This window comes from Prosopis cineraria, unplaced genomic scaffold (assembly GCF_029017545.1).
Source record: "Prosopis cineraria cultivar Desert tree isolate PC_DT_omini unplaced genomic scaffold, ASM2901754v1 PC2, whole genome shotgun sequence".
Lineage (NCBI taxonomy): Eukaryota > Viridiplantae > Streptophyta > Magnoliopsida > Fabales > Fabaceae > Prosopis > Prosopis cineraria.
In genome coordinates, this window is record NW_026555333.1 from 7,487,853 (window position 1) to 7,622,772 (window position 134,920).

Sequence of the window (134,920 nt, forward strand, 5' to 3'; positions counted from 1 at the left end):
ACTAAAATAATAATAATAATAATAATAATAAAAGGATGGGATGTCACTAGTTTTATTTGGGGAGAATTTCAACGAAGGATTCTTAAAATAATTTAATACCTGATAAGCATTTGGATGAATCATGAATCTGATACTTATTAAAATTTAAACTTCACTTGTTAATCACAAACGTTTACTTATTAGAAGTCCTTATGAGATATTAAATTGTTCCACGAGTTCTTCAATGATATTCTCTTTTTTGGTTTCTTAATAGTGTCAGTTAACCAAACATTAACCACTCTTGCCATAGAAGTCCCTTTAAAAACATGATTTACGCCCTCCTGAACATTATGACAGGATGGGCAATTATGATATGATATCATCTTCCTTCGAAATCTCTCTGTATTGATAAGCAGTTTCCCTTTGAACGAGAGCCACATAAAAGTACTCAGAAGGTTGGCTTTCAGGGAAGCGAAAGGGCATCTTGCCCCTTGATCACATACTTGAAGTGTCCTGTGCTTGCCTCCAACTCCAATTCAATGAATCGCATTTTAGTTTTCACGCCTCCACCTCCTGTTGTGAAAATAAACCAAGTTGCGTCATATGCGACGATAAGATTATGTGCATAAAATAAAAAGAGAACTTCCTAGCTATTATTTCATCTCGTAAATACATATACAGGGATATAACTTAGCCAACATCAAATTATTAGATGTGATATAACTTTTTTTTAGCAAACCATTACTTGTTGAATTGAGAAGCCCGAGTTGAGACTCCAAACAGCAGTGGCAGAGCCACATAGGCTTGAGGCTTTGGGAAAAATTACAAGTGAGGTGTATAAAATTTATAATTTTGTACTTTTTACTCTTGATATTTTACATCATCTGAATTAAATGACAAATATTTAGACTAAAAATTTATTAAACATATAATATTTTAATAATTTAGATAAGAGATGAAGAGCATGTTTATAATAAAATATCATATTCTCTCTATTAAAAAATATAAGGCATTTTTTGAGAAGTTAAATGTTAAAAAATGTAAGGTATTTTTAATTTTTCAAGGTGTAATTATTGCATTTTTTTAGAAATATCTCCATTAATAATGAATTTATATTTATTGTAGGATATTTAATATATGTAAATATAAAAAGATAGAGTTAGCTTAAAAGTAGGTAACTACTTTATTGAGGGATGAGATTTAGCTTACATTTTTAAGCGGGGAAATTATCAGTTTGTTCAATATAATTTTTTAAAATGAAAAATGATTATAAAACTATTTATGTTATTATAATCTTAATCCTAGCATAATTATTATTATTAAAAAACATTAATTTTTTAATAAATTATTTCGTATCCCCTGACCCGGGTCTTCTTCTTGGCTTTGCCATTGTCCAACAGCAAACCAAAATCACCAAGATTTATACTTAAAAAAAAGGAGAATGACAATTAAGGACCTTCTAAGAATATTAATCTCAATTACGGATCATAAAATTTTGAAATCTCAGTTAATGACCATGGTCTTTAATTGTGATAAAAAAATGTAGTTTGTGAGATGGAATTCACTATTATCATTTGAGAATTTACTAATCCAACTTGAGAAAATTTGTAACGTATATTATGAAAACATGAAACCCTACTTAAAAATTAATTATTTAACAAAAAGCTCCGCTTGAGAATTCACTAACTCAACTTAAAAAAATTTATAACGTATATTATAAAACACGAAACTCCACTTGAGAATTGATTATTTAATAAAAAATACTAATTTGGACAAATCATTTTTTATTAAACAATTAATTCTCAAGTAAGGTTTTATTTTTTCATAATATACATTAAAATTTTTTTAAGTCTAGTTAGTTAATTCTCAAGTGTCGCTTTTTGTTAAACATTTCATTCCTAAGTGGAGTTTCATATTTCACAATATACATTAATAATTTTCTCAAATTGAATTAGTGAATTTTCAAATTGCGTTGGTGAATTCCACCTCACAAACTACATTTTTTATCACAATTAAAGACTATGATTTTTAACTGAGATTTCAAAATTTTATAATCCATAATTAAAATTAATATTCTTAAAAAGTTTTTAATTATCATTCTTCCTAAACAAAATATCATACTCCTTTACCTGTGAGGAGAAGTCGCAAAACCCACAATGAACCATCACGTAAGTAGTCAATTCTTTGAATGGGCAACCTTAACTCGCCGGCGTCAATCAAAGCCCAAATTCCCTTGTCAAAGTCTCAGATCAAGTGAGGAAACAACGCGCCCCAGCAAAAGGAGATGGAAACCAGCCATACACTCACCCATGCTAGATGTTCCTCTCATAGCAAGTGGCGGCAAGAGAGGGGTTCGGAAACAAAGGTCATAGGAAAAAACTTCCATTGATGGAGAGAGAAAAACTCTATAGGAAAGGAAATTGAAGAATGTATCAAGATTAGTAAGTCATTTAATCTTACTTTCTAGAGCAATAAATTGATATCAAATCGCTCATTATAGTCATGTCACGATATCAAAATAAATCTTGAAAACGAGTAGTAAAATAATTTTGCAATCAATCTTGAAACTGGTCAATGTTAAACGTGAAATGGAGGAACGCAAAGAAGGTGCAAGTTTCACGAATGCAAGGGGGCAATGTATATTATGAATACTGTGGTCGTTACATATTTTTCAAAAATTTAAAGGGACATGGAGAAATGCATGAATATCCACACAAATACTGATGCTTTAAATTTAAAAATTAGAATTGGTCAAAAGTTTTAAAAATGTTGAAATAAAATTAAATTCAAAATACTGTCAAATTAAATTTAAACAGTTTATTTCTACTATAAAATAGAAGCATGGCACTTACAATTGTGGAATAGATAAAATTTCAATATCAATGTATGATGATGGGCTTGCAAGTATCCCTTCAAATATTATTTGAATCTTGAAACATATTTTAGTTTTGATGAGCTCTTAAAACGCAATTGTCTCAACTATATGCAATGACAAAAGAAGTGTAGTGTACTCATGGGCATCAAATCAATTTTTCCCCCCTAATTATCAGAGCAAAATAGCCCAAGCCATTCTCGTGACAGACAGATATATCAAGCACGAATGCCTATTTATAGTTAACTTAAATTAAGCTTAAAACAGTGACCTACCTTTCGCAATTATAATATAAATGAGTTATAAATTACATTACAAATTATAATTTCTAACTTGATAAATGAACTCGTTGGATGTGTTTAATGACATTAATGGTATATTTTTTTTATTTGACCAAGTCAAAAATTTTAAATGAGGAAAAGCGCTAACAAATTTAATTTTTTAAAAGAGAGATTAAGATAGGACAAGGCATGGTAGGCGAAAAATGAAAGAATGAAAATTATGAAGTGACGTTGAGGATGAAACTTTAGAAAACGGTCAAGTTGGTGAGGTAAGGTGCATGAACCCGGAAACTTATCGAGAAAATTACCCATTTTTTTAATCATCATATAGCAACTTCGTCATGTCTCACTTTAGTTTATTAACTCGGCGTCGCATTCGGGCACAATATTTTAAATAATCACATGATTCATTTTTTTTCTTTTTCTTTTTTCATATTTTCATCCAAACATTAATATTCACGTTTCAGGCCTTCCTTCTTTTTTAAACTTGTTTTTCGGTCTTCTTTTCTGCCCCAAATAACACGCAAGACCAGAAAATATCATCTTCTTGATCTCTTTTACGAGGCAAAGTTAACCAACTTTGGAGTTTTTCAAAGAATGATATGGTTAATATTCTTAAATTTGTGAAAAATATTTGCCTTTTTAATTTCATTATTTTCTAAAATTAACGATTACAACAAAATGTGCACATGAATTACAAGTTGATACAATTAATGATAAACGACATTAAAAAAATAACTACTGCATGGCTGTCCTGCATTTAAAGATCAAGTAGCACTTAAAAACTTCACCTTATAATTGAGGCAGATGGAGTACGTTACGTATTATTTTACAAACTTAATGAGATTAAAATGTTAAACAAATAATTATAATGTTTTAGAACTTTTAAATGGTGTTATGAAGGTTGATTGAAAGCGTGGTTTATCTCTTTTATGAGATTCAAATACATATATTTTTATGGATATAAATACACATATTTAATATATAAAAAATTAATATTCATTTTTTAAATTTTTTTACCAGTCACAAGGAGTATACTTTGCCCAGAACACAGAAAAATCTAATCTCCACGTATACTAGTAGCAGAATCCAATCACAGCTCAATATAACCCGAGCTAATACTATACGTACACATGGCGAGTTATTTAAAAATTTAGATTCAGTGATTATATTTAATACAAGTATTAAGTACTTGTATCATCCGAATTGTTCAAATTTAGATCAATGATTCAGATAAATTCATTCATTCATTAATTTTAAATGAAGTATAAATTTATAATCATTAATCTTGATTTTAATGGTTCAAATAATATAAACATTCAATATTTATATTAAATATAATTATCGAATTCAAATACATTATTTAGGGGGAGAAATGGAGAAAATAAAGCAACCGCACTTTTTTTTTCCTATTTTAAAAAAATACTCTTAAGTCATGATTAACAAACTTTAAATTTTAAAAAATATTCACATCTTTTCATTTATACTCTTATTAAATATTTTATATAAAAGCCTTAATAATAGTAATTAAAATTTTAATGCATGATTTTTTCAAAAAAAAAATTAATGAATGAAATAGCACTATAGTTAAAAAATAAATATAAAAATTATTGAAAGAATGATATAGAAGCCCATCTCAAAAAAAATTAATTAATTCAACTTAAATTTTAAGTGTTAAATTTTAAAAATTTACAAGTATGGTTTGTAATTTTATAATTTTATTGTGATAAATTTATAACTTGTTTTTAAATTTTAATAAAAAAACAAAATTATTTATCTTTTAACCTTATTAAAATTTAAAAAATAAGATATAAATTTATTAATATGAACTTACAAACTTAATAGTCAAATTTATAAATTTTTAAAATTTAATATTTAAGATTTAATTAATTTTTTTAAACTTTATTGTCATTCTTCCAAAATTATTCAATACTTTGTATTTCCCGAGCATGTAAGAGTTCTTTAATGTCGTGATGGGGAGGAGAGAGTAATGATAAAAGCAACCCCACTTGAGCGCAGAGGTGCAATGTATGTGGGCAGGCCATTCAGTGAATTGTCGCCTACAGTTACGTAATTCCACTTGCAATAAAAGCTTCCCTTTCACATTCATCCCCTCTATATTTGTGTTGCGGCCCCTCTCTTCCTCCTTCTTGCCCACCTTTTTGCCCTATTACTAGGGTTTTCATGACCTTCTAGCTCTGCTCTCTCATGCATTCCTGCTCTCCACGGCTTTTTATCGCCATCTACGCTTCAATCTTCTTCTGCTATATCTTTTTAGCTCTCGTTCGAGGGTTCTTTGGTGGAGAACAACACAGATTTGACCTCCTGGGGTTTTTTGGGTTGTACCCATGTCAAAAGTCCTCGGATTTACTGGTGAGTTTTGGATGGGTAATATCATGTTCCAAATCGCGTGTTTAGTTGTTATTTTGACGAGTTTGATTGGATTTTCTTTAAGCTTTCGTCTATATTATTTTTTATTCCTGGACCTAATTGTCTTGATGGGTAAAAAAAATTTCTTCAACGGCCTGGCTTTGTTTGATTTTCCTAAACCTGTAGTTGATCATGTGGGTGAGTCGTTTTACGGGATAAATTCATTTGTTTCCATGGCTTGTTTTGTCAACAAGGGCTTTTAGTAGCTTTAGATCTATTAGCAGAGGATGTGAATGTTATTAGTTTCATCCATTTTTCTTGAGATTTGATCTTTGGAGTTGCGTGTCGGGTCCGTGTTCAAATTCTGAGCATTTCTGTCTAGCAACATTGATAAGCTTGCTATGTGAGGCAACCATAGGCACTAGTTTAATTTACGGGTCTTTGTCGTAGTTTATATTTATTAGATTATTTCTCTGACTTGGTATACGGTTTGAGTTCTCAGGAATTGATGATTTTTTCCCCGGGGGGTCAATATATGCTAACCCCAAGGAGCCCAGTCTCCTCTTGTCTCTTGGCCGTCATGTTGATGTATACTTTCCACCTCAAAAGAGATCACGTATTAGTGCTCCACTGGAGAGATCACAAATCAATGGTCCATTTCTTTTCGGTGGAGAATGGTTTGAGGCGGAAAAGAAGCTGCAAACATCCATTGAAGACTTGCCAGATGAATGCCTCTTTGAGATCTTCAGAAGGTTGCCCGGAGGTCAAGAGAGGAGTTCATGTGCCTGTGTTTCCAAGCGCTGGCTTTGGCTTCTAGGCTATATTTGCAAGGATGAAATTTGCAGCAACAAAAAGACAAGTTATGAGAGTGATGTTAATGGAGAGGAGGCTGATGTTGAGGAACTGGGGGGCGGTGGTTACCTCTCCCGTGACTTGGAAGGAAAGAAAGCAAATGATGTTAGACTTGCTGCTATTGCCGTTGGGACTGCTTCTCGTGGTGGATTGGGAAAGCTTTCAATCCGTGGAGACAATTCAGGTTGTGCAGTGACTAATGTTGGTCTCAAGGCTGTTGCCCGGGGGTGCCCTTCTTTAAAGGCTCTTTCTCTTTGGAGTGTTACTACCATAGATGATGAAGGCCTGATTGAGATTGCAAGTGGATGTCCCCAGCTCAAGAAGCTTGACCTTTGCTATTGTCCCACAATATCTGATAAGGCTTTGATTGCAGTTGCAAAGAACTGCCCTAACCTGACTGAGTTATCAATTGAATCATGTCCCAGAATTGGTAATGAAGGTCTACAAGCTGTTGGGCAGTTTAGCACTAGCCTAAGGTCCTTATCAATCAAGAATTGCACCTGTGTTGGTGATCAGGGAATTGCTAGCCTTTTTTCTTCAGCTTCTTTTTCTCTAACAAAGGTAAAGCTTGAGGCGCTGCCAATTTCTGACCTTTCTTTAGCTGTTATTGGTCATTATGGTAAAGCAGTTACAGATCTTGCCTTTAAATTCCTCCCTAATGTCAGTGAGAAAGGGTTTTGGCTCATGGGTAACGGCCATGGGTTGCAGAAGTTAAATTCACTCTCAATTGCATCCTGTCAAGGAGTAACAGATATTGGGCTTGATGCTTTAGGTAGGGGTTGCCCAAATCTCAAACACCTGTATCTCTGTAAAAGTGCATTCCTATCTGACTATGGGCTGGCCTCATTTTCCAAAGCTGCTTTATCACTGGAGAGCCTAAAATTGGAGGAGTGCGACAGAATCACCCAGCTTGGGATTTTTGGTGTCATTTTCAATTGTTGTGCCGAATTGAAGGCCCTTGCACTTACAAGCTGCTTTGGGATTAAGGATCAGAATTTGGTGTTGCCTTCTGTATCTCCTTGCCAATCACTGCAGTCTCTATCAATTAGAAACTGTCCGGGATTTGGTGATGCTACAATGGCTTTACTGGGAAAGCTTTGCCCTCAGCTGCAGTATGTTGAATTGAGCAAACTTGAGGGAGTGACTGATGCGGGGTTCCTTCCAGTGCTTTTGAATTCCGAGGCTGGTCTGGTTAAAGTTAATCTCAGTCACTGCATAAATCTGACGGATAAAGTAGTTTCCTCCATCGCCAATAAGCATGGCTTGACTCTTGAGGTCCTAAATCTTGATGGTTGTAAAAAGGTCAGCGATGTTAGCTTGATGGCAATTGCTGAAAACTGCCCATTGATCTGGGATCTGGATGTCTCTGAGTCTGCAATTACTGATGCTGGTGTCACAGCCTTGGCAGGTGGTGGCATGTTCCATTTGCAGATCCTTTCCTTGTCAGGCTGCTCTCTTGTTTCAAACAAGAGCCTGCCTGCTTTGCGAAATTTGGGTGAGACCCTTTTGGGATTAAATATCCGCAACTGCAAGGCAATTAACGGCCGTACTATTGGGAAGCTTGTGGAACGGCTCTGGAGGTGTGACATCCTTTCATGAGCAAGAAAAATGATTCTCTCTCTGCAGATAAGGGCACTAGTGCCGTGGGTTGAACCAAGTAGGAGGTTTTTTAGATAGCCTTGATGTTGTTGTTCCATAGTAGTTTTTGGGTCCATTATATGGGTCTTGTCCTCCAGGTACTCTGTTCTCTTTTTCCAGGGCATACAGTTATAGTTTTTGCAGGTTTCCATCATTTTATAGGAAATCTGTTCGAAGTTTTTGCCTCCCATTAATGGGGTGTCATCTTCTAAATGGCTGTATTTCTGTGAGAACATAGTTACGGGGTTCTGGAGTTAGGAATATTTTAGTGGTGTTGGCATCCGATGTTTTTAGCCTGACATTTCATCGGTTTTGCCACCGTGTTCGTCCAATTTCCACTTGCAAGTTTTTACAGTTTCTGTATCCAGAGTCTGTCCGGTATTGTTTACCAAATCGTGATGGTTTGGGCCTAAGTTTTACTCGAAGGGTAGGTTATCTGATCTGTGGTTGCTGTTTGTCAGTTCGGTGTTTATGATGCCGTTTTCTTCAAGGGCTTTGGCCATGGCAGCTAGTTATACGGGTCTGCCATTGCACAACCCTTCGCCCGTAGAGGGCAGGGTTGTTTTTTTTTTTTTTCCACCTAGCCCTAGTTTTTAATCTGGCGTCATTTTTGGATGAACTTTCAACTGTAACTTCCATATTATATAATGGATACCAACACCTGCCCTTTGTATTGTATTATCCACGAGAAGTCATGAATAAATCAATAGTTTCTTTAAATCCTGACCTGTCGTAGAGAGCTGCTTGTTTCTAGTTTCAAAAGATAATCTTTTACTTGGTTTCATCAAGCATCACAGCCCCAATAGCAGCTGGGGAGAAGGCTTCCTCCCTTTATTTTCTCTCCTTTTCCTAATCCCCACCATTTATCACATTTGTAATGAAAAAAATTCATTAAATAAAATAAAATCAATGGTGGGAAAATGAGGGGAAAGGGAGGGAGGAACCACTCCCTAGGAGCTGGTGGCTTGGAAGAAACTGCACATGACTGTACGCCTGAAGCATCTTCTGAACAAGGGCACGAATAGGATTATACTGTAAGGCTAGCTGAAGACAAACTCCACCTAGCAATTTGCCAGGAAATCTATCAAGATTAGCTTATCCGATCATGATTTACTTTCATTGGTATTGGCATGCATGGCTGTTCTGTAATTCAAAGATCGATCACCCAGAGACAAAAGACGAGTCCTTGGGGCAAATTTTGTTTTGTAGTGGTTATGGGTTATCTATACCAAGAGAAGCGAGTGCTCTCGTCAACCCGTTGGTTTTATATTCAATGATCATCGCCAACAAGCCTGAAGGTAATATTAGAATTTAATTCTTTAAAGTCTAAATAACGGCACATAAATCTTATGTGCGCCGTATCACTCTTTTCCACACGGCTCACCCTGCATGAGAATGAAGTCTTCGGTAGCCTATATATATATATGTTGAATAGAACAGAATAACATTACTAACTAAAGTAATAACAAACAAGAAGACAAGATCGTTCATCCTCCTTTCTGCTAAAAAGGAGGGAGATTGTTCTACAGCTTATATAAATCAGCAATTTCATTAAACTAGATTGGGGGCATGATAAAAGCTGCATCAATCGTGACTTAGAAATGTTATAATTTTTTTTAAAGAATTTTATATATTTTTTTATTTAAAAATATAAACATTTTTAATTGAATTTTATCCCTTAAAAAAATAGTTATCTACTTTCAAATTAATCCTATTTTTTTTTATATTTATCCTTATTAAACACTTTATAATAAATAAAAAGTTACTATCAATAAAAGTATTTTAAAAAAAGATAATAATTATATTTTAAAAGATTAAAATTATTTTATATTTTTAAATACTTAATTTTTTTAAAAATATTTTATATTTTTAAATAGGGAGGGTGATAAATATTGATAGTTACTGCTTGAGACAAAGTGAAAGTTGAAGTTTTTCACATTCCCTTGAGTATTGTTTCCATCAGTTCACATTGAATAAGGCCAAGATCAGCCTCCCCAGGATTCAAATCCTCATGTTATGTCAAAGCAAAAGTAAAGTTAGCCGAAATGCAGTGTTGGATGAGGTAACACGAGTGGGGTCATTTCTCACGATGGCTCCGTACTGAATTTGCTCTCTCTCCAAGTCAGCAGCCTCTACCTATTCTTACGGCAGTTGGCTCCTATGTAGATTGTAGAGGAAAGCATAAAAAAAAAAATCACAACAAATCTGAATCGTTAAATTAAATTAAATAATTTAAATTCGATAACTTTTAAAAATATAAATTTAATTGAAACGATTTAAATTTCTTATTAACAAAAAAAAAAGAAGAAACAAACAGTGGAGAGAAACACACATCATTCTTATCTATCAACATAAAATTGGATGGATGCGTTGCATTTCTCAAGCATGAAGGGTGTAGACTCGCCCACTCTGACAAGTGACAAGACGGTCTCCTATTTTGTTGTAGTTGGCCTTACTTTCACACCATATTCACACGAAGATGTAATATTTTGCTTCTCCTCTAATCAAGAAATAACTGATTTATGACGTAATAAACCCTATCAGCCTCATCTCCCAGGTGGAAGGAAACCCAATCAGTTTCACCCATCATGTGTGTTTTTCTTCCAGCAATGTGGTAATTAGAAAGGGGTGGGTGACGTTATACTAAAATCTACATTTTTATCTTTCATTTAATAATAATAAAAAAGAGGAATAACGGACCTCGGTCTTCTGGAAGAAATGGAAGAAGTGATAGAATTTGTTCCAGTTCCAGTTTACAAAATTACATTTCACTTGATAAAATTGGGCAGAAAGAAATAGAAAATTCAGGAAAAAATTAATCATTTGGTCTTTAAAATTTTAACTTAATTGTAAATTAATCCTTAAATTTTGACTCGTTATAACTTAATTCTTAAAATTTTGACTCGATTAAAAATAAATTTTTAAACTTTGCCTCTTACAATTTAATTTCTAAAGTTTTGATCTCCTAAATATTGATCCCTATATTTAAAAAATTATAAAGATTAAAATATTTTACAATTTATTACTAATATTTAAAATTATTAAACCCTTTTAATTCTTATAAATATTAAAAGTTTAAAATATTTTTAATTTTTATAATTTTATTTTTTTAAATATAGAGCTCAATATTTAAAATGTTAAAACTTCAAAAACTAAATTGAAAAAGACAAAATTTAGAAACTGATTTATAATTAAGTTAAAATTTCGAGAACTGAATTATAATGAGTCAAAATTTAGAAATTAGTAACAACTAAATCAAAATTTTAAGGGTCAAATAATTAATTTTTTCAAAATTTACCTTTCTGGTTGCTCGAATGGCAGACTCGAAAATTGAAGAGTTATATCCTGCTTTCAACGGAAACTGAAAACAAAGAAAAGCTGCAAGACATGCGTACATAACCCAGCAAATGGGCTCCCACAACACAAACAACTTGTTTCATGTGACAACGTCAATTTACGAAATGTGATTTAGATCTCATCAAAAATTTCCCCAAATGTTAACGCTAACCAGGCAACTGGTGCATACTAGAAAGACAAACAAGTAACCTGGCGAATAGTTACAGACATTGCTGCAAGCAAGCGAGAGAACCATAAGGACAAAACCGGCACCCTTGAGAACATGAATTCAAAGAAACACTGCTGCTATGAACAAGATGACATGACTATGATGCAAATCTTCAACCCTTTATGTCAAATAATCTTTTTCCCCATGCGCCTCTAATATCAATGAGCTGAATCAAGAGCTGTGAAAGTGGATATGCAGTTTTGTCCCAGTTCTTAATGTTCTGCCACTGTGGGTTCTTGCGCTGATGAAACCTGAGGTTGTTCTTCAACCACGATGTCACTGTTCACATGAGACTCTGCTTCACCGGGCTTGTTCGAGAGGATTGCAGATGGTTCTTCTACGCAAGATGGAGCTTTGCCTATCTCACTGGAAAAGGTGCTGTTCTCTTCATTTCCTGCAGCAATTTCAGTTTTCTCTTCCCTGGTTACACTGGATAAGGTGGTATCTTTCTTTGTTACACTGTGTGAGGAGGTCTTGCTGTGATGCATTGCCTTAGATGAAGTGCTTGCAGTTTTCGAGGCGGATGAACTGGTCCTTTCAGAATGCAGGCGAGGAGGAAGAGATTTCCTCTGTGGCTTCTTTTGATGGACTAACATAACTTTACTGGGGTTCTCATCTAGACTTAAACGACCTTGTCGACCACTGCCGCCAGTGTTTCCTTCTGACTCTGGATTGACCGAATTCTTCCTCCGACCAAGCTTGGGAGACTTGGCTCTCGTAGTTGGTATCTACATTAATAAAATCCAGGATTAAAGAAAAGACAAATGGTTCGGATAACAGACAAGCATCCAAACAGGGTAATTCCGATTCACCCATGACGGAAGAATCATAGAATCGAGTTTTTTGGCATCACTTTGAAGTTTGCAATGTTGAACTCACGCACTATTATGAGAGATATGAGGTCAACAACATTGAGGGCCCCCCCTTAAACATGTATTGGTATGAGCGTCGTTTTCCAATAGCTATCCAACTCTTAAGAAAAATCAGTGTAGATTGGCATTCAGCCAGCTGGCATACCCCATAAATCGGCGTGTAACTGAACAGGCAATCAAGGATGAATTGAGAACTATAAATACATAACAAAAAGGACCTTGAATTTAGTGGGCACAGTTTAATTCCTTTCCTAAAGGGTTAACAAAACTCACTATATTTTGAAAACCCCAAGATCTATAAATAAATTACACGCCAAATTTAAAGATTCCTCATGAAGATTAGTGAAGGCAGGTAACTGCAAAAGAAGATTTGATATGCTAACTGGCTTTTTATCCAGTGGACCATCAGATTCAGATATACAAGACAGAAATCAGAATTAACAAGCTCAATGCATGCAGTATTTTAAAACATGATATAGCAAGCTTATCCTTCATTTGACTCTATAAATGTTCTTCAACCTACAGAACTCCCTAAGTTTAAACTTCTTCGCCCATTTTCATCTCCAGCAGCAGAGCTTAAAGTCATGGTTGCACCATTAAACAGTACATGCTGAAAAAGGACACAACTCCACAAGTAGGCAAGTGATTAATAGCTACAACAAATATGAATTTATTTAGAACAAGCTAAAAGAGACGGTCATTCTAAGATCAAGGGTCGTCAAAAACAAGCTGGGCATTAAATTAATCAGAAGATAATTGATGGAGAGTCAACAATAAGATGAAAGATTGCATAAACAGAGCAAGTACTGTGTTCAGCAAGTTATATGCTCTGATACTCTAAAGCCAGCACCCGCGCATGCAGACTTGTGTGTTTGCATCCCAGTATAAAGACATAGAAATGTATGGATACACATTAAATATGGCTTAAAAGAAAACAATTAATGCAAAGTACAAACAGGGGCATGGGCAGACACAGTTGCAGAGACCGACCTTCTTTAACTCCACCTTCGGAGGAGGAGGCTCCTGGTAGAAACTTGGCATTGGGGTTGCCTTAAATGTTAGACTCTTTCTAAGCATCTTAATCTCAGCTTCTTGAGTCTCCTATGGATAAATAATCAAAAAATTAATGCAATTGAGAGGCAAAATCTACAAATTAATTTTTGTTTAGACATATTAAATAATCACCTTCGTCTTTGCCTGCAAGTCACTCTCCTCCAATTCCTTTGCATGAATTTTTTCCTCAAGCTTAGAGTAGAACTGCCCAGAAAAGAAAGCACTTCCTTTAAACATATATTATTATTGCAATAAAAAAAAAGACCTACACAGTAACACAATAGGTGGAAACTCAAGTATCAAATATTTACCTCTTTTCTTCTCTCAGCCCGTTCATCACACTTGAAACTAAAACCATATTTAGGAAGTGTTCCTACCCTACGGGGTTTGGTATCTTCCACAACGGTACTTCTAGGAAGTGGATTAAGGACAAGAAATGATACAAAGAACTACACAAAACATGAACTAAATATATAACCATACAAAAATTACAAGCAATTCCCCACATCTCACATGACTCAACAAAGAGAAAGAGGATACGAAGATTCTGCTTCTCCTTTAACTCCATCAAGGGGTTCTTTATTCAACAGTTTCGGGGTTTTCTTCCCCCTGATACAATAAATAACACTTCATTGGTCAGAGAGTTAATCATAATCGATTCTCCATATCATAGAATTTTCTTTATTTAATTACAATTATGAATCATGTAAACAATCACAAATACAATTGCTAGCATTACTTACAAGGGTTCTTCGGAAGATGCTGCATCAGACTTTCTAGAGTGCTACGAGAAACAAAGTGTAAAAGCTATCAGGGTCAGTGAAGATTTAATTTCCGGTACGCCAAAAATAAAGAAGATATAAGAAGAAACAAAGGGAAGCAAAATGTTCTCAGTGCCTCAGTAAATTTGGTAATAACCTAAAAGTAAGAACTGAGTTTACCTTGGACATTTGAGTCTGCTTTTCGATGAATCGTCCACTTTTAATATGTTGTCTTGAGTGAGTCTTTGAGGCTAGATTACCATTTGAAACAGAAGATATTGCCTCTTCATCTTTTCCATCTTTGCTTTTTTTGGGCCCACAAGCAAGAATGCCTTTAGGACTTGGGGGCTTTCCATTCTTATTCTTAACAGGAACTTTTGACACTCTTGATTGTTTTGTTTGATCATTGGTTTTCTCCTTCTCTTCCTAGAAGCCAAACAAATAAATGAGATTCAAATAACATGAAGTTGATAACTCGATAAAACCAGATAGAGGAAAATTTTCATATGCAGCTGTTTTATATCTGCTATTGATTCTTCAATCAAGAAATGGCAGGTGTATTGCTTTAGCAAACCAGTGCATGGTTTCTAATTGAAATTGTATGCTATCATGTCTCAATTGGAAAACCATACAGTCGTTCATTTTAATTGGGGAAAAAAGATACAAGAAACTGCATCCATATTTAATCCAAAGAGGAAATGCATGTCACCTTAGAAATGGACTCGTTGCTGCTGCCCGTATGGTCAATTGGTCCTTCTTTCATTTCTCCCACAGACGAGTCATTGGTGGCAGTACTATCCAACTGGACAACATTTTCAAAGTTTCCATTTAAAGCATCCATGTCTATAATTTCAGCAATATTGAGGCCTATATCACCCTTTCCAGACTTAAAAGGTTCCTCGTGAACACCATTTTGATGAACCACTTTAAGGCCATCAACAAGTGAATGATTAATTGGATCCATCATTCACAACTACAAATTACCTGCAACAGCGAATTAGTTCCTTGAAGAAAATTTAAGATAAACAGACAAAGAGGCAGAGCAAGAACTATATTAGCGCGACTCATACATTAACATGCATCAGGTGTTTATCTACAAACTTCATCTTCTTACATGTTTAACAAGGATAATCTCATAATGCGTCTAGACCAATTCTCCAATTTACATTGTATTATCATGAAACTCAAGCTAATTCTTCTTCTAGTAGGCAAAGAACAGAGTTGGGATCGTAAGATAGTAGACTGTCAAGCGCGTGCATAAATTGGGAGGGGCAAATTTTAGTGAAAAGATAGGAATTTCAACGGGGTTCACTCAGCAGATAACTTAAGCACAAAATTGCGCACTTCGACCACATTTTCTCGGCAACAAAACGAAGCACGCTCTACCAAGTACCAACTACCAAATCAATGGATATGAACTTACAAATAGCCTCACAATAGGAAGTCTATAACTAGGCAGCTGCGCAAATCAGGGGTAACAAAATGAGAGGTGAGCAGGACCAGCAAACTCAATATCAATAGCGCTTCGATTACCAAACTCGCATTTCGAAATTTATAAATATCTTCAACAGACATTGATCTCCACATACGAAAACAATGCCACAGAAAAAAAAAAAACCAAGAAGGATAGCAATAAAAAATAGAACAAGTAAATCAATAGGTTACTCCACTCTCACTCGGATACAGAACCCAGATTAAACATCTTTCAGTTCCAAGCAGTTGTGTCTCAAACCCAACAGTTAACTAGTAAAACTCCAGTGTCCTCCTTACCTCGCAAAGCTGAGGATAGTCAAAATGCCATAAAAAGGGGAGCAGCTTCGAATAGTGCAGGGACTAGCCAAGTACTGAAGAGATCTGGCAGAGAATGCCAAGCCCAGGCACCGACGACGGCAATGACGATTGGAGGATCCGAGCCCGAGCGACGAGATCCGAAAGATCGAACTGTTGACGTTTCTGATGAATTTATCCTTCTTGTTTTTTGGCATAAAAATATTTGAAATGAGTGAAGGAAGAGCCGAAGAGGGTGAGGAGGAAAGGTATCTCTCCATGTACATGGCAAGTCAGGGAGAGAGAAAGATTATAATAAATAGAATTTTCTTTATTAAATAAAATTTTACAGCTTCTTACAGCTTTCAGGAAAATGCGCTTTTCTTAAATAGCCACGCCCCTTTATTTAAAATATAATATAATATGATATACAGTACCTTTTAACTCACTTAGTACCCGTTTGGATGAGGAAAAAACGCGCGTTTTGGACTCAAAATTGATTTTTTTGTCAATCTATCCAAACAATCGAAAATGATTAAAAATCGATTCTAGGCCAAAACGCGCGTTTTTCCTGAAACTCCCTTCGTCCGGCCAAAAGTTTGTCAAAAACGTTGGAAAAAATTACAAAAATAGGCCCAGTAAAAAATTACAAAGAAAGCACATAATTTAATAAAAATAAAATTAAACTCTCTTCTTTTTCTTTTTTTTTTTTTCCTTAATAAAATTTAAACTTTATATATTTAAAAAATTAATATTTGATATTTAAAAATTAAATTATATATTTAAAAATTAATTTTGATTAAATTATCCAAATATCTTCAATTCTGTTAAAATCAATTTTAAAAAAACAGTATTCAAACAGATTACGTTATAACATAATCAATTATGATTAAAATCTACCACTTAATCAATTATTTTCATAATCTATTATACCCAACTGAAATCCAAACAGACCCTTAATTTAGTCGATAAAATATCCATGAACTTGGGGCATTTTTTTAATAGATAATCACCTCTTCCTTTCAAAATGCACAGTCCGTGTCCATGCATTTGCCTCTTTTTTTATGATTTTCCTTTCCATGCCTGTTTCCCTTATGATAAATTTTGGGCCATTGGCAGAAACAAAATTTTGTGGATAGAATATATGAACCAAATTTTTGAAATCTCAATAATATAATTAGTTCACATATATAAAATATTTATTATTAATATATAAAAAATTTATAATTAATATAATATAATTCTCTCATTTTATCTGCAAATACTCTTTCACCTTAATGCTTTTTGAAATGGGAGGATTATTATAAAGTTTCACTTAACATGATTAATTACTTTAAATTTAATTGTCAATGAACTTTAAAATAATTAATTATATTAAGTGTGACTTCTATGTAATTTTCTCTCTTAAAATAACATAACCATCACATGTGATGCACTAATTTCTAGGATTTCGCAGGGAAGTTTTTTATATTCATTCATGTTTAAATATTGAAGTGGTAAGTATTATACTTTGTATATTAAATATGTTTAAAGATAATATATTTTATTAAAATAGCTTAAATTATTTGACTATATATTTTTTAAATTTATATATTTATGATCTATCTTTTAATTTTTAAATATAAAACTTTTTTATATTATAATATTTTTACTATTGCTTTCTTCTTGATTTTTTATCTTTTTCTTCTTCTTATCTGAGTTTGTATTTTTTTTTAGTTTCAAAATGTTCAAGTTTTTTTTTTTTCAATTTCTTCTTCTTTTCCTTCTCTTTATTTCTTTATTCTTTTAATCTCTCTCTCTCTTTTATCTTTCATTCTCCTCTCTCTCTCTTCTTTTTATCCCAACAAAATGGCGTTGATGTCATATTAAATTTTTTATATTAAATATATTTAAGAATAATATACTCTATCAAAATAACTTAAACTATTTTGTTATATACTTCTTAAATTTATATATTTATAATTTATTTTTTAATCTTTATATGTAAGATTTCTCTTATGTTTTAATAGTAAGATTTTGTGCAACTAGAGTGTTAATAAATTAAAATAAAACTTTGAAATTTTGACAACTTTTTTCTTTAGAAGAAAGGTGAAAAAATATATTCCACTAAAAAATTTACATCAAGAGGGGTAGACTCCTAATAAAAGAATAATTGATCGACGATCAAACCAAAAAGATGTCAAATCTTCTAACTAACAGTAACAGCTTAGTGTGCTTATTTCTCTATAATAACAAATATTTTCATTTAATTTTCATATTATTTACAATTATATATTTCTTCTGTTTGATATTATAAAACATTTTTAATTAAATTATACCTTTAATAAGTTAGTTAGTTGTTTTTAGAATTATATATTATTTTCATATTTACTTCTCATTAATTATACTTTAAAAGACTTAATGTCTTATATTTTTAACATAAAATATGGCCACCCAAATATAATATATTTTGCTTGTTCAAGTGCAAGGAGAAGCCTGTGTCGGATTTGATAAATTAATGAGCCCCCTATGGCATTTTATTTCCTTTTAGTTCAACTCTCAACTAAGATCAATTACTGACAAATATTATCAGCCAAAATAACTTCGTCCCACATTTTTGACGTTGAACGAGGAACAGAGGAATTGAAAGGGAAAGAGCGGAGAAGAACTTGATAAAAATTATCAACTCTATTAAATTCATCAAAAAGGTACGACAGTTAAGGAGATGTCAGAGCCAAACAGGCTCGGAGGCGACTGAGTTCATATATTAAATTGATGTAAAATAAAAAGAATTTGAGAGAGACAGAAGATCCAAATAATTCATCTTTATTCAATTAAATGAATACCCTAGAGTTTCCAATTTTAGTAGGAGTTTTTTTTTTAATCTTCCATATATATTTTTTAACATCAACCACAAGTAATGATGGAAAAAATACATGATTTTCTACATAATAAAAAAAAACAGAATAATACAACTGGAAGACACGTTTTAAGAGGTTATCAAGTGCGTATATAATGTATTGTTCATGGACATTCTCACCAAGGGCACAAAGCCCTAGACTAGAAAGTTTACCCCTTTTTTTGGGGGGGGGGGGGGGGGCCTAGAAAGTTTACTCATGAATACAGTATATGTATGAGATGACTTGCTGTAGATGTTGCATTTTTTTTAATTAAAAGTTAGCAAAAAATGTAGGCATTAAGTAGGAGCAGAACTGAAAAATATAAGTTTAAAACACGAATTAGTTAAAGGTAGTTTAATGGGCATGCGAGAATTAGATAACTTTATCATCTAAATATATGGAGCGAGTAATATAGATTGGTTTGACTTTAATATATTATATATGTATATATATTAATTACACTTAATATTTATATTAATTACCCATGAGCTAATCTGAATTGATTTAAACTAAACCCGGGACGAGGGTTATATTGGTGTTATTTGTGAGAGAATACTTACAAAGTACAGGACCCAAGCACAATTGCAGTAATGTGCAAGGACTGAGAATTCAGACCACGCCCTGATTCTGATGGTTCGTCTTCCTCTGGGGTCTCACGTTTTAGTTTATGCCGCCACCGATATCACATGTGTTTGGTCCCACTTCCTGAGCCTTTCGACCCTCTATTTTCACTCTTGTTTTCATATTCTGCGCCATATTGCACATCTTTTGAACAGTACAACCAGAAGATACACTTCATTATCACTGTAAAAGGAAAAGGGAAAATAAATAAAGGATCAACGCACGTATGCAACTTTGTAGTATTTATGTTTATGACTTGATTCTTCATTGGTATCGTGGTGATTCAAACTGTGTGCCAAGTTTGTTTGTTTTTTTTTTTTGGGATAATCACTGACAAGTTATTTAAGTTATCTATTGATGCATGAATTATTGAACGATGGACGATCTCTGGTAATGATTTTCACCATATAAGCCCACGTCTAATTTATTCATAACGTGCGCCTTTTTCTTTCTTTTGTTAGTTGAGATAATAATTGTTTTCTAGTCACTAATAAAGTCAATAGTTAAGGAGAGTAAACATCAACTTTATCCACTTTTTTTCACAATTTAACATGATTCCTATGTTGTTTTATGTATGTACCATTTTGTAGTTGAGGACATGGAAGTGGAACTGAAACCACCGACAATATCCCATTAATGGAACAAAGAATGTTACGAATAGGATGCAAATTCTTCTTCACCAGATCCAAGCCGAAAATAACAGCTTAATAGCTGAGTTTTCCAAACTGAGACTGCAAGCACTAAATTTTGGACATTTTTGCTTGTTTAGCCTTTCGGCCCCAGACAAGTGAAAGAGCGAGCTAAGCATATATATATATATATATATATATATGAATAGCAAGACAAGTACTTAAAATAGGCAATATCTTCGCCAGGCTGATATTTGATTTGAACTTTTAACACCTAAAGTCCTTTTATCAAAACGTGGAAGGATGAATTGAGGATGTCTTTGATTTGAACTTTTGACAGTTCAAAAGTCCTTTTGTCAAAATAGCTTTTTTAAAAAAATGTGGTTTGGGTTTTTAACAAGCTGATCAAAAAGTCCATTTAAAAACTATCAGGAAGTCTATCTGCAGAAAGGCACCCCCAACATTACTTTTGATTTTTCAGTTTGGCAAATGAATTTTTGAAAAACCAACTTTTAACTAACTAAAACTAGACATATATCAAATGTTCTTTGAGTCTTTCACGGATTACCATTTTTGTCTTTTTCCTTTTTCGTTTTTGTGTATTTCATTATGTCATTCTGTTTCAGGAAGTTTTGATTTGAGTCACTGCCATCTCTTTATGTGCCTGTTTGGATTGCGTCATTATTCGATTTTTGGAGCCAAAAATCGGTTATTTAAAAAAATTACACAAATATCTGCTCAGCCGGGTAATCGACTTTTTCCATAAGCCATGAGAAACAGCTTCTGCATTTGAATTTTACAAAAACCATGTGGAAAAATTACAAGAAGGACTCAAGAAAAAAATTACAAAAAAGGCATAAAATTTAATAAAAAAAAATCAAATCCTTTTCTCTTCTTCTTCTTCTTTTTTAATAATAAAATTCAAATTTTGAATTCTAAAAAAATTACTAACAAAGTTCTGTCAAATACCACTCTCCACTTAGCATTTGCTATCAAGCTAATTTAAATAAAATATTAATTGGTAGAGAAAAATTAATTTATTTTAATTTACAATTGATGATCATTGTAAAGACTGTTGTAAAGGTCCGCAGAGAGAGAGAGAGAGAGATTTGTTACATTGCTACATTTTTTACGTTGCCAAAATTTTTAGGCAATGCTTAACATTTTCATCAGATATGACTCATATTATAATGTCATTAAAGATCAACTTTTATATTATCATCTTTATTAATTATTGCAAAATTGATGTTTAGTATTTAAGAATTAAATCTTTCTGTTTTATTAAATTTTTTTGAACTAAGATTTATTGAGCTATTTATTTCTGTAAATTAAAATTGTTAATATTAATATAATTTAAATTTTTATAATTAATAAAATACAAATTTATCAATAATTTAATTTTAAAAAGTAATGTCCTTTATGATAATTATACAACTAAAATTAATTCTGAATAAATTATCCAAACATCTTCAATTATGTTAAAATCAATTTTAGAAAAACAGTATCCAAAAAGATTATATTATAACATAATCAATTATGATTAAAATTAATTATTTAATTAATTATTTTTATAATCTATTATATCTAACTGAAATTCAAACAGCACTATGTCTCTCTCTTGATATAGTTTGTATGTAACCAACTCACTTGCTAAAAAGATGGACGAAGGAATCAACTTAGCATATCTAATTTTCTTAAAATTTGAAGACAATTACTCAATCCTAATCTTCTATTAAAAAAGATTCATAAGATGCAACAACAAGATGACCTTGCCAAGTGCAAGGTTGTTACCAAGCAGTAGTGACTTATAACACTGATGCCTTATTTGGTATAATGAAAATAATTTTGATGAAAAAAGAAATAGATATAGAAGTAGAGATGGATATGGAGTTTAAAACTTTTGGTATGTTCATGAAATTTAGAGATTATTTTTATTAAATATTAATGATAAAAATATGAAAATACTAAAATGTCCTTATCTAAAAAAATTGCCCCAACCCAAAACACCCCAAATCTAATAAAAAAAATCATACAAACAGAAATCCTCATAAAAAAATGATTAAATGTTAATCACCCAAATTGTTTCTACAAAAATCAAGCAAAAATTGTAGCCCATGAGGTTAAAATCAACCAGATACATTTTGTTTCTGTAAAATCAAGCAAAAATCACGACCCATAAAAAATTGCAGAAGCATCTGAAGAACCTTCATAGACTCAAACCAAGTCAATCAGGCAAGCAACGACTTCTTGACGGCGGTGAAGGAGGAGGAGGAGGTGGTGGTAGATTTTTCCTCCCCAATATTGTCAACGGTCAAAGTTGAAGATGCATTTTAACAACAAATAATAAGAGAAGGGGAAGAAGACAAAGAGACAAGTGGAATCAATGAGGGAGGAGGTCATCGATGTTGGTGAAGGGAATGGCACGAGCAATGACAGCTAAGCAACAGAGGTTGAAGATCGAACGTCAGAGGTCAATGTTCATCATTGATGTTGAGGTTGTCATCATTCACGAGAAGGTGGAAGGGGAAGAGAGAGGAAGGGTAAAAAATGAAAAAGGAGATCTAGAATTGCAAAACTAAGATTTTTTTGTGGAACCCAATTCCATTAAAATTGATAAAAAAGAGTGTTTTAAAAATCAGACCGGATAATGAATCAAAAATATCAGTGGGTCATGAGTTTTATAGTTCAACCGGTTAGACCGATAGTTGAATCGATGATATAATAATTAAATAAAAAATAATATTTATATACATATATATTGAAAAACAAGTCAAAACGGTTCGACCACTCTAGGTTCTGAGTTTTTGCTCCGGGTCTTCAAGAACCGCTCGGGTCAAAGCGGGCCAACCCGGGTCAACTGCCAGAACGAGTCAAATGATTGAACCAAACCGTTTTTTTCTCCGGGTGACGGTTCAACCAGTCCAACCGTCTGGGTCTTAAAATATTGAAATGATTTCTATGTGAAAGCCAAATTCAACCTTATTTTAACCAATCAAATATAAAAAAAAAAAAATCAATTTCAATTCTATATTCATTTTCACCCTCTCAAATCCATTCTACCAAACAAGTCCTAACATTTGGGCAAGTCAAATCCATATCAGTTACCAAGTTACCAATCTATTCCCATCCATAGGTTATTTGAGATGTCACATCATCTTCCTCTCTGATCTCCAGGCATCCCCCCACCAGCAACGCTGCTAATTACAGACGTTTTAGTGGGTCTCCATTTATGGCCTCAATCATGAATCATTGTATATGGAATTGCTACACAACCACATTTACAAGGTTCATGTCCCATGATAATTACTAGTACGATCACTGTCACATTATAAAAGTGGACAAAGAAGCAATTAAACAACTGTTTTGAAGCTATAAAATGCCCGTTTGAAGTACTATTCACCGAGAAGTGGGGTATCTCGAGTCCAAATAATTCACTCCATTGCGACAAGCCGGCAACTTCCCACATCTATTAATAAAATCGCGATGTCATTTATTGCAATTTGTTACCTTGTCGATCTATGTTTCTTCCACAGTCGAACTTCACCACAGTGATAAAATAATCTAAACAAAGCGTTGGCACTTGGCAGTGCCGCAGTGGTACGATTTTGATTCTTGACATGTTTTGGAGCCTCGGTCGTTGAATCTACCAAAAGATGAACCCCACAAATTGAGACATCTGCCAGAAGTTTCCGAAGCACATCCAACTCTAAACAAGTGTATGAATGACAAATTATGTGGCATACCAGTAGAAACGGTGGTTTTCCTTTAATTAAAAATGGGGGTTCTTCCAAATAAGCACCAAACTTTATGGCATTTAACTAGCGTGAAAAAAAAGAGCATCAACCCCAAGAAGAAGGTGCTTTCATTAGTGGATGGGAAAGCTGATGCGCACCTGACATACCTTTTGAAAACGAAAGCGATGTGATGAGAAAATGCTTCTGTTAAGAATTGAATTTTTGGTTTCTTTCGTTGTTTGAAATCCATAGTGAGAGAACAAAATTATGGAGACCCATTAGGGGATGACGGGATGCATTGAGCCGTCGAGTTTAGGTGTGGGGGAAAAGAAGACTGTGGTCCCTGAACTCAAGATCTTCAGCGATTCACGCCACTTCAAAACATATCAGTACAGCACCCAAATCATTATGGCCGTTGTGTACAATCACCGCTCCAAATCAAGTGTAACAGTTTCCGTGGAACGCCCATTCCCTGAATCTACAATCTTTTCCACCTCACACCAGAATTCACCAGCTTGACATACGCATTCTTGAAATCTTCAAAGAACATATTCTCATTGAGCGCGTATTTTTTAATCCACCTGTGCAATAAATGCAGGTCTCTTAAGATATGCATATTAAAATAAGCGGATAATTAGCAGAGACATGCATGAGGTGCATGAGGACAACTGATTGACATGTGCAACTGACTTTTACTCATTTATAAGAAGATAGAAAGATTCTTTTCTTTCCGCACCCCAATCTTTAATGAATAAAGGGGTTCCCGAGGGCCCTAACCCAACGACCAATTAAGCATATGAAATATGCGGCCAACAAACTGATATTTTAAAGTTGAATTAGGAAATAACTAAATGAGGAGGAACAGAAATAGATTATTCCAGAAGAAGAATTTGTAAACAAGTTCAAGTTCTCTTACTCATACTTTGCTTGATATATGGAAAATCTGCATAAATGGTTATTTAGTAAAGAGTGAAGGTAAGAGGGGAATACTTACTATTTTTCATTATTTTTAACTTATTGCCTGTATGTAAACTCTATTCAAAGTTCATTCTCCAGTCCTGTTATAAGGAACTGTAACATTTTATACCATAATTAGACACATTTTCCCACACATTGTACGGAGTATGGAAAATCAATTGAGCAATTCATAATTTATGAATGGTATGACTTATTATAGATTTTATAGTTTATATTGATATTGATATTTTATTGTAATTGTAATTCCTAGGAGCGAATGAACTGGGTAAGTATCATATATTATGGGTAGTTTAGAGCAGTATTTAGACAAAGAACCTTAAACATTCATCATCCTCAACAAGCGCGTGATCTGAAGGAAGGCCAGTCATACTTGACATACCACCTGTACAGAAGAGAACAGCAGAAGAACGTCATAACGACAACAAAAATTGTTGACAAAGCACGTAGGTAATGGATATGTTCGGACTGCACAGAAAATGTTCACAGGGGTTGATCTCCATTTTATAGCTTGATTGGAACACTATGACCAAAGCAGGCTAGCCATGGATGCTGTAGTGAGAAATTTGCCAAAGCCCCAAGGCTTGATTTGTCCTTGATACCTCGTTTTCCTTTTCCTTTGCTTTATTTTCAGGACTTGGAAAATAGTAACTTGTAGCAACTTCTCTCAAAATGCCAAAACAATCTTTCAAATTAATTTGATGAGTTTTAATACTTTACCTGAAGACACCCATGGTTTCTCCAGAAGAACCTTGTAATATGAATTGTCAAAAGAAGTTGGGCTTCCAAAACCTTTACTTCCAAGCGTGTGGGCTCCAGACAATGCTACGAGTTCTTGTGTTCTGGTGAAAAGCCCCAAATCAATCAATAAATTTCCTTTGTTACTCTGGTTAAAATCAAGACTTCAAGAAGATGTCAGATTCACCCATATTAAGAACCCATAATAAATGATGGACAATAAAACACTGCTTTTATAGTATGCAGCTACGTGAAAATGGGAACTTAGCATCAACTCATTTTATTGTATTGTCTTGCAGGGTCACGTAAAATGGAAACTACAGCCAATCAATCACCATTACACACTGCAAATGCAAAAATAAAAGGAATTTCATGCTTACGAGAAGCCTTTCCTCAGGAAGCATTTCTTCAAACCAAAAGCATCAAGAGATTCTTCAGGGAGTTTCCCTTCTGGATCAGGCTCCCTATCCATGAAAAGATGGAATATTATTAGCAGAAAGCAAACAATCTGGTTCTAATTTGTAATAACAACCCATCAATTAAATCCCATCAAAGCATTTTCTATTTTCAGTAAGGAAGAACAGTATTTTTAATTTAAACAATGATCATTTTTCGTTAACAACCTGAACATGATGCATATAATAGGCTTCAACATCAACTTTAGAAAGCCTCAGAATCCATTTCATCAAGTTGACATGCAATTGGTCATTTGTGAGATTCAAGGGTAAAAACAAATCGGTAGTCACATCTTGCATACAAGCTAAGCACTTGGCACCTTACAATGAATCTAGCCTGCCAACTGAAACTTGGATCTTTGGTCCTCCACATACAGCAACTGCTTCAGCTCCAGCCACAGCAATCATGTCTGCCCAGGATACTGATAGAAAAAAATCAAAAATAAAATTTGTGCGCCTGGATCGAATCAATAATTACTGCAGACTTTTAGCACCTGTTACAGAGAAAACAGTGATTTGACCCCCCCCCCCCAAAAAAAGGATAACCTGGTTTTATAGCATCTGTTTGATTCTTTGCTTTCTGAAGAACCTAAACAACATATACCATGCCATTAGCCAACACATAAAATAGAAGAGTAATCTGTATTCATGCATAAGAAATTAACCTTATATCTATAGCATATAATTATCTTATTCAAGCCAAAATAGGGGTCACCAAGAACAATATATAGATGCAACATGCCTTTAAAGATTTTTTTAGTCCAGAATTTTCAGGTCGATCAAGTTCATAGACTATAGAACCATTCATGCCACCTGCACTGACATGGGATATAAATTATTTATACCAAAAAATTAATAAGCATGAGACAAGAAAATTTATTTTGAGAAATGTCCCTCTCATGCAAACCTGTATTATCATCCATTTCAAAGGTCCCAGCGTCATGGAAAACCAGACGAAGCACACCCGCTGCCTTTCCCTTCGACAATACCTTGCGGACCTCTTCTTTTATGAGCAGATATTCTTTTGTGCCTGACCTTAAATCAGGATAGAAAAGTAACACAGAAATGAGCATACATCCAGCATGATAATGCAAAAGGGCAACTTAACCGGACGGAACTTGCTATAAATTATTTTAACCGCGGACAGATGTACTAAATTAAATATATAAACGGAAGTTTACCATTGCTCTAACTACCTCGAGGAGATATTCTCTGTGGGCGGAGCTTGTTACTTATGCTTACGAAAAATGTGTGCGTGTGTGTGTGTAAACTAAATTTATTCGTCTTATGGACGTGGAACCGAATTCAGGAAACATGCAATTAGGTGCATCGATGAGATACTGTTGCAATTTCTTTTACGTCTATAATTCGGGAAACACATGCAACCCTTACTGAAAGCAAAAGCTTTCCCTTGGTCAAATCGTATTCATTTGCTGAAAGGGTGGAAGATCGGAAGGCATTTTCTAACCAGGAACAAGTTATTAAAGCCGAGAAAGAAAAACCATAAACAGAAAGCTCAACTTACTCGATCGCGTTTGCTCCATGACAATCCATGATTTGAATTGAAGGAAGAAGACATGGAAGCGTGGCTATAAATAGTAGCCCTCTCCTCCCGCTAGTTGAAGCAGATAAGGCAGTATGACCTGCGATAGGAGCATGTGAATTATAAACGCAACACATACCAGAGATATTGAATCCTGAAAAATTAAGCGAGACTCGGAGCGAGTCCTTCACCTGCAGCGAACTCGTCAGCCTCATGTGAACGCACTTTGGGCGTCGACGAAGACGGCCGTCGTGATTTGGCGGGAAATTTGATTTGGGAGAATGAAGAAGTAACGGTAGAGCCAAGCAGAGTATAACTAGAGATGGAGAGAACTGAAGTCATATCAACAATGGACGGTAGAGAATGAATTGCCCCCCGGAACGCTTTAGCTTCTCTGCGTGCTTTTATTCGCTAATCCGTCCAGCAGGAGGGAACCAGTAATTACCCTTTTATAATATCTCATTTTTCAGTCGAAAAGAGGATCTTTTCATCCCATGTCTTTAAGATCACATTAAATTCGGCTAAAAAAACAAAAGATCACATTTTAAAAAAATTAGTTTGTAATAAAACATTTATTATGTTTTTTTAAATATAAGATAATTTTAACTAATTATTTTGAACCCCATTTATTTAACTATTTCTTCCACATACTGGTACCCACACACATAGTTTAGTTTGACAAGAGCACTCTTGTAATGAATTTCAAAATTGTAACTTGCGTCGGGAACAAAAATCTTTTTACGATTGATTACCCAAAAAAAAAAGAAAATCATTTTACGTTTAATTTTCTAAAATCAAACAGTGCAAAACATTTGAGTAAAAATCACTGATATATTTTATTAGATAAATCGAATTGCTCATTTGCAGATCAATTGTTAGCTGTCATTAAATTCTTCACTTTCTAACAAACAGTCCCATGGCATGCGTAATTTTGTTTTTTTTTTTGGGAGCAAGAAGGCGATAATATTAACAAAAGTAACAAAGTTTACAAAGAAAGGGTTAAAGTCTGATTAACAAAACGACAAGAAAAAACAATAGGTAAAAAAGATATATTAGGACCATTAAGCTTTATGCTTAGGCTGTGATAGCCCTGAAAAAGATTGAAGATGTCTAGTCAATGAGACAATTAAAGGAACTCCTTTGCTGTGGAGGACATTCAAAATCCCTTAGCTCAACAAATCTTTAAGATGAGTACGAGCAAAGTTCAAGATTCAGAGTAAAATTCTGTGGAAGCAATAGGAATGCGCTAGCCGCAAAGATTTTAATCATTTGGCGTATGGAGAATTCAAACTTCAAAACCTTAGGCAACCACTGAGTACATGCAAATGTCCGACCCCACTGGCAGTTCGTAAGACTTTTAGTGACATAGGATTTGACGGTCACATGTGCGTGCGTGCGTGCGTGCGTGCGGCTGTTTCCTTTATCGTTTTAGAAGGCCTGAAAGTTCGATATGAGTGAATTACGATGTGATCAATGTATATTAACAAAGCTTATAAAAAGTCATAGATTCAGAATCTATACCATTTCATTGGTTATTCTACTTTAGTTAAAATTTACTTCTCTTCTATCATTGGTTCATTATATTTATTCTTGCCCTTGAAAGTTATATCCCCCTTTCCTCATTTCGACAGTCATGCCATTTTTCATTTCAAATGGGAGCATTAACTACAACCGTTTCTCTGCAACTTCATTTATGCCTTGGCTCTTCCCGATGCTTATTCCAAGTCTCCCATTTCATCATCATTGATTCGTTTGTTTCCATTTCATTTTTACCAAGCCAGTCTTCGTTCCTGGTGCTCTTCTTTGTAGGCATCCTAGTTTGTCTTCATATCATCATCATCATTCGAGGATCTCAATCACCAGGTCTTTTATTATCCTTTCATGCTTTGTTCATTTCTTAAATTTTTCTGGCACTTTTTCTATACTTTCATTTTGCCCTTAAGAGGGTGCCTTTCTAGTTTCCCTATGGTACTTCCGTTTTCCTTTTTTTTTTTTTTTTGTCATAGTGCCATCGGTGCATCTCAACATTTATTCATCCTTTTCCATTTCATTTTTTTGGGGTAGAGGAGTTTGCCGTTGAGTTGTGAGCTTGCCTTCTTTCCCTTTGGACCTAACGATGGGGATGCAGCAACCTCAGTGGGTGTTACGAGTTGAGTTTCCTATTTGGGTAATGATCACCTTGATGATGTCCTTTCGTCTCATGATTTATCAATAACATCCCACCTTTCTAGAAATCAATCTCATAAACCCTACCATGCCAATCATGGTTAGTTATACTTGCTGCCATCTACAATCACACTCCATTTTTTGTTTTACTTTTACTTTCTCTTTTGCATTTTTCTTCTTCTTCACTGTCTCTAATGGTTTGAATTTAATCTTGCTTTTTGCTTTTTTATGTGTTTTTAGGTGATTAGGGAGGTTCTATGACAACAAGATATCTATGCGGAAGTGAAATTGCTATGAATAATATCATTCCTTTTTTTGGCACTTTGTATTATATTTTTTAGTTATGATAAATCTTAAGTTTATTGATGAGTTTGAAAACCTTCTCCTCTACTCTCATATCATGAGGGATTGCACTAGCAAGAGCCACCTCTGTAAAATCTCCATATTACTTAATTATAATTAATACCAAAACTAAAGTAATCAAGGTCAAACCTTAATAAGAATTACTAAATTTGTAAAATATCATAAATAAGGTTCTTTAGTTTTTACAATTTAAAATACTCATATACACTTTTAACATTTCCAAGTTAGAGTTTAAAACATGTGCAGAAGTGTGGGAATAAAAAAGATCCAAAGCATTTGCAAAATAAAATAGAAAATCTCAATTTTCCTAAAGTAGTATGATGTGCCGCGGCTTATTAGCCTTTGTGCCATACGCTGCTGCGTTGTATGAATTTGACAGTTATAAAATTGATAACATCTCGAAACTAACTTCTGACGTGTCCTAATTCTTTATCCGACTTCTAATTGAGGTGATTTAGGCGTTTACAAAGAGTTTTCTCCTAACTTTGACTAATGGCACAGATTTTACAACAAAAAATTTTTCTAACAAAAGTTGGACACCATTTTTTATTCTCACTCTTGTTTCATAAAAACTCATAATTAGGGTGCCAAAACCACATCATATGTGCCAAAAACCTATACTAACTCTTAGACCACACTTAATGAACCATATAAGACTTATGCAACACACCACATTCATTTCAATACACATATAACATAAATTTAACTCTTAACCCCTCAATCCATAAAAACATAAAGGTGAGTCATCTTTTGCATAATTCATCAAATATTCATCTAATGACAACAAAATACACCTCACCTTACTTGCATTAGTATTTCAACCCTATTTAAACTTTACAATCTCATATCAACAATTTAGGACATAAAATACACACAATACTTTAAATTATAATGCAAGTAGTTCACAATCAAATGAATGAAATCCTAATTGACAAATTAATAATCAAAATACACATAGAAGTAAGTCTAAAGGCATATTGATATGATTTTCACTTGATCCTAGGCCTTTAGTGACTTTCCCTGATCTTAATTTGATTAGCTAGGCCACGTGATATTTAAGAATGAAGGATGAGTTCAAATATATTCAGTAACTAAGGTCAACTTAGTCTATATAATTACATATCAATTAAATATAGATGCAAATGAAAATTAAATAACTTCACAAGCATCACAGACATAAATTACAATTATAATCTCATCCATAAAACTAACAACCATATAGTTGGGCATGTAACCCACATCATCAAGTATACCTCAATTATGCACATTCTGGGGCCATAAAAATAACAACCATGCATCTTTAAAAGACAACCGGATCTATAAATGTATGATTAATGACAGCCTTATACCTTTTTTATACCTCTGATATAAAATCGGTGGTTATTAAGTGGCTATGTCCACAACTGAACTAACCCAACCTTTTACTTGTGAGGAGATATTGGGTCAAAGTTAACTCACTCACTTGTATGCCATGATTTTTCCCAATACTAACAACTATGGGGTGTTGTACCCTAATCTAACCTCCTCATGAACTAATAGAGACTAGTTAGGTTTGAATTTCTTAAAAAACAAGTGGGATGTAACAGCCCTCTTGGGTCACCACTGCCTCTCCAGGGTCTTTTCCCAGGCGCTGGACAACACACATTTCACCACATGATTGCCGGCTTTCCCATTGGTGGTACAGTGGTTATTCCTCACCCCATCCTCACGGGGGTCTTTTGGAACCTCCCCAAACTCGAACCTCCAACCTCTACCACCTTAACGAAGTTGAGGCGAAGTCTGATACCATTGAGCCCCCGTGAGGGTGGGGTAAGAATAACCACTGTACCACCAATGGGAAAGCCGGCAATCATGTGGTGAAATGTGTGTTGTCCAGGGCCTGGGAAAAGACCCTGGAGAGGCAGTGGTGACCCAGGAGGGCTGGTACATGGGATAGTCCCCAATCAACTATAAGATATTAGCTACCTCTTGATTTCAATGGTCGGCTTTCGATTTCAACGGTAAGCTGCTATTACCACATGAATTTACTAATCTACTCTTCTTCCTAAGCAAAACTCCTACTAATGATCATATTATGCATATATTGACTCTTAATATGTCATTTTAATATAAATCATAGCCTTAAATCATATTCACACAATTTTCTAACTCCAACATATTCCACATGTTAAATATCGCATATTCTTCATTTTCATAATATTATGTTTTCAAATCATCATCATTAATCATATGAATAAACATGCATATTTTTATTCCAAACAACTTAACGCAATTTCACACACATAATTATCACATTGTTAAAATTTGCATCAGTGTTTTCAAACACTCAACAAGTTCCAAGCAACCTAATTCAACAAATAATTAACTAACATACAACTATACAAAATATATTTTTTCTCTGATTATCTCAAACCTTTAAGAGGTCAAAAGTTTACTCCTCAAAATACAAGTTTCCAAAGCCTCTTCTCAAGCTTGAATGGTGCCAATTTGTTTAATCTACAAGGAAATCACAAGGATATTTATTAATATCCCTCTTGAGTAATTTTTCTAACATGTAATTCCACATTCTCATTTATCAAAATCACATATTCACTCTCAATTATACTCATTAGGTTTATTATGCCCTACTAATTATATTGTCATAAATGAACTATTTAACCAACCTTAATGGCTTTAACCCAAATCCAACGACAATATTTATTGCCATTTTCAAGTATTAATGGTTCCCAACAACCAACAACTTACAAAACCATTAATGTGAAGTTTAAATACTCTAAACCAATATCATTATTCATATTTTAGTTAATGGTTTTAAACTTATAGTTCATATGGATCGAAAATTACTCTCCCAACTCAAACCCTAACTTTAATACACATTAAAATGGATGAGAAAGGGAGAAAGAAGCACATCAATTTTACCTTTAGTGTAGCGTAGCTTGGAATTGCTCTAAAGTCTTCAATAAAGCTAGCCTAGTAGAGGTTTTTGCTCTCTCTTCATTTTCTAATACTCCTTTTTTTGATTTTCAATTTTGAACACATATTTTTACTATAAATTTTTGGCCACGTGCTATGGCGGATGTATCATGCGCCGCAGCACATGGTATAGAAAGGCTTGTCTTTAAGTCATTGATACACGTGTACTATGTGGATGAATCCCATGCCATAATGTGTGGTACAGAATTAGTTCCTTATAATTTTTTCTCTCTTTTTGCATTTGTGCAACCTAACTTTACTTCGAACTTACATTTAAGGCTGAAAACACCATCCATCATACTAATTAGACCTCTCTGACTACACACCTCACTTGTTTATTCAATTGCTCTCTCTTACTTAATCCTGATTAGTTTTCTCAGGATGTTACAATCTGTATGTCATATGCTTTTATGAATATAATGTTACTAAATGGTTGTGTCCATAGGAATTTAAGGTTTTGAGCGATTTATTTTTGACCTCTTCCCCATTTATGCTTGTCGTCCTTGTGCAGTGGCCATATGATTTATGGATACAGAAGAATGCTTTTGTAAGGGATGAAGAAGACCATCATTGATAACCAAAGAAGTTAGACAATTTGATTGACCTTATAAATCTTCCCTTGGTACTTCAAGAGTTTGTAGGTCAATCTTAAATTTCTCGGTTAGGCTATTTTATGCAGGTTTAGTCCTACATCAAAACCAATAACCTCCAGGTTTCATTTTTTTCTCATATCTTCCCGTTTTACATGAGTATTGTAACATCCGCTATGACATTGCCATGACATAGCACACAACACTGTTATTACCATGATTAATTAATTTCTTATATTAAGTTATCATAACATAAGGGTTCGAAATAAAGTTTAAAAGTTAAGATCCCAATAAACTATTTTTGAAATGATGTTTGAGTTTAAACGATAGTTTAAAAATAATAAACAGAAGTATGAAAACATAAATTAGTACTTGTAAAGATCAAAAGAGCGTAATTTGAACACCTTCCAAAATACATCGCCCGCCACAGAGAGGAGAGTCCTTCGACTATGCAGTATGCCATGGCATAAGGTTTATTGCCACCTAATGTCCAATTTGAGAGATTTAAATGTCCACACATAACTCTTCAAGCCATTTATCAAAGCACTCACTTGAAAATATAACAACGGGGGTAAGTCAAGGACTTAGTAACTAAATAATCTAATCTATTTATAAGCATACAAGAATAGCATTTGAGTGAAATAGCAAGTAAAACATTTATTGGATACTTATCAATCACATTTTTATCATATAGTAACTCATACGATGTATGATCAACATTCTCCACCTTATATCCTCCTTATTTTCTCTGATTGAATCTGTAGACAAACAATAAAATTAGACCAAGTTCATATGACTGGACTGGCTCAAACTTACCAATCATGGAAGGTAGCCTCAGCTAAAGGTGCCTTCACCCATTATGGATCACAAGTTTCCTCTTTCTTCAAATATATAAGGTGTCATATGCTCAATCTATTTCAAATAGCACTAGAACTTTTAAACAAAAAAGGACTGTGTACGAAGACCTCCATAGTGCCAGTATACTATATGAATTTCACATAATATCTCCTAACAACTCTAAAGTAAATTTTCACCCTCTCATAATGATCATACTCATAACATTTCAATCACATGCATATCACTTATAAGGCGTATTCATATATCAAGTACTAATAGTTCACATCGTATCCAATTTCGCAGTCATTCATAAATAAACATAAAAATGGGTTTAAGCATAGGAAAATCTTTAGTTCAATGCCACATCACACAAATTTTGAAAATATCAACAATTTAAATATAAATCATGACTTTCACAATAAAATATAGATATACACATTCACTTTTGCAAATCTCATAAACATTCAAATACAAAAGTAAAAGGATTAAATTATCCAGTTACCTCAATCTTTTTTGCCACAAAAAGGGTTACCATAGCAATTTAGTTACTGCACAATAATCCACTACTTTAATAGGACTCAATCAATATTTAATCTACAAGATTAACTACTAATAACTAATTATAACTCTAATTAAACCCCCTTTTAGCTTAATTTTGAGTACCTTCTATACCCAAATTCCCTATTTAATACAATTAACACTTCCAATATACTCTATTAATTTTATTTAACATTCAAACACTTAAATAACATCGATTCTTTTCCCATATTACTTTCAATCTTCAATTCTCACCTAAGGTTCATCCAAACCCTAACAAAAAATCTCAAATCACTACAAAATTTATAAACATAGATTTACAAGCTTGATTTAACTCCCAAGGCCTAACTAAGCCAATAGATTTGGTCAAATCCCAAGGAAAGCTGAAATTAACACCCAACACTTCCTAAACCAATAGAAATTTCACATAGAGAGGAAGGAGAGTAGATAGGAAGCTTACCTCAAGGTGCTGTTACATTAGAAAGCCTTTAAATTAATCCAAAAGTATAACCCTAACTGCCCAAGAGCTCCCTTTAGTCGCCTATCACATTTTAGTTTCTTCCCTCTCCCGTTTCTGACTCAAATGCACATATGATATATTTAGATGTTTGCGCATTTGACGCGACACATGTTGTGTTCACAGTAGGGATGATACAATGAGGCTCAAAAACATTTTGGGCCTTACTCTGTGCCCTAGTTTACTTCAACTCTAATATAGTCATATTCCAAGGTTGTGTCGTGATCCAATAATCTTATTAGTGGTCAGAAAACATTATTAATTTTCTAATCACTTAATTTTACCAATTTACCCTTTAAATACTAGAAATTCAAAGTTAAAAACTAAGGATGTTACAATTACATTTGGTGAAATCATTTTCTTATATACTTAAACTTTTGTTTTTCTTTCAAAAGATAAAGCAATGTTACTATATGATCTTTAGAGGATCGAATATTTTGTATAATTGTAAGAAAATTGAAATTTTGAATATTAAAGAGATGCAAAGAAGCTTTTTTGATTGAGCCAGTAGATAGTATGGTTAGTTTTAGAGGGTCCAAAATGGGGCTTTAGTCTTTTCACAAACACCATCTTCTTTGATACTTGTTATCAATATTTTTTTATCCTCATAAAATGTCATTTCAAGATATGGTTAGATGCTTAAGTTACTTAAGTTGCAGATTCTTCCTCTGTTATTGATTACAGAAGCACAAAAGATTCTTCCTTGAATAAGGAGTCTAAGTGTGTAAAGTTGTAGCTTTGAATCCAAATTAGTTTAGATGAGAAACAAGCAACATCTTGCACAAGATGACAATCCAAATTAGTTTAGATGTTTATTTTTTTGCACGCTATCTTAATCTTTTGGAACATGATTGAGCAGATGTTTGCTAACTCTTTCTTGATATATTAATTAATAATAAATCTATAACTAGCAAAGCTGAAGATGAGACTGAATGGTAGAGCTATATTCCCTGAAATTAGTTCTACATATGTTGATAGATGGGTTTAGGGTTATGTATCCTAATGCGCCAACTTACCTTATCATCAATCATGAAGCAGTAAAAACTGCTTATTCTTCCCCACCTGCCCTTTTCTCTCCTCATTCTATGCAAGAAACTTGCAATATATGATTGCCATCAAACATATAAGCCTTCCCAATGCATTATAAGTAAACAATAGAAGTCAGTGAATTTGAAAGGAAGGAAATTTAAAATACAGCATCCCTACTAAATAGAAGTCAGTAATATTTTGCTAGCAAGAGAAATCTTGGTGTGAGGGAAACAATTTATTGTCGTTACTGCTTGTATGTCATCATATTGTAATGACGATATGTTTTAATGTCAAGTAGAACTTGTAGACTAGAGTTTTCTTCATGTTCTAAAATTACATTAATATTTGATAGGATAATTTTGCCATAATGGCAATGCTCTCTTTCTTTCTACGTTGTAGTTGAATCTTGCCTCTTTCTATTTATTTTGTCCAGAAGTATTTTTCATAGATGTGCATATGATGGTGATTTATTCCACTCTTATGAGTAATTTCAAGTTCATATTGTTTTGTTCAAAATATATAAGTTCTTAAGTTGTTCAAATTTTACCTTTTTTATTTTTTATTTTTTTACTTTTCACAGAATCTATGTAATACCACATCATGTATTATGGGTAGAAGAAGACCTCAACATATAAGAACTTTGGTTCATTTTTTCAAAGCACTTTGCAAATTCTTTTTAAATGCTACTCTTTTTGAATCTTAAGTTAGTAATTTATGATTAAATTTTCTTTTCTTTTTCCCCCTTTATATCTACAGCTTCTTGACTATTTAATGGTCTTGTTTTCTAATCAATTGCTATGCAGAAGGGAAAACTAAATTCATGAAAATTTTTCAATGACCTCTTCCTTCCCCCCTCTATATCTATCAGCCATAGCTTTCTATGAAATTGACAAGGCTCCTGAGGTTGAGTATGTATGATAGTAGGTTGCTTCTCTTAGAGTTCTTGAAGCCAAATTATTTAATAGGTAAACTTTTTTCAAATCTCCTCATTCTGTTTTCGCTCCAGCAGATTTTTTTTTTTTTTTATGACATCAATTTGCAGGAAGTAAGGTACATTGCCATCTATCAACCTATGACGGCTTTTTCCTTCTGTTACTCCATTTTATTGATTGATCGTTATTTTTATTTCAACTTATCAACCAACAACAATATAATGTGCTAAAATATTAATTAGAAGTGGATTCATTCTATATTATGTTAGTAACTCTTCTGTCTCAAACCCAACAGAATCTAAGCTAGTTGAGCATATTATATACTCAGTGCAGTTTCAACAGTATCCGTGACACAAGGGATTGATAATTGAATAGAGAAGTCCAAAATGTAATTATGCACAAGTTCAACAAATACGCAGGATGATATAATAGTTGTTGAAATTGACTTGCCTTCTACCTCTAGTAAGTCCTTAATAAGCACAACTTTGCTGTGTCTTTACAAGGACCTATTTCCCTCGAAAGAGAATCTTTTCCATTCCTGGCAATTTTGCAAAACATAAAGCTACCAGATAACATCTTTCAACACAGCTTACATAGCTATAGTGTATTAGATAAGCGGATATTCACATTACAAAACTCGAGTAACCAATCAAAGTATATAAAAATAAAAAAAAGTGTGTGGAACCATATACAAGGATAGCTAACCAAGGTGACGTCCCCTAAAAAAACCGGAAAAAAAAAAAAAACATTTTACCTTTATCTTGGTCCTGAAAGCCTAACAGCTGAAAGATATGCATCACTATTACAGTCTGATGGTCCAGAAGAGGTACCACCTTCACTCATAGATTTGAATAAAGACGAGTAAAGGCGAGAACCCATGGGAGAAGATGGTGGCGGCTTAGGAACAGTAGAGAGACCCTCAAGCATCTGAACAACTTTGGTCATGGAAGGCCTCAAAGACATATCTTCCTGTATGCACCACAAAGCAACTTTGATGGCAATATGAAACCTCTCATCATTTTCATCTATTCTCAATTTTGAATCAAGAAGATTTTTCAACTTCCCTTCTTCCATCATCTTGAAAGCAAAGGTTGGGAAGAAAGATTTGTCTGAAGATTCGTTAGGATCATAGTTTTTCCTTCCCCCAATAATCTCTAGCAACACCATCCCATAGCTGTACACATCACTTTTCTCTGATATAGCATAGTTTGTGATCCACTCTGGTGCAAGATATCCCCTAGTTCCCCTCAGTGTTGTGAAAACAAGGCTTTGTTCGCGATTCATGAGTTTAGCCAATCCAAAATCTGAAACTTTGGCAAGGAAATTCTCATCAAGAAGCACATTTTCTGGTTTGATGTCACAGTGAACAATCTTTGAATCACAGTCCTCATGCAGGTATGCAAGCCCTTTTGCTGTGGCTAAAGCAATATTAAACCTCGTATCCCAATCCAACATGAATTCTCTTTCACTTTTCTTGAATATCCATTTATCTAATGAGCCATTTGCCATAAACTCATAAGCAAGCAGGCGATGAGTTCCTTCAGCACAGAATCCTTTAAGCCTAACCAGATGAAGATGATGAATGCTACCAATGATGCTAACTTCAGCCCTGAACTCTTTCTTTCCTTGGCCTATGCTTTCCAGCTTCTTCACAGCTAGTAGAGACCCATCTGGTAGAACTCCTTTATAAACTGAGCCAAAACCTCCATGTCCAAGTTTCTCAGAGAAGTTCTTAGTAGCTGTTTGCATGTCTTTATAGCTGAAACGGACAGGCATTCCAGTAATATTCTCCAAGAAATTGTCCTCTTCTGAACTCCCTCTTGCAGACTCAGCAAATTTTTGTTTTCTTCTGTAGCATCTAAGTCCCACATAGAGCAGCCCCAAAATGACAAGCAAAGTAGTTATGATAATAACCACCACCACCACAATGTGCTTCTTGCTGCTTCCACTGCCACCTGAAGAGCTAGATCCTCCATTACTCGAGACCTTAATGTAAGAAACAAAACCTAAGTCTGCATCAGAATTCTCAAAGCTTCCTATACTATCCAACAGGAAACAGTTCCCTGAATTATTGTGGAAGAACACCGCAAGACATGAGCAATTTCCTAGACAAGAAGATTTGCAGCCATCCAAATCAGTTTTGGAGAATGGCGAAAGGAATCCAAGAGCGAAGTAACCAAGACCACCATCACCTTGCACGAGTTCTGCGGATACCTTTGAGTCATCACAAGGAGAGACAAGACCTGGTTTGCAATTGGCACCAGATCTCAGAGCCGAAGGGCAACGGCACTTGTTATCATCCGAACATATGTAATAAGGATCACAAGGTTCAGGTGTGCTGCAAGAATCTTTGGGAATCCTTGTTGGCGAGGGATTAATCGAACTTCCACCATTGAGATTAGCGAAAGTGATGAAACCATCACTTCCCAGAACGGCAGCCCAAGTGGAATTTGTGCCCGATGAATCTTCAGCAAAAACGAACTGCCATAACAAGGATTTATTTTTATCATAGAACTTCCATGAGTTTGCAGTGATGGAGGCTGAAGCCACCGCGTTACCGTCTTTATCAATGATTTTGCGGTCATCTTTCTGCAGAGACCAATAGGGCTGTGGGTTCTTAAAACCAGCAGAGAGAACTAAATCACTAGATTTGATCTCCAGAACGTGGGTCAAGTTATTTGGGTTAGGTTTACTGACAAGTTTCATTCCCTCTGTGAATTCCTGCTTTGGCAATAACGTATCAGTTGGATGGCTGAAACTCTGCCAAATTGTACTGTTATCGTTAGCAAGCAACACCAAGTTTCCTGAGTCCTGTAACTCCATTGAAGAAACACCTTTGCCCTTGGTATCTGTAGACCAAACCACGGCGCTTCCTTTCTGTAGAAAGACATTACCGGTTTTGTCGAACACAAACTTGTCAGAATTACTAACAGGGAGGTCTCTGTTTGCTGTCCAAACCACCATGGAATTGTCGCCGTGGACGATTACTAGAAGATATAACGAGTTGTCGTTCGGTGTAGGGATGAAGCCAAGCATAAATTCTCCATTGTCCGATATGAGAAACTTACCGTTTTTGTCAATCCAAGTCATCTGAGAGCCTTGAAACCCAGGAGTGATCGTGCCGATGCTCTGAATGCCAGCCAGAGAGATTTCAGACAAGAGGAGATTAGACAGGCACAGGATACCTATGATATGGATGAATGACCAGGTTTTCTTCATGGCTCCTGTCAAAAGGTCTCAGAAAACCTGCTATTGTTCGGGGAATTTAATGTCGCGAACAAGGAAGAAAATCCTGGAAATCGTAATTTGAAGAATGGGTACCTATTCCTCAGATGATTCACGAGTCAGATTTTCAGCACCAGCCAATAAGCTATTCAACTAAGCGTGTGAAACCGACGACCAGTGCACTAGGGAAGAGAAAGCAGAACTTTTGAAGGGCGATCGAATTTCACTTACTTTTCGGCGCGTCTTGTAACTTGGAGTTTCCCTTGAAGAAAACGAAATCGTGTCCGTCACCGACTATGAAAGAGGAAGTTCGCAACACGAGCAAAGGTAAAATATACAGATGCGATTTTCTTCTCGCCGCGCCAGAATCTTGTTGATGGAGATTCCACGGCGAATGAACAAGGCCAAAATTGATACGGATAAAAGAAGTCGAAGGTCACGAAAGCACAGATATAATAAAGGAGAGGATTGAGACTGAAGAAGGGAGGACGAATGGAAAGAAGACCAGAAGAGACAGTTGAAGGGTACTCTTCAGCATAATTGAGGGGCGTGAGAATGCTTCCCCAACGCAGTAATAGCATTTAATGAAGTGTAGAAGAAGGAAGAATAGAGAAGAGAGCATCAGAAGGTTGACCTCACCAGTCACCCCTGTAAATTTGATAAAATGGCTAAGAGAAGAAACAAGTGGATTTGCAGACGCGTGTGCTGTTGCTGGCTTTGTCTCTCAAGTTCTGTTTGTGCTCCTGTCATACGGAGAGGGGATGAGAGGTCTGGTGTTTGCCTTGTTCTCGAGGGCAGTGGAACTGCTAAACACAAGACGATTTTTCGGTTTGTGGGTTGACCATGGCTTTGACGGATCCAAGAACTCCTTTTCTGCATAAAAACTTGAGTGATCGATGGTTTTGTTTTTCTTTTTTTTGGGGCAGTTTTCTTTTGTTTTGCTACAATATTCTATACATACACAATGCGGCACGCTACCTCAGGGGAGAAAATATGGAAAGGTTTAGTACGGTGCAGAATAGACTGATGAAATAAAAGCAATAACGATGACAGTAATCAGAAAGAAATAAATAAAATATAGATGTGTTGGTTGGAATTGAATTGATGGATTATTATATCATAGTGATTATAAAAATGTGAAGGAGAAGAATGGTTTCGAGCTTTTGGTATGGGTTGGACTGCGAGTATGAGCATTTAGTGGCACAGGTGGGGTTGGGGAAGGTGGGGAGGGAGAGGCATTGATTGAAGGGCATTCCACTTGCATGTATTTATTATTAACGTGTGCCAGAATGAGAGCTGGACGGGACACGAATGTGATCATGCCAAGACATCGTCCATGTTTCTGCCACCTACTTGAAATCCTGGGTGGGTCCACCTCCCTCCCAAATCCGTTTCCCGTATTTGTTATCGTTAGTTATCGTTATTATTATTGAAAAATGAAGGATTTACATTAATCAAAACAGGAGTGCTCACGTGCTCCCCGAAGAAGACGACGACGACTACAAGGACACGATGCGTCATGCGTCTGTCAGAAAATTGGGAGGCTAGCGTCAAGCAAAAACGATCTATACTGGAGAGTGGATAACATTAATATGCTTTCATATTTTAAAGAAGATTCTTATTCCATCCATGTTTGCCTCGATCGAGATCTAATGACTCGTCCAGCAATTAGAGAGCAAAATATGACATTATTAGCACGTTTGGGGTGTGTGTTTGTGTGTGTGGGAATTGTTCTCTATCATAAAGAAAAGACCTTCATTTGCGAGAAGCAATGATGATTCCTCTTAATTAAGAACAGCTTCATAATGGAAGCATGCATAGTGTCACGGATGATATTTCCGTGACCATGTAAAGACCAAGATAGTGAACGGTCCGCTGGTTAGCCTCGCACAATATGGGTAAAGGGGGCGACATTAGCATTGGGGGTGTTCTGCCTCAGTCTTCGGACTGTGTGCACAACTGGTCGGGGGCTAGTGCCGCCTCCCTGATGAGCCCATGGCAGGGCGAAACCAGTGTGATCCGTACGTGGTAAGGCTTGTCCTGAGGATTATGGGGTCCTCCAGGACGCCGCACGGGCGCCGTGTGCTGCGCCAGACTCTCAGCCCGTGACAGAGTGGTATCAGAGCAGGACGTACTTTACTGCCGTGTGCGCGTGGGGTCCCACGTTGGGACTGGTCGGTCTCGGCACCGCTCCAGAAAGGCCTCCGAGCAGGTGGGTCCAAAAGTGGGGACTCGGGCGGGATGGTTGGCCGTTGTCGACTCAACTCCTGTTGGCTCGGGTGCGAGTGGGTCCGAAGAGTGCAGGACTCGGGTGGCCACTCAGCAAGTAAGCTGATGTGTTTGTGGCAGTACTGTACGTACGATCCTTGGGCAGAGTCGTTCTCCCCTAGCACGAGGGCGTGCTAGATTGGGTGTGGGAGAATGTCACGGATGATATTTCCGTGACCGTGTAAAGACCAAGATAGTGAACGGTCCGCTGGTTAGCCTCGCACAATATGGGTAAAGGGGCGACATTAGCATTGGGGTTCTGTAGGGACTGTGTGCACAACTGGTCGGGGGCTAGTGCCGCCTCCCTGATGAGCCCATGGCAGGGCGAAACCAGTGTGATCCGTACGTAGTAAGACTTGTCCTAAGGATTATGGGGTCCTCCAGGACGCCGCACGGGCGCCGTGTGCTGTGCCAGACTCTCAGCCCGTGACAATAGGCTGTTAATCTTGGCCCAGACAGATTTTAAATAATCATTTTATTTTGAAGATAATTTGATCTTCTTGCAAATAAACAAATGAAAACTGTTTTTTGGTCCATATTCTATATTATATTGTGTCAAATATAACTGGATCCCGAAATTATAGTAGTGACTCCACGAAGCGCCTTCTAGAATACTTGGCACCCAAGAAATCGAAAATGATAGGATTAGGATATGAATTGCACTGTCCCGTGGGAAGGCAAAAAAATTATATGAACTTAATTAAATACATGTCTTTGGGAGAACAACGTTAAGATTCCAAAATAACGAATTTATGATAGTTGTGTCTTTAACCAAAAACTTTTAAAAAATTAATCGTAAAAATTGATCAAACAGTTATAGATTTAAGAATTCTAGTTATAAAAAAAGTATTTAAATTTGAAATACAATTTTTAATTTGTAATCAAAATTTTCAGTTGATTAAATTGATATTTACAATTTACTTTTTAAAAAAAATACCCGAGAATTAGCCATTATAAATTCTCCATCTCGGCATTTTATTATCATCCCTCCTCATGCATGTTTTGGTGTTAGCTAAGAGATAGTGCGTGTCTTCGGTCCACAACCAACGTTTTTTGTCAGCGATAATAATTAAATGTTATTGGGTGGACGATTTTGAAAATGGAACACCGCTACATTCCAAATGGAGAGCCATTAAAGTCAACACAGAATCTTTGCGACTCCCATCTCTTTGTCATTAGTTTACCATCGTATTGCTACTTACAATTAGGATTTGGGTCACAATCCATCGGAAGAAATATGTACCTCTTTTCCCAAAGGCAAGGTAAAGCCATGGCTTTAATTATATGTATATTTTCCAAACCAAATCCTTTTAATTATAATATCGACATGGCTTAATATTTGAATTGGTCAACGAATGCTAGCTGCTTGCCTTATCATCACCGGAAGAAGGTCAACCAAAAAACTCTCAATTAAGGTGGATACTGCAGAACGTGCCATTGAAATACAACGAGTAATTAATAAATATTATTGATAGAATGATTAATTAGAAATTAAAACATGCTAATCAAGAGGGCTGAAGTTGATACATAGGCACATCGTGTGGACTGTTGAGGGTTATGTTCCTGAAGGCTCGGGAAATGAGTTTTTCCAATTGGCATGCGTGTAAACCAGTCCACCTCGGCCTCACCAGCTCAGACAATTAATGGGACAAGATCCTCTTTTCCTGTAAGTATATTTTCTCACACACACCCACGCACAAGAGTTTAATACTCCCACTAATCTTCCACTCCTTCAGAGAGAGGCCTTCGTTATTGATTTTTCTAATTAATTCAATGACCTGTTACTTGGCACTAGCTAGTTTGTATTATATACTCCTATATAATATTTATAGAATGATCAATCGCTCTCTTAGTTGTGATACAGAGTGTGCTCTTGCATTTATGAAGCGATCATTGGCTGCTTTTATTTACGTATTTGTTATTTGTCGAGGATCATGACGTGCCTCGTGCATTTTGAGCAATGATTCGTGAGACTGATTGATCATCGACAGATTGAAGAAGACATTGCTATCAAAAGTTTATTGCGTGCGTATCACCCACTCATGGGCTCACCAACTATACATGACTTGAAGACTGTTAATTTATTATATTGGTATTGATATTCAAGTAATTTACTATTGCTCCACGAGACTTGGTCTAGGGAGGAGGGTGCCGAGGATCATACGAGCTCGGGAGAATGCGTTATTTTGCGGGGTTGATGCATCGTCAATAGGGTGGTCATAGGTATAGTGACACGATCGAGGATTATATTACGTAGTTACAAAGGCCTTCGTGCATGATATGAAGGCAAAACCGGGTTGGGGGGGGGGCATATACATGGCGTTGAAAGTTGAGAATCCAGAATGATTCGGTTCAAGGTTTAAGCTGAAAATCCGTTCAGCGGCCACCTTTTGATCCTTTGTTTGAAAATCGATCAACTGCCCGGTTTTGTCTTCAAGCGCGGTATTTGACGCATTTAAGATGCAATGATCTTCTGACCACATCACAGAATTAAAAGGTGACAAAAGTGAAGTTGACCAAACTTGATACAATGTTTTTTTTTTTAATAGAACATGGATCAAAGCATCAAAATGCAAGCAATTTAGCCTAAAGCTAACAACAGAACCTATCATTATCCATTGCCTTGAGACAATAATGTGAGGGATGGTCAAAGAAACTCTACCTTAGACTAAAGGTAGCATTAGTCGTTAAAAAATGTGCACAAAAATTTTCCTCTCTGTACATGAAATTAATCATAACATCCCGATTCCAAAGCAACATAAATTGAGCTTGATCAATAATGTCTTTATACGGGTGTAACTCTTAGTTAGTTGGGTAAACTAGATTGAGAGCTTTTGCGCAATCAGTAAAAACTCAAATCTTATGAAAACCTTTAGTCTAACATAGTTGTAATCCATATATGACTCCTAGAAGTTCAATAATGGCAACAGGAAAGGAGCCAATACAAGCATTAAAACCTTTAACCAATTAGTAAAATTATCTTGTATTACCTCTCCACAATTTGCTATCCCATATTTCACAAATCTATCAATAACCAAGCGAACTTTACGTGATTTTGGTCTGGACCACTTCTCCAAAGAAACTATATTGATTCTTCCTAACTTGTTTGAGGTATGAAGTAAGTTAAGATTTGCTTTAGCTTTGTAAAGTGTTGCTAGACCAGATCTTATAACTTCCATATCCTTAGTAGAAAATGTGAGCTCATAATACTCACGCTAGATATCCTAGCATACGTAACCAAAAAGCACATTTCATGGTACCTACTTGGTAGAAACATTCCCTGCTTCTTTCATCTGATTCCAATCTATCCATTCAATAGCATTCAGCAACTTGAATTGGTTCCAAAGTCCTGGCTTGACAAGCATTTCCCACCTAGAAATTGCATGTGAGCAATCTCTAAAGAGATGGAGAGCTTCTTCTTTTCTGGTACATCCTAATGGGTATTGGTTTGATGGAATCAAACCCCATCTGAACGTCAGCTTTGAAGTGTGTAGCCTGTTGTTAGCAATAACCATAAAAGACTTTGATTTTCTCAGGACCTCGCCACCTCCATATTTTTGTCCAGGTTGCACCTAAAGTAGTCTGTGTACCTACAAAAAAGAAATTATAAGCAGAATGGATATTAAAGTTTTAATCATTGGATGGTTTCCACACAATAATGTCCTCTCTTCTCTCAAATCTCAAGATAGGAATACAAGCAATTTGTTGAATAATATGATTAGGCAAAGATCCTAGCATTCGATTCACATCCCGCCTTCCATCAAGAGTGACATAATTAGCAATAGACTCATTTTCATTGAAAGCAACATAAGTTATAAACTTTGAGAGTGGCTCACCATAAGGAGTCTACTTATCCTTCCAAAACTTTGTATTCAATCCATTCTCAATTCTCTTTCCTATTTCTTTTCTAAAGGTCTCCCAACACTCATAAATGCTTCTCCAAGTCAATGAAGCATTATTTCTCTATCATACCACAGGGTAAGAGTTATCTTAACACATATATTTAGATTTAAGCACCTTAACCCATAAGAAATCTTCATTTTGGAGTAGCTTCCAACAAAGCTTAAAAATGAAGGCTCTGTTTTGTTTCCCTAGGTCCTCAACTCTTAGGCCACCATTCTTTTTCTCCTTAAGAATACCATCCTAAGAGATGAAGTGGATTTTCTATTTCTCATCCTTTGTTCCCCAAAGAAAGCCCTTACACAATTTGTCTAACTCACTAATCAACTTCTTCAATAGTAGCATAGTTTGCATGTAATAAGAGGGCTAGCAGAGATAACAGATTTAATCAGCACAGCACAGCACGCACAGCTATATTTAATAACCCTTTTTTCTAGCTAGACAATCTAGCTCTCATCTTCTCAAGAATATGCAAAAAGAGCACTAATAAAGCTCTCCTATGGATTAATGAGACCCCAAGGTATTTTTTTAAATCTATAGTTAACCTAACTTGGAGTTTTTTACTAAGCTCTAAAGCTCTGTTAAAACGCACATTTCTATAATATCATATCTTTATTTTTCTTTTGTTCATCTTTTGTCTCGAGAATGTGCAAAATTGTTCCATACACTTATTTATCACATCAACCTAATCCAAGGAAGCTTCTATAAACAAAACAAGGTCATTAACAAAGAATAAGTGAGATAAGCTTGGTCTATCTTTACAAAGTTTGACTGGTTTCCCATTCTCTACTTCGTCTCGAATCAAATGATTGAGTTTTTCATACAAAGCGTAAAGATGTAAGGTGACATCAAATCCCCTTGTCTTAGTCTACGTGACAATTTGAAAGAATCACATACCTCTCCATTTCATAGAATCTAAAAGCTTGCAGTCTCAATACAAGCCATGATAATATTACACATCTTCTCATTAAGCCCTAAAATATTTAAGGTGTCTCTGATAAAGTGTCATTCAACTCGATCATAAACTTTCTCAAGATCAACTTTTGATAGCCATATACCTTTTTCTTCTTCTTCAAGTTCTTCACTGAGCGAATAACCTCTTGAGCCACAATGACATTATCATTACTTTTTCTTTCTAGAATAAAACTGCATTGCTAGGAGGCCATAATTTTGTTCATCAATGGTTTGAGCTTGTTAGCAATAACCTTTGAAATAATTTTATAGCTCACATTATATAAGGAGATGGGCCAAAAGTCATGCATTGATTTTGGATTGTCAACTTTAGGGATCAAAGCAAGGTGAGCATCGTTCAGCCTTTTCACTTTATCCATCTAAGCAAAGAATTCTTTCACTAAAGTGCAAATCGAGTCCCCTATATTGTGCCACTAATCTTGGTAGAAGAAAGCCCGTATTTTGTTTGGTCCAGGAGCTTTAAAGGCTCTTATCTCAAAAACTGCAGTTTTAATTTCATTCTCACTAATGTCATGGTTAAGGAACTGCATGTCAACCTCACAGAGTGAAGGAAACCCTCCATTAGTTGTTAATTTTGTATCAACAATGACTTCTCTTGTGAATGGCTACAAGAAATAATCCCTTGCCATCTCTTTTAAGGAATCTTGTTCATAAACCTAGTCGTCATTTTTATCTTTTAGAGCTTCAATCCTATTCTTCTTTCTTCTAAAGACAGTTAAGGCATAGAAAAATTTACTATTTCTATCATCCCATTATAACCAATCACACCTTGATACAATGTCATTCGGGTGCTATTGGGTAGTGTTGCATGCTTTTCAGGTTCAGTTCCTTTTCCACGTCAAATGATCGGTGATATTGCTGATCCAATCCGGATATGGATCAAAATTTTGGTTCGAGTGTAAATCACTGACTTCGCCTCTTTGATGCATTCACGTTTCTCTATAGCATTTGTACATTGAGGCCGCAAAAAAGAAAGGCGTATTTTTTTTCTCTAGTTAACAACGGTACTGATATTTACCATGCTCATAGATTGACTTATAATTCGAATAATTTATTTTTACACAAAAAATAAGGAATCAAGGCGGACGTTGTTAACAAAATCGATTGGAATTAATATCTGAAAATGTTCAGCCTTTTCAAATTGATTCTCTTCCCTCTGTTCTTTTAGAAGAAATTAAATGAAAAGGAAAATTTTCATTGTCGATTGTAATTTTTTTAAATAATTGCTCAACAATTTTCATTTCTTTCAGGTATTTTTTAAATGGGAGAGTACAATTTTACAAGTTTCTTTTCACTACAAAAATGCAATTTTCATTTCATTCCATTTCTTGTTCCATATTAAGTGTACCTGATCTAGTGACTGATTCTCCTACCACCACAAGAGCCCTTCATCTTTTGTCCGCGTTGCCGTTGGGAAATAACAACTGTTGTGAAAGAATAATAAAACATAAAAAATTTATAACGGTTCGATGTTTTTATTATTTTTATAATTTTATCCAAAACACAAACGAATCTGTCATTCATAAAGTTTTTTAGTTTATTTTTCTATTCCAATCTTTAGGATTGAAATTTTCTATAGTAATGCACTGTTCATTTAAGACAAAGTAATATTAACAAAGGTCAGTCTAGTTGATAAAAAAAATAGCTTATTTCTCATAAAATAATGAAATCAAATATTACTATCTTATTAGTAGATAATTTATAAATATCTCTACAAACGTTTTTTTAATTTTAGAGACATACCATAACTTTAGTAAATCTTAGAACCCAACTCATATAAGTTTTTCCCTATAAAAATAGGAGAGAAAGTAACAAAATACAGTAAATATATACACATGGGGGTCTATTTTTTCCCCTCCCTTTTTACTATTTTTTTTGCTTTATCTCTAAAGATAAAAAAATATTTTTTATTTTTTTAAAATATGGAAAATGTAATTTTTTTTCATCTCAAGAAATTATTGTGACATTAGGGTATCCTCGGTCTTGCACGGCAAATTATTTAAGAAAATGGAATAAAATAGGAGTACATTGAAAGAAAAATTGTTGGCCGCTCCACAAGTGTCATATCGCATACGCATTTGTACCCAGCACGCAAAAATGGTTTCAAGCTAACAAATTATTATTTGTCCATCTTTTCAATATGCATATCTCTCCATTTCTGATTTTCTTCTCATTGCTGATTGAAAAAAAAAAAATCTCTCTCTATTAAACTTTGTTTTTCCCAATCTTGCTTGACATTTGGACTGTTTTTATTCATTTAAGTGCAAATGGCATTAATCTGAAAGTACGAAATGATTTATCCGCATCAATTTATAAGATGCGCTATATTTTTTGTGGGTAAAAAATATGTCCTATAGTTTATAATAAATTATCTTACTTATAAGTTAGGAATAATAAGGAAGGTTTTCTTTGTATATCTTGTACAAATTTGTTAGGCTGCATTTACCGAAAATATTTATCCAATAAAAGATTAAAAAAAAAAAAGCAACATCATGCTCAGTAACTACGAGTTGGCAACTTGCCAACTTGGCACGTTCTCACGAATTACAAAAAAAATAAATAAATAAATAATAAAATCTATTGGTTGGCATGTATCATTTACAGGCTCATTTCATTGTGGTCATGCTCCAGAGTCTTACTTTCCAAATGGACCCATTTACAACTCACTACTCAAACTAAGCCCAACTAATAAGTTGTTCAAGTTCAACTTAACCCAAGAATGTACAACTCTTCACGATTCTTTTTGAAATGTTTGTTTGACCCGAAATAGCCAAAACGACGTTGCTCCAAGAGCGAAGCAGACATGGACACGGGATAGCAAGCCAGCAACCACGTGCTTCCGTGTATGGTCGCCACTAACGTGGCAGCTCCTATGCCGAATCAGCAGCTACCAATGATAAGTCCCCACATCATCACCTAATCGGAAAACGAAGCACGTTGGGCTCACGTGATTGAAATGATAAAGCAAGCGTGTGGGCTGATAAACGTGTATAGACCAGACCGAGCGATTTCCCACTCGGAAATGAAACGGAACATGTATGACTTGTTCCTTCCCGAGTCTTTTAGACCAGATATAAAATTTAAATGCAATGTAGTGTCTACCAGTCACATTCCCATCGCTCCGTTTTTCTGTTCCCTCATGGCTCCGTTATTTCATTTCATCTAAACAGCAACATATTTGATCAAACCAACGACGGACGGAGAGATCAACCACTGACGACGCCACCGAGATGAAGTACTGGAAACCAAGGTTGTCCAAGCAGAGCGACAAGTACGAGGTGAGGCTTAACCGTTTGAGGCTCGAATTGGGACTGTTTGGAGCCAGGGTGCGTGGCAATGAGACGATGGCCATCGAAATTGCTGCCAAACCTGAGTCTTCGAACCCAACCTCACGCTTCGCTCTTCCTTTTTATCCTAAGTCCAAACGACGCTGCCTGTACACCACCGACCGCAAAACCATCAGAAAATCACCGACTCTCTCATGGGACGCACGTGACCTCCAAGATTTTCATGTCGTCCTCAAAGATGACTCCGCCGTCTGCGACGTGGCGTTTCATGTCCTATATGTAAGTTTTCGTGACTTGTATTTAACTATTCATTAATTAATAAGCTGCTATTGTCTTGTTTCTTTTTAATTACTCGCTAACTGTCGTTTGATTAAAATGCAGGAAGAGAGGAGTGAAGGAAAACCCAGCGCTAAAAGGGAGGTGGTCGGAAAAGTTTCGATGGACTTGACGATGGCGGAATTGCTTGATAAGAAACAGGCGAAGACGAAGTCCGGTTGTCAGCTTCGAAGAAGGCTTCCAATCGAATTGAGAATCAACGGTTTGGCCATAGAAGCCACCCTTTCGGTATGCTCCAAGTTCATTCCCCACTTGCTTAATTTTTCTTAATTATTTAATTAATTAAACAATCAGTATATGCTAATGGCTCTTTATTTGGTCAAATAAGTTTTTGTCTTTATTTTTTTGTCTGTTCAATTATAATCTATTCATGGTTATAGCGTTTACTATCTTACCTTGTTTGGTTACATCAAAATTCGCGATTGATTACGAGTTTGTAACGCCAATCACTCTTTCTTCTTGCCTTGTTTGATGTGTAGTTTGGATTCTATTTGTCTAATGGTTCAGGCTTAATTTTAAATGGGTGAGATTTTTCTAAAAAAATATTTTATTATATATAATTTACAATTATTCGTTTTAAAATTAATATTTACAAGATTGACCCGGCGAATGAACGGCGTGGAATGCAATTTACGGTCATACATGCGTTCGTTACACTATGATCGTACCGTTGACTGAGCTGGAAGAAATTCTCGATCTGGTTTCCTCTCTTCGTGTTTTATTTTCTCGCCTTTGTCCGTATTTTATTGCGTGAATACAACTTCAATTGGAAAGCTGCAACATTTTCGGACAAACTTTGACCGTAGCATTTACATTTATTGACCTGACTTCCTCATTGAAACTTTGAACAGGTCTCTGGGAGCTTTCTGAAGCTCAATAGTTCTCATGACTCGCGTAAAACCCCCGAAAATTCGGTCTCCTCCGAGAAGAAGCAAAACGAAAGGAAGATTGATGAACCGAGTGCTTCCGAGTCAGAAGATTACCGCTGGTTTGACTCAGATGATTCGTCCAAATCGTTCACCAGTACCAGCACCACAAGCAGTGGGAGCAGCCTTAACACGCACTTCTCAGCAAGGTTAAACCCAAAAAGAAGTTTGAGACAGATAATTGTTTGGACACAAGCCAAAGGAATGGCATTAAGGGATTCAATTTTAGAGCCACGACCACAAGGAAACCAGAGGCCTTGAATACGGTATGGATGTAACTACAATAACATCACCTTCTTTACTTTGAACTGTATGCATAATATATTGGTATTATTTAAGAGGCAAAAGGTCATTCTTTTTTCACGTTGTTGCAGAAACCAGATAAAGGATGGCAGAGGAAGGAGCTGATGAGCAGAGATGGACGAGCAAAGCTTAACACTAGTGTGTTCTTTGCTTCATTTGATCAACGAAGCGAACAAGCCTCTGGCGAGAGTGCTTGTGCAGCACTTGTGACATTCGTAGCCCACTGGCTTCATTCGAACCAAGACATGCCGACAAAACCAGAATTTGATAACCTCATCACGGAAGGTTCCTCTGAATGGAGAAGGCTGTGTGAAAGAGATGATGCCTCCTCGAAGCTCTTCCCGGACAAGCACTTTGATCTTGATACTGTCATAGAAGCCAACCTGAGGCCTCTGTTTGTTGTCCGTGAGAAATCATATACGGGATTTTTCTCCCCTGACAAGTTTGAGAGCCTGAAAGGAGCCATGTCGTTCGATGAGATTTGGCATGAGATAAGCAGAGACGTGGTTGATTATGAGCCAAGGATCTACATTGTAAGTTGGAACGATCATTTTTTCGTGTTGAAGCTAGAAGCAGATGCTTATTACATTATAGACTCCTTGGGGGAGAGGCTTTTTGAAGGTTGCAAAGAGGCATTCATATTGAGGTTCGATGATTCGAGCTCCATGTATGAAAAAGCAGAAAAAGCAGCCAGGAGAAATGACAGTAGTGGTGGTGGTGGTAGCTTCAAGAGTGAGAAGGAAAATCTCAAGTTAGTTTGCAGTGGAAAAGATTGTTGTAGGGAGTTCATTAAACGGTTTCTTGCAGCCTTACCACTGAAGTATCTAGAGGAAGAGGAGAAGAAAGGGGCCATTTCTAGCCCCTATCTTCACCGGCGACTGCAGATTGACTTCCATTATAGCTCTTCACTGTCCACGTCTTCAACAGCTACCTCTCTTTTCAAGTGGGGCTTTAGAAAACCTCAGTCCTACCAATAAGAAAACCTCAAGCTTCTTGCCCTAGTGCCTTAATGCTTATATCCTATGACTCTTGAAGCGTGGAATGAAAGAAGGAGCTACGAGGCTGATGTTGGAGATTTTTGGGTCTCTTGAAGCATGAGATTTCCCACTTTGTATAGTGAAATTTGCCCATTTGAGAACACATATCAGGAGACTCAGCTATGGCTGCTTCTTTTTCTTGTGACAATTACATGTGATTTTGCTGATTTGAAGAAGCAAGTTATACCTGAATAAATGTTGTGTCTATGTAGTATGATTAGTCAATTGGCTTTTTAATTTATTTGCAAAGCATAGATAGGGTCAGGCCACGTAACAAACTTGTCAGGCTTTAAGCAGAGTAGCAGACATTAGTACCCTATCAAGTCATTCGCTAATCATTTCATTTTCCTTCCAAATGGAATAACGCCTAATACGAAAGCAGGTGGTCCATTCCTGGTGTTCACGGCATATTTACTTTAGCGTTGAGATGATGGTTTGATATGGCAAAGCCAGATACGCTTGTCCGCCATTTCCATAACCGAAGGCCGAATTAAGTTCTTCTCAATCGCTTTACTAAACACGAAACCCATCGGGCCCGCAGATCCCATCCCTAATATCTGCTTTGAGATTATTTCCTTAAACAGCATAGTTCAAGGTAAGGGAGCTCCGAGATCCAGATTCTGTCTCCCAATTTCGACGTAGATACCATAACTCATGTCTGGCTTATGCACAAAATCACCCTACAGTTTTGAAGTTACGACTGTTTGTATAAATTATAATATTCTTTGGAGATTGCAAATTTTACACAGCAAATTTAGACGTACGTCAAGAAGCTAGAATAGAGATGGATGCTGTGATGAACAAGCTCCAGAAGTTGGGACATGAAAAATTTTACTTCATTGCAGAAACACTCCGAATTCCGTACCCCCAAAATTTACATTAACTTACGAGTGTTCTAAAACATTGCCGGAGACAGCCCTCAAAATTACACATTTGTTCTGCCATTTCGGGAGGCAAAGTAAAGGCAGAAGCTAATCTAAAGAAGAACCTCAATTTTTCACCCCTGATTTCCAAGGCTTTAAACAAGCGAAATCTGGCTTGCGTTTCTGCACAGTTGGTCTTTCCGAAACAAAGGAAGAGAATTTTTCATCGTTTTGGCAAGTTTCACCGCTGAGCTTATTCCCTTCTTCTACACTCGAAAGAGGGCCTAATCGGAGAGATAGATCGCATCCCATTGTGGGTTGGTTCTGATCAGGATCACCCCTTTTCAGCGATTGAGGTTTCTGATTCGCAGCTGTGACGTTGGAGGCCAAGTGATTTCCCACACCACCCACAATACCAGGTCCAGAAGTGTTAGACATTGATTTATGCGAGGCTGTAGAACCATTATGGTATTCATCAACTGGAATGCGGTTTCCATAATACAAGGGGTAAACTGAAAACAAGTTCGTCAATGGTTGAAATTGCAAGCACTGCTTTTTACTAGGTGAAGGAAAATGCTCAGATGCAAACGCCAATGTGTTAGAGGAAGGAGTGGGATCAGTATTTCGGAAAACCAACCTTGGATATTCAGAACCCAGACGGCTAGATTTCACAAAATTTGAGCAAGGAGACACAAAATGTGGTTTTGCTATATGATCTGATTGATCTCCTCTTGCAGGCTTCTGTACTGGCTCTTGACCGTTGTGACTCAGATAACACCTTGGGCTATTGCGTTGACTCCTTGAAGCTTTTTCTGGGGTGCACCCCAAACACAGAGCAGCTGAATCATGCCAGAAACGTAGAAGGAACATTACCCAAAGAAAAGAAACCATTTTCATCACTCTTCTTTGTCGATGAAGATGCTAGACTGGCGCAGAACCTAACACTTTATAAAAGAAACAAAAAACAAATACAGTTTTTGTTTGAGTAATTTGAAGCCAGATGTGACACTTTACCTTCAATGCAAGGCTGGAGACACTCTCCAGTTTCGGTGCTCTCATCACGTCGAATTACTGTATCGATGGCGTCATTTGCTCTGACCAAGAGAGTTGTAAGGTCCATATATTCCGCCTACGCAAGAACAGTTATGAGTAATATTAAGGAGAGGTCTTCGGTATACAGAACTCACAAGTTAGTTTGCTTTTTCAGCCTCATAGAATACTTCTTTTCGCTTATACCCAAAATAAAAACTTTACAGTGAGAAATTTCTCTTATTTTTCCTTTCTCTTAGAAATTACCTCAGAATTGGCCTTGGAGTACATAATTTCTTCTGCCCTGAGCACCACAATAGGGAGCTTCTCCTGGTACTCCTTATTCTTCTTCGTAGCAGGACCATGTATGTCATTGACAACCCTAAATAGCATTCAGAAAAGGCAGAGATTAGAATGTATAGGAAGGAAGAAGAAAGAGGGGAAAGGCAGAAGGGAAGAACCTAAAAATTTCTTGAATGAGGGTTCCTCTAATGGGCTGGTGCGTGTCACTATGCCAAGCTCTTCTAACACAATCATACGGCCTGGGGCCAGGGCGTGGCATCCTGATTAGTTCTCGGAGAGATAGAAAGAGAAGCAGAGTGCTCTGTTTCTTCAAGAGAAACAAGACCCAGTGCTGCGTGCAAGGTTGAAGGCAACTCTTTTCCTGGGGTTTTTCCCCCTTCCTTTAAACTTTTACCCTTTTTCTCAGCTATGAGACTCCCGAAGACTCAACAGGACACGCTCTGAGCAAAATGCAGTATCACCCCAAGGGAGAGAACAGTGCCGAGAAAGGAAAGGAAGTGTAAAAGGAAAGCCTTTTTTGTTGTTGAGTCTGCTTTATTCATTTATTATGGGTTTTTGCTTTATATCATGTCAAAGCCCTCAATTATTATTATAGGCAAGGGAAGCGGAGAGGTGTGATCAATTGAATTGAGAGAGACTTTGGTGTGTCCCACACTCATCCTCATGCCTGCCTCCCCTAGCCCCAAGAGTCCCTTTCGCTTTTTGTAGTTTCTGCCTTTTGGCTTCTTCCCTCTCTCCTAACCATTCATTTGATAGGAGGAAAGCAAGACATTTGGTCTTCGTGTCGCTGTCGGTGACCTCAGAAACACCCCAACCTCTACTCTTACTGTAACAACTACGGTCCCTCTTGTTCACTATGGCGCTCCCTCCCTCCCAACTCCCCCCTCTTCATTTCTCTTTCTCTGCTTGATATTTGGTACGTCTCTGGTAAATCTGCAGCATTAAAACCTATCAGATTCTTTTAATTTCGGTTTCTTCAGGACAAGTTTTTGTCTGAATTGGAGGTTAGGTCCAGAATTCAGAATCCTATTCTATTCAATTTTGTGTTTCCATTCCATGAATCTAGTGTGCTTGTAATTTACTAGCAGTGTTCAGAGAAGCTCACACCCGTTGCTTGGCAACAAGAACTTCATATCAGAATCACAGGCTGGTAATCTCACGGAGCCGGAATAGACTCGTGATGATTAAAGTAATAAATGAATCTTACTTTGTGCAAATAATGGAATATTTTCTTCCCGATTGGTCGAGCCTAATGGATATAGAATACCAAGTCTAGGCATGAGCTTGGACTTTCTAATTTGTGAACTTGGTCGGGAACGCCTGTCCGTGACCAACCATTAAGTAGTTCGATAAGCTTCCCAGTCTATACTGCAACGTTCATGACTTCATTCTGAAGTTGTACAGTACAGGCTTTCGGTTTCCACTTTCCACGGGGAATAGGTCAGAACAAATTAGAATCATTAAATGAGACGTTGAGCCACTGAACAGATTCAGGTCGAAAAAAATATACAGAGCAGACGATCAGGATCAGACGCCCCAAAATGACGCCGTTTTCATATTCTGCACAGATTTTTGTTGGACTTTCTGGAGCAGAATTCTGTGGGGGAGATACTCTTTGCTTTTGTCAAGGATATGAATTGATAGGCATTTTGACTTGAAAATAATAAGATAAAATATTTGACTGGTGAGTAGTGAGCGCCTATTTTAGTATTTATATTCGACTGAAATTTTATGTTGATGCGTCTTCTACTGAAATATACACAATTTCATCACGCCAAACACGCGAGGGGGAAATTACGAGTCCAAATGTTTTTGTTGAACAAATTTGTGAAGTCTTCGTCAGCATCTAATTTCATTTTGTTGTCCTTCTTGCTTCGTCTTTAATCATGCCATTTGTTGGTTTAATTGCGCTGATCGGTGCTATTAACGTGGTCATGTTGATATATACAATGAAATCTATAACAAAACATGCAATTCACAAATTGCGAATAAATAATAATGTATTCATTCCTTAGATTTTACATGAAATGTGAAAAATGTATTCATTCCTTATGACACGCTGATTTAAGTTTACTTTATTATATTTATGATAGTCTAATACTGAAATAATTTTGTGCTTGTTTGGATAAGTGGACAGGCCTGGAGAGTTAAGTAAATAAACTTAAACCATGATTTTGATTATATATATATATATATATATATTCAAACACTTTCATTTTTCATAATCAATTTGCTGCCAAAACTCCATTCTACTCTAAACTACTTGGGGCTACTTATCATTTTTTGTTGTATTTGCTGGTGATCTTACTGTGTGTCAAAATTTTGCATTTGCCACACATATCCTTAGCATGGAAACCAGCATGCCTAGCGCTAAGTGCTAGCAGTAAACTCATATCTTTACTTCATATCACACCATATCTCATATACGTATGTATATATATAAATGTCAGTTATATATAATTTTTCAATTATTTCATCTTAGTAGGATGACAGCTAAGTTTCAGTGGAATCAATTGATTCAACTTAAATATCAACTAATTTCAAATTATCAACAAGGTCCCATGTATTTTTTATTGTACAAATCCAACTTATGAAAGAATTGACTAAGACATCCTTAGATTGTATTTGAATGGATGAATTTAAGCTAAAAATTTGAATTTAAAGTTTCATATTTAAAATATCACATTTAAAATTTACATATTTTAAATTCTTTATTTGGATGATACAAAAAATTTTAAATTGTAATATTTAAATTCTTTTTTTGAATCTAAAGTAAAATTTTAAATTTTAAATTATATATTTGATTTTAAAAGAAACTTGAAAGATTAGTTAAACTTGACAATTCGAATAGTCAACTTTCAATGTGATCAGATAAACAAAGCTGACTGGCATGGTGGTACCTGTCACAACCAAGACAGGACCTCTGACTTCTATCGGGACTGGACAAACGGCCACAACAGGGATTGGATGGTTGACTTCCGCCAGCACCAGACCGACGGTGATAACTGGGACCGAACGGCTAACTTTCATTGGAACTGGACCGACGGTGAAGATGAGGGACTGAACAATCAACTTCCATCGAGATTGGACCAACAACAACAATGGGAATCGAATGGCAGACTTTTACCAGGACCGGATCAATGACGATTGTAACATCCTAAGGTTTTTCATTTGTAATTATCAGTGTTTTCAAGAGATAAAATGGTCAATTTAGATAAATTGTTGATTTAGTAAGATTTATATGAGATTAATATGGTTTTTGAATTCTTGTGCAGCTTTGGAAAAGGGATGGGTCAATGTTCAAGCGGGCCATAACATGAAAAAGAGTTTAAAATTTTATGAAATTTTCTGTACCATGCGTCATGGCAGGCATGTCAATGCGCTGTGTGCAAAATCTGCACTTATCAGACATAAAAAATAAATCAAAAATAGAAGAGAGAAAGAGAGATAATGAGAGAGCGACAGAAAAGAGCTTGTGACTTGCTAGGGTACAATCCTTAGATTACTTTAAAGGCATTTAGAGCTTGAATCACTGTTGGGAAAGTTGCATATTCCCTCCTCTCCCTTATTATGTAAAAAATTTGAACATTTGGGACAATGGGGCTTTGATTTTGATTTTCTTGAATTTAGACTAAACTCATTGGTTTATTTAAGGTCTTAAGAAGTTAAATCAAGCCTCTAATCCTAAGTTTATGAGTTTTGTAGTGATTGAGAAATTTTGATAAGGGTTTGGACGAACTTTAGGCATAATTGAAAGATTTTGAGACAATGTGCGACATTGATTAATGATTTGTGTGGAGATATTTAATAGGATGGTTAGAGTATTTGGGAATGGTTGATGTAGTGAGAAAAGGATATTGGGTATTATAGGCACTTAGAACCTAGTGAATTTAGAATTAATCGGAGTAATAATTGATGATTGTTATTTAATTGTGTAGATTGAACATTGCTTGAGCTTTATCGTGTATATAGAACGTGTGGAGTTAACGTTGAGCCACGGTAACCCTTTTGTGTGACAAATGGTTGAGGTAACTATATAGTTTATGATGTTTATTAACTATTATAACTGTGTAAAAGTAAATACAAATGATAAATAATGGTTTTGAAGAGTTTTATGCATAATTTGATATTGTAAATGATTTTAACATGAAAAATCGATTTGTAAAATGTTATTGAATTTGATTGATATGTATATACTATATATATAAGTTTGTGATATGAAAATGTGAAAAAAGTAATAGAAATTGTAAAAGAGCATGATCATAAAGGGTGAGAGTTCACCCGAATATGTGGGGATGTGTGTGTGGAAATATGTGAGCAAAAAATTCATATGGTCGAGCTAACATCATGAAACATCCGGTGCAACATTATATGAGACTGTTACCATGGGACATTCGGACAATCTAGTAACTCCCTAGTACTCGTTAGGGTGCAATTAGGAGTTAACGATGCCTCTATCATGAGTGTGTGAGGAGGGAAAGACCATAATCCGTAGGTGGGTTAAATTACCTTTGGCTGATTGTTTCTACTACCGAAAGTGTGTTTGGGTCAATAAGTAGTTGATCTAGGAGAGCATATGGTTTCATGTCAAGAAGCATTGGAAGTTCAATAGTTAAATAATCATGCTAGTATGAAATTATGTGTTTTGATATGAAAAGATGCACTTATCTCATAATTATGGTATACTTGTTATTACTACAGTTTTGATACTTTTTCATGGTTATATGTGGTAATAAATATTTAATGAACTATATTGGTTACCGAGATATTTATCTTACCCCCTAGTTATAGTTTATAAATGAGGGCTCCGGTAAAGGTAAAGGGAAGGAAGGGACATTTAAATAGTAAAGAGCATAGTTGTATATGAACTCGGTGGAAGTTGATCATCTCATCTCGATCGATGGTGGCAGCTTGTTTCTGTGAACTTTGGCTGTTCAGTCCAATTACCGTTAGCAAGTCAATCGAGCCTTCATACATTTAGGTTAAAGTACAAAAGAGCTTGATTTAGGATTTAAAATGATAGGGGTTTAGAAAGAATTTTAAATTATAAATAAATTAAGGGAGAACTTGGTTTTGAATTTGGTCAAATCTAAATCCATATATTTTTAATTATCCAAACAATAAATTTAGCTCAAATTCAAATTCAAATTTAAATTCACGTATATCCAAACATAGCATTAATTTAAATATATGATTAAAATTTGAAAAACAAATTCATCATTTTTAAATTAAACAACTGGGAATCAAACTTGTAGATCTTTAGAGTTATTAGAATAATGGCATTGTTACTCTCAAACTTCACACATTAACATATGTGTTATTTCTTAAAATTTAGATAATAAATTATAAATTTATTTGTTTGAAGTTGTCAAAATAAAAGTCAAACTTGTAAATATCTAAAAATATTAGAATAATAAATTTATTATTTTTCAAATTTAAACATTAACACTTGGGTTGCCAATTCAATTTTGAAAAGCAAATTGCAAGTTCATTAGCTTGAAATTGTAAAATCAAGAGCTAAATTTATAAATTATATGTCTTGTTAAATTTAAAAAATAAATTACAAATTCATTATAAAAAAAATTGCAATGTCAGAATACAAAGTTGCATGCATATTTCTATGTCCATTAAATAATAACGAAAAATCACTTAAAAGCTAAAGAACTTACCTCACATTCTAAAATTGCTTGAGACGTAGGTCAACTAAATTAGTCCCCCAGGACCTAGTTATTCTTCCCATTTAACTTGCCCAGGTAGTGAAATTGTAATCAATTTAGCAATGGTAATTTATTTATTTTTTTTTTTTTTTTTGGCTGGGAAGCGCATCTACTGTGTTCATAAAATAAAGATAATTGCATCAACATCAAGCTTCCAAGGGAGAATTGCAGTTATGTTAAAAAAAAAAAAACAAGAATTAACAACTGTTAAGTTACTAACAACATTTTTTTACAAAATAAATTATAAATATCAATTCAAAGAGTTATAAATAAAAATTTCTATTATAATATGAGAGTCATATTTGATATTTAAATATTTATTTATAATTAAAACTTTTAAATTTATATTAATTTAGATTGATATTTTTAACTTACTTTTTTAAAAAATTTATCAAAAACTTAACTATAATTAATTTATTCTTTTAAAACTTAACTGTCAGTTTTCCAAATTTCTAAACCCAATGCTTTTATCATTTCTTGCTGTAACATCCTAAAATTTAACCCAAAATTAATTAAGTTAATTAAGAATAAATGAATAATTGTAAAAGAATATTTAAATATAAATAATTTTAATTATAAGATTATTGTTAGATTTAATTTAGTATAAATTCAAAATTTTAAGTTATGATTTTTTTTAAAAAATAGAATTATTATTATTATTAATAAAAGAGAAAAGGGATATATAAAACCAAAAAAGAAGAAGAAGAAGAAGAAGGGAACAGTAACGCAGACGATGGTGTGTGTGTTTTATGTGTATATATAATTATATATAGAATAAAAGAAAAGAAAGAAGTAAAGTGAATTAAAAAAAAAATCAAGAAAGGGTGGGGGTGGGAACGGTTTGCGTGCATTAACAAAAGAACGATGAGGAGCAAAAGCTGTGGGACTCACATGATTTTTTAAAAGCTAACAAAACCTCTTTGGCTTTTTATTTTCTTCTTCTGCGTCTGCGTACAAAGAACAAGCGACATTGTGATGGTAGAAATTAATTTAGAAGATAAAGCTATATTTAAAATAAGATTTAAAATATTTTAAATTAGGTAAGTGTTTTTAATATTTTTTCTTAATCATTTTTTCCTTTGAGCTATAGATTTTGATATTTGGAAAACCTTAATTTTGAAAGAGGGATGAATTTTTTATAAGTAAATCTAGTTGTTGAGGTTGTTAATAGTGTAATAAAATAAATATTTTAAAGTATTATTTTATTAATAGAATTAGAATTTGAGGGCATTTGAGTTTATCTCTAGATCCCTATAGGTAGATTTTTTGTTAAATCTGAAAATATAAATTGATTTATTGATATTTAGATGATTATTTGAGATGAGAAATAAATTATTATGGCTACAAAATAATGATTCTAGACTTGAAATCAAGTTTGCAATTTTTGAGTATTTTTATGCGCGAATTTTTAGAATAAAAAGGAAAAATTTGATATTAGAAAATTATTGAATGATGTTTTGTAGCCAAACTTCAATGAAATTATTGTGAAGGAAATTATTAAACTAAGCAGATAGGTTCAAATACATGACATTAAATTTTAGAACTCAAGAGGCTAAGACTAAGGTCTTAAAAAAATGAAATAAAATAAAATAAATACTTAAGTATTAAAATATGAGTAAAAATTGTGTTAATAATATTATTGATACATTGAGATATGATCAATTATAGATTAATTTTTTTTTGACACCATTCTAGCTTTGGAAGTATTGTAACTTGAGGGGTAAGTGGGTAACCTTTACCTCTCAAAAATTGAGGTAACAGGAGAAAATTTATTTTATACATTTGTATGTTAATTAATTAATTATATTGGTGAAACAAAAGAATATATATATATATATATATAAAATTTGAAATGATTATTTGCAATGCATGTGACTTTTTTGAAATTCTATGATTTGTAACCAAGTTAATTATGACTTGGTGTGAGTAATGAGATTTATGGTTGATGATGATATATACACTCTTGGTTATAAACTGTGAATTATGCATAATGATAAATTGTATATGAGCATGTTAAATTTTATGTAATGCTAATGTGGTTTATGTGGTAATATAAAATTGATGCAAGAGGCATGATTAAAAAAAATGATGATTCTTAATATTTATTGAGTAAGAAAGTTGATGAGCATGTGAGATAATTGTAAATTATATGTATACAAGCTTTTGAAATACATTTTCTCATGAGCATGATCGTATGGCGGGAGTTTGCCTTAATGAAAGAGTTAGCGGATATATAAAATCCATATGATACTTGGCTATTAACCAATAATCTTAAGGATTATAGTCGCTACTTACCTTGTAAGGTACTGTAGCATTGTTTCTATTAAGAGACTTGACCCTATTGGCCTACTTGGAGTTTTAGATATGACACCCTATAGTGTGTGATTTGAGAAAAACTGTGTTCATAAGTGAGTAAGGCAACCCTGGCCCGGTAGCCCCTCACAGTATGATTAAGACCTAAGGTAATCTCACCACATGGATGATCCATTCTGATTGTTGGCCCACAAATTTCATATCAGAGAAAATAAAGAGAGATATAAGGAAGAGATTGATCATGCATATTATTGTTATCATACCATTTGAGTGATTGATGGCTATGTTAAAAATATGATTATAATTGTAGAAATGAGAACATGTAGTAATTATGCAAATAATGTACATGTGGCCATTTGTGCAAACTTTATACTTGACTTGTTTTTGAGATTATTATATGAGTTAGATGTTAATATAATTAATATGTTATTATTGTGATTGTTTACATGTTCACCTTAATAAACTTATCAGCCACTTGTATTCATGATTAATTATTATGCATTTATATCACTTAGATGTATATTGGTTACTAAGTGGTTATACTCACCCATATCTTTTAACATATTATAGGAGCTAGCTCATCTCAGAAGAACATAGAAAAGGAGCATTAGGCCAAGTGATAATGATCACTTTTGTAGGCCTTTCTCTTTTTACTTTGATATGTGTATTTAGTTTATAATATTGTCAACTATAATAATATATTTTTGATCCACTTGCATTATGGGTTTTGTGTTGGGTGAAAATGTATTTTAGGCCCCTTAAGAATGTGGTTTGATGCTTGTTCTATATTAACGGGCCAAAATATTTGTGCAAGTGAAAATAGTTATTGTCTGCTTAATTTGAGAATTTGAATGTTGTTATGATCTCCCTTTGTATTTTTGATGTCTAAAGGTAAGCAGCTGATGTTAATTATATGTGAATGAAAGGAAAAATTCATGCATATAAGGAGCTATTGATGAATAGATGATATATAAGTATAATGATTAGGTAATAGTTATTGTGATAAATGTGATCGAGACCTTGGCCCCTCGCTGCCAGTTATGAAAGGGTTTAAGTGATCAAGTGTTATATTGTAATTATGTATATATGTATTGTGGAGTAAGGCATAGAGAGAAAATAAAGGGGGAAACTTTTATTTCATATTGATGTGTTTCCTTTATCATGCTTCTGCATTTGTCTAATTGATGATATGAGTTCTTAAAATATTTTAAAGACTTGAAATTCCTTTATGTTGAATTGTTTGTGAAAATACATATTAAAAATTTATTTAGGTTAATTTCTTATAGAATAATCCTTTTGGATTAGTTCTTAATTTGTTATAGTTAGTCTGATGATTAAGTTTTAATTTAAAACACTCTTTACACTTGCCGCTCTGAGGGATAAGGTGGGGGTTGTGATTTATTTAAAGTTAAATTACATTATTATATACTTATATGTCAAATAATTATATACACAATTAAATACATGACTATTATTTATATATGTATATATATTATTTGTTAAGTTGATAAAGGATAAATGATATTATTATATGCAAATTTATCAATATTTAAATTATAAAACTCATTCCTTTTATTGTAATTTACATATCAAGAATTGATTATGATTAAAATTATCCAAATATTTTTAATTTTATCAAAATTAATTTTAAAAAATAATATTTAAATATAATCCTTTACAAAACTTGTTGAAATGAAAACATTTGCATGCATGAAAAATAAATTGCAGAAAAAACTTTTAAGGCCACCAAAAACTTTTTGGAATGAGGTGGCCCACATTCTGGAAGACGTCAAGGGCCCTAGATGCTTTAGCTTGGGCAAGTCTTTGTGTTAATGGAAAACTGTTTTTTTAAAGGCCGTTAACATTACACTTGAAGTTTAGTTTGTTGGGCCCAAAATCCTTTAGGCGTGTTTGGATTTGAATTGAAAAAAATGAATTATAAAAAAATTAATTATTAGAACATTTGAATAAATTTTTAAAAATTAATTTTGATAAATTGAATATGTTTGGATGATTTCTTAAGAATAAATTTTAAATATACAAATAAGTGATATAAATAAAAGAAGCCAAATAAAGTTTTGTAAATGTACGAAATTTCAACTTTTTTAAAATGAAATTTTTCAAACTAAATAAAGTTTTGTAAAATGAGAGTGTTTGGATAAATGTTTGCAAAATTATGATTTTGTCCCAGAATTAATTTCTAATGAATATCCAAATAGGTGCATATCATTTAAAATAAAATATTCCACCAAAAAGAATACCAAAACAGAATTTTATCAGAATAAATAAAATATAAAATATTTTTGAAGAATGATATAAAAGGATATCTGAAATAGGCATATACAACAAAATAGTCTCGCAGCATGGCCCAACTACAGTGAAATAATTCCAAGAAACTTTTCAGAAAACAAGGCCTTGTTAAAAAAAAAAAAAAGTCCGTGGGTTGTTGATGCTCCGGCGACTGGAAGGTTATTTCCAAGGTGATCTGCTCCCGTGATTAGTTGGGGGTTTTTTCCCCCCGTGAAAAAGCAGTAAGGCCCTTTTATAGAAAAGGAATTATGGTTAAAAAAAAAAGATAAATTAACAAATTACTCACAAGCTTTAAGTCCAATAACATTATAACCCTTAAATTCATTTATTATGTAATTTACAGAAAATTTAGCTTTAACTGTTAATTGATTAGAAAAATATGTCAAAAAATACAGAAAATGACTAAAATTTTGAGTCATTTTGTGTAATTTTTGAATTATTATCTATAATTTTTAAATTCTTTGTTCTCATTTCCTAGTCATTTCTATAATTTTGAGATATTTTTTTATCATTCTATAATCAATTAACAATTAAAATTAAATTTTATTAATGATAGAAGTTAAGTTGTACCTGTAACATTCTAAATTTAATATAAAGATCATAAAATAATTATAGATAATTCGTGAGGCGTGGAAAGGAAATGAAGAGTATAGCAAATTATTGAGCGTTTATTGATGATTTGGAGAGCGTTTATTGATGATTTGGAGTTTAGAAAATAAACAAAATAACTCTAAAAGGAGAATTTATTACAATAAAACCAATCATAAAGATTTAAGTTCAAGTGAAAAAAATATAATAATAATAATATATAAAAGAGAGAGCCTGAATGAATAGATAATAAGTAAATAAATAATGCATATACGTACTTGTCTATAAATATTTGTTTATAATGTATAATATATATTAGGGGAAAAAATGGAAATCATTTTGGATGTGGGCCCAAAGCCCACTCTTATTCCAATTTAATGTACACTAACACAGCACATTGGGAGTAATTCCGCGCAGTAATTTTCGAACATAGGTCATAGTCAAATATTTAAAAGGTCATTTTAAATTTTTTAAGACCAAATAAATGTTTTATATTTTTGGTTCTGTTTGTTCATCTTCCTAGTTTTTTAAATTTTCTAAGATCAAGTAAATTTGATTCGGATATAAAAATTCTGGGTATTTAAGAAATAGGGAAGGGTAAATGGGGAGGACTTGAAACCTGTGCATTTGATTTTTATTTTTTAATCATAATTATTCATTAAATTTATTATTAAAATAAATGTATTCAATGCAATGATAATATGATATCAATATATGAAGGAAAATGATGAAAAGAGAGAGTTGCTTTTGCCCCTTGCAGGACGAGCAGAGGAAGGATCATTCTAAATCTAGATTATTAAATTAAATTTATAATTAAAATTTAATAATTTTAAAAATATATACCCTCTATTTTATATATAAATTTTTTTGAAACTTTTTTAATTTATAAATATGAACAATTATTAACATATTTTTTTAAAATAAATTAATATATTGAAATGAGAAAAACATATATATTTATTAATTTACTTAAAAAATTATTTTTTATTGACAACAATTAAATTTAAAATTAAAATATTATTATGTTTTTAAATAAATAATTAATATTTATTAATTTAAATGATTCGATTAAAAATACGAAAAGTTAAAAATTATTAAAATATTTTGTATGCAAAGATAAAGGGAATCTTTAATTTAAGTGAAAAGATTATTGGGCGAGGGAAAAAAAAAAGGGAATGCAGTAAATAAAAAAAATTTGGAGGTTCGCCAGGGAATGGATGCACGGCAGGAGGGAACGTGTGCTGACAAGAGAACAGAAGCAGTCTGAGTGAGGGGGCCCACAAGAATGGATGATATGGCGTGGCATCCACGTGTCGCTGTAGTGAGTAAGGAGATGCATGCACTCTCTACTGTACCTTGGCTCCTTCACCAAAGCTGACACGTGTACCGTCAGCAGCTGTGTCTGTCCACACCGCTATTAACTCACTGTTCCTGCTTTCTTTTTAACGCACCACACCACAATAAAGAAAATGGATTTGAGTCCTACTTAGCATAAAACTTTTCGTCTAATTCTCTTCTTTTTGAAAGGAAATAGAAAAAATGCAGGTGAGAAATGTTTTTTTTTTTTGCTCATATAATTTTCTTCCATTTCGTTCTCTTTTGAATGAATACTGTATCATTTATTACTCCAAATATCGAAGTATTTTACAACCATTTAACCAACACTGAAGGAAATTCCTTAATCATTCACCTCCTCTTGGGATTTTCTTTCCATTCGAAACGTAACGAAAAAACAATAAGATATTAGAGTTTTTCTTTATTGTTGATTTTCTTTTATTTTGCAATTAACGACAAGAAACTCAGGGAAGAATATATCGTGATTCGTGGGAGCTAGACGCTCATCCAATATTTCTTTTCTTTCGGGATTAGAAGCAACAGTGGCCTTTTAATGTTTTTATTTTATTTTTCAAGTCATATCCGTTCAACTCTCCTCCTTTTTAATTAGTAAGTATTTGTGTTTTTATCTAAAAGACACTGTATTAACTTAGAAAAAGAATAAGTTATTTCTCAAAATGCATGGTCAACTCAAGTCAGTCACCTCTTGATTGTTCAGGTTTCAATCATCTCGAGAGAATCAACCCAAAATGATACTCAGCTTTAAAAACAAAACGAAAAGAGAAGGAAGAGAAAAGGATAGTAAAATAGAACCGCATCACCACATCTCAATGCCCATTAATCCATCTAAAATCCCTTCTTTATTACCGACCCTCTCAATAATTTAAGCGAGGTGTCATTATTTTTATAAACTAATCAAAGTATTTTCTGAAAATGATAGGAATATATATTTCTTAATATTTTGATTATTCTTGAACGCTCAAGTAAAGACGGTAAAAATTTCAAAAACTAAATTTTTTAATAGTGGGAACTAAATTTCATGAGGGAGGATGTACGAAGAGCAAAGAAGGAGGACGCATGTGAATATTTGGAGGGGTGTCACGTGAGACCGCGAAGTCAATACAAATATCCAAAATCCAACCCTTCACCTGAAGTCTCACTCCCGCTACAATCGCTCCATCAAGGTCACTCACTCACCCTCCCTCTGGTTTCTCCACAGCGACCGAGCAGATCCGTCTCAGACAGCCATGCTCTCTCCCAACCCCCTCTCTCTCTTCTGCCTCCTACTCCTATGCTTTCCCCTCGCCATTTTCTTTACCGCCACCACTACAAACAAACCCAACCTCTCCCAAACCCCCGACACCCCTATCCCCGACATCCCCATCCCCATCCCCACCGCCATTGTTGCCCAGTCCATTGCTTTCTTTGATGCTCACAGCACTCGCAAGAATTTGCTCCGCTACGTTCTCTCGCCTATTGAAGACGACGACGTCTTGCTCCGGGTCGCCGCTCGGGTCAAGGCCAAGCCAAAACCGCCCCGAAAGATTGCCTTCCTCTTCCTCACCACAACGCCTCTCCCTTTTGCGCCTCTCTGGGAGGCTTATTTCAATCAAGCCCCCAAGAATCTCTTCAGTATCTACCTCCATGCCGACCCTCGATTCACCTATGACCCTCCGTTTTCTGGTGTTTTCTCCGACAGAATCATCCCTTCCAAACACACGGAGAGGTACTCCCCGACGCTAATCGCTGCGGCGCGTCGTCTCCTCGCGCACGCTCTCATAGACGATTCTTCCAATTACATGTTCGCTCTTTTATCGGCCTCCTGCGTACCCCTGCATTCCTTCAATTTCACCTACAATACGCTGATCCCTTCCGCGAAGAGCTTCATCGAGATCCTGGAGCACGAGAAATGGACGTACGACAGATGGGCGGCGCGTGGGCCGGACGTGATGCTCCCGGAGGTGAAGCTGGAGGACTTCCGGATAGGGTCGCAATTTTGGGCACTGACACGGAAGCACGCGAGGCTGGTGGTGAGTGACCATAAACTCTGGTCGAAATTCAAGCTGCCATGCGTCTGTAAGTACTCGTGCTACCCCGAAGAAAATTACTTCCCTACCCTTCTCAGCATGTGGGACCCAAAGGGATGTGTGCCAGCGACGTTGACGCACGTGGACTGGACGGGCCGCGAGGATGGGCACCCTCGCACGTACAATTCATCCGAGGTGGGGCCCGAACTGTTCGAGAGCATCCGAAATCGGAGGCCTAGGTACGGCGACGAGGAGATCAACGGCTCTGATTGGTGGTTTGATAATGGACGGCGGGATCCATTCTTGTTCGCCAGGAAGTTCGCCCCGGAGGCGTTGGAACCGTTGATGAGCATAGCCAACGACGTTATCTTTAGAGATTATTAGGTTCTAAATCTTACGGATTTGATAGGCCAAACCAAGTATGTACAAAGGATATAATTTCTTAAGTGAAATACTTAAACTCCGTCAAAGACGGCGGATTAGGTATAATTATGCTAGGATTCAGGAGCTAGATGGAAGCGATGAAAAACGGAGACGTTTTGGCAGATGAAGAAGAGTTCAGCAGGTCTTGCCAAAATCGTGTTTGTTGTGTTTGTGTGTTGTGAAATCCCATACCGCTCGCCAAAATTGTGTTATTGCGATTTGCGCCTGACAATAGATCTAAGAAAGCATATGTCATGCGTGCATATGATGTGCTTGAGATGCTAAGAGAAACAACACATGACAAATATGGGACTGTCAGTATCTTTTTGGGGTTTGATAGACAAATTCCAGTAAATTTTAAAAATAAAAAATGAGCTGAATTGTTCATAATTTGTAAATTACTACTACGATTTATCGAAGCAATGAATGTAAACTTGCTAATTCTGACGCAAGTGGCCGGGATTTTCATTTATTTAAATGAGCGGTTAGTGATTTACCTTCTACATCTTGAGTCTCTCGGTTGCCAGTCTAGACTCCGTTGACATATTGACTATTTGACATTGGCGGCTATGTGGTTGTTGTGCATTCTCTCTCTCTCACCTTTAAAAATCTTTTTTTTTTAACTTGAAATTTGAAATTTTATTTTTAATAATATTTTTAAAATATGAAATCTTGGAAGTTTAAATTGGCTTTTGGCATGCGGTGGGGAGGGAGAATCATGTTTCCAAAAAAGACCTAACCCTTCTCATTTGGACCGCCTTGAGTTTTCAAAAGCCCACACTTTTTTAGGCTTGTTTTGAATTAAAAGAACAGGCCTTAGACATCAAAGTTGAATGGAAAAATTAATTTAAAGGTCTTCTAATATTTTTCGATTTTAAATTAGGCCTGAAGTTTACAAGGTTAAGTGTGATACTGTAATTTAACCATTTATGTCATGTTTGGTTGGAGAGGGGAAGAGGAGGAACCCCCAATTTAGGGGGAGGATTTAGCTCCATTTTATTTTTCCCAAACTCCCCTCCCCTCCAACCAAACATACTCTTAATTTAAAATCCAGAACAGATAATTCAATAAAGTAAAGGATCAGCTGAAAATAAGTAATTGGGTTTCGCTCTCGCAGATTCATGTTCTAGCGTTGCGGACCACGATAATAGTTATGATAAATTTATTGCACCTTCAAGAAACTTGAAGCAGATCGCGTGGCCTAATGGATAAGGCGCTCGCCTCCGGAGCGGGAGATTGTGGGTTCGAGTCCCACCGTGATCGTTTTACAATCTTTGCATCCTAAACTACTAATCATCAGAAACAAGGCGTTGGACTTAAAATTAGGAAACATTTGCCCCATCATTGTGAAAGAGATGAATGAATTATGAATTCCTTTCCTTTTTGTGAGGAGTTAACCTCCTCCAATTTACAAATGAATACAGCAACAACCATAGCAAAATTTCCAAGAGGGAATACAAATTGTCACTGAGGTAGTATTTTTCCTTTAACTACATTTAATCCTCCAACCCTCGCGATCATATGGGCCTGCCATCGCATCAAACATGGTGCACCAACCAATTCAGCGAAATGTGACCAGAAAATGACCCAGAAAAATGGGGGAGAGAAACAAACGAATATGATCAGCAGGCTGGGTTTAAGATATAGACAAGGCCCCCTAATGGAACATACAAATGTAGCCAGATAAGAAAGGAAAAAAAAAAAATTAACAGATGATGCTAATTGTAGAAGAGATGAAGTTAGGAACAACAAATTCGGCCTTCCTTTCTCTACTCTCCTTCAGAAGCAAGAGGCTCGAGAAGAACAACTCTACCATCAGTAAGCCCAAGAGCAATTTGATTAGGTTTTAGTGGATGTGCTGCCACAACAGTAGGATAAACCTCCAAGCTGCATTAAACCATTATATCATTAACTGAAAATTGAAAGTCAACAAGTTCATCACTTATTGTCAAGAAAAGAAATACCTTGGGTTTGGTTGCGCATATGCAGTAAGGGTGATCCTGCATCTCACATCAAGTGTCTCGCTCGAGAGGATTTTTACGCACCCACTTTTGAAGCTCGCAAAAATTGACTCACCGTCACATGAATAAGTGGCGTAAGTAATTGGAAGATCTGATTCTGGTGGAGCACTCTGAAGAATCATACTGCACAAGATTAGATTTTGAATTATCAAGCATAACTAATCTAAGCTGCTAGCATACCTGCATAAAGTGATTCAGCATAGGTGCTTCATATACGTCTATCTGCCTTTCATTGACAGTTAGTAAATGAATTTGATCCTTGTGGAATTCAATGTAATTCACTACAGGTGGGTCCAGCACCTGCACCGAATGCAAACTGCACAGAGTCTTACTTGCCAGTTTCTTCCATCCATCTGCATCCCAAACACACAACTGCACAAAACGCTCTCTGTAAGTTGACAAGAGGAGGAATTGTTCCCCCATCCGTTCCCACCACTTACAAGGTCCAGATACACATACACCCAATTTTTCAGAGGCAGAAAAGGCCTATAAAAGAAAAGGAATTCGAGACCTAGTATACACCAAAAATCAGCACACCTGAGCATCATCTCCTGATGACACGAGCACGTTTAAATTTTGAGAAAAAGCAAGACATGTAGTCTTTAGATGACCTTGGAGCTCGGCCTTGACCTGCTAATAAAAAAGGAAAAGACAATATGCATTTTGCAACGTTGACTAACCCAAAACTTAGCATGGTTCCCAACCTTTTTAGTGCAGGTACAGTAAATTAAAATTCTTGAATCATCAAAAGCAATAGCAAAGACATCTTGAGAGAGAGAGATGAAATAGGTAGCCACATGTGGAGGGACTGCAAATGTTTCCTCTGTCTGCAGGAAATGAAGACACGGGAGAAAATAAATGAAACCAGCAAAAAACGACAAACTAGAAAAACTGGCTGACCGTGCTAATACCTCAAATGTCTTCAGATTATATCTGGAGATCCTTCCACCAGATGCTGACAGCAGATGATGATCTTTCAGTGCAAAGCAGTAATCAATGTCCTTCTCGTTTTCACTTGCATGATTAGTCATGACTTGCCCATTCGAAGATTGATGTACCGAAGGTTGAATATCAGTTATTCCCTGCACAGGAAGACAGGAGATGAGATTATCCCTTGCACATGAAGCAAACGATGAAAAAACAAGGATTCAGTACACAGCAATGCAGTACCTTTCCTGACAAGCATTTGTCATCATCTAAAAGCCAAAGTTTGTGCACAGCATTTTGGGCTAAGGCCAATAAGAAATCCCCTGAACACGTAAAATTTAATCTAGCAACCTGATATGGTTCATAAACCAGGACGTATCACAACTAAGAAAGTCTAATAATCAAAAGCAGAGCAAGTACCAAATGATATTCAAGTCTCAGATTTATAGGCAGCATAATATCCCAATCAATGTGAAAAAAACTTCACATTACTTGATTAGGAACAGAGCTCCCTGCAAACAATATCTTCCATCGCTTATTAGGACAGGAGCTTCATACCCTTGCGAACACTGAATCATTAGGAAGTACAAGCATGCAGCATTGAGATGGTTCATTGATCTCTATTATCTCAGTTGATGACTTTATGCCAACTCCACAATTTTGGTTTATCTGGTCGTTGCTTCCTCTAAATAGAATAAAAATGAAAAGGGGTTATTAGTTTTTTACACAATTTTTCCCCCCCAAAAAATTCAAGCGGTGAGAGCAGTTTTCTTCATTATTGCATGGAACTGACATTTCCATCTCTTTCTGGCATGAGCAGTTCTTTGTAACTTGGAATTCAGATTTATCTATTCTCTTCAGGCTGACCCCGGAATTCACATCAGTAGTGCAGCTTGCATCATTAGACTAAACATGAATTTAAAATGCAAAAAGTTAATGACTGTAGAGGGAATCACACAATGATCAGTTTGAATGCACCTACAATTCAATTGCAGTCTAGTTATTAACTGATTTAACAGCTGAAAGCTAGATACGAAATAACTGAATTATAGATAATAGAATGAATTGTATGCTATCCTGTTCTCACCCCACAAGTCCATGGCGTGCCTGATTCTCCGGTCTCCAAACTAGATGAACTAATGGGAACAAATGGACCACAACAAAGGTAAGATACTCTAGGTATAGCATCCACAGAAAAAGTACCGTTATCAGGATTAGCCCTTGCTTTTATATAATGGGGGACCCACCAATCCATACTGCAATGTTTAATAGCGAATTACCTCTTTTGCAAGATAAATGGCTACAGAATTAATTATCCCAAAACCATATAAACAGCTACTCCCTTTGGTCCTTTCTATAAGAACATTTTAAACGAATCATGTGGATTAAGGCATGTAGTTAAAATTATTTAGAACTTTTATTTTGTCAAAAGTTATTGTAACATTTCAGAAATACCCTTGATAAAAGTTAACATCTATCCCCAATTTTCTCTTTTGAATATTTTTAATGAGACAGAGTAAAATTATCAAGGGCATTTATGGAAATCACACATATTGCTTCACTAAATTTGGTAAGAGTTCTTATATTATGGACCAAAAAGATCTTCTAGAAGTGCTCTTATAAAAAGGACTTGAGGGAGCGACAAATGATTAACTTACCTCTGCTTGATTATTGTCAAGAGCCTTGATTTATTCATGCAAGGAAACTTGATTTTATCTTGCAAAATGGGATACTTGCTAATTAATCGATTCCGACCATCAAGGAGGTCAGCTCTTACAGAAGAAGCATCGGTTAAGTTGGATAAATAGTCAATCTTTCTGCAAGAAAAGATCAGTATAATATATTAACGATAATTCAGACTCGAAAAGAAAAGGAAACAATAGCTTTCTGTTTAATGGCAAAGAAGTTCAAAAGATAAAGGTTGGAAGCCTCCTGCGTTTCACCAATCTGTACCTTAGAGCATACAATGAGAGTGTTCAAAGGGAAAACCCAATATTGGAACTTTTATAAAATAAATTTATTATCACAATATGTAACATATCAAACATTTAAAAGAACAACAACTTCTAGGATGAGATTGTTGGAATAAAACATCAAAGTCACATGATCATGCAAACCAAGATGATGAAGAGGGATTGGACTGTCAAAGTGACAGATACTTTTCATGTATCTAATAGAGGTGCAAAGCTTTTAGCAAACCACAACATCAAGTTCACAACTGGAACCTACTATTCACAATACTTGACATCATTCTTGAATCTCCTTAGATAGGGACCAAGGTAATATGAGATGTTTATAACCCACATCAAGTAGTATGGGCATCTCAAGGAGGTACTTAAGTAGAGTGGTTCACTTATGAATGTATCATTTTGCACTAGAGCTAGTGGCCAGTAGCTTCAAAGAGCTACATGTGAAGGATTTTGATCAATGGAAAGCCAAGTGAAGGGTTGCACAGTATAGCCATCATGATATAGCAGCAAATTGATAATGACCAAAGTAATATGAGATACCTGGTTCCTACGTCAAGCAATATAAGCTGCATGGGATAAAATTCGAGGGTGGTTTTCCCGCCTCAATAAATAGCTTTTGAGGGCAGGTTTTCATCAGATTTAGGTGCTTAACAGTGTACGAGCTAATGGGACAGGGGCTCTTCTTCCCAATGGTGGCCAGTTTCCTTCTTGTATTTCGGGCCTTTGAGCCTCCTATTTTCACTGAAAAAATTTGTGTGCAAAATTTGTGGCAAAGGTTACCATTATGAACATTTCAACTATTCACGAGGTGACTTTCTTGTATACATTTATTTTTATTTCTTTATTTACTTTTAGGCTAAGGGGAAGTGGTTGCGTAAAACCTTTATCCTTTTAAATGCAGTATTTTCAGTTAATATACCCTCTCCAGAAACAAAATATAAATGACAAGAAACAAGAAAACAATAGCACCGATCTGATAGTTACCCATCAAAAGCTTCAAGGTGTCTTCCTTCTTGTATCTTAAAAATTCTCTGTAATGGATACTGGTCATCCAATTTTGTGAAGGCTGAAAGGTACTTCTCTGCCTCATACCATTCTCCATCAATAATTAATTTCCCAAAATGATTAAGATTGAAAAACATCTTTGTTTCTTGCTCCAATCTTCACCAAACATGTTTTTGGCCACATTCACCAGATAAAGTTAACATCACTTTTTTCTTAAAAATAAAATAAAATAAAATAAAAAAGACAGGGAAAAATATACTGGAAAGCAAAAGCCATCATACAACAATAGCATACTTGTGACGAGTCAACATGAACTTTTCTTCATCAAGAAACTGAAGAATTAAGTAAATTATTTCTTCCTGCATATATACTGTGCATGTATCAGATGAGAAGACTCAGCACCGAACCAGGCAACATAAAAGCACATGAAGTTCATAGTCTGATATTCTAAATTTATTTTCAGGAACATAATCAAATAATGGGCATTTGTGGCAAAAAAAATTAAAAGGCATAAACGCGTATTAAACATGAATAGCTGATTTACTTTAATGCTTGTTTCCTTTTCTGGGCATGGGTGTATTAGACGCATTATTGAAAAAAGTCCAGAAGCATTCAATTTTGGAAGCGAGAGTTTGTCTTGGAAAATATCATTTTCCTCTATTAACTTTTTCAGATCACTCTGCAAATTGGCCCTTGTGTATGTGTATACTGTCTTAATGTACCAGGATAATTTCTCATCATTCCTGCAGATTAATTGTCCATGTCATTTTAAGAATATCTGCATTGAAAAACCTACTGAAACAGAATTTTTTGCTTGCCTGATACTTTCTGAAAAATGGACCCTGGTAAACTCCTCATAGTTGTCAGCAGCAGAAGCAGAGATCAGACTTAAATCCTTCTGCAAAAAGGTTTCGGCCTCAGCAAGGTTATTTCTGGAAATCAGCCAAGCACAAAGATCACAAGTTCTTCAGTATGTGTTATAATATGTCAGAGTAACAAGTTATAAAGGCAAAATAAAATATATGATCGAGTTTCTCATGACCAGCATACAAGTATTTCAGAGGCACTGCTTATAAATATGCTCCCATAGTTCACCCAAATAAAAGACAATTTTTTAAGGTAAGGTTTGAGAGATAAATGTACAGTGCAGCCACATTATATCCAAGTGTGGCACGTGTCCAACACTGTCATTTCCATAATATATTGTAAAATCGCAAACAAACATATCAGAATAAGTTAAAAAGGTCCTAGGACATGCATAAAATGCTACTCAAACTCATTCTGGCTTGGACTGAAATAAGCCCAAGAAAGGGGGTGGAGTAGAAGAGAGACAAGAAATCCCATCTTGATGAGATAATTAAAGTGCTTGGCAAGTTCTTCATCTTCTTCTTCTTTTTTTTAATGAATAATTTGATGATATAGCCTAAGAAGTAAGAACTTTTGATTAGCATTCTTAGAACATAATAATATAAAAAGTACTTAGGAAAATACTTATCATATTCAAATGACAGTTGTATGTTTTTTTGGAAGTATATCACTAACAGAAAGTTCAAAACATATGGAGTTGAATGTGATACATATGACAAGATGTGAAATATGCGTGTGTAAGCATGTGCATGTTGAGTTAATGATTATCTTCTTCAAAGTTCTACATGTCAATGTGTCCGTGTCCTTGAGTAAAAAATTTCATCCCTTGAGTCACAGTGCACTCAAATTTTCTACAAACAAAATGACATACAGATCCAATGACTTTTGTTTTGAGGAAGCTATTATAACTCTGACATCAAAGAACCACCGCCTACAGCTCTCAAAGCTGTGCCCAAGTAGTTTCAGCCAGAGCATAAAACCACCAGGTACACGTAGGCCAGCGGTCTACAATTTTAGTATACGAAGTTTAAACATAACATTTTACCCTTAAAAGGCGATAACATGCACAAGAAAATAAAAACATTACATATCAATTAAAATAAGCGAATAGGAAAGAAAGGATTTCAGGGAAATACAAGTTAGAATTTCATGCAGGGGGTAAACCGAGAATGAAGAACAAGGTATCACGCGATAATCATATGATTTGTTTAGAGATTAGTTTCGACGCGTGTAAAATTTTTTTAGTTCTTGTGATAACTTAGGAGGTTAGAGGCCTTTTTTTTTCCCCCTTTAAGTTTGAATACCAAAGTTGCAAAGCCATTCTTCTAGTTTTTCCATTTGCTTTCTATAGAACTCACTCACCATCTTAAAAAAAAAAAAACATACTTGATGACTAGGCTATCTTATTCATAATATGAATGACGCCAAGCGTATACCTGAGCATTGTCTCAAGACACTTCTGTTCCCGCATCCTATGGAATATCTTCGATGACCAAAAACTATCACCAGTCCTTGCAAATGCAGAAAGATAATTTCCTGCCTTCTCCCACTCACCATTGATAATTATGTCCCCAAAATACCTCAGGTTGAAATAAATCTGTGATTCGTGCTCCAAGCTTCACAGAGAAGTTTAAGAGAAAAAAGGTTTAGTTAAAAAGAACTCCCAGACTCACATGCAGGATCAGAATGACTATAATAACAACATGAAAATTTCATCGTACAGATGAAGACTCTCTTCGAAATTCTCCTCCTCGAGAAACTGATGAATCAAAGTGATCAGTTGCCTGTAAGTATAAGAGTCCACATGCACATCTACATAGGAAGCAGGATTGAAAATTATAATTTACGGTCAGGGTTTACAAACTCGAGCCCGCGAATCAAAAGAGGAATGTAGCTTAACAGGAGTATAAAAGGAGCATATTTGGGAAGACGGAAACCATACTTGCACAGCTGCTTTCTTCAGCATCCATTGATCTTCAGTACAAGAATGACTGGGAGAAGAAGACAGGCTGAACTGTTGGAGTCCTTCTGATTCAAAGTCAATCAGTCTCTTTGCTTCACAAGAGGGGTGGAAACGTACGGAAACACCCAAGACAAACAATATTACTAAAAAATTGTCAGAACTTCATTGACATTGTTACCTTACCTGCTTCTCTCCTCCTGCGAGCTTCTTCCAAGGTAGCTGTTTGTTTTTTTTGTTTTGTGTTCTGTGTTTTGTGTTCTGTGTTTTTGTTTTGTTTTTTTGGGAAGAGCAAAAGTTAAATGCTTCATACTTTTCTCGCTTGGTAGATGCAGCCTTGAATTGAAATACTGTGTTGAAATGAATTGCAGTTCTATGGTTTATAAATAATAATTTGATTTATCTTCATAAAAACACTAATGTAATTATAAACTTGAAATACATGCCATAAAAATTATCAGATTAAAATATGTGCAAAGCATATTATATTGTCAGCTTGGATTATCTTTGATTGACTTCATACATGTACGTGTAGGGTATACAATTCGTATATGTGTCAAGACACCGAAAAAGTGTGTTCTATTATGTTTTGACAATTCCAGAACTCTGGCTATTGTCTATATAAAGTATAAACAATCAAAAGGAAAAACAAAACACGATATTTCAAATTTCTTCACGCATTTGTATTGATATGATATTTGATATTAATAGTTGCTGATGTTGTTTTGATATGTATTTTTAGAGCATTGAAATATTATTTTTTAATCTAAAAAAAATTAATGTTTGATACATATCCAATATTTTTAAATTGTGAATTAGTAATTTAAAATTAATATTTCAAAATTATTTTTAGGAAATTAAATTTTGTTAAATATTGAGCTATTAATCTTTTTTACTTCTAATATATTTTTGTGATTTGCTTTTAAACATGAAGATTAGATTTTCCTTAAAGAATAAATTTTAGATATAATAAAAAGATGAAAATTATATTTTTTAATTACAAAAACATAGGAACATAATTTTTTAATATATAATCCTCAAACAAAGAACTACTATTGGAGACTAGACAATATACAATTAAGCGTAAATAGAATAAAAGTACAGTTGATGATTACGTATGATAGTTTGAATATTTTTTCAATTGAAATTATATTTTTAATGCTTTTTGTGATTCAAATATATAAATATGCATGTATCGAAAATGTGTCGTATTTTATATATTTTTTAAAAGTAATTAACGTATTGAACATGCGTTGTACCTAATACACATATCAATATCTATACATCATATGAAAAAACCTATAAACTTTAAAACATAAATACTTCCACAGCAATTTGGTAAGATAACAAGATAGTGAATATCTACTAATATTGCTGGCCAAAAAATCTACTAATATGATATCCCACTTGAACGTTTTTTTATTAGGTTGAAGTTAGTTAATAGTTATTACATTCGCTTCAAACCCTTGATGATGGAATGAATAAGTTCTTGATGTTAAATTGTTAGAGAAAAATATGAGATAAAATGAGAGATCCAAAATTTTTGGCCAAAAGAGATTCAAAATTTTAAATTGATAAAAGTATAAAAGATTAAAATGGAATGAAATTGCTTGCAATAGTCTTCCTCATTGCATTTATATTTTATAAGATCAATGCACTGAAAATCAAACTGATTAAAACATTAATTCAAGAAGTAGTAGTTAAAATTATAGTCAAATCATCATCAAATTGGTTATAAACTAAGTGTTTTATTAAACCAGTTAGAAAAATTGGCTTAATAATTTATCAATTAAACTGGGTGGATTGATCTTAATTTTCATACTGTAAACTATATCAAGATCCTATTCAATAGTTTTTAACATAAGTTTATAAAATTCAATAAAACATTTGTGAATCATTTTAAAATGTGATTTTGTCTATTTCACTCTTACCTTAAATAATGATATTTTCATTTTTACTTACCGCTTTTCCAGACGAAATTTACTAATAATTGATTGGAAGATAATTTGAAAATTTTGTAAAAATATTGATATTTAACTAATTATCGATTGATTTTTTTAATCTCATGAAGGTATTTAACACAGTCTCATAAAAAGTATCGGAATGAATAGGATGCAAGGGAGTCATTTTTTTAAAATTACTGGGGACGTGTCTTAATTTTTTTTTTTAGATAAAAAGATGAGTATTAAAATAAAAACATCACAAAATAAGGCACCTGACCTTAGGCCACCGACGCGTCTCGATTTATCGCTAGAAACTGTAAAATCATGCAGAAAATTCGAAGAAGCTATACACAGTATAAAAGCATATACGTAGTAGATAGAACTATTATAAATATTGCCGGAAAAAAAAAGGCCTATTATAAATATTAAATTATTGAATCCGCGATTGTAGATAAAAATGGAAGTAAAAGTAACTTGAAACAATAGATAATAACTCCCGAATACATGAGCCTTTTTTAACATAAAACAGAACAGTGATGGATTCAGTTGTAATTCTATCACCATATCAAAGAGAAATGTATGAGAGAAAAAAGTGGGGGAGGGGGGGAGTGTGTGTGAAAGAGTACTATAGATCATTGCCACCAGTACGTATTAGATGGTTTCCTTTTAATTAATTAAACAAAAAAAAAATTGTGATTCTCGGTGTCAAAATTACTTGCTGCATAGAATGATGATGATCACTCATTGAAACCAGTTGGAGCCATCAATTTTAGGACACATAATCAATTCATAAAACCGAACATAATGAACATATTGCAAAAAAATTTCTACTGGACACGCTGCCTTCAACCTGATGTGGATTGAAATGCATACAACTCGGAAGAAATAATACCCTCCTCCCGATCCTTTGCTTGTTTGATCATGAAAATCTAACTGCCTTAAGATTTTCCCTTGTTAACCCTGTACAGATATGCATTCATGTGTACATATAACTTTGCTCTCTCTGCAACTGATACGAGCAAGCTTCGGCCTAAAAGTAGCACATAAAGATCAGCATATTAAAGTTCAATCTATTTGCTGCCAAGAGTGGCTTCTTCAACGCCACTCCTTACTATCTCCAAGCGCTTCACGGAATCAATGAATGATCTGCAAAACCATCGATTATAAAATATTAAATTTCTTTGGAATCGTTTGCCATTTCTCTTCCTAATAACAACTTTCTTTCATCATAGTGATTCTTCTAGCTGGTGTGATCCAAAGAAGTCAATGGAAAAAGACGGGATAAGATCAACACATACTGCCAGGGAACATCACCAGCAACCAGCCAGTCACCTTCTTTGTCTTGATACTTGAGTGTGTAACTTGCCTTATCTTCCTTAGGTTTCTGGTCTGCGCAATTAACATGTAGAAACCAAAGCAAAGCAAAGATCAAATCCACCAGACCTCACACATAATCACAAAGGAACATAGTAACTGTTACTTACATTTATCAAACATGCTCATTAACGTATTTGTAAGAGTCTCATAAGAACTGTAAGGCCTCAAATTGATCTTCCGTCCTATTGCTACTCCTTCCATCTTAACCTTAACAAATAAGGAGTTTGATCCTCTATTTCCATTCTCACCTAGAACCCTATCGTTCCTGATCGGGACTCTTTGGTGTTGCTGATGGATTTTCTTCTTCCTCCATGACTTAATGGGCGGCCATCCCACTAAAAGGTTTTCTTCTTCGTTATTCCTGTAATTAAGCAACACAAAAGCAAAACACGTGTTCTTTAAGTTGTTCTTGAAATTAAGTAGATTAATCATGTTCACTGGACTCATCATCAAATTGGTCCTCCAAGTTATTTGCTAACGGACGGAGAGAGAGAAGCAAATAGCACGTGGAATTGACAAAACAACTTACTCGTTTTCTGGATAAGTGTTTCTGTTTTTCTTCCCACCACGGTCATCTTCCTCGTTTGGCTGGCCATTCCATACCAACAAAGGCAGATTTTTCGAAGAAAGTCCAAGGGACTCTTCAAAGCTACGCTTGTTTTTCACATGTTTGTGGCTTTCAACACAGAAACTGGGTAAGCCATAGTTGGATAGGTTGAATTCCTCGCTAGGATTCTGAGCTGGGAGAGCCAGACCTAACTGAAGCTCCATGTGGCCTAACAACTAACAAGCTAGTATAACGAACGAAAAGAGTATGAATATATATAGGGCAATATTTTAAGCTAGAAAAACAAGTAGCTCAAAGTGAATGGATTATTCTTCGGAAATCACAGCTGTGTGTGTGTGTGTGTGTGTGTGCATGTGTAGCGCGAGGGAGAGAATGAAAAGGACTATTGTCTTGTGGAATGTGGATGGTTAGGGACAGCATGAAAGTTGGGTCGGCTAAAAGAGCGGCAGAATTATAAACTAGCTGAGGAATGGATGCACCAACGTGCCATAGCCACTTTGCCCGCCTTCTTTCATTGGTCTCAATTTTCAGGCCTCTACGTCCCCACTTACATATCCTCTCCCTCTCTAGCCTTTCCCTCTTTCTCCGTCGTGTATGATAGTTTATTATTCCAAGGAATTGTCATATTCATTAACACTATAATTTGGTGAAGGGGATCATTCCGAAAAGACATTGGGGGTTGGGTTCATTAAGTGAAGCAAGAATCTAATAATACTTCTAAGTATATGACAACCTTTTACCCATAAAATGATAAAAAAAGACAGGAAGATTAGCATATATAAAGATATGAGCATCCCAAATTGCACAACTTGTGTGTGCACTTAATCATTTATTTCCTTTACTTTTCCCCACAACCCCTTTATAGCCCCACACTAATATCAAGGACAGATGTCAAACCTGTGTGTCATCGCTTACTGTTCAAATCATCATGAACTCTCATCAAGCAGTCGAGCGGCAAACAAGTGATGCTCTCCCTGATCATCGGAGTACTTGTATTTGTAATGAACCCGCTCTTTGCTAGTTAATCATCAAGAGCCTCCAAACCCCCCCCTCCCAAAAAGAAAAAAAAAAATAGTAACTAGTTCATGCACCTGTTGGTTTTGTTAGCTAGTATGTCTAAATTGTCGGAAGTTACCCGTCACCCATATCATGATTTTAGAACCGACTCATATAATCCAATGATGTAAAATTTTAAAAGAAAAGCTCCCATCTTCTTGATTATAAAAATAGTGACACTAAATCCCCCAGTTCCCTGCTTGACCCAATTAAAATATATGGATTCTTATGTTCATAAAAACACACACACACACACACACACATGTATATATGGATTCTATCTGTCGGCTTCGGTTCAGATTCCCTTGTTCTCCATAGACAGGGGAACTTAATGGGGGAGGATAGAAAGTGAGGCGTGCTAAACAAAACAACCACGAGCATATCTTACATATTAGGTACGTGTTCCATACTACCCACTTACCCAGACAGCACAAGGCAGATGGTCCAAGGCATGTGAAGTCCACGTGATGACGCAAATGGGCATATTATGCCATTGGCTGAACCTGCACAGCCACTGTGTTTCAGAATCCTGGCCATTTATATGAAGGGTCTAATCTGCCCGCTCTCGCAGCTGTGTCACGTTCGTGCGATGGAGGTTGTAAACTCGACTAGTAGGACCCATGACGTACACTTGGTCTACTTCAATGCTAGCCCTATAATTGACATACATTACTGCAGCCATACCCGTACAACTCACACGCACACGCACACTTCATCAAACACTTTGGGGGCACGAGTGGGTGAAAAATTCAAACCCGATTCTACTCTTCAAAATACTTGATGGGATTACCAAGACGCCACGATCAATTTTCAATAGCCGAAAGAAATGGAAGGGAGACAATTTTTTTCCTGCCATCAAGAATGATGACGGGCCCCACTCAAGGGGAAGAAGCGATATGCACCATCGAAGCACCCGTGAGAGTAAAAACTAAAAAGAGACTTACTCGGCTTTGATGATGAAGATAAGATAACACTCGGCCCCATTTTGTTCAAAGCGCTTGTCCAATTCATGCCTTGATATACATCCTTATCAATCCAACCAACCATATGTCCATATCCCTGTGCTTAATTACCCCACTCAGGGAGAGGCTCCGTTTCACATGGAGTTAAACAGAAATTTGTTTCCCACTTGACACGTCTTAATGTCTCGTTCATCTGTGGGGTTGTATATCTTCAGCTAGCTTTCAAAATTACGAAGCTTGTGGTGCGAATTTGAAGCATCCAAGTGCTTCCTTAGCTGGGCATGGTAGCTTTTTGATATGCAGTCTGGCAATGTGAAAACAGCACGAGAAAAAGTAGGAATTGAAAGTTCCATTCATTGTCTAGATGTCCAGAGAATACGACTCTTCTATTCAGACTGTAATTATTGTGTTCAAAGCATGATTATTTTCTTTCCTTAATTTCTCGTAACAGGCCAAAAAGATGCTAATTCTTCTTAGGGGACAAGCGAAGGCCGTTTTCAGCATTTGCATTTCGTGTTGTCTAAGTAATCTGGCACAAATTTTGCATCGTCTCGCTTTTCTTATTATCGCGTGAAAATGTAGTCAATTTTCACTGACAAGATAAGGAATACAACTACTTCTACATTCATACATTTATTGCTGACTAATTACTCACTTCCATACCATTTTTAATTAAATCGTACAAATCAATGCAATCACATGGTTAACGTCTCCAAAATATTTTATTATTTTCAATGTAAGCTATTTATTGAATATAGTTGCCTTTTTTAATAGGTATAACCTAAATTAATTGGGGTCAACTAATTTTTTTCATTCACCGGGAGGAGATAGACAAATTAATATTTGGGTACTTAGATTGATGCTAAATGTGATAAATCTTTAATTTTTTTCCTAAGTCATGGAATCTGTTGATAAAAGAATTGCTTCTTAGAAATTGAAATTGCTTTCTCAAGCTTTTAGATTGACTCTTATCAAATCAATCATCTATGCATCTAATATCTACACTTTCTCGTATGTTAGACTTCCTAATTATCTTTGTGATATCATTGATGCAAAATTCACTGATTTCTTCTAGGGGTATAATGATGATAAGAGAAACGTTTATCTTGTTAAAAAAGAAATTCTTTTTTCACCCACCAACAAGGGTGGCTTAGGTTTAAGGAATACTAAAAACATAAATTTGGCTCTTTTGACCAAACAGATTTGGAGTGTGTTTAATGTTAATAAGCATTTTTTTTAAGAAACACAATCAAACTCAAATATTTTGATAATTCTAAGGGGTCATTGTACAAAATTCTTCACAATGCCTCTTGGTTTTGGGAGGGTATCTTTGAAGCATCTGATCTTATCAAGAAGCATTTATCTTGGCATGTTGGTAATGGAGAATCTCTCTCTCTCTCTCTCTCTCTCTCTCTCTCACGAGTGTTAGTGGAAGCTTAATAATAGGAATCTAGCTATCTCTGACTTAATCATCGCCAACCAATCCCCTTAGCGGCTAAATGAAATTCTTCTCTCATTCACAACCTTTATACTAGGGATGTTGCTAATTTGATCATGAAGACTCTTATTTCTTTTATCAAATTGAAAGACTCTCTTATATGGGGACAAGGTGTTAATATCATCAAGGAAGGTTTTCAAAGAGTATCTATCTCAACTCAAGTTAGTGCCCTATCTAAAGAAAGCATATGGAACTTCATTTGGAAGCTTCACCTTCCATTTAAGACACTCATCTTCATCTGGAAACTTGTACATCAAGCTATTCCTACAGGGGATATCTTACAGAAATTAACATCTTCTCAACTCTAATTTGCAATGTGTCTTTGGACACGACAGTTTCTCAACCAAATTTTTTGTGATTGCCCTTACATTAGAACTATTTGGTTTGGCTCTTTGTCCACGCACTCCTCTAATCTCTTAAATATTGGGTTTATTTAGTGGGTTTTATAGATTCCTTGTAAGCTCCATCACAACCAATAGAATGGGCTCTTGGAAAGCATATTTTTTCTTATTTACTTAATCTAGTTCTAAAAAAAATCAAGTTTTACGTATAGGAAAGATAACTCTTGTGGAGTAGATTATTTTCTATCCCAATGTAGACCGAACGAACTCATTTAAATTAAAGTGAGAAAAAGAGTTACCTTTTTATTTTGTGCTTCACGTGCGTTCTCTTCAAGAAATTGGATCTCAGGAGCTGACAAAGTCGATCTGCTTCCTCTATCGATATTCACAAGAACAATTCTCCAGCTTAAATGGTATGCTAGCGCTTTAAAAATGTCTGTTTGTTTTCTCAAAATATTGAACTACTTTTCTCTAGGGTGTTTATGTGACTCTCAATGTGTTTTGCTGTCAGGACTTTTCTAACTCTCACTCATGAGCATGCCCCATCCTACATCATTTATATAGATTAGGGTTTTTTTTGTGTCTTCCTTTAATGAACCAACAAAAAATTAATTAAATTTATCTCATAAATTTAATCTATGATATCATATCTAATTCAAATTTATCTTATAAATTTAAATTATAAAACTGACATGATATTCTCTCATATCATGTTAGTTATTAAATTTAATCTATAACATAAAATTAAATTTAAAACTAACACAATATAATATAACATAATATAATATAATATAATATAATATAATATAATATATATATTATATGCATGTTATATTATACATATACGTACACACGAAAATATGCATATATGTGTATATATATATTTAAATAATTATATATATATATATATATATTTCATTTACTTTATATTACATTCATTGAATCTAAATATATTTTAGATTCAATAAACTTGGACATTATAGTTTAAGTTGGGTTATTTTTGTGTGCGACCCTTTAGGTCAATATGAAATTGGCAATAGGCTAATTATGTTATTAGCTCACAAGTCACAAGTGGCCTCTAGCAAGGCATTGCAACTACCCAATTCATATAGGAATTGTTAATCCGATGCAACCTATCATATAATCGTATCATATCCCTTTTATCAAGCAATATTTCGGTCAAGTATGAAATATGAAATTATCATTTTTTTACCTAACCATTACTTCCTCGATCTCTAAGTGGACTGACATAAGAATGAAAAAAACTTTTTCATTATAGTATGACCATATATTTTCTCAATTTTACTTATCAAGGAGCCCAGTAATATTTCTCAACTAATATGAGAGACAAATTCCATCTTAACCACTCATATTCCTTTGCATGAATATCACTAAACTTAATCATAACCTTCTAAAGCCAGAAACTCAAAAGAATGAACAAGAAGAAGAGAGTATAAAGCTTACTTAATGTATGACTAGCCTTATACAAGCTCTAAATGACCCCAAGACAAGCTTTAATAGAGCCCTCCTCGTCCTCTATTGAAGGGAACTTAAAAATTTATTCTAAAATGAAAATTGACTACACCTCTTTGATTTTAAAATTTAATGCATCTGTCACGGCAAACTGCATCATCCGCCTTTATAATCACCCGGTTAAATGTAACTTTTGACCAGGTCAAAGTTCAATTGTCATTATGTAAAAATACATGATGATTTCATGTCAAAGGAGATAAACAAATTAATTATATTTAAGATTTTAAAAAATATTTAAACATAAACCTTGAAAGATTTGCCTTATGACAATAAATGAAAGGAGTATCATTTTAGTCTTTTTAATGGTTTGTTTTAATTTAATTTACTTTCATAAATTTTTATTCACCTTCTTGCTTATACTTACCATTCACCATTATTTTGGCATACTAAAAAACTAGGAAAATAATTCAAGAAACTTAAAAAAATTACTCTCTCTATTGAAAAATATAATGTACTTTTAACTGAATCCCACACTATAATAAATATAAAATTATTATCAATAGGGATACTTTTGAAAAAAAATTATTATATTTCGAAAGACTAAAAATACCTTACATTTTTAACATCCAACTCCTCAAAAAATGTTTTACATTTTTTAACAGAGAAAGTATCTTATAATATAAAAAAGAGAGAAAACAACAAACAAATCCCCTTAAAATATGCAATGACAATGAAATCTCGCGAAATGTTATAATTCTTCTCATGTTTCTAGAGACTTTTCTAACATTAATGATTTTTAGTGACATGAGTAAAATACCCCCTAATTTAAAATTAAAAAAGTAATAGATCTAACCCAAAAAATAAATATCAGTGACTACTTTAGTTTAAATAATAACTACTTTTTTCTGACAATGACTAAAATAAATAAGCAATTATAACTTTACTTGTGCAAATTTTTGATTCATTGAAGTTCAAATATTATAAATATCAGTGACTATTTTAGTTTAAACAATGACTACTTTTTTAGTAATAACTAAAATAGAACAAGTAGTTATAATTTTTTTGAGTAAATTTTTTATTCACTATAGTCTAAATCTTGTAAATATTCATAACTACTGTAGTTTAAGTAATAACTATTTTTCTTCTAGCAATGACTAAAATGAAATAAGTAATTACAAGTTCCTCTATGCAAATTTTTGACTCAAGTGTTGTAAATAACCATAACTACTTAATTTAAGTAATGATTACTTTTCTTTCAAAAATAACTAAAACAGAAACATTGATCATGCAAGTTTAGTCAACACATATAAATACATACTCATGCATAATACGGTAACTCAACATATTCATTATCAATAGAACTTATGTGTTATTGTAATTCATACAACCACATAATTACCATATTTCATCATATCCATGTTAGCAATGCATAACCAATCCAAGCATATAATACATCATATCTCACTACTATAAAGCGTCCACATATATATAGCCATAAAGCATCTTTATCACTAGTGTACATGTTTACTATATAACATTAACTCAAAGTCAATATATTAATCAACAAGACCATGTTACCCATTTCAAGCCAATGATAACACAGTATAAAAATTATAGTTATAGACACTATGATGTACAATAACTAAAATTCTTCATTACCTTAACTTTTAGGCTTACCATCCCAAGAGTGTAACTTTGAATTTTTGAGAAAGCTTCCCATCAATCCACCAATGTGAGCTCCAGCACATTGTGCTTTACAAATAATGCCATAAAATAGCATTAACCACTAATCGTCATTAATTAACCCTTAATTAAAGCCTAAACCCATCATTAGGCATGATTAAGCCTAACTAACCCCACACCTAATTTCCGTTAGTTTATTTAGCTCTCGACAAGGTTAATACTCATTGCTAGCTATCCTTGTTAGTTTAAACTTAATTATTTAAAATTTAGGTTAACTCTAAATCTCTCATTAATTACATTTAATGCTATAAACCACTGTAACCCATTAATTAAAGCTATTTAAGATAACCCATAGGCTTTGTTGAAGCCATTTAGATATCCCAACTTGGCTGTCATTTTAGACAGCCCCTTTTAAAGCCAGAAACTTAAAGAATGAACAAGAAGAAGAGGGTATGAAGCTTACTTAATGTATGACTAGCCTTACACAAGCTCTAAATGACCCCAAGACAAGCTTTAATAGAGCCCTCCTCATCCTCTATTGAAGGGAACTCAAAAATTTATTCTGAGATGAAAATTGACTATACCTCTTTGATTTTAAAATTTAATGCATCTGTCACGACGAACTGCATCATCTGCCATGTCGAATGGCCCAAAATGAGCAGCCTTACTTAAGCTCAAAATCCAAGCATAAGATGACTCAATAACTCTTGAGGCCCTATTCTAAACCCATTAAAGTATCCATTAAACATAAATAGCTATCCAAACTCTATACTTAACTTTTAATTATCATAATTAACTAATTAAATCTCTTAATTAATTAATCTAGCCCTTGAATTCAAATTGGGATGTTACAGATGCTTTATGGACTCATTACAATTTTTTTATCATTTCAATTTTTACATATCTTCATATATATTTTTATCCTTCCAATCTTTTTCAACTCATTTCATTGTGGGTTAAAATATTTAGGAAATAAATATAATCTTTAAAAAAATTTCAAATTCCCAACCAATTTTGGAATACCAGTAAAATCCCATGTATTTGTTTTTGATAAAATTTGATTAAAATTTAAAAAATAAGTTATAAATTCATCAATTCAATCAATTCAAAGTTACAAAATCAAGAGCCAAACTTGCAACTCTCTAAAACTATTAGGACAATAACTTTATTACTTTTCAACTTTAATTATTAACATTTGTATCCTCCCTTAAAATTTGAAAAACAAGTTATAAATTTATCAATTCGAAGCTGTAAAATTAGAAGTTGAACTTGTAAATCCCTATAACTGTTAGAATGATGACCTTGTTTTTTCCCAACTTTAAACATTAGCATATGTGTTATTTGCTTAAAATTTAGAAATAAATTGTAAATTTATTAATTTTAAATTACAAAATTAAGAATCAAACTTACAAATCTCTAGAGTTATTAGAAGAGTGATTTTGTTACTTTTCAACTTTAAACATTAACATCTACTTCCCTCTTAAAAGTCAAAAAATAAGTTACAAATTTATCCTATAAAACTGAAAGCTAAATTTGCAAATTATTTTTTTTGTTAAATTTGGAAAAATAAGTTATAAATTTATTATAACAAAGTCATAAAATTTAAATACAAAGTCACTTATCCATGCATCTATTAGAATAAAATCATTAAGGATCAAAATATTTGTTTGGTATTTTAAAATTGTTTGAAATTTAGGTTGAATAAATTAATTTTTCTCCGACTTAGTTGTCATTCTTTAAAAAAAATATTAAACTAAAAATAAAAAGTAGTATCACATGTTCGATCAGCCAAGTTAGAAAGAACATTTCTGGTCTGGCTTTTGGTTTATTTAATTTAAGCAGGAAGAGTTACGACTTTCGAGCGAAGTCAAGCTTCCAAGTCATGGCTCGCCTCTGAGTTTATGACGAGGTACGTTTTGCCCTCGTTAAGGTAGAATTTTCCTCTAAATCACATCATCTCCTTCTCCATTTTCATTTCCCAACAATAATCAAGGCAAGATAGGGCCTTATTCCCTCCCCCAAAACCTAAAAAAAAAAGACACACACACAAAGAAAAAATCTTCCGTATAGAAAGCATTGGGAAATGCCTCCAAGACCGTCCACTTCGTCGAAGAATCTAACATTGCTTCTATTGGATACTCTAAAGGACCAAGATGGAAAGGCACTTTTCCTAGTTGATGAGAAGCTCTTTAAAGGGTCTGCCATCACTAGACTTAGAGCCTCCTGTCATAACCTCTCTTCAAAAAGAGAAGAAACCATAAGGATATGATGCTTTTGGAGACGTCCAAGATGATGTAGAGATTTTCAAGAAAATTCAGGATGTTCAAAAAGAATCTATTATGTTTTAGAATGTTCTAGAAGCATCTAAAACAATCTAAAATAATCTAAAGAAATTTAAAAGTTTCTAAAAGATTTTAGAAATTTAGAGAGGAATGTGGAGACGTTTAGAATATTCTAGGATATTTTAGAATGTTCTAGAACATTTCACACATATCTTAAATATTAGTCCAGAAATATCCTTGTAAATATTTAGATATTTATTGTAGATATTTTCATGAAATACTCTAGAGGATGAATGTAAATCGTAGGATTAGATTGATCTTCACCGTTCATTAAGGAGGTAGGAATTTTCTAGAGAAAGGGGGAGGCCTATAAATACCTCCACAACCCCTCATTTGTAAACAACAAGGAAAATAATCAAAGTTCTAAGCTCTCAAGTTCTCTCATCCAAGCTCTCTTCTCTCTTGTGTTCAAGTTTCCTAGTTTCTTTACTTACATCCTGAGGGTGTCGCTGACTTAGCAAAGATCAAGAGGTTGATCACGCTAAGGCCGGCACGGTTTAAGGATTAGGGAGTTCCAAGATTGTGACACTCCGCTACTCTCTCACATGTCATGAGCAGGTGCGTCTTTATTTCTTGTCCAATTTTCATTTTTATTCACCTAATTTTACTGTATCTCTTATTCTCTTTTTACAAACTTTACTATTTAAACAATTGTACATCTACCTGTAGTAAATATGGTCCTTGCCTAAAGTAATTCTCCAATTAAGGAAAATACCTTTTCTTTCCTTTGTTTTTTTTAACCTGAAGGAAGATGCCTTTCATGTGTTAGTCTTTTATCCATTTTGTCCCCATTATCTTGTTTTCGAGTGTCTCTTTGGGTCTAGCTTTTCAATCTCTCTTTTATATCGATGCAAATCATCATTGCCACTTCTCCTTAGATATTTGACTGTTCACATGAAAGAACACAAGCATACAAGCATTTGTAGTTTGAGCGACATAACCAATAACTTTAAAAGAATTATTGAAGTTTCTGGAGTTACCATTTTGACCAGTCCGATGGTTAGACTAATCAATCATCATGGCCAACTTTGCTTTTTGGAAGATGAACAGTCTACTTTCTATATAAAAGTTGTAGAACAAACTCGTTCCTCTTATTCCACCATTGGTGCCTTTTAGAAGTGAATCCTTCACCTTTGTTAGATTCTAGTTGACTGGTTTCATTAAGCAGCCGACTTCCTTTATGCTAGCCTTATTATTAGTTTTACAAATCTCTCTCAACATGTATCGTGCCTGTCATGCGCGACTTAACGCTTAGGAGATGAAAACTGCTTTTTTTCTCCCTTTCCCTTGTCATCAGTTACTCATTCATTTGTTTTCTTGATTTGTAGTGTTGTTGTTGATGTTCAAATAAGGCAGCTCTTTCATCTTACCACTTCCCATATGCAAATGTCATCACATTTCTTCAGGTTGATCCTTAGAAAGATAGTTGCTTTGTATTTCATTATCCTTTATATGAATGCATTTTAATTTTCTTTGGCAGTTCATGGCTCTTGAGTTTGATATTTTTAGAATAATTTTAGTTTAATTATATCATTTTAAAATAAATAATAATAATAATAATGGTGCCCTGATCAAGCCAAGATTATACAAGTTGCAAATTTGTTATATTAGAGGTTTTGAAGTTGTGAACAAAAGGTCTTCTATATTTGACCGCTCTCAGTAGAGAGAGCAAAAACAGGAACATCTTAAAATCTTTGGCTGTGAAGAACTCCCTATGTGCTTGTGATTTATTGATTACCTTCTCCAATATAAAAGTTTCTCATACACTTTCGTGCCTCGGTGAATGGGCAGAAGGAAATGTTATTGAATCTAAATTCTCCTGGCATCTCTGCAGTATGTATGCCTGTGTTGCCCCCACTGGAGTTGCAGCTTATACCATTCTGATTGTTCTCAAAACCTATTTAATTTATCTCAAATTTAGACATGACTATCTGTTTCTTTCTGCTGCAGATCGTATGTTCTTGTTCTTTTTTGTATATATTGAGGAGGTGGAAGATAATCTCTGTCACAACAGGTGATTCCTTGATTTTATATGGCAACTCAACAAAATTTGTATCACTGAAGACTTTGATGCACACCCTGCCCCTATCGGGAACATATTTTTTTAAAGGATAAATTCCTAGTCATCATTGGTTTTCTCTTGTCATTTATTTTAATGATTTTTTTTCCCCATTCTTGCATTTCTCCTTGAAAGCTAGTCATCATGGCGTCTGTTCACGGAGTAAATGTTCCAATGTACACCACCCTTAGGAGGACAACAGTGGTATTTGCTATGATTGTTGAGTTTTTTCTTGTTGGGCAGAGATATTCATCGTATGTCATTTTCAGGTAAATGCTTTCATGATTAAATATCTGAACTTTTGATTAAGTATTTGAGATGTATAACAAAATGAACTTCATTATAATTGCGAGAGTAATTGGTCACGTTATGCATGGTTGCAATGTCAGGTTCATTGGGCCTTTACATCACTTGTTATGGGCATGCATCGTGTGATTAATATGTTTAGATTGCTTTTATTTGTTTAATAAATTGTTTTCTTTATAGTCCCCCAGCTGTCTCAGTTTGGTTTTACCCCTTATTGTGAACACCGTATTTTATCCGGGCATTTTTTTTAAATTTTAATAATAAAAAAACAAAAAAAATATAAAAAATATAAAAATGAAATTTGATCCTTTTAGGATTATATTTTCAAAAAAAAATCTTGCTCAATTTTTTTTTAAAAAAAATCTCTCTCAAATTATCCCAACCATTCAAAGATATTGGGAATCAATTTTTTTTGAGACTCAACTTTTTTTTTAAATTTCTCTCCTTAAATTTTTTCCATTTAAAAAATATGTAAACTTTTCTTTCTCTCCCTCAATCTAATTAACAAAAAAAAAAGAGCATTAAAGAATGGCTAAAAAAAAAAGGAAGAGAGCATCAGAACACACGCACACATATACTCTTTCGGCCATGTGTGCAAAAAAGAAGAAAACAGCAGAAAAGAGACATGAAATGCAGAGACACAAAATGCAAAAACAGCAAAGAAATGCAGAAACAGCGAAGAAACACAGGCACAGAGACGCAGAAATAAAATAAGCATACACTTTCGGCCATGTAGCAGGAAAAAGGACAGAAACAACAGAACGCACGAGCTGCAGACGCTGAAAGAAACAGCAGAAAACAGACATGAAACGCAGAAGAAGCAAAACAGAGCATAAAGAATAGTAAGCAACCGGAACACGTACGCATATACTTTCGGCTGGCAGGAGAAAAGAAACAGAACTAAGGACGCATGCATGCATGAAGGAAATGGCACAGCAGAGAAAGCAGACGGGACAGCACAGAAAATAGAGACAGAAACGCAGAAAAACAGAGCAGACTTTGGCGCACACAGAAAACACAGCAGAAAGGAAAAGCGGAGCAGGAAAGCAATGATTCACCTCTTCCATCCCCTATATAAGACTGAATGAAAAACAGAGGGAGGGACGGTTTTTTTGGACTGAAAGAAAGGAAGAGAGAAACAGATAGACAGAAGAAACAGAAAACAGAGCACAAAAAAACGAAGGAGAAGAGAAGAGAAGAGTGACCGAGAAGGAGGGGGAAGCAACGTAAAAAATATACAGAGGAGAGAGAGGACCGGAAGACGTGAAACAGAGGACGTGGCGGAGGAGCTTTTCTTTCCGGAAAAGCTGAGAAGGAAACGAGGGAGGCCAGAAGCTGAACGAAAAAGGATAAAGACGGAGAGAGGTGAAACAGAGGCTGAGGGAGAAAGGCTATTCCGGCTGGAACAAAGTAGAGGAAACGAAGAAGAGGAGTGCGTTTTTTGGCTGGAGAAAGGAAGGAGAAACGTACGTACGGAAGAAACAGAAAACAGAGCACGAAAGGAAAAGAAGAGAAGAGGCGGAGAGGAGAAAGAAGAAACAGAAACGGAGAGGAGAAAGAAGAGGCTGAGACAGATCTGGACGTCCCATACGCGCAGGTTCTTGCTTCTGAATCCAAAATATACGTGTTTAATTTCTGTTTACTATTCCAAAATGGATTTCATGTTTAAATGTTTTGTCTCATATTTTTCAGCTCCCAAGTGATTTCATTGCAATTGTCATATTTTTTTTTAAGAAAAGAGGGTTTGAAAAAGAAATAATAGAGAAATTGCAGATGATAATTTTTGTTTCCTATCATAGCTAAGCTAAATTTGATTATTAGGCACAATTTCATTTCAAATACAGAATTAGTATAATTATTAAGCGAGGTCTTTAAATGTGTATATTAACATGTATGAGCATTATTTTTTTTATCTCCATTAATTTAAGGTCCTTTACTTGTCAATAATATTGTTACACTCATACCATATGACACTTTCTATCCACATGTACAATTGTATAAAAGATTAAGAGGAGAGAATTCAATTCTCATCTAAAAAAAAACAAATGAATAAGAGAAGGTTTCTTGTATTTTATTAACTTGCCGTGTGAGATTTTAAGAATTTTCGCAGGCATTTAAAGTGATCTTATACCGTGTAAATCAATAAGATTTTGCAGGTATAGAGATCCAATTTATATGTACAATCAATGGTTTCAATGACCAACCGTTAAAACCAACTGTCTTTTTATAATCTAAATAATCCATTTAAGTTCCGTGTAAGATTACGAGAATCTTTGTAGGGACTTGAATTAATCATATTATCGTGTGGGATAATAAATCCTCGCAGATATAGTGATCATCCATTTTTTATAATAAATAAATAATTTTTGTAAATAATCATATAGTATACAATTTAAGAAACTTAATTAACCAAATTAATATATTTAAATTGTAACCATATTTATCAATTATATCTTTTAGTCATGTGAGATTTTTGAATCTCCGTAGGCTTCTAAGATCATCGTATTATCGTGTGAGTCAATAAGACTCTGCAGATATAACGATTTAGTTTTTAAAATATATATATATATATATTATATAATTAATTAAATCAATTAATTAAATTTAATTCCTGTATCGTGTGAGATTTTAGAATCTCCGTAGATATTTAGGATAATCATATTACCGCATAAGTCAATAAGGCTTTGCAGGTATGATGATTAAAATTCTTCAAAACATGTATATACATACTTAAAATACATTTTTAATACTCAAAATGTACATAAGAATATAAATAAATAAATTAAATTGCCGAACTCTTCTATCATGTGAGATTTCAGAATCTCCGCAGATATTTAGAGCAATTGCATTACCGCATGAACAATAAGGTTCTGTAGTTATTGCAATTAAAATTCCCAATCATAAGAGATAAAAAAAATGATTTTAAACCATTTCCTTTTCTTTAACTCAAAATTCAAAAATTGAGAAAATAATTAAAATTAAATTACCTTTTGCAATTTAAAACACACATATCAAAATTTCAGAAATTGTTTTATTTGCAAAATGGTGAGTTATTTCTAATTAATTTCTCTTCAAAAAATATTTTTACCGACAAACTCTTAAGCCCGAACTACGTGGACTTTGATCCCCATCACAGGGTACGTAGGCCTCAGAGTCAGATTCTGAGTCAAGTCGTCCTCCTTGTAAATAAATAAATATTTTCACCTAATTCTTATCATTTTTATCAAACACATAAATACAAGAGGGATAATTAAAATAATTATAAAACTATATTAATAGAGCACAGCAAACTTCAGGTAACCGTTTGACGAACGGGTGTTGTGGGGTGCCTAACACCTTCCCCACACTCAACCGACTCCCGAACCTATTCTCTGATTACGCAGATCATCCTTATCCTCCTTTTAATCGGTTTCCCGAGATTTCTCTCAAAATCTTGGTGGCGACTCCTCGTTCGATCTGGTTCCCGCCGTGAAGGCCGGGACCTTCGCTCGCGCGCCGTCCGCGTCGCATTTTTCCGGGTGCGACACTTATGTTTTACTTTCTCTGTTAAAAAATATAAAATATTTTTTAAAAGGTTAGATGTTAAAAAATATAATGTATTTTTAATCTTTCAAGATATAATCATTTTTTTTTTTTTTTAAAGTATTTTTATTGAATGAATTACTTTATATTTATTTTAGGGCAAAATATCCTATTAAATAAGAGTAAATATAAAAAGATAGAGTTAATTTAAAGATAAATTACTATGTTATTGGGAGGTCAATTTGATTTAAACAGAGAGAGTATTCAGTCATTTTATTTTGTTTAAATAGGTGTTTTTACCTAGTTGCTTGAGAATTTGGTTCTCTCTCCTACTCCTATCTTTGATAAATGTATGTTGGTGGTATTCAATAAGTTACGAGAAAATAAAGCACTGAATTTCTACATTGTTGATATAGTGAGAGATGGGAAAAATTAATTATGAGCTTCGTATGAGTTCTGCAGTGAATCTTGTACATGCATCCTCCAGGTGGTGAATTGGGTTTCCTTAGATTATTTTCAAACAAAGTCCATTGAACTGTTTATTATTTATTCCCCTTTTTCCCTTTTAACATCAAACTTAAAATTGTTGCTTGAATGAACATATTCCTGATTCCTTCATCCAACTGAAATTTATAAGGTTGTTGTCAGTGTTGGCTTGATTGGTTTTGGTGCTCTAGTTGCGGGAGTGAGAGACTTGTCATTTGATGCTTATGGCTATTCGATTGTTTTCATGGCAAACATCAGCACAGCGACATATCTTGCTACCATTGCCCGTGTTGGTCGTATTCAATACCCGCACTCTCTTATAATGTCCAACTTCTACACCTTGTTCCCTTTTTTTCAGCCTGACAGTTATATTTATTATATCCTTCTCTGAGGAAAAACCAGTGGGCTTAATAGTTTTGGCCTCATGTGGTGTAACAGTAAGTTAATAGATTTTATCCATTAGCCTTTGAACTCTCTAATCGTGTTTTGGCACTATTGAAATTTGAACATGTGGTTCATCTTTTTTTTTTTTTTAATCTGATTTGATTTGAAATGTTTTCTACTTTGTTATAGGTATCATGTGTGGACCAGTTCTGCTGATCCTGACACTAGTTCAGGGTGACTTGAAGGTGACAATTTGTATTTTTTCTCCATGTTCTGCCTTGAGTGCAGGGACAGATCCATACTTGTAATATAGAGGAGGCAATTACCCTCACAAGCCCAACAAAAATACAAATCGTGATTTTAAATATTTTATTTGTCTGTATTCAAAAATTTTAGCTGCCCCTGCCCCTGCCGCCTCAAAAAAGGAAAAAAAAAATTCGTGTGATCCCATAAAAAATTTCACAAATTTTTTAAAAAGTTTATTTTGCCAAGATCTTATTTATGAGTTTTAATCTTAAATAAAAATTTTAAAAAGAAAGGAGTAATAGTTTAAAAAAATAATTTTTTTCTTATTGTATGTTTAAATTGAAAATTTTATCATAAAAAAGTATATCATATAAAAGAGTTAAATCTTGTTGGCACAGAAAAGTTTAGATGAGACAAATCTTAAAGGAATATAAATTAAGTTCTTATGAATTGAACTCACTTTTATTGGTCAAAACACAAGAGACTTAAGTTTTATTAATTTAAATAAAAAGCAGAATTATAATAGATACTCTCTGCGTTCTAAAATGTAAGATATTTTTAATTGAATCTTACCATCTAATGAAGTAGTTATTTACTTTCAAACTAACCCTATTTTTTTCATATTTATTCCAATTAAACACCCTATAATAAACATAAAATCATTATTAATAGGGGCACTTTTGAAAAAAAGCAATAATTACACCTTAAAAAGTAAAAAACACCTATATTTTTTAATGGAGAGAGTATAATTTATGTTATTATAATTTTATATTCTGTATAATTCTTTAATAGCATTTAATTTTAATAAATTTTAAATTTAATATAATTTAATAAGAATTATAATTAATTTAATAATGACATTAATATTAATATTTATGTTATGTACAAATTTTGCTCCCACAAACTAAGTTTTCTGGATCTTTCATTGCTTTAAGTGCTAGCAAATGTTGTTCTTCTTCATTCTTGGTTGGTCAAAAAATACAAATAAATAATTCATTTTTGTTAAGTCAAGTTGGAACTTCAGACTCTTGAATTATATGTATATATTCAGCCATTCTTGGTTGAAGGTCAAAATCCAAGAAATAATTTTTTTTCCATTCGAGTTCATTGAAAAGCAATTTCTTTCGCCTTCACTCTTTAGCATCAATTATTCAAGTTAATTGCTCAGGTCTCTTTAACTTTCTTTTAAAAATAATTTTGTGTGCTTGTTCTTATTTTGCCTGGCAGGTTGTTTTGCTTTTTTCCTGCATACTGGCTTTCTTCTTGAATTACAGTATTTTCCTGAACACAACTCTAAATTCAGCTCTCTCTCAGACAATCTGTGGTAGTCTTAAGGTTTGTTCACCAGCTAGTTCTTTGACGTTGCATGTCTGATGCTCTTAATATTGCATGTTTGCACTGAAAATGATCCGATTGCATGTGCCTTGTACTGCATGGCCTTCCTGTAGGACTGCTCATGTGATTCTTACCCTTGTTAATTTCTGAACATGGTGTGTACGTCTATATTTTTTGTTTTTATTTTGGCAGCGGCTCGCCTTTTATCTTGGCTATTAGGATGAGGAACTTAGGTGGATATCATAGTACATATTGGTACCATAGACTAAATTTTGTTATGTTTAGTTGGAGGTATTTCGAAGAGAAGTATTTTCCTTCTCTCATTTGGTTAAAAAAAAAAAATTAAAGGAGGGGAGGAAAATTTTAATGTATTTTCCTTCCTCTCACCTCTTGAAGTAGAGGGATTTAGACTGATCACTAAAACCCTTATGTTAAACTAAATAATATTAAGTAGTGTTTGAATTGATGGATTTGAATTTAAAATTTGAATTTAAAATTTCACATTTTAATTTCATGTATTTAAAATTTTTTGTTTGAGTAATTTAAAAAACAAAGATAATTACTATTAGGTAGTGTTTTGAAGATGTATGTAGAGATTTAAAATAACAAGTGTTTAGAAATAATTTCAAATTATGAAAGAATTGAGATAAAATTTGGATTTTCATAAATTTTTATGTGCCCAAATAAGGAATTTGGCTCAAATCTAAATTCAAATCAAATTTCATATGTATCCAAATGTAGCATTAAAGGATTTTTATTTTTGTTTATGAGTATTCTGCAGTTTAGATAGAGATCAAACATTAGGGCGCTAGTTTTTCTTGTGGGCATTGAATAAGGTGAAGAGATGTGATTTTTTTGAAACTGCTTTTGGCTTCACTAAACAAAAAATTAGTTCGTGTTGTATTTTGAGAAAAACAAGTCATTTTGTGCTCTGTTTCTGTAGAACATGCTTATCTCAAAGTGACATTGGCAGTCCTCAGAAACCGAGTTTTAATTTAAAGGCTCAAGAGTTGACTTTGTGGGTGATATGGCTGTTGGATGTTAAATTTAACATATGAATTACTTTTTTCATTTTTTTTATTGAAGTTCAGTTACCAATTCCATAATTGGATTATAATTAGTTTTCACAAGATTTTAGTATCATGGTGCAGAATTGTAGTTTCTAATCAATCAGGCTGAATTCTGGGGGAAAAAAATCAATCAGCATGTCAATGACTGAAACTTGATATGAGTTTGAATTAGGATGTACCGGCCATTTCTTTTTCATCTGAAAAAACAATATGACACCTTACCCTATTGCAATACTTTTTTTTTTTTTGAATTGGATTGAGAATGATGCGTTTTTTTTTTTTCCACTTTACGCCATGGAATCCAATATGACATGGCCTGATACATGTTCTATTTTACTTGTTGTTTCTGTCTTAAAAAATTCCCCCTCGCGATTTATTTGGATGGATTTTAATTTCTAGGGCATTAGTGTAGGATCTTTTTACTATTGGCCTGGGCCTTACTAATTGATCCAGTACTGCGTTGCCCCATTGTATACGAGTTGAATGCTGTGCATTCATATTTTTGTATTGACAGTTCCATGTCCATCGTCTTGGCATGAAAATGTAAAATCACTTGTAAATAGAAAGTGAGGAAGTAAAATGAAACTTGATTGAGATTTTGCGTACTGCGGAACAACTTTGGATGAAAAACTGGTTTTGTTTTTGTTCTTTTCTTTTCAACCAGGCTTCGAGTAAGTTTGTAACCATTTCAATTCCAAGTATCTATACCAAAAAATTAGAATAAAATAAAATCTGCAAAAATCCTCATGGAAATTGAACAGATGGCACATCCTAGTCACTTGCCAGTGTTGGAAGAATACTCACCTTCTAAATGAGATCCCTTCCTTCCTTCTGGCTGTCTTCAAATGTCTGGAAAGGGGGCAACTTAAAGAAATGTTATAATTTCATAAAGTATAGAGAACCGATAAACATGTTCTAATTTTCTAATTTTAATTAAAGATGAAAGGTAAACTTGAAGCTGTCCCATGGTAACGAGAAATATTTCTACCATGACAGTAAGAAATGAGACCTTTCGTTTACGTCTGATCTCGAAAATATCTATTTCTGTGAAATCATGTGGTAAGTAGGAAGGCATAAATAAATTAAAATCACGTTCTGAATGTGCGATCCATATTCTCGCACAATTGCATTTTAACATGATACATGTTCCCGATTTTAATGATAATTATTATTATAATAATACAGACCGATATTTAGGGGAAGGAGGGAGAAGGCCCAACAGTTGTCAAGTCGGTTGACAGCGCGGGAAACGGTTTCCCAAGAGCCTAACTGTCATCTCCGCGATCGTCTTCACTTCGAAGACTCAGTAATCTCTCTGTCTCTCTTATGAGGAATCTCCCCCGACAGAAGGTCCACTACGGTTTCGGAAGCCATAGCCTAAATTCATTTTCACAATGCGTGTTGTTCTGCTCCAAGAATCTCTTCGTTTTCTCTCATATAAAAAGATTATTGGCTGAGTCGGTTCCTGACAATATTGAGCCCAGGTTTGTGTTATTCAGAGCTATGGACGACAGTAAATTGGTAGAGCGTGATTTTGCTTTCAGAGTTTCAAAGGAGAGCCCCCGAAGTCGACGATCTCTGGCGTTGCCGTTCTCCCCACTCACGGTTATCGATGGCGTTTTCTCCCGAAAGAGTTTTTCCTATCGCAAACTTCCTTCAGAGCCTCTCAGGCTCTCCGTCCTCAAATTGGACGGCTCTTGCTTCGGTAATTCATTTCTCTACTTGTTGATTTTTTTCTCCGGAGTTTCTTCCCCTTTGAAGTTAATTTCATCACCATCTTTTTCTCCCTTTTTTCTGGTGATCAAGAAAATTGAGGAAACTTTTGAGTATGTGATTTTGCTGAATGAAGAGTTTGTTCACAGATATTGTGGTTACAAAGACAGCCACTATCGCGGAACTTTGGCAGGCTGTGGAGGCAGTTTTCAGTCACATGCCTAAGAAGGGAGCGGGGAAAATTTCATGGTGTGGTTATTACTCATATCTTTCATATGCAGATGAAGCATGTGTGTTGTGTGATGTGAAGTTCTATACATCTAGTTTAGTCCACCGAAACTTGATATTTTCTGGATTTGGATTCTCTCAATTATTCAATTGCTCAATACATACAGATTTAGATGAGACTCACCTGGTGGTACGGATCTAATATGAGTTCCACTCTATTTTTATATTTCTTTACTTGAACGATTAGCCAATTGAAGGATTCAAATTCTCACCGTGCCAGTTACTGTTTTGATTGCCAAGGACAGGGGCCAACGGCAGATTTTTTCCGGAGACTTCTAACTGTTGTTGCCCAATTTTTTATTGACAAACTACGAGATTTTGCCTACCCAACCTTACGGAATAGGAGCCATTTTTCTTTTTTTATTTTCTACAATAACTAAACTCCAACCTGGCTGAAGTTAAAGAAAGCTGGTTTGATACTCAAATGAAGCCGTCCGTGATCCGCTTTGACTTGTGTCGAAGTGTATTTAACCCCCCCCCCCTTTTTTTCTCTGCCAAAGGAATGCATGTCACCTTTTAAAATATTAATTCCCATGCGTACGGGTGTTTTCCTATTAATTATTTACTTTTGTGTTTGCTTCGGATTACACAGGCCGCATGTTTGGGGGCAATTTTGCTTATGCTATGATGGACAAAAGCTACTTACAGAAACAGATTATCTTAGAAACTATGGCATCAAGGACGGTGACCAGGTTAGTAATTTCGATCCTTTCAGTTATTGCAGATCTGGCTTGACCAGTTAACCTACGCAGACACATGCATGAGAAATATCTTTCAGAATTAGTAAATTTTCTTATGAGCTTTGTGGACCTATAAACTTTCCCTCTTAACATTTTAATTCTCTCCAAGTATTTGATTTTTTTTGTAGATTGATTTTTCTTTCTTTTTTGTTCTTTATATACAACGGGTGCGCGTGGATGTAAAAATTGCAGATTGAAGGAATCTGCATCGCTAGTTTCTATGCTTGTCACTGTGTAACTTTTGAAAGATCGTCGTCTAATTGGTCACCAGACAGGAAAAAACTTCTTCAATTAAAAAAAGAAGAAAGGAAGAAAGAAAGGAAAACACTTCCATGCTCAACTTGATGGTTATTTATAAACTGTAATAAATTTGAAATATTGGGATCAAATTTTGAATCCAGGTTGAATACATTTAGTTAGCAATTTAAAATGACTTCCGATACAAGCGCAATGTTCTGGCCAAAAAGACAACCACAATGTATGGGAATGGAAAATTGATACTGTTCAAATTGGTTTTTGTTCTAGTTTCTTTTTACAGTTTAAATAAAATAAGTACTCCATCATTGTTAAATTATGCCTCTCGTGCAACGTGAAGCTTACCCATTGCTCAGAATCTGTATGGTTTTTGTTTTGATATGTGCAGCTTCGTTTCATGCGACACGTCTCAAATTGTTACAATGTGAGGAGGAGGAGATTCAAGAAAAGAATTGTTAGTTCAAAACCAAATTGGGGGTATGATTTTATCCGCGGACTTCATTATGTATTTCTGTGACGAAGATAAAGATGTTCTGCTCAACAACAAATTTTCTTCTTTCCCCTGCATGATTAAGAGCTAAAAGTCCTGATTGATCTTCGACGTGCCCTAGTTGAGTGTGTCATTGCTATGATTGACCTGGGAAACAAGTATGTCATTTGGAAAATATGAAAATGAACCAATCTGACTTCAGTAACCAATCTTTCATTATTATCTGTAAATTATTATATGGCTTAGAGGGTGTGGACCAATTACTACTGGGGTTGATATATCAATGGAAACTTCCTGGAGATATTATGCATGTTGATTTTGTAAGCCATCAAAAATGTTCTTACACTAGCAGCTGGACGTCCTTGGGACATATGCAGGTCCTCATCAAAAGTAAGTAGCTATCTGCAGAAAGATCATGCCAGTGACACTGATGATGAAATTGGTTTGGATAGCATAGTCATAGAGAAGGGGAAGATTCAGCAATTCAATAATGATGCTCGGGTGAAGAATCTTGAAAACAAGCTGACAAGCTTCTGGGCAGGGTTATTCACATGCACCCGACTTGCAGTCACGAGAAGTAAAACCGAAGGCAGGATCTGTCCCTTGAGGTTTGCTCGAGGCTTACTGGGCAGTTTTAGGAAGATAAACTTCTACAGGAAAAAGCGATCTTATCGAAAACATGCAGAAATTGGGTGGTGCTGATACACAGAAATATCTGCTCTCAGCTGACACATGGCCTATTTTATCGCAACATGCTGAAAGATGAGTTCTTTCTGTCAAGGCGAAGTTTGTGTGTTTAAATTTTTGCTGCCATGATGCTTGACCCATGCGAGTATGGGACTGTATATGCAGAATCCCCCTCCACACTTCTTCCTCCTTCTCCGTTTTCCCTTTCCCTGTCATCTTACTTCCGATGGAAGCATCAAAGTGGATCTCAATAAAGTGCTAGCGTGATGTGATATATATGGCTCATAATTAACCTTGAAAAATCGGCCACGTTTTCGTTAGTTTTCTTTTTCTTTCTTTTGTGGGTGGCCCATTTCACAGATTGTAGAAAAATTGATAATAAAATACTTTTAAATTATATAAATAATAATTTAATATATTAAAATATTATAATTTTACTAAAGTTTTTAAGGCTCTTTTTATTAATAAATTTTAAATTAAAAAAATATTTTATTCTTATTGGCAAATTATAATTTTCTAATTTAATCCTTATAATTTTTTGAATAAAAATTATGATTCTTTAAATAAAAATTTTGAATGAGATTTTTTATTTTAAAAATTTAATTTTTAATAATAGAAATTATAATTAATAAATTATAATTTTTTGTTTAATTTTTACAATTTATAAAATAAAAATTTTTATTCTTCAAATAAAAGTTGTGATTATGACTTATTTTTTAATAACAAAAATTATATTTGATAAGTTATGATCTTTTATTTAACTCTTATGATTTACAGAATAAAAATTATGATTTCTTAAATAAAAATTGTGACTAGAACTTATTATTTTTAATAAAGATAAAATGATCTTTTCATTTTAAAATTTATTAATACAAAGATTTTTAAAATTTTTATTTAAATTATAATATTTTAAGAGATTAAATTATTATTTATATAATTTGAAGAAATTTTATTATTATTTTTTTAAATTTAAAATTTATGTATTTTTTCTGATTCAGTTCAAAATAAGATTTATTACTTCTATTGATTTTGCCCCCGTTAATTATGTTTTCGAAGCTATACTTTAAGCTGATTCAGACAGTGATTCCATTGGTTGAATATGACTTCCCCACTCACATTAAAGAGCCTGAATGCCCATGAAAGGTTGTGTTGGAATCCGACCCGGCCCAATAAGATTGGAAAACTCCTCGCGCGTGCCGTGCGTCCATTTGTCTGCGTGCGGGGCGTCATCTACGGTCACAAATTTGTGGGGAGGGAAAAAGGAGGCTGAGAGTTTCGACCAATTTGTGTGGCGAACAATTTGGATTTTGGATAGCCCTCGTCGGAACTCATCAGCCTCTTCCTCTGCTTGGCCATATACCGCAATCTGAAACGCTGAGAGGCTGAAGAGAGCAACGCTTGAAATCCAAGTCATTCATCCGCTGCGATGGCCAACATGATCATGGCCTCCTCCAAACCCGTGATTCCCGTTTCCTCCATTTCCCCTTCCCCCAAAGTTCCAGTACTCCAAATTTCAGTCCCCAGAAGCCTTTCGGTGAAGATGTCAAAGCCCAAAATCTTGTCCCTGGTTCCCTGCACCCTCAAATCCCTTTCCCTCCTCGCTGCCTCCTCTCTTGCCTTGGCCCCTCCTTCTCTCGCCGTAGAAATCGAGAAAGCCGCTCTCTTCGATTTCAACCTCACCCTCCCCATTATCATGGCCGAGTTCCTTCTCCTCATGGTGGCCCTCGACAAGCTCTATTTCTCCCCTCTCGGCAACTTCATGGACCAAAGGGACGCCGCCATCCGGGAGAAGCTGAACAGCGTCAAGGACACCTCGGGGGAGGTCAAGCAGCTTGAGGAACAGGCGGCCGCAGTCATGACCGCTGCCAGGGCTGAGATTTCTGCTGCTCTCAATCAGATGAAGAAGGAGACCCAGGCCGAGGTGGAGCAGAAGCTGGCTGAAGGCAGGAAGAAAGTGGAGGCTGAGTTGCAGGAGGCTTTGGCCAGCTTGGAGAGGCAAAAGGAAGAGACCATCAAGTCCCTTGATTCCCAAATCCAAAATCTTAGCCAGGAGATTGTTAAGAAGGTTCTTCCTACTGTTTAATTACTTACCCTTGTGTTCAGCTTCAATCTGGCTCATGGCAGGATTGGTGCTATATATGTGTGTAGAATTGCGTTTTTTGGATCACAATTTCTGGTGACAAAATATTTCTGAATGTATAATGTGTTTGTTCACTCTGAATCCTTCTCGGGGTAATGTGAAAATGGAAAAATAAACGGAAATTAACATTAGAATGTTATCTTCGTCGCTTAAAATGTCTGAAAGACTTGACTGCGAATTGCGAGGCGCGTGCTTGGAAGGCATGATTGGGTTGATAGGAAGAGAATAAAGGAATCGATGATGACAATTCTCTTGGATCTAAACATTCCCACACATATATCCTCCCAATCCACATATGCTAGAATTTTGATATGCTTTGTCAAGTAGCACTTCAAGCTTTTAAGCATAGGTTAATTTCTTGTTATTGTACTACTTGCATGGTTGCCTCTCTTGTTAAATTTGTCTGTGAATGGTTTTTTGGGCAACATTTACTGATAATATGTTGATTGAGTGATAAGGAATAATATGTATTATTGGCGTAGTAGTTAGTTGTAAATAAGTGTGATAAATGAACAGACATCAACAGATAGTATTATTTGTAAATTATGAACACTTCCATTAGTCTCCTATAATTGCAAAAAAGACCAAGTTTAATTATTTTTAAAAATAAGGAGATCATATCTAACTCAGTAGTATTTTTCCAACTCACCATGCTTAAAAGGAAAAAGCCTATTTGTAAATTGACATGAACTTGTTACTCATTAGATTTAGGCATGTCTTATGGCAAGATTGTGTGCACATGTTCACCGACTCTTAGGCATGTTTGTGGTTAATGAATAGGGGGCGATTTTCATAGATTTTATATTAGATATAGCCATGTAGGTATGTATACTAGGTAATAGAAATGAATTTAGTCAAAGTGGTGAGGGGGAAAAAAGATTAAACTCAGTTGAAATAGGAGTTTAAATAATTTTACATACGGATGAACTCACTTCTTTATGCCTTTTCCTTCTTCCCCAGTTAGTTTAATATGAAGTGAAAGAATGTTTTTGTAACTAAGGAAAAGGAAAAATAGAGCAACATAATTAATTAGTAAGTCTATCTTCACCACGACTTCAGATAACCAATTGAGAGGATCCATTCTGCCTATAAGTTATACTTTCAATTTGTCTTTTTCTTTTTTCCTGGTTGAAATACTTTCAATTTGTCTAAAACATTAAAATCTTCTAAATTTAGAGTAAATTCGCTTTCATTTAAATATTTTATATGATTAAATGTAGTCCAATATGTTTCCTTGTTTTGTCTCTCTGTGACCTCCAATCCATCCCAAAATGGTTCCCCATAGCGGAGCCAATTCATCACCTCGTCTTCTTTCTCCTTTTCCTTTTGCGGAATTTCTTTTCTGCTTGAATTTAAATCACAAGCACAAAACGAAAGAACAGAATTTTTTTATCCCAAAAAAAAAAACAAAAAGAAAGGTTGCATCAAACAATCAACCATGCTAGAAGGCATTGAATTCTAAAGTTATTTCAAAAGATTCAAAAATTAAATATTTAAACTATACAAAAAGAAAAGTATGTTTTGTGGTCATCCCAGTGAAAATGTTTCATTCCCAAACATAATAACAGGTTTCATAGCTAATTAATATAACTATATTCAATTTAAAAACCACATCCGCGTATATAATAATTAGGATGTCTTGGTTTTATACTGGATATGATTCTTATAGGTCCATGTAGCAAAGGCATCCACATTGCCTGCTCATAAGTGTGATAGGCACGAAATGCTCATTATCTCAAGGGCTCATTTGAGCCTTGATTTTATCACCATGTAATCTCTACCATCTATTTTAAATTTATTTTATTAATTTTTTAAATATTATATTGTTAAAATAAAAATTTATTAAAAAATATAAAAATTTTAATATTAAATGTGGATTGTCTTTTGGGCTCAGTAGGAGATGGGTATAATGTTACTCATTTCAGGTGATGAGGTATGGACTGTCCAAATTTGAATTTTTTTGATTTTATATTTATCAAAATAAAAATTATAAATTTATTAATAAATTTATTTATAATTAATTTGGCCAGTACAAATTTAATATTAAAATTTTTATATTTTTATAAATTAACTATTTATATATACTTTAGACAGTACAGAACTTGAATAATCCAATTTAATATTAATTTTTTTATAATGTTTATAAATTAACTATGTAAATGTATTCTGGATAATATAGATTTAATATTAAAATTTTTATATTTTTTTATAATTTTTTATTTTAGTAATATGATATTGAAAATATTAAATAATAAATTTAAAATAAACAATAAAGATCAATTGAGAATAAAAATCAAGGGTTCATCATGCCGTGCTCCTCAACACGGAATGCGCTCGCATAGTAGAGCTGACAGAGTATTTTTGGGGGAAAAAGAAGGTGTAGGAAGCCCCTGAACGAAGCAACTCAAGTTTTTTTTTTTTTTTCCTTTGTCAAAAAACAGTTTTGATGTTTTTTTAATACAAGAATGCAGAATTTCAGGGTAAAACACTTTGGGACTGTTAATTTGTTTTTTTGCCCTTTTTCATTTGCAATACGGTTTTTAAAATTAATTTTTAAACAAAACGAAAAAAATTTATTTGATTGTATTAATTTAAAAAAAATTATAGTTAAAAAATTGACCCATACTAATTATCAATAGCAGTTAATGATAGTGATTTGTGATAATAATTAGTTAGAATAACTATAGTTTCAATAATCAAATATAATGTATTTTAAAAATAAAAAAAATAAACGAAAATAGATTTAAAATGTTTCTGTTTTTTTTAAAATGAAAAATGAGAATAATTTAAAAAAATTAAATTAAAACACTTATTAAAGCAAGTTTTTTATTTTGAAAAATAAAAAACCGTTTTTGAAAACTGAATGGGCCTTTTAAGTCTTTGACAACAAAGTATAAAAAATTAATTTATCATCCAACAAGAAAACATAGAAATAATGGGACATTAGGCTTATTGCTAAGTTGGGTGAATACCTTATATCAGGAATTGCCGTGGAAGCAAAAACACTTATCCATGATAAACTCGATAGAGTTGTCGTGATGGAAATATTAAGCATGAAAGTTCTGCGACATTATCAGACAAAAAAGTAGTATAATCGACTTCAATCTCCATTGTGCTTATTGCTTAAATATTACAATTTATTTTCATGCCAAAAGAGTATTGCAATTTATCTTATTGTTTTTATTTTTCATCAGTGTAATTTGGAGGTTACGTCGAAAACTTGAAATGATGGAATCATTACCTTTGCTCAAAAAAAAAAAAAAAAGAAAGAAATCATTACCATCATCACCCCTGCGGGGTTGCGCTAAGGTCGGGTGGGCATGTGTGGCAGATTGCGTACACTACCTTACCCAAACCAAACTACATGCATACAAATAAAACCTTATAATGAATTACTTCTTCACAGGATCGTGGGTCCCATGTTTATACGTAGTTTAGGCCCATCTACTTTAATATTTGCTCTGTGTATCTCTCTCTCTCTCCATATATATATATATATATATGTATATATGTATCCTCCTCATGTTTTCTTTCCGTTGGGTTCGGAACTTCAGAGTTCAGATTCCTGTTTTTCGAGATTCCAGGCCCTGAGGTTGGTTTGTTTTTAACCTCTTCTCAGTCGTTTCTCTCTCCGTTTCGACTTTACTTCGATTTTAGCTCTGAATCTGCTAATGTCTTTGTCCTTTACTAAGTTTACCACGCCGAGGTTGGTCGCCGCTTTCACTGAAGATTTGTTCTTCGTTTCAGTGAGTTTCTTACTATTTACTTGTTTATTTTCCATAATTTTTAGTTGCAACTCGTAAAGGCTTTGTCTTTCTTCTTTACTTCTGGAAACTTGAGAGATTTGCGTATCCGATAGGGGGCGGGTTCGTGAAAGTTGAATTGTTCTTTCAACAGAAGCTTTCGGTGGCTGTTTCATGCAAAGATTCAAGCGTTATTGAGAATAGAAGGCGCATTTAAGGGAGTCGAATTTCGGACTGCCTCTAGTTCTTAATTCAAAGCATAAGGGGTAGCTGTATCTAGCTCAGTCTAGTCGATGAATTTTTGTTTCTGACTTGTATGATGAAAGTTTTGGATTACCTTGTTGCTGTATGTTTTTAATTTTAGTTTTTTTTTTTTAACTCTTATGCCCGCAAATTAAGGAGTAATATTTCAAATTAATGAATGATTTAATGTTGGAGAAAAAACATTAAACAATTACCTTTGAGTTAGTATCTGCTTGAGAAAGTATTGTGATCAACTTTATATATCAGAGTGGAATCAAGTCAACTGGGGTGTATTTTTTCTTTATTGTCAGGAGTTTAGACTCGAAAAATTATCTTCTTTCACCTCCTCTCTGGTGTAATTTGTGTGTTTCGACATGTTCTCAAAATTGTTAATGATTATATTTGGATTTTGACTTGTTCTATTTGCTGAATTATCTCATCAAATGTTGGCTGCAGATTGACAAATGGCTAAAGAAGTCCCTGCTACTCCATCAACATCTTTTGATTTTGTGGTCTTGGGGGATGATCATCTGAACCTAAGAACTGTCAGAGGTGCATCCAGCCACGCAAGTCCATGGATTGAACCTGAGAGGTTGAAACTTAGGCACAGAATTGGCCGGGGACCATTCGGTGACCTTTGGTTGGCAACTCATCATCAGTCCACTGAAGATTATGACGAGCATCATGAAGTTGCTGCTAAGATGTTGTATCCAATCAAAGAGGCCAACTTGAAGATTGTATTAGAGAAATTTGACGAATTATATCATAAGTGCCAAGGAGTGGCTGCAGCTTGCGGGCTACATGGAATTTCAATTGTAAACGGAAGGGTTGGGCTAATTTTATTCTTTTTCTTGTATATTTCAAGTTTCTATCAACTTGGACCTTACTAACAATGAATCTTTATTTATTTATTTATTTTTTCTTCTTACAGATATGCATCATTATGAATTTCTACGAGGGTTCTGTTGGTGACAAAATGGCTAGGCTTAGAGAAGGAAGGATTTCATTTCATGATGCGTTGAGGTGATGTGGCTTTGGGGTGATATTGATAATTGATTTAGCCAAAAATAAAATGAAAATGAAAATAAAGGACCGTCAACTCTAAAGTTATGTTACTGGCTGCAGGTATGGAATCAATCTGGCCAAAGGTATTCTGGAACTTCATTCAAAAGGAATCCTAATTCTCAACCTTAAACCCTTTAATGTGCTTCTCGATAATAATGACCAAGCTATTTTGGGAGATTTTGGTATTCCTAGTCTTCTGCTTGGCCTCTCATTCCCAAACTCAGATATGGCTCACAGGCTGGGGACTCCAAATTACATGGCGCCAGAACAATGGCAACCTGAAGTCAGAGGCCCTATATCCTTTGAGACAGATTCGTGGGGATTTGGGTGTACCATTGTGGAAATGTTGACTAGTAATCAACCTTGGCATGGAAGATCGGTGGGTGAAATATACCAATTAGTTGTTAGAAAACATGAAAAACCTCTTATTCCTAGTGGCCTTCCTTCTTCAATTGAGAATATCCTCAGCGGATGTTTTGAGTATGATTTAAGGAATCGCCCCTCAATGATGGACATTCTGAACGTATTTAAAAGGTTTGCATTTTTTTCAAAACTTAGCAAGAAAATTTTTTTATTTTGTAGTTAGATAGCTTTGTGGTATCTTCATGGCTTATTCTATTTTTAGCATTCAGTTTAAGTGGCTTATCAAGTTCCATAAGGATAAATTCATTCTCCTACAAAACTAATTGCATTAGTGATGCGAGTATAGAATTTCAAGTTCCATTGGTTTTTGTATCAAAGGAGTTGGATTAATTCCTCTTGACCATTCTCACTCTGCAGAGCTTCTATGGTGTGCCTGCTATGTCCTGATGCATATATGTGACAAAATTCATTCAGACTACTGTGTAAGAGCTGACTGGGTTCTCTATAGTTACTAGCAGGGCTTACAGTGAACTCGAAAAGCCCCTTAAATTTAACTCTTCAGAGGTAGAAGTTATCACGAGTGTAAATTGAACCGAAACTTGTACTGACAAGTGGTAGTTTAGAGACCTTCTTTAAGAGCTTGGACATGTCCGTGCATAAAAATATTTGTATTTGGTATTTTAAAATGATGCTGTTAATCAACTATTATGGACATGGTCTTATTTTAAAAATCACTATTTGCAGGACAGACATGAGGCTTTCAGCTTTTTAATTTCATGTGCCCCGCATGCAATTTGGCTGTTGATTTTGTACCTGCATTTGACTGCTCTTACCTTGTCTTCTACTGATTTTGGATAGCATCTGGACCACAAAGTTGAAACTCTAATCAATTATCATTGTTGTGGTCACCAAAATGAAATTGAGAAATACTGGAGCTACTTTTAATTGAGCATGGTTTTCCTTTAGTTAATTTCATCTGTGTTCATGAAAATAACAAAACCTGCTGTAACTAGTTCTTTGTTCTCATTTGTTCTGCTAACTACACAGTTCTCTGGATGCATTAGCCAATGATGGAGGATGGCAATATCTTGGAACCATGACGGTTGCTGAAAAATCAAGCAGCACAGGCCATACAGATTGGTTTCTTTCAAAGGATCGTCTCCAGGTGAATGACGTGGTAAGATCTAGAAAACCAACCAATTCATGCAAACATCAAAACATGGATGTCCCGGAAGGAACTGTTGTTGGTTTAGAACGTAGTGCAGATCATGGTTTTGTTTTAGTGAGGATCCACGGTATTCATGACCCTCTAAGGATTCATATTTCAACTCTGGAGCGTGTCACATCTGGTTTGGCAGCTGGTGATTGGGTACGCTTGAAGGAAGAAGATGAGAAGCACTCACCAGTGGGCATTCTGCATTCCATTAGCCGTGATGGTAGAGTGGCTGTTGGATTTATTGGACTGGAAACTCTTTGGAGAGGTAATTCTTCAGAACTTGAAATGGCAGAGCCGTACTGTGTGGGGCAGTTTGTAAGGCTTAAAGTCAATGTCTTGAGTCCTCGATTTGAATGGCCTCGTAAAAGGGGCCGGGCCTGGGCTACTGGAAGGATATCTTGGATCCTACCAAATGGGTGTCTAGTTGTCAAATTCCCAGGGATGTTGACTTTTGGGGATGAAGCGAGCACCTTCTTAGCTGACTCATCTGAGGTTGAAGCGGTTAACTTTAGCACTTGCCCTGGGATCATAGGGAAGTATAAACATGTAGAGGATTATCACTGGATAGTTAGACCTGCCCTAATTGCATTTGGCCTGTTTACAGCTTTGAAATTGGGCTTGTCAATTGGAAAGAAAATGGCAAAGAACAAGGTGCATGCAAAAGATAGAGAAAATCAGCACGTAGATGGCCAGAATGCTAGCAACTCTGCATGGAGACCTCCTGGTGCTGTAAATGCTGGCAACACAGTATGGGTTCCTTCAGTTGCCAATATTCTTTTCAAAGAAAGTGCTAATGCACCCACTGGTCGGTAGTGTCACCGCTCTGATGTCATCACAGCCAAATAATTTATGGATGTACAGGTTACTATTAACTGGTTTCTGCACTGGTGAAGGAAATCTATCAACTGTTCTGCTATCCTGCAATTTGTCGATACATCACAACGAAACAATGTAACATAAATGCAGACTGGTACCACCGTGAATGCAGAATTTGTAAATGTGCTTCCTTGCCATTAGCTTACGTTGTTCATGCTTCTTTTGCACCCAAAATGTTTTGCATATGACTGGACCATTTCAGGAATTATTGGAGTGCTTATTGCGAGTGGTTTGTCTTCTCTTGTCTTTAAGATGAGAAACTCTAATTTCTAGTTAGACTTAGCGTAACCTTAATCCATGTTTTGGTGTTCCTGAATCTGTCATACATTGTAAGCATTTCTTGGTGACGTCAACTGGGACAAATTTTATAAGCTGAAGAAACTGCTTGCAAACTATAGTCTTGCGAGTTGCACCACTCAGAATATGTCTTTAATCGAAATGTAGTTAAAAAGAAAGGCTTCAAGTTCAAATTTTACTTGGGCCATACCGTTTTTGAAAGGAATGTCATTGCCCTTTGAGTCGATTCTCCGCTAGGTGAGTACGTTCATGCACCTTCTCGCCGAAAGATACTCTGGAGATCACTTATTACATCATCATATACTCTTTTCGCTGTAAGTTTGTGACTCTTGGGTTGCGTTGCTGTACCACATTTCTATGCTCGTGAAAGAAATGGTCAACTGAGTATCCAATTGCGATCATGTACAGTGGGTGAAAATTCCAGTCACTTTCTATAAATGACAAGGACCAAACTATTTTGCTGGGTGGAATGGAGATTTGAACTTCAAAGACATTCTATAAATCACACAAGTTGGCTTATACCTAACTTTTTTTCAGCCCCGTTTTAATGGTAATGATTAAGGTCATGGCGTTTTTCCACGATTCTGATTTCTGAGATCTGAGATAAGGCTAAAAAAATGGGCAAAGTCATGAACACAGGGCAATTCTCCCATACGCGAGATGTTTAGCCGGGTAAGCAGAATGACTTATTACCTAGAGCTCGAGTGGCTATATGGATCCGAAGCCCAAAACTCAATACTAAGGCTATCTATTTTTATTTTTACCATTTTTTCAAATTATTTAAAAATAACTCAAACAATTATATTGATAAAATAACTTCAAAGAATGTACTCCCTCCTTTTAAAAATGTAAAGTATCTTTTAAAGAGTTTAATGTTAAAAAATATAAGGTATTTTTAATTTTTTGAGATGTAATCGTTGCCTTTTTTTTCCTTTCAAAAATGTTCCCATTGATAAATAATTTTATATTTATTGTAGGGTATTTAATAGAGATAAATATAAAAAAATAAGGTTAGTTTAAAAATAAGTAATTACTTCATTGGAGGTGAGATTCAATTAAAAATACTTTATATTTTTTAAAGAGAGGAGTAAATCGTTAAATACTCCTTGTATTTTTGAATACAAGGAATAGGTAACTATTTTATCAAGATTAAGATAATTGACTATCCATCTTAAATGTGTCACAATTTTAGATTTTTTTCCCCATAAATACCTTTGATTTAATGTTTAAAATCTATAAGATTTATAACTAGCTCATGCTCCCTTTGGTTAAAAATATAATCATCTTTCAACAATGACCCACGTACAAATAAAATCTTTATTCGCATGAAAATATATATTTTGTAAGATACACAGATGACTAATTATAATATATTTGCAACTATTGAACTTCCCAAGCAGGACATGTTAGAACCTGAACACGAATTTCTGTATTCAGAGCTTCACTCGGCCACCAGAACCATCCGCAACGTGAACTTGTAATAGTACAGACGAGGATAATATTTTCCCAATTCAAAACGCTAACTAAGCTGTAGCTAATTATATTGGAGAGGAGCCACGTATGATGGTCCTGAAGAATAAGTAGGTTGGTAGCACGGGGCAGGAGCAATGAAGTCGAAATTGGTGACTGTGGGTGGTCTCCATCAATCTATCTGGTGCAGGATCCTCACGGATTCAGCTGCTCCATACTCATTAATGCTCCCATTTTGTCATTTAACTCCCATTTCACTCCCTGCCCCACCCCCCCCCCCCCGGGCCTGCGCTCTTCCTCTCATCGTATCATCAAATCCATGCATTCATTTCTCAGATTTCATCATATCTCACACTAATTCTCTTCCCAGCCCCAGCACCACAACAATGTGTCAGCGTGTGCTTAGTCAGAAAGGGTAACGAAGATTAAGACTCCATTGGGAATTAAGTACAACATCAAGAGATGCAGAATGCTTCCAGATAAGCCCCATCATGACCTTGTTTTGTTTGGCCTTTGAAGCCTTAAGAGAGGACTAATATAGTTATAACAGATTCCACCGCCCCAGGGAAAAAAAAAAAAAAAAAAACAGAGATTAGGGTCGTGGGAATGGTACGAGGTCCACCCACAGATACAAAAACAGTGACAATAACATCATAGGCATTAACGCTACGTGGGGTCCCGGATCCTAAGAAGATCTTAGCCCCTCCTCTTTATCCAATTCCAATTCCTTTCCTGTCAGAATCAGCCTCAATAAATTATCAAATTAATATATTTATTTACATATATGGGACTCCAGTTCCTTTAAAAAAAAAAAGAAAATTCCTGCCATTGCCCCGAACCTGCCTAACTCTAGTCTTGTATTATTCAAATGGCTTAGATATTTAAAAAAAATGAAAAAAATGAAAAGTGACACATTTAAATTTGAAATAATTGGATGGTGTCTCTTTTTCCCGGGGTCTGGCCCGACACCCATCATCTCTATCTAGTATATGGTACTCTATCTCTTGATTATTGCATAATTATAAAATTATTGCAACTTGAGGTTTCTCGGCCCACCGTTTGCCTCGCTCTCTCTCATCACTCTATTATATCTACCATCATTACCATCCCTGACTTGCAATTTTGCATGTTGCCTTCCTTTAGGATAAAACACTAAACTTGATCAGGATGAAAGAGAAATTGAGAAAAAATTTCTCATAATTTTTTTAAAAAATAATAATATTTTTTATTATTTTTAGAAGTTGTTTTTATAATTCCTCATCCTTTCTACGTTTCCACATCTCCAAAAATAAATGCAGAGTCATCTTTTAATAAGAATTCAAATCGATTCGTTAGGTTATGACCAATGCCATTTCTTATTGGTATCTTTTTCATGCTTGTATGCTCCCTCCAATTTTATTTTTAAGATATATTTTAAAAAATTTCTTTGATTCTATTTATAAATTATGGTGTAATTTTTAAGTAATATTTAAAAAATATTTTTAAAATTATTTTTTATAAGAGAAAAAATAATATGATATCATTTTTTAAATTTATTATATAAGGATATATTTAAAAATTTCTTATTTTTTATTTTTTATATTAATATTAATGAGGCTATGAAAATAACGAGATGATTATATTTTAGGAGGAAAATGGATTGAAAAGCAGAGGAGCGTGGGAGTCAGTCGCGGGAGAATTAAGGTGTTGGGAACAGGTGACGTGGGGATGGTGTTGGGGAGTTTTGACTTGAGGGAGGTTAAAAAGAGGAAAGGATCTGGCATGATCTTTTTCGAACATTAGTTTGCACGGACGCGATCTCGTGGGATGGAACGTGTTGAATCCTGACCGTTGGAGGCAGGAGTACGATATGATCTTGCATCTAACAGAGGTGAGGCTTTGTCTCTCTAAAGCTCATAATCATCATCTTAATCATATTTTTACAGTCCACTCGCGTGCGCATGAACAGTAAATCCTGTGCGTCCATGTTCCGTCATGCTGTTTCGCCTCGTTCCTCAGCGCGTCCTTCGCTTTTTACATATCTAACGTACCATCCTTTCCTTTCCTTTTTTTTTTTTTTCAATCTCATACTGACAGTTAAATTCTAAAATATTAAATCAATAATAATTAAATTTCTAAAAAATATTTTAAAAAATAAGTAATAAATATATTATTCTAAATTTAAAATTTCTAACTATAAATAAATATTTAAATATTAAATATAATTTTTAATTTATAACAAAACTTTTTATTTTTAATCGTTTGAATTGATATTTATAATTTTAATTGTTATTAAATTTTTTTTATAACTTAACTGTCATTCTTTCGTTTCTTTTTATTTAAATATGGATTGATGAGACTGAAGATGTTCAATTTTTATCCTTCCAAACAATTACTTTTGTCTTTTTATTCATAAATTATTGGGTTAAAGTTTAAATTTGTTATTAGTATTATAATATTTTTAAAAGTGTAGTGTCACCTTTGCGTTTTTAAAAATAGGAAAATGTCATTATAGACTGACAGAAATAGCTAACAGTGTTAATTTCTTCATATTGGTCCCCACACTTTGATGCCACGTTTGTAGGAGAATTTTTGTCTACTGCAGCGGCTTCTTCGACTCTTCGTCTTCCTCCTCATAACACGACACTATAATAAGGTTTTAACAGTAAATAAAAATATTTTTAACAATAATTATATAATTATTATTATTTTAAAGAATCTTAAAAATATGTGATTTTTAACAGCCACTGTACTGCTGTTAAAAATAAATTTTTAACTGTAGGTTTATGTTTACTATTAAAAGTTGCTCGTTAAATTTTATTTTATTTTTTTAAAAGAAGACTTTTGATAAGGTGGGGTGGGAGCTAGCATGGGGTGCTTTCCCTTCTGCTCCTCTTTGTCTTGAGCAACGATAGCATCGTCTTCTACATAAATTCAAAATCACTTGGACAAGTAAAGGAAGCGGTGGCGCAGAAGCCAGGCAAGTGGAATAGAGGAGACGAGCAGAGAGACAAAATCATATAGTGAGGATGATGAAGAATAACCGTGTGGCAATAGTAAAGAATTCTCCTGCACACATGGCATCGAAGTGTGGGGCCCATCTAAAGAAATTAACACTACTAGTTATGTATGTTAATGCAGGACAGCATTGTTTCGTTTTTAAAAATTTGGGAACAACATTGTGTCTTTTAACACATTAGGATACAAATTGTGCATTTTTTAAAACAGTTGAACCAGATTTGTACTTTAACTCTAAAGTTATTTTTAATATATTTTATTAAAATCAAAAAAACTTTTAAAATTTATTAACACTATCTAAAAATTTAATAAGTTATCGATTATGTGTTTGTTAAATATATATTTTTTAATAGTATTTTCTTTTACCAACATTTAATTAAAAGTGAAACGGGGAGTTTATAATGAAAATGTAATGATGTAATTTCTGCATATTATAAAAAACTTCCCTCTCACTCTTATAACTAAGATCTGATGAAATTCCCCCCCTCCCAAAAAAAAAATGTTAACTAGCTTCACATTAAATAAAGCAAATGAATATAAGAAGCGAAGGACGTGAACGCGTCACGAGTATGGGGAATTGGGGATGCTATTCTAGTTTTTTTAAAAAAAAATTATTATTTATAAATATCTTTTTCTTTAAAGCAATCATATCCTAAACATAGTTAGATATTAGGTGTAGACATTTCTTTTAATAAAAACTTAAACTTTAATTTATTACATTATAAAGGATAATTCTTTCTGTTAGAGCGAACCCTATGAGTTGCTTTTATGATTTTATTTATAAAGTGTTTTGTAAAAATAAAAAATACTATGATTATATATTGTTAAATGAAAAGATGAAATATTTTTTTAGTTTTATGTTTTAGCAGAGGAACGATTGCATAGATAATAAGATGACTCGTCATCTTTCTCTAATTAATAAAGATACAATTGAAAACTTGGGATACTTTTCCAGCGAGATAAAGCGACTTGGCAAGCTTTCTTAAAACCCTTGAAAAAAATTTCAAACACTCCGTAAAAAGAACTAGTAAGAATACCGTGTAAGAAGGTGTGTGGCATATACCGACCAGCTTTTGTAAGCATGTTTAGTTATTGCCTTTTGGTCTTGCCAGGAGAAAACTCCTCATCTTTTGTTACACTTACACAGCCCCTCCCACAGTCCACCATTTAAGATCGTTTGCTTAAAGTACATTATTATGTGAATGCTTTTAACTTCGATATTTTCAAACTACCAAGTAATCCCCTAGCTAATAAACAATCCCTTCTAATTGATAAATTTTACTGGAGGTAATCTTAAAGGCATTAACTAATCTTAACCATTTTTAAAAATATAGGGAAAATTTCAATTAGAAATCACAATAAATACTTAATTGCTGGTAAGTCCAAAAAAAATTTAAAATTCTAATTCAATTTAGTTCAGGGGAAAAAAGTCAAAACTAATTTCAATGATAAAAAGATCAAAATATCCTTCACTTGTTATATAGAATTATCAGTTATTAATTTTCTTACTCTACTTATTAATTTATTAATATGAGTTACAAATTACGTGAGTTGACATGTTAATAATTAAATAAGACTTGATATTAATTGTTTAATTATATAACAATATCAATTGATAAATTGCTAACTTTACTTGTTAATTTTTTAACATCAGTTATAAATTACTAACCATTCTTGTAATTTATTAACATCAATTATAAATTACTAGTAGGTTTTATAATTTATAACTGATGTTAGTAAATTAATAAGCAAAGCTAACAAATTAATAATTAATATCATTGGTCATCTAACAAATAGATGTAATTTATAAGTGATATAAGTGAAGTAATAAAATTAGTAATTAGTGATTTTGCATAACAAGTAAAAAGATATTTTCGTATTTTCACCATTGAAAATGGTTTAATTTTTTTTTTCTTGAACCAAATTGAAATTTCAAAATTTTTTTGAACCTACAAATAATTAAGTCTCTACTGTGCCCCTTGACTAAAATTCTCCTAAAAATATAAGTAGTTATTAACATACCCTTTTAACAAGGACTAAAACGAAAATTCATCCAACTCCCTCAAAATGAACCACTGATTTTTATGGCATAGAGACTGCAATGCATATTAACACAAGCTTTCAAATCTAAATTTAAGTCTAAGAGAGTCCTTGACTCGGTCGTAAAAATTATTGCAACAAGAACTGAAGTAGGATAGCAGGGCATTCTTCACTCATAGTTATATATGTGTGTGTGTGTATAAAATCAATCGCCATTTATGTAACTTAAAAGACAGCCAATTGTAACTTTCTTAACTTAATGACCTCTTACTGGTCTAGTACATGTTTATTTGAGAAGTTATTTCATTACTCATTGGGTTTTGAATATAGAAGTTAGATAACTAATTTTCATACGTAGACTAAATAAATTAATTATTTGTAAAAAATGTGTATGGTTTTTTTTTAAATATTCCTCATTTTAATTTATTTACACTGGAGACTATTCCAACAAGGTACATACATTTTGCATGTAACTAATATAGGTAATATAACAATAAGTTAAATGACAATTTGGAACCTAAATTATAAGTCGAAAGGTGGTTTGAACCTTAAACTCGTATTTGATAAATTTTAAACCCTGAATAATTAAACCCAAAGTAATCTTGCCTTCACCATTAATTTGAAACTAATGGTGGTTACTTTAACCATGGTAGGACCTAAAAATTTTCTCTTCCCTCCACCTCTCTCCTCCCTCCCTCGTTGTCTCTCTCACCTCTCACTCTACCCTTTCAATACCAAAGCCTCCTCTCGCTTCAACTACACTTCTTGTCATCCACAAGGTCATCATTGTCAATCTCGTCAAAGCCAACTAGAGTGTTGAATGGTATGACAATGGTGTTGCTAGCAAGTGCTATTGAACAAATTCAATACTTGAGACATGTAAACCCATATGTATCTCCCCTTATCAGCTCTCCAAGTTGTGCATGGATCCTCATATTAGACACATGACTTACATCAGGACCCATATAACAAACACGTTGCCTTCACCAACATCAATGGCTACTTTATTATGAATCATCCTCTTCTTACACTTAAACCCTTATATCAAATACATGATGCATGTCTCGCATGTGCCTCCTCTTCATCTTCCTTGACCTTATCACTAACTCCTTCATTCATCCTCTCGTGTTAGCATCCCTTATTGACATAGGTCCTCTATTTGCCTTTCAACATCACCCACCCCAACCTCGGCATGGTCGGAGTGGCTGCCACCTGTAACTTATCTATTCCTCGCTACTTATGATTGAATGATAGGGATACCTTATTGGTTGAGTTCGAGATCAAAGCATGTTTGGCTTAGTTACAAGACGGATGTTGTGGGGACCAAGTCGCTAAGGAAGCATTCTTGCTTGAAGTTCAAGTAGACAATTCCTTTAAAGTTGATGACATGGTTGCAGAGCTTGATAATTTCTACATCAGTAAGCAAGTTGTAAAGAGAGACAACACTTTGTGTTGGCTGTAACATCTTAAATTTTTAAATCCATTTAATTAAGCTTAACAAGGGTGATTAGTGAATTGATGAGGTGTGTGGTCAGAGGGGGTCTAATAGGTGTATTTAATTTTGATTTCAGTCATAAATATGGGTTTGAAGTGAAAACGGGCTATTCGGGCAAGGAAAGAAGAGGAAAATATGAAAAAAATTTCTTTATGCCACATATCTTGGGGTGTGGATGATCTGCCACAGCACATAGAAGCAATTGGCGTGAACCAGGCCTCTTTGTGTCATGTTTTGCGGCGGAGGGCTGTGTGCGCCACAGCACAATGCTAAAAATTTGCATAAGTCAATTCGTATTTACGTGTGAAAACAGAAGGCAAGAAAGTTGAAAAATGAAGAGCACGAATTTAGCTCTGCTAAGGCACATATATTAGGACTATTAAGGATGTTTAAAAACATTCCTACACTTAAGGCAAGTATAATGTGTTTCCATCCTCCCTCTACTTCTATTTTTATGAGAAGCTGAGTTAGGGTTTAAGCATTAATGGTGATTCTTAATCCATTTGAGTTATGAATCTGAAACTATTGATTAAAATAAATATAATGAGAGTTGTTTAGGGTATCTAAACTCAACATTAATGATTTTGTAAGTAGTTAGTAGTTAGGAGTCATTAATAAGCGAATTTTAAAATAAATGAGGTGGTTGAAAGTGTTTAATGTTCATTAATGATAGTTTAATGATTCATCGATGATAATATAGGTCAATAAGCCCTAGTAAACCCATTGGGTATAATGAGTAGTGAATTTATGCGGTTGATAAAATAGAGAATGTGAAATTTAGTGTCGGTGATTACCCAAAAATGGGATAATAATAATATCCTTGTGAAATGATTACAGATAATTATTTTTGACATCGTTCAAGCTTGAAAAGAAGCTTTAGAAGTTGGTTACTATGAGGGATAAACTTTTAACTTTTTAAAGATTTGAGGTAATTGAGGAAAAGCTATTTTGTATAGTTATACGTTAATTAAATAATTGTGGAAAATCAATAATTTGAAACTTGGTTGATATGAAAAATTATTGTTGCAACTGCGTTAATGTGGCTATAGTGTAAAATAAGTCTTGTACATGGGCATGAAAAATTGATTTGCGTGTTTAGATGTTTATGATTGATGTTGGTGTTAAGAAGATGTTTAGATGAGAATGATAGAATGATTTTTAATGTGGAGTGCAAAGTAGAAAGAGTATGCTCATGGATGAGATGGATTGTGGATTAGAATGTATAATATATGTAAGTTGTGGATATCATGATCATTAGTGGGAGTTCGCCTAGAAAGAAAAGTATATGGTTAAATTCATGTGGTATTAACAACTTATTGTTGGAATCGAAAGCTTGCCTTGGCATTGACCGTTATAATTAGAAGGTAGCTCTTATCTCATAATTGATTCAGGATTGTTCTATTTATTCTATAAGGGACTCAAACCTAACTAATCTCCATTGGCTTATGAGGAGGCTGGATTAGAGATATGACATCGTATGATTGTTAGTATTAGGAGAAATTGTGTTACACAAGTTAGTGAGTTAACCATGACCTCGTAGCTTCTCATGAGTAAAAGGTTGGGTTAGTTCATGATGGATGTAGCCATTGGTTTCATGTTAGAGGTAACAAGAGGGTATAAGGCTGTCATTTGATCATGCATTTAGTTTCAGCCACATGATTATTAGTATTGTGGTCCGGTATGTATTAAGGGCTCATAGTTGTTAGTTTTGCAACCTTATATTATGCATAATTGACATGTGTTTATACTCGATCAAATGGTTATTATTGTTGTGACCATGGCTATATGTGCCATACACGCGATATATGTGTATTGCCATTTGCATATGTTTTTAATTGATATGCAATTATACAGTCTAGGTGAAACTTTGTTATTGAGTTGTTGTACTCACCCTCAATTTTTAATATTTTTAGGGCCTAGCTCATAGAATATAAATCGAGGAAAGCATAGTAAGGCTTAGGATTTCGGTGTAAATCCTACTCATATGCCTCTTTGCTTTGTTTTATGAGTATTAATGTTGTTACTTTGCCAACTTAGACTTATATGATTGTTTTGGGCTACCTGTATTATTATTGTGTACAGCCTGTGTATTTTGTACCATGTTAGTGAGTTTTGATTGTAAATACAGGGCTAAAAACACTTGTGCAAATAATGCTATGTGTATTTTGGGATGTTTTGAAATGAAAATGAATGATTTGTGCAAATATTTCCTCCCCTTGTGTTTTATAAAATTTGGGATTGAGTGGTGAATTTGAGTGTGGTGTGTTACACGAGTCCTATAAGGTCTATTGAGTGTGGTTAGATAGTCGGTGTAGGTTTTGACACTTGTGTGTAAGTTTAGACACTATTATTATAAGTTACAGTGAAAAAGGAGTAAAAATGGGTATGGGTGTTCAATTCTTTGTAGAAAATGAATTTGAGTGTAAAACTTATGCTATTAGCCAGAACCAGGAGAAAGCTCTGTATAGACACTGAAATCATTTTAATCGGACGTTGGACGAGAATTTTAGATGCATTATTGTCATATGATAGCAAAAGTTTGTTATCAAATATTGTGCAATGCGCCCGGCCCATGGTGCCTCACGTCGTGGTGCATGGAATAGAGGCTAATGAGCATGACGTATAGGCACTTAGCCGTGGTGCAAGTGCTTTTTTGCAATTTTCACTGCTTTAATGATTTTATACAAATGCTTTGATTTTTCTTTTCCCATGCTTTTGTAATGTTTTTTTTAATCTCTAATTTGAGTCCCTTGGAAGTGTTGATAGCATTTTAAATGTTGAAAGTCTTGGGGTTCATTTGCAATGGTTTGAAAATTGTTTCCTCCATTTATAAGTTATGAAAACTTGGTAATCGTTGTTGGGTTTAAACCCTTGATTACCTTAGGATTAATAATTATGGGGTTTAAGTAAGTAGATCTTACATTGGCTATGTCAAAAGCAAGTATTTCTACATCAGATAGGGAGTTGTAAAGAGAGAATGAAAAGAGGGAGGAAAATTAGATCTTCCATGTGATGTCAATAGATATATAGGTCTCAGTTCTTAAAGTAATAGTCATTTGTTTTAAATTAACGATAGAGGTGACATTGTCCCATGTTTAAATATTTAGGGTTAAAAATTTACTAAATACAAGTTTAAAATTTCAATTACCCCTAGACTTATAGTTTAGGGTTTAAATTGTCATTTAACCCTATGAAAAAAATCACATCTAGTTCTATTTATAAAATAGAGATAGAATTTTTTTGTCTATTATAAGTCACATCATTAAATTTTTATCAAGAATAAATTTGGAAGTTTATTTAGTTTTGTGTGAGAGAGAGTTAATAGGGATAAATTTGGAAATTTATTCAATTTTTGGACAAAGTTAATGTGCTTTAAATTTTTTTTTAGCTTTCGTTAAAATGTTAAAAATGACCAATGAACATGATTCAAGAAATACTCCTTTCAGTCCAAAATGAAAACATTTTCTTTCAACTAATCTTGATTCAAAATAAAATCAACTTAGCAAGTACTTGTAATTTTTTTTTGTCTGTGAATTTATGACATTCTCACTTATCATAAATTAAAATTATAAATAAAGAATAATATATATTTTTATAAGAATAATTTTTTTAGTTCATAAGTGATTATTAAAAAATACTAATATGTTAAATTGGAGGAAGTAATGCATATGAGAAGCGAAAGAGAAAGAGGTATTTCATCTAAAACTAAGTTTTATATTTCCTCCATCCTAAATTATAAAATATTTTTAAATAAAATTTTACATATCAATAAAGTTTATTAAATACACTCTACAACTTTACTTTTTTAAAATAAACATATAAACTTTTTAAATTACTTTTTATTTAAATATTTAATTGATAAAAAATATTAAAAAGACAGAATAAATAAAAATAATAATATTAAAAAATTATTATTAATGAAGTTTTGTTAAATATTTTTTTAAAAATATATTATAATTCGAGATGGATGAGTACTGTTATACTTGGCACAATGATCAATTATGCTATTGGTGGGTTTTGTGGAAACAATTGTCATTGGGGAAGTCAATCACCTTGCTTATCTATTTATAACAGTTGTTTAATTAATACAAAAACATCATTATCCACTAACAGATCACAAAATAATAGATAAGCCGAGAATGGGAAGGAAGCGACAAAGAGGACGGCACCCTAATCAGAATCCTAAGATTTTCTAACAGAACATTCCGTTTTCAATCATTATTTTTTTTCTCCAAAATGCCAATTTCAATCATCGTCGTGTGATACACGCGGGCCGAAATCGCGTCACTTCAACTCCAACCCCCAAATCTTCCCACAGTGCTCTGCTTTGCTCAACATAAATACTTACGATAGACTCAGGCGAATAGCCCATATATTTTAAACCAAACCAAACCCCTCGTAATTACTCGCATAGAAAACTGAGAGCTCTTACTGGGAGCGAGAAACCGAAAGAAAGTCCCCAGCTCTTCCCGCTTCTTCTTCAAACAAAGAGTGTGGTGTGGGATTACAGAAGCAAGCCATAACTGCGAGGAAAAATGTTCGCCGAAGAGAATGGTCTGAAGGGAGACCCGAGGTTGCAAGCCATCTCGGAAGCCATTAGAGTCGTGCCTCACTTCCCAAAACAAGGTTTTAATTTTTTTAAATGATGTTTTGCTCAGTCTCTGTTACCTCTGTTACCATTTTTTAATGTCCCTTTCACTTGGCCTTGTTGTGTTTTTTATCTTCTTGTTGCAGTTTCTTTTTGAACTTTTATCGAACAGATCTGGAGGTATTATATACATGTTTTTTTTTTTAAATGGAATTTGCAGGGATCATGTTTCAAGATATAACGACATTGTTGTTGAATCACAAAGTCTTCAAAGACACCGTTGATATTTTTGTCGATCGTTACAGAGACATGGATATTTCCGCTGTTGCTGGTATCGTACTCTATATTGAGCGCCTTCTCTATTACATTCATACTTTCTTGATAAAGAAAAAAAAAACATGTTTTGTAAGGTTTCAAAGTTTATCAAACAAATCTTGTGGCATATTGATATTTTGCTGCTGCAGGAGCCAAGGTTGTCCCCTGTCTTTAATAATTTGCGTCCTTACGTTTTTGTCTCGTTACTGGATCTTTTTGCCTTCTTTGAACCAAAATTATTTTATGAATGTTCTAGCTTTCTCGTATCTATCTCTAACTTTTGTTCAAAGAAGATTCGCCCGCTTGTTTATGTAATGATGATTCTTTCATCTCAGTTCATTTTTCTGTATATTTTCGTATACACGGAAAATCAGATATCATCTTCCCTTTTAATACTATATATATTCTCCTACTTTAAAAAAAAATCCCGGCCTTCATTTTAATTGCTTTGGCCTTTGTGCCTCTTTTCTGGGCAAGGCTCGGAATATTTTGGTGCGAGTAAATAAATAATGACTTTTTTGTCGTCCTTTCGAAAAACTTATTTGTGAGGATATTTTGACCTTGAATATTTCTTGACGGTCCTGGCATAGAAGGCACATGTAGGTCTTCTACTAGTCTCGAATGCAAAATGAACTTAAACATGAGCACACTATTCTAAACATAAACTACTTCTGTTTTGGATCCCGTGGAGCACTTGCGCTAAGCATTGAATTTTGGTTTCATGGAGATTTGTATGTAATGAACCTCAAGAGATTACCATCACTGTCATTCAATACAACCTTTTTGGGTACTACCATATGTTTCCTCTGTTTGGTTTATGTGCTCCTGGTATTGAAACTTGGATTGTATGTAGGAGTGGAAGCTCGAGGATTTATGTTTGGCCCGGCAATTGCGCTAGGCATCGGTGCAAAGTTTATTCCCTTGCGCAAACCAAGAAAGCTGCCAGGTACATCTATTTAATTTTGAAAACAAACTCAGACACCATGTGTTGTGTTACTTCGATTTAATTACATTAGTTTTGAGTTGAGATATCAAAACTGTGGTCAAAACAGTACTGGTATTTTCCCCACTTTGGGTTAGAATGGTCTTGTCTGAGTAGAAAGCCCTTGTCTTTATTAATGACTGATGCCAAAGTCCATTGAACTTGACGACTATACGATATTCAATTTCAAATAAAATGTTTATTATATGTGCCCGTAGCACTATATGTGTGAACTAGTCGTGCTGATGGTTCTACTGGGTCTTTAGATTCATGCCTAAACTATGACATGCTTCAAATACAGGTGAAGTCATATCAGAAAAATATGTTCTTGAATATGGAACCGATTGCTTGGAGATGCATGTTGGGGCTGTACAGCCCGGGGAACGGGCCTTGGTTATTGATGATTTGGTGGCTACTGGTGGAACTCTATCAGCTGCAATAAGGCTACTAGGTGATTATTTTCTTTACGTTTGGTGTATAGTGTCTTCTCTCGACTCGCCATTGTTCTTTGTAGTTCCTAGAATGCTTCATGGTTTTACCACCTCTGTTTTGTAGAACGTGTTGGTGCTGAAGTGGTTGAATGTGCTTGTGTGGTCGGTGTGCCTGAGGTTAAGGTACTGCCAAAACTTCTTTTGCAAGCTGGGTTTGTCTCACGAGTTAGCTCAATTTTCGATCTTCTTAGTGGTGTGGTGTATTTTTGAATGTGAAAATTACCTGATATGGTAAAGAACCATTAATGCATGGAGCGCAGTATCATGATCTTTTTTATTTTATATGATATTGATGAGTCTGTATATCTCATGCTGTAGTTTCTTCGCCCCAGAGAATGACTGTTTTCATTTCATCTAAATCCTAAAACTAGAGAAAGTGATATTTGGATACTGGAGGCTTAATGGAAAGCCATTAGTATGCATTTTGCTGTCATTGAGTCCCTCGTCTTTCCATGTAGTAATTTCGTTATCAAGAGATGCCGTGGAAACAATCTTGGTGTGTTGGCCCAAAAAAGTTAAAAAAGGAAAAGAAAAAAAAAAGAAAAGAAACAATCTTGGTGTTATATCTTTATTCTTAGAATTTCGTGGAAGTGAGGTTTAAAGAAATCCGTCAATCTTTCAGGGACATTGCAGGCTTAATGGAAAGCCACTATATGTTCTTGTGGAGCCACGTCAAATGGATAATGGCTTTTAAGGTAACGTCAGTATTTCGTCAGAAATTCAAGCACTGCGTTGAATAGTCGTTTAGAAAGTACAGGAAGTCTGCATTTTTGCGATAGTTTAGAGACGATTATCATCAAGTTAAGTTGCCAATTACGGAATTATAACGTTGATGCAGATGGATAGGTGATTCGTACTCCGCTTGGGCTGACAAAAGAGAAGCGTGATGATTGTTCCAGTAACGGAGGCCCATGATATGCGGCGACCAATCAGCACAGATGAAAGAGTTGTGTCGGGCACCAAGGTTGTAATTTAACGATGGGAAATGTTGCTCCTAATGTCTCTAATTTTCTTGTATGGCTGACAATTTTTAACAATCATTCTTAAATGCATGGGACTTTCCTTAAACCGGCACGCAAAGTCGGACAAAATTCCAAATTTTTTCCAAAACCTACAAAACATTTCATGCTTCTACTGGTTTTCCTACGTTAGTTTAAGACTAGGAAAAATGAGCCGTTCAGTGACGTTTGGGAATGTGGCTCAATCTTCTATTTGACAAGTGGTGGCCTAACAATAATCGATGGTAATGACACACTTCCAGTCCCTTGTTTATTTCTTGGCCGTTGCAACTATCCTCTCTCTCCCCCCTCTTTGTCCCCTTTTCCTGGCTAAGTGCAATTACCTTATGACCAACACCCACAATTTTTTTTCCCATCCTGGGACCTGAGCAAGCAACCTCCTTGCTATGGGAGGGGTGCTAATATCACAAAGGAGCTGTCTTGTGTATTCCGGTACTTTAAACTATTTTATTGAAATTAATACGAACTGATTAAGTTATTGATTTTGTTTAAAAATATAATAAAATTAATTTATTCCTATTTAATTAAAAAAATTAAATTTATATTATATTATCAATTTCTTTTGGTTAATGAGTTTAAATGGGGATGGTATTATAAAAATATAAATAACGTCCTCATATGTTAACACTATGTTTTGAAAATTTTTCTCCGGGGGGGATGGAATGACTAGAAAGCTAAGGTCATTATTTGTGAGCTTTTTTTTTTAAGAGAGATGAAATAATAAGGAAGGGCCTCTAAAATTCTCTTTTGTCATTTACAACTTGTTTTGTTTTTTTGCCAATTCAAATTGGGAATCAAGGATCAGAAGGATGGAGTGACATAATATGATTATTTTATTTGCAAAATTACCCTAATCTCCTACTCTAATAAAAGAAATCACGTTTATTATTTTCATTCTCTAGTCATCTCTCTTGGCTCTCAATATATCTCTCTTGCTCCTGTCATCTCCCCCCCCTCTCAACAGTATGACTCTATTGCATTTTCCTCTTGTGCAACAGATATGTTTGCTTGAGTAGTTCTATTATTTTCTTTTTATTTTTATTTTTAATCCTTGGGTAGCTTGTTTGATTGTTAATTTTAATTATTATTATTTGTGAAAAATATTATAATTATTTAATAAGCATAATTATTTTCTTTAAACTTAGTCATCTAGGTAATATTAGGAGAAATTTTTTTCAATCTATTCTGTTCCGTTCATCTTATAATAACTTCCAAACAAAGGCGGAGCCAAGATTTAAGAATAAGGGAGGCCGAGAATAAAAAACATATACTATAAAGTTTTCATAAATTTTAAAGGGGCTAAAAGTATGTAACACCTATATAATATAAAGAAAATTTTAAAAAATTGGAAAGGCCACGACCCTTGTTGATCCCTCTCCCTCTACCACTGCTTCCAAACAATGGTCATATAAGACCATTCTTTTTTATTATAAAATTTTTAAACAATGAAAAATTTTATTTTATTCTACTCTAACTTCCACTCTGTTCCATTTCATTTATGAGTTATGACCATTCTTTTTATTCAATTATAAACTCCAAAATGCACTGGGGAATCTTTACTACGTAAGTAATCGTAAAAGATGTTCTTGTGTTCTGAGTGAATGGAATCAGTATAGTTATTTATTACAAAAACGTGCCATGATTTTTAAATTTACGTGGCTGCATTTGAATCATTGCTACGTTTCATTATTGTTTTGAAGAAGTGAATGCTGTATATTTTCGTTAATTTTATTTTTTTTAAGAAAGAGGCAATTTTAAGTTCTGGAAAAAAAATAATAGAATGAAAAAAAATTAAAAAAGGAACAAATTCATAAAAATTCATGGATCTTAATTTTAGAGAATTTTCTTTCAAATGATAAATATAAGAGATGTAGTGGATTGAGTTCTGTCAAATAATACATTTAACAACAAAACAAATCCTTTAGCTAGCATTCAAGGAAATAAGATATAGGGAGAAGAAGATAAGAGGATGAGAGGGTTTCTTATATATTATTATCTTTTACTATACAAATAATGTCATATTCATAGGCATGACCTTGTACTACGGGTTACACAAATGATAATAGCAAATAAAGGATAATTAACACACTTATGATGGTGAAAGTTTAATGGAAGAAGAGGTAAGAAAGATTGGCATCATACTTTTAATGTTCATAGCAGCATTTGCATGTGAAATTGGAGTATTTCTTGTTAGCCATTTTAAACTAGACGAATTTTGATCAAGGTAGGGTGATGGGGAAGCAAGTGCTAAATATTCAAGCTTGCAACATAATGCATGTCTCCTTATATTACATATAATATAAATATAAAAAGTCCTTGGCTTAGAAAAGGAAAAATAAGGAATGCATAACTGAAAAATATTTTTAAGGGAAAATAAATAAAAAATAATAATATCTGGCAGAAAATAGAAAACTTAAACAAAAATTTGTCCATATGCATATACCAAACATATATATTTCATGGCATTATGGTATTCAGAAAAGAAACCAGAATCCCAAGAAGTTCAGGTCAGAAACAATCACAAAACAAGTGTGTGAACTGTAATGTGTCGTTGGGGCTGGGCTATGGGCTTTATAAAGGACGCCGGACGCCACTTATTCTATCATTTTGGGCTGATCGCCAGCCCAATTTACTAGTCAGAACATCTATCCATTTTGTCTTGGACATAACAATTACATCCAGTGTTCACAATCACGCCTGGCCCCGATCCTCTATGAACAATCATCTTACTTTGACCAAATTATCACTTACCTAAGTTATATTCCATTCTTCCCATGAAGTTTTGCAACTTTTCTTCTTTAGGTTGCAAGGAAAGAAAGTTCATGATTCTATTTCAACAAAAACCTAGTTCAGATTAAAAAAATGCTATTCAGAATAAATCGTGGTTTTGCATTTGTTTCATGAAGAGAATAGTAAATAAACCTTAACGTATTAGAATTCATTCTCTATCTCTTTGCCTTTTGCTTTAAAAAAAAATCCTAGTTATTTTGATGTTACTTTAAAAAAAAAAAACAAATAACTATTGTAGCATTCCTCCTTTGAGAAGCAATAAAAGAAAACTCATGAACGAGTATTCTTAAAACTATAATTTGGACGAAGTCAGGGCCACACATGTACTGCATGAAGAGGATCGCACGACCTTAGCTTGCCATGCGAGCCTTCGTATATGAGAGCGTGTAGTCTTCTCCCTTTTCTGAACCTCTTATTTTGACAAGGTGCTATGGTCTGTTTCACACTAGCTCCTGCGTCCTGAATTCGCCTGCCTTTTCTTCGTCGCACATTTTACAAAGCAAACAAAATTTAAAAAACGGAACGT

General features: G+C 34.3%; 14 protein-coding genes and 1 non-coding gene across 27 annotated transcripts; 9 read left to right on the top strand and 6 right to left on the bottom strand.

Moving 5' to 3' along the window:
• The first annotated feature begins 5,328 nt into the window (after positions 1 to 5,328).
• Positions 5,329 to 8,712, top strand: LOC129303131 (EIN3-binding F-box protein 1-like). Its single transcript, XM_054942210.1, has 2 exons — positions 5,329 to 5,505; positions 6,005 to 8,712. The coding sequence occupies exons 1-2, from the start codon at positions 5,481 to 5,483 to the stop codon at positions 7,951 to 7,953; spliced, it is 1,974 nt and encodes a 657-aa protein (XP_054798185.1). The 5' UTR covers positions 5,329 to 5,480; the 3' UTR covers positions 7,954 to 8,712.
• Positions 8,713 to 11,388: 2,676 nt separating this feature from the next.
• On the bottom strand, positions 11,389 to 16,290 carry LOC129300552 (protein WVD2-like 5). 2 transcript variants are annotated; one of them, XM_054939130.1, is made up of 10 exons: positions 16,014 to 16,290; positions 15,667 to 15,822; positions 14,953 to 15,227; positions 14,424 to 14,669; positions 14,226 to 14,266; positions 14,023 to 14,091; positions 13,794 to 13,893; positions 13,615 to 13,686; positions 13,420 to 13,530; positions 11,389 to 12,285 (listed from the first exon to the last, which is right to left on the bottom strand). In XM_054939130.1, exons 3-10 carry the CDS (start codon positions 15,208 to 15,210, stop codon positions 11,770 to 11,772), a joined length of 1,413 nt encoding a protein of 470 aa, XP_054795105.1. In that variant the 5' UTR covers positions 15,211 to 15,227; positions 15,667 to 15,822; positions 16,014 to 16,290; the 3' UTR covers positions 11,389 to 11,769. The 2 variants fall into 2 exon arrangements, with proteins under 2 accessions (XP_054795105.1, XP_054795102.1); XM_054939127.1 differs by lacking the exon at positions 15,667 to 15,822.
• A 7,075-nt stretch (positions 16,291 to 23,365) lies between these two features.
• On the bottom strand, positions 23,366 to 28,004 carry LOC129297888 (putative L-ascorbate peroxidase 6). Of its 5 annotated transcripts, XR_008590272.1 has the most exons (11): positions 27,776 to 28,002; positions 27,567 to 27,684; positions 26,949 to 27,076; positions 26,784 to 26,854; positions 26,588 to 26,630; positions 26,367 to 26,463; positions 25,967 to 26,050; positions 25,569 to 25,690; positions 25,167 to 25,233; positions 24,041 to 24,454; positions 23,366 to 23,845 (listed from the first exon to the last, which is right to left on the bottom strand). XR_008590272.1 is itself a non-coding variant. In XM_054936244.1 (10 exons), the coding sequence occupies exons 1-10, from the start codon at positions 27,924 to 27,926 to the stop codon at positions 24,352 to 24,354; spliced, it is 972 nt and encodes a 323-aa protein (XP_054792219.1). In that variant the 5' UTR covers positions 27,927 to 28,004; the 3' UTR covers positions 23,366 to 24,351. The 5 variants fall into 5 exon arrangements, 4 of the variants coding, with proteins under 4 accessions (XP_054792219.1, XP_054792207.1, XP_054792230.1 ...); XM_054936244.1 differs by having other exon boundaries at positions 23,366 to 24,454; positions 25,979 to 26,050; positions 27,776 to 28,004; XM_054936232.1 differs by having other exon boundaries at positions 23,366 to 24,454.
• A 9,884-nt stretch (positions 28,005 to 37,888) lies between these two features.
• LOC129303560 (G-type lectin S-receptor-like serine/threonine-protein kinase SD2-5) lies at positions 37,889 to 41,753 on the bottom strand. Its single transcript, XM_054942949.1, has 2 exons — positions 40,985 to 41,753; positions 37,889 to 40,849 (listed from the first exon to the last, which is right to left on the bottom strand). The coding sequence occupies exon 2, from the start codon at positions 40,745 to 40,747 to the stop codon at positions 38,285 to 38,287; it is 2,463 nt and encodes an 820-aa protein (XP_054798924.1). The 5' UTR covers positions 40,748 to 40,849; positions 40,985 to 41,753; the 3' UTR covers positions 37,889 to 38,284.
• A 9,165-nt stretch (positions 41,754 to 50,918) lies between these two features.
• On the top strand, positions 50,919 to 54,023 carry LOC129302972 (uncharacterized). Its single transcript, XM_054941927.1, is given in 5 exon segments — positions 50,919 to 51,459; positions 51,562 to 51,744; positions 52,368 to 52,574; positions 52,577 to 52,708; positions 52,817 to 54,023. Coding segments are annotated over 5 exon segments (1,764 nt in total). The 5' UTR covers positions 50,919 to 51,123; the 3' UTR covers positions 53,723 to 54,023.
• Positions 54,024 to 54,596: 573 nt separating this feature from the next.
• On the bottom strand, positions 54,597 to 56,818 carry LOC129302971 (uncharacterized). 3 transcript variants are annotated; one of them, XM_054941926.1, is made up of 5 exons: positions 56,136 to 56,817; positions 55,942 to 56,056; positions 55,660 to 55,774; positions 55,283 to 55,484; positions 54,954 to 55,097 (listed from the first exon to the last, which is right to left on the bottom strand). In XM_054941926.1, the coding sequence occupies exons 1-5, from the start codon at positions 56,234 to 56,236 to the stop codon at positions 55,088 to 55,090; spliced, it is 543 nt and encodes a 180-aa protein (XP_054797901.1). In that variant the 5' UTR covers positions 56,237 to 56,817; the 3' UTR covers positions 54,954 to 55,087. The 3 variants fall into 3 exon arrangements, with proteins under 3 accessions (XP_054797899.1, XP_054797901.1, XP_054797900.1); XM_054941925.1 differs by having other exon boundaries at positions 55,087 to 55,157; positions 56,136 to 56,818; XM_054941924.1 differs by having other exon boundaries at positions 54,597 to 55,484; positions 56,136 to 56,810.
• Positions 56,819 to 69,410: 12,592 nt separating this feature from the next.
• Positions 69,411 to 71,137, top strand: LOC129303654 (glycosyltransferase BC10). Its single transcript, XM_054943108.1, has one exon. The coding sequence runs from the start codon at positions 69,488 to 69,490 to the stop codon at positions 70,649 to 70,651; it is 1,164 nt and encodes a 387-aa protein (XP_054799083.1). The 5' UTR covers positions 69,411 to 69,487; the 3' UTR covers positions 70,652 to 71,137.
• A 743-nt stretch (positions 71,138 to 71,880) lies between these two features.
• TRNAR-CCG (transfer RNA arginine (anticodon CCG)) lies at positions 71,881 to 71,953 on the top strand. Its single transcript has one exon. It is a non-coding gene; the product is annotated as a tRNA-Arg (tRNA).
• Positions 71,954 to 72,438: 485 nt separating this feature from the next.
• LOC129302211 (topless-related protein 4) lies at positions 72,439 to 79,542 on the bottom strand. The gene is given in 18 exon segments (XM_054940920.1): positions 72,439 to 72,577; positions 72,655 to 72,821; positions 72,892 to 73,083; positions 73,249 to 73,344; positions 73,416 to 73,538; positions 73,623 to 73,793; positions 73,882 to 73,989; positions 74,197 to 74,323; positions 74,432 to 74,544; positions 74,726 to 74,894; positions 75,297 to 75,455; positions 76,593 to 76,769; positions 76,908 to 76,971; positions 76,974 to 77,356; positions 77,432 to 77,545; positions 78,917 to 79,096; positions 79,202 to 79,292; positions 79,423 to 79,542. Coding segments are annotated over 18 exon segments (2,580 nt in total). The 5' UTR covers positions 79,451 to 79,542; the 3' UTR covers positions 72,439 to 72,459.
• A 2,582-nt stretch (positions 79,543 to 82,124) lies between these two features.
• Positions 82,125 to 85,732, bottom strand: LOC129303823 (auxin-responsive protein IAA31). 2 transcript variants are annotated; one of them, XM_054943362.1, is made up of 5 exons: positions 84,806 to 85,732; positions 83,290 to 83,551; positions 82,868 to 83,121; positions 82,682 to 82,772; positions 82,125 to 82,529 (listed from the first exon to the last, which is right to left on the bottom strand). In XM_054943362.1, exons 2-5 carry the CDS (start codon positions 83,529 to 83,531, stop codon positions 82,454 to 82,456), a joined length of 663 nt encoding a protein of 220 aa, XP_054799337.1. In that variant the 5' UTR covers positions 83,532 to 83,551; positions 84,806 to 85,732; the 3' UTR covers positions 82,125 to 82,453. The 2 variants fall into 2 exon arrangements, with proteins under 2 accessions (XP_054799337.1, XP_054799336.1); XM_054943361.1 differs by lacking the exon at positions 84,806 to 85,732 and adding an exon at positions 83,816 to 84,116.
• A 6,692-nt stretch (positions 85,733 to 92,424) lies between these two features.
• On the top strand, positions 92,425 to 102,539 carry LOC129302106 (UDP-N-acetylglucosamine transporter UGNT1). The gene is given in 11 exon segments (XM_054940783.1): positions 92,425 to 92,566; positions 94,012 to 94,028; positions 94,030 to 94,089; positions 94,634 to 94,825; positions 94,878 to 95,011; positions 99,219 to 99,349; positions 99,449 to 99,493; positions 99,630 to 99,685; positions 100,802 to 100,837; positions 100,911 to 101,021; positions 102,504 to 102,539. Coding segments are annotated over 11 exon segments (960 nt in total).
• A 774-nt stretch (positions 102,540 to 103,313) lies between these two features.
• Positions 103,314 to 106,706, top strand: LOC129303752 (uncharacterized). 2 transcript variants are annotated; one of them, XM_054943266.1, is made up of 5 exons: positions 103,314 to 103,796; positions 103,954 to 104,053; positions 104,685 to 104,784; positions 105,476 to 105,564; positions 105,930 to 106,123. In XM_054943266.1, the coding sequence occupies exons 1-5, from the start codon at positions 103,418 to 103,420 to the stop codon at positions 105,973 to 105,975; spliced, it is 714 nt and encodes a 237-aa protein (XP_054799241.1). In that variant the 5' UTR covers positions 103,314 to 103,417; the 3' UTR covers positions 105,976 to 106,123. The 2 variants fall into 2 exon arrangements, with proteins under 2 accessions (XP_054799241.1, XP_054799240.1); XM_054943265.1 differs by having other exon boundaries at positions 103,316 to 103,796; positions 105,955 to 106,706.
• An 806-nt stretch (positions 106,707 to 107,512) lies between these two features.
• On the top strand, positions 107,513 to 108,538 carry LOC129301958 (ATP synthase subunit b', chloroplastic). The gene has a single exon (XM_054940591.1). The coding sequence runs from the start codon at positions 107,691 to 107,693 to the stop codon at positions 108,345 to 108,347; it is 657 nt and encodes a 218-aa protein (XP_054796566.1). The 5' UTR covers positions 107,513 to 107,690; the 3' UTR covers positions 108,348 to 108,538.
• Positions 108,539 to 111,890: 3,352 nt separating this feature from the next.
• On the top strand, positions 111,891 to 116,228 carry LOC129303579 (E3 ubiquitin-protein ligase KEG). Of its 4 annotated transcripts, none has more exons than XM_054942988.1 (7): positions 111,891 to 111,996; positions 112,097 to 112,150; positions 112,847 to 113,217; positions 113,322 to 113,413; positions 113,516 to 113,989; positions 114,866 to 115,299; positions 115,639 to 116,228. In XM_054942988.1, exons 3-7 carry the CDS (start codon positions 112,855 to 112,857, stop codon positions 115,845 to 115,847), a joined length of 1,572 nt encoding a protein of 523 aa, XP_054798963.1. In that variant the 5' UTR covers positions 111,891 to 111,996; positions 112,097 to 112,150; positions 112,847 to 112,854; the 3' UTR covers positions 115,848 to 116,228. The 4 variants fall into 4 exon arrangements, with proteins under 4 accessions (XP_054798963.1, XP_054798960.1, XP_054798961.1 ...); XM_054942987.1 differs by adding an exon at positions 112,264 to 112,413 and having other exon boundaries at positions 111,946 to 111,996; positions 114,866 to 116,228; XM_054942985.1 differs by having other exon boundaries at positions 111,892 to 111,996; positions 114,866 to 116,228.
• Positions 116,229 to 128,590: 12,362 nt separating this feature from the next.
• On the top strand, positions 128,591 to 131,676 carry LOC129303782 (adenine phosphoribosyltransferase 5-like). Its single transcript, XM_054943299.1, has 7 exons — positions 128,591 to 128,835; positions 129,018 to 129,128; positions 129,966 to 130,058; positions 130,396 to 130,545; positions 130,650 to 130,708; positions 131,208 to 131,280; positions 131,424 to 131,676. The coding sequence occupies exons 1-6, from the start codon at positions 128,745 to 128,747 to the stop codon at positions 131,277 to 131,279; spliced, it is 576 nt and encodes a 191-aa protein (XP_054799274.1). The 5' UTR covers positions 128,591 to 128,744; the 3' UTR covers position 131,280; positions 131,424 to 131,676.
• Positions 131,677 to 134,920: the final 3,244 nt, after the last annotated feature.

What these genes read in the sequence shown, in the direction of transcription:
- LOC129303782 (XM_054943299.1), top strand. Translation starts at nt 128,745, where the DNA reads ATGTTCGCCGAAGAGAATGGTCTGAAGGGAGACCCGAGGTTGCAAGCC. An exon ending in CAAACCAAGAAAGCTGCCAG is followed by an intron (nt 130,059 to 130,395) that starts GTACATCTATTT and finishes CTTCAAATACAG; the next exon opens with GTGAAGTCATATCAGAAAAA. An exon ending in AGCTGCAATAAGGCTACTAG is followed by an intron (nt 130,546 to 130,649) that starts GTGATTATTTTC and finishes TCTGTTTTGTAG; the next exon opens with AACGTGTTGGTGCTGAAGTG.
- LOC129303131 (XM_054942210.1), top strand. Translation starts at nt 5,481, where the DNA reads ATGTCAAAAGTCCTCGGATTTACTG. An exon ending in AAAAGTCCTCGGATTTACTG is followed by an intron (nt 5,506 to 6,004) that starts GTGAGTTTTGGA and finishes TTGAGTTCTCAG; the next exon opens with GAATTGATGATTTTTTCCCC.
- LOC129303823 (XM_054943362.1), bottom strand. Translation starts at nt 83,531, where the DNA reads ATGGAGCTTCAGTTAGGTCTGGCTCTCCCAGCTCAGAATCCTAGCGAG. An exon ending in AACACTTATCCAGAAAACGA is followed by an intron (nt 83,122 to 83,289) that starts GTAAGTTGTTTT and finishes GCTTAATTACAG; the next exon opens with GAATAACGAAGAAGAAAACC. An exon ending in GCTGGTGATGTTCCCTGGCA is followed by an intron (nt 82,530 to 82,681) that starts GTATGTGTTGAT and finishes ATGGTTTTGCAG; the next exon opens with ATCATTCATTGATTCCGTGA.
- LOC129303752 (XM_054943265.1), top strand. Translation starts at nt 103,418, where the DNA reads ATGAGGAATCTCCCCCGACAGAAGGTCCACTACGGTTTCGGAAGCCAT. An exon ending in ATTGGACGGCTCTTGCTTCG is followed by an intron (nt 103,797 to 103,953) that starts GTAATTCATTTC and finishes GTTTGTTCACAG; the next exon opens with ATATTGTGGTTACAAAGACA. An exon ending in AGTTCAAAACCAAATTGGGG is followed by an intron (nt 105,565 to 105,954) that starts GTATGATTTTAT and finishes GGACATATGCAG; the next exon opens with GTCCTCATCAAAAGTAAGTA.
- LOC129301958 (XM_054940591.1), top strand. Translation starts at nt 107,691, where the DNA reads ATGGCCAACATGATCATGGCCTCCTCCAAACCCGTGATTCCCGTTTCC.
- LOC129303579 (XM_054942985.1), top strand. Translation starts at nt 112,855, where the DNA reads ATGGCTAAAGAAGTCCCTGCTACTCCATCAACATCTTTTGATTTTGTG. An exon ending in TTTCAATTGTAAACGGAAGG is followed by an intron (nt 113,218 to 113,321) that starts GTTGGGCTAATT and finishes TTCTTCTTACAG; the next exon opens with ATATGCATCATTATGAATTT. An exon ending in ATTCTGAACGTATTTAAAAG is followed by an intron (nt 113,990 to 114,865) that starts GTTTGCATTTTT and finishes CTAACTACACAG; the next exon opens with TTCTCTGGATGCATTAGCCA.
- LOC129302971 (XM_054941924.1), bottom strand. Translation starts at nt 56,236, where the DNA reads ATGCCACGCCCTGGCCCCAGGCCGTATGATTGTGTTAGAAGAGCTTGG. An exon ending in CTCATTCAAGAAATTTTTAG is followed by an intron (nt 56,057 to 56,135) that starts GTTCTTCCCTTC and finishes AATGCTATTTAG; the next exon opens with GGTTGTCAATGACATACATG. An exon ending in ACTCCAAGGCCAATTCTGAG is followed by an intron (nt 55,775 to 55,941) that starts GTAATTTCTAAG and finishes GTTCTTGCGTAG; the next exon opens with GCGGAATATATGGACCTTAC.
- LOC129300552 (XM_054939127.1), bottom strand. Translation starts at nt 15,210, where the DNA reads ATGATGGATCCAATTAATCATTCACTTGTTGATGGCCTTAAAGTGGTT. An exon ending in GCATCTTCCGAAGAACCCTT is followed by an intron (nt 14,092 to 14,225) that starts GTAAGTAATGCT and finishes TTATTGTATCAG; the next exon opens with GGGGAAGAAAACCCCGAAAC. An exon ending in ACTTGCAGGCAAAGACGAAG is followed by an intron (nt 13,531 to 13,614) that starts GTGATTATTTAA and finishes ATTTATCCATAG; the next exon opens with GAGACTCAAGAAGCTGAGAT.
- LOC129303654 (XM_054943108.1), top strand. Translation starts at nt 69,488, where the DNA reads ATGCTCTCTCCCAACCCCCTCTCTCTCTTCTGCCTCCTACTCCTATGC.
- LOC129297888 (XM_054936232.1), bottom strand. Translation starts at nt 27,926, where the DNA reads ATGACTTCAGTTCTCTCCATCTCTAGTTATACTCTGCTTGGCTCTACC. An exon ending in GGCTGACGAGTTCGCTGCAG is followed by an intron (nt 27,685 to 27,775) that starts GTGAAGGACTCG and finishes CTCCTATCGCAG; the next exon opens with GTCATACTGCCTTATCTGCT. An exon ending in GAAACCATGGGTGTCTTCAG is followed by an intron (nt 25,234 to 25,568) that starts GTAAAGTATTAA and finishes TCTTCTGTACAG; the next exon opens with GTGGTATGTCAAGTATGACT.
- LOC129303560 (XM_054942949.1), bottom strand. Translation starts at nt 40,747, where the DNA reads ATGAAGAAAACCTGGTCATTCATCCATATCATAGGTATCCTGTGCCTG.